Below are 121,896 nucleotides of genomic sequence, written 5' to 3' on the forward strand. Positions count from 1 at the left end.
AATTTGGCACTGCCAAAAATGTTCACAAAGTGACTTTCATAAAAAGATCAGACAATGCAGCCTGAAGAAAAATAGTAATGTCAGGAAAAATGGAGCAAACCCTTCTGTTCAGTATGTGTTGAGCAAGAGTCCATTTCACCTGACCTTGCTCTCCTACAAGCTCATTTTCAATACATTCATTTTCAATTTAAAAAATTGTAAGGAAATAGAAGCTTGCCAGCCTGACAGCTAGACATCTTTTTTTATAGTGAAGATGGATGTGGCAGTAAAAATCTGTTTATTAAAGTCTCTGAATATGTGCAATTATTGGGTATTGTGTAATGAATAAAGGTTAAGTTAGGCATTAAATAAATGGTATTTTAGATGCTTGCAGTAGTTGTTAGACACCTTGAAAGCATCTTAGGTTACATTGGTAATGTATGAACAAAATAGACTTTCCTGGATGACAAAAATTGGCAAAATTACCAATGATCAAATCCAACAAGCAGAATCATCAGTCATTATTCTTAAATTTTTGTGTGTATGACAAAATTTGCATCGTATATTTTTTATTTTTGCACTACTAAGAAGGTCAATAGGGGCAAGATCAAGAATCTACTGATAACTGATGTGTGTTGTAATTATGTTTCAGGTCTGGTTTATGTCTAGTGATAAGATTCCTGTGTTTATATAATTTGACACCTGAAAAGAAAAAAATGGGAGTTTGGAACCTCAAGAACCGCGGGAGTATCTCTTTCTGCAGATTCATGGAAAACAATAGGGCTGAAGGTTGAGAGTTTATCTAGCCCATCCTCCTAAATCAATGTAAGCCCAATGCTTTTGTGCAGCCTCTGAGGAACTAGGAGCAGATGAAGAGCATTTACGTATTGCAAGGCTCCACTTGTGCCCATTCTTCAGTGCTCTTTTTTTAGATTGCTGCAGTAGTCTTTTCTACACCAGTGCTCCTGACCTTTTATTCTTCCTCCATAAGGTTTATTACAGGAAAAATAAAACCTCCAGAAGCACCTACTGTTCTTGAAAAAAAGAACTCAAGATTGATCTTTTCAGTGTAAATGAATGCAGAATCTTGGTTTTATTCACCTTGAATCAACAGGTTTGCCCACACATCAGAACGGTACATTTATGGAATGTCACAACTTGTTGCCCTTGTTAGAGGCCTTTGGGATTAACTGGTTTTCTGCAAGAAATAGGAACTGTTTTATCTTCATTGACACATAAGCAGTAAGTGAAGCTCAGGCTCATACCTCACTAGAAAATTTTAATGGGAGTCTATACTAGATTAATCTATCTCCCAGTTACACCAGTATGGTGCATTTGCTGACGCTGGGAATGTTCTATTTGAAAGAAAATCACTGAGGTATCTATTGTTGCTGCTTAACTTTAGGAAGATGTACAACAATGTGTAGGCCAGGTATTGATAAAATGTGATGGAATATTCTTCTGCATTTCTATCTGGCTAAACACGTTACCTTTTGTTTGTTCTGATAGAAAAACTGAAAATCATGAAACTGAGAAAAATATTATCTAATTTGCCAGATTTCTGTTTCCCTTCTCAATCCGGTACAATTGTATTGACTCAATTGACCTGATGTAATTAAGAAGTTAAAATTACCTCTGAGTTTTGATACTGCTCAGTTCTTTGCTTCATCTTACAAAAACTGTTGGAGTTTAATGCATGTGTTACAGACGTATGGTACCTTCAGTAGGAATTGCTTCAACTAGCACTATGTAGGATTTACTTTGAACAAGAAATTCTAGGAGATTATATAGAATCTAAGACTAGGTGTAGTAAACAATAGTAATATTTCTTTTTATGCTTACAGTCAAGATCTCCCCTTCTCCTTAAAAACTTTGTCCTAGAGCATTTCTTCCAGTAAATTTTGATCATGACTTACTGAAACCAATGAAATGTTTTTTCAGTGACACAGCAAGGATGTGGTACAATTGTCTTTAAACTACTCTTGTTTTATGTCTCCTTATTGTTGTGCTTAGCATTCTCATGTCACCTCCTAAGCTTATATAGAGTTCTCTTTTGGCAATAAAAGTGCTGGCTTCCTCTAGGATTCCCAGGGCTGAATTTGGCCCATAACCTCAGAGTGCTCTTGAAGTGCACATGATTTCCTTCTGAAGCCACTTTGATTGTCCTAAAAGTATTGTTCAAATACATAAAGACCTACTTGTCACACTCTTAAAAGACTAGCAGTGATGTAGATCTCCAGAGTTCATTCACAGAGTTCCTCCCAGAGTTCAACACCCAAACACCCTGATTAGCTGTGCCAGATTGATGTTTGTTTATGGAACTAGTGAACATTTATAGCACCAGCACATACATCTTTTCCTCTTCCTCACAAGTACAGATAGTTTAGAATATCTTGAAAGTCATTAAAGATGCAGAGAACTAACAGACCCAGTTTTAATTTTAAAAATAATGGCAATTTTAAAAATTCCCTTTGCAAATCTATTAGATCAAATCCTCCAGTCTCACACTTCTGCATCCCAACATTTCATCTTTGTGTCATCACTTTCCACATAAATAGCAACAACCAATTGTGTAATCCTTAATAGTTAGGAGGAATTTCTCCTTTTCTGATTTTTTCTGAATTTTACTTGTAAGGAGCTGGAATTAAATTCTCTTCCACCAAGTGCTCTGCCTTTCAAAGTAACTAAGTCTTCATTTACCCACAGATTAACTCCATGAGTTTACCATCCTCAGGACAGATAAGGCTTTGATGTCAAAGAATTAAATCATTAATCTCTCTTGCAAAGTCTGTGCATTTCCAGAACTATTTGGGGTTTTCCTAATTTCAATTGATTTATGTCTGCATTTTGCATTTAGTGTAAAATAAAATGTAAAATCCCCTTTCTTCTCTTCCCAAAAACTTTGTACATCTTTGTCAGCTGACTGTAATTTCTTTCTTATCTTTTCTTCACTTTTTGCTTCTTTGAGGAAATAAATTCTCAATTTTTTAATTAATTATCCTAACACCATTTTCATATTGGGCATGACCTTTGAGATTTTACAGTTTTTATTGATTTAATTGGCCAAGTGGCAGCCTCCTCCTGTTTACTGAATTTGTCTGCTTGCTGTAGAATCCCATTTGTTACATCTGGGTGACAGAGTTCTCTCAGCTGCAATACTTGAAACCATTTCAGAAGAGCTTTTTCTTTCTTATCACTCTCTTCTTTCTTTCAGAATAAATTCTATTAACTGGTTTATAAATCATAAGTTTGAGTATCTCTGTGTAGTCTCATTGCTGTCGCTCAGTCCTTTACACTGAGGCTGTCTTCAGTTAGGTTGTGTCAGCCATTTATATCACTCCAGTGTTCATCTCCTATTATAAATATGTACAAATGGCAAAGTCTGAATTTTCCTCACCAGTTCTCATAATATAACTGACTGAAATGAGACCAAAGAAACTGAGAGAGGCTTGTGAAGACAATTTAAGGTTCTGTTGAAGTCATTTAAGTTACTGAGGGTCTATTAAAGTGATGAAATCAGGATTTGATGCCAGAATTGGAATTTTAGATTTGGAACATTAGATTTGGTATCCTACCTGCCAGGCTGTGATTTTCTTTTTTTATTACACATAATAGATATAAAAACATATCTCTTAACATCTTTGCAACTAGTTTGCAAAAAGATTTTTGCTCTTCTATACAGATATAAATTTTAATATTTGTCTTTGGATTGTTTTTTTCTAGCTACCTAAGCTGGAAAGAAACCCCACCTGTTTCTTCTCTTCCAGCTAAGTATCCGTTAACTTCAGGTGAATTTCATGTGGTCAGTCTTTCTCATGAAACATATGTTTTTAATTGTAAATCTTGTTTTTAAATACACTGCAGGGGAATGGCATGCTACATTTTACGTAATAATCCTCTGGGTAAAAGATAGATGCAACCAATAGATTGAACACAAGCGAAATCAAGCTAAAGATATGTGGGGATATTTTTCTACTGTTATCCTTTCTTTCTCTTTCCTGCTTTCTCTCTGTATTGTAATTTCTTCTCCAAATATATTGTAAGCCAGACTAAAAAATCCCAGTTAATGCCTCAGTAAGTGCCTGTATAAGTTAAAGTTTACATTATGAGTTTACATTTGCTAAGTTAAAATTTATGAAATATCTTTCTTTGTCTATATGTTTTTTTTAAAAGTTTGCTAAGTACATTATTCTACCTTAGTGTTTTAAAATTTGCAAGTAAATGTTTGTCACTGAATCTCCTGAGAATATTGTTGTTTCTCCCACACACCACCCAAAGGGAATCAAACAACCTTCCCCTAAACCCACTAAGCAGACCAGGGCATAACAATGTGTTCAAACCCTGTAATTCATCTATATGATCCACCCGCAGATGTTTTTTTCCTGCTGTTTTGATGGGTTGGAATATATTCTTCAGTCAAATTCTGTTACGGAGGCTGATTTCAGGATTTCTACAGCAATCTAGAAATATCTACTGCACTGAATTTTAGCTAGAAAACTGCTTATTTCTCAACCCTGATATCACTTGGGCACTCTGTAGAGCTGGTTTTCTCATTTGTGTCAAGAGTGGGGTGAAGTATTTATGGAAAAATGGTGCCTCCATTACTAAGACCTAACTGTAAATTCAGACCATTAATTTGGGTGTAGACATCAGAAGGAAACTTCGATATTTACTCAATTTTATCCATTCTTTTCCCTCTTTGGGACCTGTGTGCTTCCTTGATTAGTCTCAGGGTGAGGAAATTAGTTTAACTGAAGTTGTACTAACTGGAAAGTCCCAAACCAGTGGCTGATTTTAGTGCCTAATGTCATTGGGATTACACCAGTGATGAATTTAATGCAAGTTTAACAAACACAGTCCAACTATAAAAATGTCTTGTATAAAGCTGAAAATCCCTTCACCTAGTTCATTAAACAACCTTCATATTGGAGAGTAGTTCAGTGACATTTTTTCCCATTTGTAAACATTTGCTTCTTGCTTTAAAATTCCTAGTTATAATGCTTCCAATTGTAGATCTTATCTACAGTCTGGGGTGAACTGTACAATAAAACTCTTTAAACACTGCAGTGTCTTCCTTCTAAGCACTGCTCTCTGGACTGGTTCCATTGTGAAAGCTTCTGCAAGGGCTAGGACTGTTATCTTCAATACTTTTCACTAAATCACAGAATCTCTCTCCTGCTTTCCTGTCAGGTCCAAACAGGACCCTGTCTTGGCTAGCACTGGAACTGAAGATAACTGATTCCTGCTAATGAGGCATCATAAATTCGTGTAGAATTCTTCAAAGAGCAGACCTGTCTGGGAGTTCAGGCTTGTTCATGGCCCAAAGATATTTGACTTTCTGGAGGCCTATTGTTCTTGAAATTATAGACTTCATACAAACAATATTGTTCTATGAATGGCAGAAAAAAAAAATCCAGTAGTTGCACTGATAACCCTCTTATATTTTGTTTCCCAAGTCAATGTTTCTCAGACAGTATGTTGTGGTCACTGGATATTGAAGAGGAGGAGTCAGAAATCTTCACAATTGAGTCTAATATCCACCTTGGTGTGACTGATGTCCTGTCAGCAGTTAAAAGTAGCTCTTATCCTGGCTTGTGTAAACTGCAAAAGGAGATGCATCTGAAAAAGGTTTAAGGAATACTGCTTTAGAGTTTGTGTAGAAAATGACAGTTTCCTGAAGACTGGTGAAGTGTTCATAGTCTAAACTTAAAGTCTCAGATATGATTCATGGAGATGAAGAATCTGATGTTAATTGTGAATTTATTGAAGGAGAGTAAAAAGTAAATCCTCAGGATCCATCTGAAACATCCTGTTTGAAAATGCCTGTTTTGAAGGAACTGCACATGTATTTTTCCTTTCCTCTGTGAAGACCTGTAATGTTTCGACTCAGTATAGCCAACTAGATTAACACACTCTTGCAAGTGGTCTTGCAAGCTTTTCATGACTTTTCATCCTTTCACTAGCTTAGAAATCAAGCAGGAATCTTTCATCAATAGTTGCCAGTATTTTAATTCAGATTCCCACATCAAAACTAATCAATCCGCTTTATAAGTCTACCCACGCTCTTTGTTACACTGTCAGCAGATAGCACAACAGAGCTGAGGGAAAAAAATTCAAACAGACCTGTGGAAAAGAAGCACAGTGTGAGTGATTATTGTCTTTCTTTGCATTGCTCGTTTCTGTCCTTTGCATGGAAAAACAAATGGATTATGAGACCGGGAGAAACTGAGAAGTAAAGCTGCCCCTTTTTGCTTGGTGAAGGACAAAGTAGCAGGTGTGAAGCAATATGTATTCGGCCTACTGTTAGCAGTTCCCATTTACCAGCACACTTTGTTCTGCACTGGGTTCATTTTGTACTTACAATTGATGCACAGATCCTGCAGAGCACTGCCTTGAGAAAATAAATCCTCTTCTATTCCTCTAATGGCACATTTGATTTCCTTTATTTGGGCTCAGTTTATTTAAAGCATTCTGAGCATTGAACCTCTAGTATGTAAATAACCTCAGGCAGTCTAATATATTGGGAAGAACATCTCCAGTTATTTATTGTTTTTCTGAAATGGCACATATACAAAAGCAGACTGTGAAAAATATCACTGCGTAATAGCATTATATAATTGTGTATATCACAAAGAGTGCTATGTGCTATCTACTCTTAATTGCCACTTCCACTTTAGTATCTTGAGGCACAGGTCTCCTCTTTCAGTAGTATACTTGCTCACAGAAACAGTAACTCCCTGCCAGATAAATGGTTCTGTCATCATTATTACAAACTCATAGTCATATCCTATGTGCAGTATTGGGGCAGGATTTCAAACTACTTTGTTTATCCAGATGTGTTTTCCTTGTTGTGGACAGCTTCATTTGTGGGAATAGATAATACAAAGTGATTGGCAGCATTTGGACAGTTTTTGTGCTAACCTCTTCAGTTTTGTGGAGGTCTGTCTATAGGTAGCTCAATGCAAAGCAAAAGCTGACCATAGCTGTTAAGTATTACTTATTCTGTATTTTCAGTAGTATGTGCACAGTGTGACCATCCGTCTGAAAAAGCCTAAAGAAAAATTAATTCCAAGGAAACAAAGAGCAAACTGTGCCATGTGGAAAGTCATTCTAAATCAATTTTCTCTAAAGACAAATACAGCAAAATTCTTCTTTTTGTACTTGCATGAAACTGAAGATGAGCCTGCATAATGCTGAGCTTTTTCCTTTTCTCCATCCAACCACCTATTCACAAATGTATTTTAAGTGCTTGGTGCAGTGGGCTAAGCCCTGTCAGTACCTCACAATAGAATCATAGAATCGTAAAGGTTGGAAGAGACCTTTATGCTCATCGAGCATTAATCTAGCACTATGTTCACCACTAAACCATATCAAGTACTACATAGAGCCAAGCTGATCCGGCACAAAGACAACAAACCTCAAGCACATCTAGACCTTCAAGAGGTCCCAGGAAGCGCTGATATTGTGTTGCCTTCCCTCTGTAGACATTACCTTTGCTGGGAAGTTTGTTTTTCTTTACCTACTTAGGTGCTTCGAGGCACCTAGTGCGGTGTATTGGGAGGCTGAAACAAGACCCCAAAAACAAATCATTCTGTTAGCTGAACACCCTAGCTCTGTGGAGGAGGAAAAGATGTTTTGAATGAAGATTTCCTACATGAGGCAGGTCAGAAGCAGAGAAGATAGAAGATCAGGTAGAATCTGCAGGATGGGCAGCTATAACCCTGAACACTGAGATTTTAGTTTTGGCTGACTTTTATTCCTTTAAGAGAAGTTCTGAGGCATTTTGGAGTTCATAGCTGGTCTTAGCCATGGGGACAACTGAGAGGGAAGAGGTCATTGCTGTTGTGCAGAAGGACATTGGCAGGGATAAGCTCCTTCTTATTTAGTGAGAACATCTGTGTCTACTTCAACACTCTCAGCCTGTCTTTATAGGAGAGGTGCTTCAGCTCTCTGATCAGCTTTCTGACCTCCTCTGGACTCACTCCAACAGGTCCATGTCCTTCCTGTGCTGGGGACCCTAGAGATGGATGCAGCCCTGCAGGTGGGGTCTCACTGGAGCAGAGCAGAGGGACAGAATCCTCTCCCTCACCCTGCTGCCCACACTGCTTTGGATGCAGCTCAGGACAGGCTTGGCTTTCTGGGCTGTGAGTGCCCATGGCTGCGTCATGTCCAACCTCTCACCCACCAGCACCCCCAGGTCCTACTCAACAGGGCTACTCTCAGTCTGTTCATCCCCCAGCCTGTGTTGGTACTGGGGGTTGCTCCAAACCAGGTGCAGCATCTTGCACTTGGCCTTGTTAAACCTTATGAAGTTCATATGGGTCCAGACCCCTCTGGATGGCATTTCATCCCTCAGGCATGTCAACCATAGCACTAGCCTTGGTGTTGGGAATTTTAATTTAATTCCATTTCTTGAATAGTAATTTATTCAGCTCAGACTAGATCTCCTTAAAATACCTAAAAGATATTGAGTGTACTTTTGTCCATAAAGAACTTTTATATTTATCTTAAAATATGAAACTACAGTGCATTTTTGCACATGGAATTTAAGCTCCTTTCTAAGACGGATTCTTTTCGACAGACATAGACACATTTGGGATTTCTTCAAGTGGAATAGAACTGTTCCTGAAAATATCGTTTCATGCTAGAACACAAGCCAAGTTAGAAAAATAGTATTTTTTACAAATAGTGGGAATTAAACTTTAATTGAATAAAACAAAGAATGAATTGCCAAGTGTAATACACAACATTAAATTAGCAACACGTCTGGCAAGGATACAGTATATTCTGGAATATCTTTGCAATTGTCAACTATTTAAGTAGTTGCTTTGTTAATGGCAAGATAAAGAGGGGTGACATAGGATCAGAAAGGTGGCAGAAAAAAAGAGTAAGGGTGAAAAGAGATAGAACAGTGAGTTATGAAGCAGCAAAAGAAAGGAAAGAGGCCTCCAGCCATTCAGCTGACTACACAGCAACTTGAAAAACTAAATTCAAGCCGTGAAAGGTCACCTTTTAATGGCATCATCAGTGGCCTTTAAAGACATGAGGGAGAAAGCAGAAAAGCTGTCATCATGAAAGCATGCATCACCCTGTGCTGTACCAATTCATATCTGCTGTTGAGGACAGCCCAGCTGGCAGTGACAGCTGCCTTGGTGGCAAAGAGATGCTGTTGTGCCTTGTGCCTCTGCCCCTCAAGGCTGGCAAAAGGAGCTGTGCAACAGCAGCTGTGTGACCCTGGGTGTGCTGGAACAAGGAACTTCCTTTTCACTGAGTGCAAAGTTACTTTCTCCTGTGTTTAACCAGGTTCATGCAAGTGGGAGGGGGGTTTTGAAGCATGTGAAAATAGGTAATTGTAGGAAACAGCTACTATGTCAACTCTGTGATACTATTTTTGGATACCAAAACTCTCAGAGTTACTTTTCAAAAAGTAGGTGAGAGAAGCAGAAGACCCTCCTGCTCATGCATGATATGATCAATTTTGTAATCACACAGGGCTTTTTCCTTATTGTCTTTGATAAATTCATTTAGAAAGCAGTAGTAAAAGTGAATGTTCAAAGTATGGTTTGAACTGCAGTATAATCAAACCACTACTCTTTTTAGCAGACTTGCAGCTACTTTTCAAGTGTTAGCATCAAAGGTTCAAATCAAGTGCCAGAAAGCAGATATTCAAAACACATACTAGGGTCTTTTGTTGGTTCTGCAAAGGCAGATTTAGCAGTATCAGGCAGAGGTGACCAGAGAAGCTCCTGGTACCATGCTCTGGAGCCTTCTTTGAGCAGGTCTGCCAGCAGCTCCTCCCATCCACCCTGTCCTGCCTCCTTTGGGGCAGTGGCTGTCCTTTGTCATGTGCTTCTGGTGTCCTGTGGCATCCCAGAATCCTAGAACATCAGAACATCCTGAGCTGGAAGGGATGCACTAGGATCATTGAGTCCACCTCCTGCCCCTGCTCAGGACATGTCAAGAGCCACACCATATGGCCAAGTGTATTGTCCAAGAGCTTCTTGAACTCTGTCAGTCTTGGTGCTATGACCACTTCCCTGGGAAGGCTGTTCCAGTGCCCAAACACCCTCTGGGTGAAGAACCTTTTCCTGATATCTAATAACCACTTTTCTAATTTCCTGATTTTCAGTTTCAATTTTCTAATATCTAGTGACCTAAACCTCTCCTGACACAACTTCAGGCCATTCCCTCAGGTCCTGTCACTGGTCACCAGAGAAGAGATCAGTCTCTGCCCCCCATCTTCCCCTCATCAGGAAGGTGTCAACTGCAATGAGGTTTCTCCTCAGTCTCCTCTTCTTCAGGCTGAACAAACCAAGTGACCTCAGTCACTCCTCACACAGCTTCCCCTCGAGGCCCTTCACCTTCTTTGGATGCTCTGGAACAGCTTAGTGTCTTTTTTTATACTGTGCCCAAAACTGTCCCCAGCACTCGAGATGAGGCCACCCCAGCTCAGAGCAGAGCAGGACAATCCCCTCCCTTGCCCTGCTGGTGATGCTGTGCCTGATGCCCCCAGGACAGGGTTGGCCCTCCTGGCTGCCAGGGCACTGCTGGCTCATATTCGATTTGGCATCGAGCAGGACCCCCAGGTCTCTTTCCACAGCACTACTTTCCCCAGTCTGTCCATACACCCAGGGTTGCCCCATCCCAGATGCAAAATCCAGCACTTTCCTTTGTTGAACTTTATACCGTGGGACTATAGAGAGATATAACTGTGCTACATCTGGAGTTTTGGAGGAAGTCAGGATAGGTAAGCAAACTTCAACTCCTGCACTTTCATTTAGGGGTATTATCACCTCTTATCTCTAAGCTATATTAAATCTAAGGGCCTCTCTGCTTTATCTGCTGCCAAATAAAAAGGGAATCCAGATATTCTGGCAAAGTTTATAGGAAGGCTGTCAGATAAAATCTGAAGAAATACAGGCATAAAAAGACTACAGACATCATATTACTAGCCCTTCGTTTTATTAAGTTGCTTTACTGGAGAAAATGGTCTATTTTAGGTAATTCCATCTTTTCTGTGTCTCTGTATGTTGTAGGCAGACAGTGGTAGCTGTAATAGTCATCTTCCTTCCAGTGATTTAGCAGAAAGGCAGTCTGCCAGGCAGCTACAATAGAAGAAAATGCAAAGATGGTTTTGAAACCTTGAATGAGCTCACAGAACCTGGAATGGCAATGCTTTTGCAGGTCCTTTTGAACTACCTTCCTGCTTCACTCAAATAAATTCATACATTCATGTTTACTCCTGTATATTGTACCCAGTGACTGTAACAGAAACTCTTTGCTACCTGCCTACATCTGTTTTTAGCAGCTGAGCAGTACCTTTCTATTTTAAGTTGGTTTTTCAAGTGGGAAACTGTCTCATGAGAAACTACAGCAATCTGAAAGAGCAGTAAGTTCGTTAGCAGTCATGAGATGCTGCTGTGAAGAAATTTACTCCACACAACTTAAATACGCAAAACACAGCCCTGCTGTTTTGATCAGAAAATAATCTTTCAATTCTGAGTGTGCCTCCATTCAGACAGTGGCACAACTTTGGTCACCAGGCAGGGCTGCAGTTTTGTGTTAGCAGAAGGCAGAAAGAAACAAAGCTAAATATTTTACCACGGTATTTCCCATTGTTTTTTATAACAGGTCTCCATGGGTTTGATAATAGTATGGTTGCTGGAATCACCCATGCATTTAAGCCAGTCCTATAAACCTGTTTGAGAGTAGACCAGATGTAATTTTTCATACCTCTTGCACTTAATTGCCTAATAGTAAATAGAATATGCCACCTATTTTTATCCTATTATATAAACCAAGATTGGTAGTACTGCTAGGCACTGATTTAAAGCTGAGATAGTCAAGGTCACAAATCCACCATTTACTTGTGAGGTCTGTCAAGTGTTGAGGCATATTTATAGGGAAGTGTGGGAGGAATTTTGTGAATTTCCAGTGACTCGCTCCAACTGCCGGTCAAGGTGCTTTGAACAACAAATTAATTTTACGTTACTTTTAATCCTATTAATTTCTTCCATGGCAGAAGGGTTTGTTTCTCAGATAAGGTTGTGAAACAAGCAGTTATACCAAGGGGAAGACATGCGAGGTGCTTGCATTTTTCTGAGAACCATTGACCTCCCAGACTCCCCGTCAGTCACACTAATGGAAGTGTGCAAGGAATTAACCCTGGCTCAAATTTCCATCATGTTTTGCAGACATTGTTTTTTTAATGAAACCTGGAAGCTGCTTAGCCTCAAATATCTTAATGACCTGAAAAAAGCAAATGCACCTTCTAACTGATTATGAATAAAATGTTATGATAAGCATCTCTGGGCTTTTGGTTTTTTTTTTTTTTGAGCAAGATTGATGGTCAACTTTTAAATGGAAAGAGCTGGCTGAGTCAGACCAGCTTTGATGCAAAGTTCTATAAAGGAAGGAGAAGATACTATCAGTTCCAAACTACTACTACGTTATTCCTAAATTGACAACACCATGCACATGGGTGAAATCCATAAATCCACGCTCCCCATCAGGACTATACAATAAGAGTCAAGATGTGGTTTTGTCAGTACAGTGGAGTAGGAGCAAAAGGGCTCTTTGCACACTTGAATAAATAATAAATATCCAGCTGACCTAAAGCAAAGAAGGTACTCGCTCATACCACAGAGCATGTTCACTCTGAGAGAAGTGCAATTGATTTAATTTCAACTAAAAATATTTAAACAATCAATAGTTAATAGTTAATTACAGCCCACTTAAAACACTGTAGGAGACATTGGCATGAAACTGCAATTAGCTATACCTAATAGACAGTGATCTAGCACAATATCCTTCAGCTGTATAAATCATCCAGCCACAAATTGGGATTTTTTAATTTCAGTATTCAGTTTGGTAGGAGAAAAGTGGTCAAGAATTCTAGCAATGTAATTTCCCTTTCATTACATGGAAAGGAGTCAGGCATAACCAGTACTAGCACTCTCAGGGACAGCTATGGGCACTGTTCTACAAAAGCAGTTAATTCAGTTCCAGCCCCAGTTCTGACTGTTAAATTCAGCTGTCAGCATTAACTGGGAAAAAAGCCATAATTTTTGAGTGGAAGTTGGAGCACAATATCTACCCTGTGATATTCACTTTGATTTTTTTTCTGGGAACTGGAATGGAGCTTGGCCAATAACAGCAAAAAATCAGCGTTTTGTTTAAGAAATTGCTATAAATGGAGGTGTATAGTACTGGGCATATACATTTTTTAATAGATATGGAACTGTGCTTGAAAGAGCATGTAAGAAGGGGCTGGGATCTCCCTTGACATACTGCTCTTGGCAAAGCACAGATGGAGCTCCATGACTCAGCTTCCTTGTTCTGCTGGAAAGATAGTCCTTGGAAGATCCAAAGTGTTATTCTCCTATCCAAAGTGTATTCTTCTATTCCACTTTTATCCAGTTACTCATGAGTCTCTGTACCAGTCCCAGAGATCCTTGGGCTCTGATACCTTCTGGACTGCATCTGGGCCCCCCTCAGAATGCTGGCAGGAGCTGTGGGCAGGACATGGGTGTTCCTCCAGTCCAGGGGTTTTCTAGATGCCTTAAAGTCCCATCTGTGTCACCAGAACTGATGCCTGGAAAAGCTGACTTGGAACAGAGATTAGGCAGAGCAAAAAGAATAAAATAGGTATTTACTGAAAGCATACATCTTGGGCAGTGCAAGAGCCCGGCTGGGGCTACACCCAAGTCAAATCCAAGATGGATCCTGGTCACGAGTTTTTACACTTCTATAAGTTTTGGTTCATCTACATATTGGAGTCAATTTTTGAACCACAGCCCCAGGCTATGAAGTCTCAGCAGCCTGGCTTGCCCCCTTCCCTTCATCATTGCTTTTTGGCTACCTGTTTTCCTTGATTCTCTAGCTAGGAAGGGATTGTTTTCTCTAACTACCCTGTGAACAGAACTTATTAACACCTGATATGAAGTTTCAGAGTTACACACCAAGCAGCAGAGACCCAAGGCCTAGACCCTGTGCCTAGACAGCTCCGAAGACAAATTCAGTTTGGTGGTACATGCAGCCTTCTGCCCAGACCACACTTCTCTCTCCCTACCTGCTTACACAGCAGATGGAATGCTGTCGGTATTACGTTGTAAAACTGCCAACATATTTTTCCCATACTGCTACTGCCAAGGTAAAATTGCTATTAATTCATAGGCTAGAACTGTAATTCATAGATCTTCATGCCCCTCAGACTACTTAAACTGATTGCTGAAAATGAATATATGAATGAAAAATGAAAATATGCAGTCTGTATGGACACAGGCATTTATGACTGACTGGTGATACCAAGTCTTCAGAGAGAAACATTATGCAAGCAGATGGTAGCTGCTTTCAGCTGCCTTTAACCAGAAGATGAAGGGACCAGCTGGAGTCTTACTAGTGCTTGAAAAGCAAAGGCAGCCACTTATTGACATTTCCCTGAGCCACCCAGTTACCAGAAAAATGATTTTTAATATCTGCTCTGCAGTGCAGACTTCCAGCCAGGAGCTACAGCCCAGCAAGTAGAAAAGGAAGAAGAGGTTTTATCGGCTGGGACTGATACTGAGGTGGTTACTGGCTGTGAGAGCAGAAGTTGATTGCCATATAGGCATAGGAGAGGGAGCCATCTAAATCAGGAATTAATTCTTAGATGGCAACCCACTGGCAATGGTAAAGTGCTGATGGGGCTTCTACACTGAAATGTGCAGTAGTTTAAATGTGGACAGCATGTGCACCATGAAATCCAGATTTCCCTAGTGTAGGATGGCTTGCTGGTTTTTCAGACTGAAAACTGGAAATCAGCCTGTTTATTTTATATGTTACTCAGTGTCAAAATTTCTCTGATAGTTTATTGCCCTTTGCAAAGTATGCTGCATTTAAATGGCTGGTTACAATACGAAAAAAATACATGGAAACTGGGGTTGCTTGGAATTAAGCCAGACAGGTTATTTCAATTATATATATATATATATATATATAGAGAGAGAGAGAGAGAGAGAGAGAGGGAGAGAGAGAGGGGGAAAGAGAGAGAGAGAGAGAGGGAAAGAGAGAGAGAGAGAGGTTTTCTGTTTTCAGTTTGGACAGTCCTCTCTTATCCAAGCATGATGAATGAAAGGGTCAACCTGGAAGTAAAATCCCCGGCCCTTTCCTTTCCTTTTTGCTTGTAATCCTTCTAATGACTGCAGGCAGTATTTTGGCTTCCATTGAAGTACAAATTTAAAGTAATAGAATGGATAATTTTGGAAAATGGCTGGGTGAAGTTCATATGTATGTGTGCAAGGGCAGTGAGCAGACATTGCTGGTTCAGAAATATTGCCAGCATCTTCTTCACTGCTGCCTGGGGAGCAGAATTCTGCTCTACTCTCTCAGAAGCTGTGAAGCAGGGGCTGGAGGAGTTCTGCTGTAGTACTGTGCTCGTCTGTAAAGTCTCTCTGTAGTGTATGCACATAATCACTTGCATAACCAACACCCAGTTGACCACCAGATGGCCTTTGCAGAAGAAAGAAGTTAAGGTCAAGATTTTTATTTCTGATTTGTGTGCAGACACTGTTTCCAGTCCTGCATAATCAGATTCTCTGTGCATCAGCTAATTTCCTAAGGCATAATGTATTTAGATTGGTAGAAAATTGCTTACATTGTTCCAAAAGCACTACAAAGGTAAACAATAATCCTCAGTATCCTTTTTGCAGAGAGGTAGGATAGAGACATGAATTGTTAATCACACATGTTCTCCATTCACTGCCAACAGGCATTGCAGGGTTGTGGTGCCAGCAGCTGGCTCAGGAGGGCTTAGTTTGCAACAGAGTGAGTAACATCTGTCTGTTGTACCCACAACATCAGGGACTGCAGAAAATGTTGCAAAATGGGTTGGAGAAGCTGAATGAACAGCATGGTGGGTATTTCAACACTGAATTTCGCACCCACAGCAGTAGGTGAAGAGTTTCTGACTTAGGTACATCTGCTGTACTCTGTCATTGCAGCAGCGGAGTCACTGTCAGGAACCTAAACACCAAGCTGTGCAACTTTCAGCACTGGCAATGGTAATGAACCTGCACCTCAACCTTTACCTCTGGTGTAAATGGAAAATAGGAGTGTATACAGGACTGCACTGGAAGGAGTTATATCTGTTTTCAGGAAATTGGATGCTGAAAAGCATTTCTAGGTGATTTCAGTCCCAGTTAGAAACTGCCCTTCCTGTGCCAAACTAACACAAAGTTTCCACACCTCCTTTTACATGTCTCCTCAGACCTACAGAATCCCAAATCATTCTCTGCTCCCATCTCACTTTTGCTGCTGCTGCAGCTCCAGGCCATCACTCTGCGTGTGCATATGGTATGTGAGTGTGCAGTATTGCCTCCCACAGCAGTCTAGATGAATAGGTGTGCTATTTCATCATTCAGTTTTCTCAAACACTGTTTCCTTCTTTCTCATTCCAGGTGAGGGAAAGGATGCTTATGACTCCGTGGTTGTATTGCACAGAATGCTGCTGAGGGAGGGACATGGCCTTTCAGGTTATGAAAAAATAAGGATGCCTAGAGTTCCTAGAACTATCTCCCCCTTGTCTTCCTTTCCCCTCAGTGCTAATGGTTTAATAGTCACCATAAAGCCTTAAGAGATTCATAGAAAATACATTAAGGAATTAGATTAAATTGGTTTTAAATTAGATGGCTGGAATAGTCTTCATGCCCTCTTCCAGGTTCAGGGAAAAGTCCGACCAAAACACTGATGAATTTTGCTTTTCCCCATCAACAGAGATTTAAGAAATGCTCTTGTATGTCCTGTGACTGTGAGTTTATTGAATTGAATCACCACCTTTTTATTGTCATTGCCAGACATATGCCACAAAGTGTGAATGAGTAAGTAAGACTGCTTGTAAACTTCTACATATAGAATCTTGGAAGCATGAGGGTTAGAAAAGATATCCAAGACCAAGTCTTGGACTGAATGCAACCATGGCAATCAGGCCATAGCACTAAGTGTGATGTCCAGATGTTTCTTGAACGTTTCCAGTGGTGATCAGTCCTGCATTTCCTTGGACAATTTCCATTCCAACACTTAACCACCTTTGCAGGGAAAAAATTCTTACTGATGTGCAGTATGAACACCCCCTGGTGCAGCTTGAGGCCATTTCCTCTCATCCTATCACTGGCTGCCTGGAAGAAGAGACCAACACCCATCTGGCACAATACCCTCTCAGGCAGTTGTAGAGAACCAGTAAGGTCTTCCCTGAGCCTCCTTCTCTCCAGGCTGAACACCCCCAGCTCCCTCAGCTACTCCTATTTGAGTTACTCTCACCCACCCTCCACCAACTGCACTGCCCTTCTCTGGACACGCTCCAGCACCCCAGTGTCTTTCTTGCTGTGAGTGACTCAGAACTAAACACAGCATTTGAGGTGTAGCCTCAGCACAGTACAGGGAGGGTACTGGAGGACAATCACTGCCCTGATTCTGCTGGACACACTATTCCTGACACAAGCCAGGATGCCATTGGCCTTGGCCACGTGGGCACAGCTGGCTCATGTTCACCTGCTATCAGCTGGCACTCCCAGGTCCTTTTGCACCAGGCAGCTTTCCAGACACTCTTTTCCCAGCCTGTAGCTTTGCCTGGGGTTGTTGTGACTCAGATGTGGGACAGGGCACTTCACCTTATTGAACTGCAAACTGTTGGCCTCAGCCCAAGGATGCAGCCTGTCCAGATCCCTCTGCAGAGCCTTACTAATGTCCAGCAGATCAACACTCCCACACAACTTGTTGTCATCTGTAAACTGATTGAGGATGCCCTCAATCCCTTTGTCCAAATCATTGATAAAGATATTATACAGAACTGGCCCCTACCCTGAGACCTGGGGAAGCCCCCTAGTCACCAGCCACCAACTGCATGTAATCCATTCTCCCCAACTCTTTGGTTCCAGCCATTTGGCCAGTTTTTAACTCAGAAAAGAGTGCACTTGTGTAAGCCATGGCCTACCAGCTCCTACAGGAAAATGCCATGTGAGACAGTATCAAAGGCTTTTCTAAGTCCAGCTAGACACATCCACAGCCTTTTCCTCATCCACTAGGCAGGTCACCTGGTCACAAAAGATCAGGCTGGCCAAGCAGGACCTGCTTTTCCTGAATCCATGCTGGCTGGGCCTCATTCCCTCATTGTCCAGTACATGCTGCATGATCACACTCAACACGATCCATTCTGTAAATTTTCCTGGCACTGAGGTCAGGCTGACAGGCCTGTAGTTCTCTCCATCCTCCTCTCTAACCATTCTTATAGTGGGGTGTCACATGGTCAACCTCCAGTCATCTGGGACCCCCAAAATTAGCCAGGACTGAAGACAAATTGTGGACAGTGCTTGGTGAGCTCTTCCACCAGCTCCCTTGGTCCCTCCATGTGAACCCCATCTGGCCTCAGAGAGCTGTGAGTTTCTAAGTGGCACAGCAAGTTGAGCAAGAACATCATGGGTGGTGTTCTCATTGAATATACCCTCCAGAAAAAGTGGGGCAGAAGGCTATGGAGGAGCTGCCAGCAGACTCCCACAGAACCAGGAAGAGTGCAAGAAATTCTTCTCTCAGAAATACCACTATCACAGCAAAGGAGAGGGTTGTGGTGCATCTTACAAAATTTGTTTTGTGTTTTTACAGTATTCCTTACCACACAGGTTAAGATGCCAAACCAAAATCACAACTATTAAATGGATAAAAGTGGGAATCCTGAGCAGAAACTATTATAACAGCTGAATTCACAGATCAAATCTGCTTAATTCTGTCCCATCACTAATTATCGCTCCATTGAGTGCAATCAAGCTTTGGATGAACAAAGCTACAAATAGGGCTCTTACCTGTATAAGCCAATTATGTGCTTTTTGCTGGGTGGCAGACCAAAACCCAATGGGACATGTTTACATTTTTTTCCCGCTCAACTTGGAGTCCTGTTTTGGCACAACATCAGGACATACCTCATTCAGCCAGAAAAATCCACCTTTTTGGCCAGCCAGGAAAATTCACCTTTGGTTTCTGACCCTCCACAGTTCTCCTCATTTTGTTTCCTTCCCAAAGCCAAGTTTCAATTAGTGCATTAAGAGCAAAGACCCAGGCCCCACATGACAGTGCTTACCTCAGTGTCGAAACCACAGGAGATTTCTGAGCAGCCAGGACAGCTAAATAGTTCTTAGAAACTAGTGCAGAAAGAATAATTGAGGAGCAAATGAGGAGTTGGTGTGGAGCCTGTTCACACGGCATACATGAGCCTGCTCTCAGTTGCAGTAGTTGAAATAGTGCCTACTAACAAGTCTCAACTGAAACCATCGGTTTTATAGTTGACAAAGGGTGCTTGTGCAGTGTCAAATAGTTGAAACATAACAGGTTTGGGGATTTTTTTCCCCGCATTTTTATTGTATCATATGTTTTGTGAAAGCAATCACTTAGAAATCTCCATTACTCCATAAATGCTGATTTAAAACATTCTTAAGCTCCATGAAAAAAATGCCTTTCAATTATATGATCAATTTCTTCCTTCAGTGTGCTTTTTCTGCTTGCTACATGCCTTTCTTTCTATGACATTATCTTTGTGGGAGGATAAAGAGTAGCACTATTTACTGTTCTAGGATTACAGTTTCATAAATAAAACATAGAGTGAGAATCACCACGTCTAAATAGGATTAGCATTATTTTTCTACTTATTTTTAGGTGGATTATTTTTATGTAATTTGTTCACACCCATCTTTTGTGTAGCAGCAGAACAGCTTTAAGCTTCTAACTTTCTTCTTCCCTTCCCCTGCCTGCTGAATATTTTCTTAACACAGAAGTTGCTGAATAAAGCTAGAGGCCAGGTCAAGTATGAAAGAGGATCTGAACCTTTTTTTTTCATTAACAGGAGATATAAACTTAGAAGTCTATATCTCTCTTTCATCCTTTGCTTCTCATCAGACAACATGCACTGAAAGGGGCTGTTCAGGAGGGGAAATATGCCTTCCCTGAGGTTAATTTCTAAGAGGTGTTTTACGGGCTCTGCCTTGAGCATGCTGTTGGCGTGACTCCACACACCCTTAGCTGTGGGGACAGCTGGGCCATAAGTAACTCCTGGAAGAGTGTCCTTGCTAGACCTTGGTCCCAGCTGTGTGGACAAATGTTTTAGGGAGAGCAGCTTGAAGCCTCCACCTCATTTTAAATCCAGGCTGGTGGTAATCCGCTAGGAACACTCCAAGTAGGAATGTCCTCTGAGGATACAGGCAACAGCTAGCTCCCTTCTCCTGAAATTAAACTGAAAAGCCCCAAGGAGCAGGTGCCTCTGCCTTTCACCCTGCAGGTCACCTTCTGGAAAGGGCATGTGGGGGCTCAGAGTCCTCACTGAGCTTTGTGCAAGAAGCAGGCTCAAGGGGCTGCTGGGAGATACCTGGTGTGTTTGCTAAGATGACACCTGTGGGAGCTGCTTTTGCAAGTATGATAAACAAGCAAAAGTACCAGTTTGCCTGTTCAGAAGGGATTAGTTTCAGAGACAGAAATAGAGATGCAATTGGGACACTACTGCTTCCAGGGGTAGGTGGCAACTGAGAGAAATCTTTAGGGCACCTACCTGAAACATGGAGCCATCACTGATTGTTTTGCTAGACAGTCTCACTGTGTTCCAAGAGAAGTCTGAGACAAATTGGACAAAGACTTTGTTAAAATATCCATTAAAATGAGAGAATGAGACTATTTTGCTTTCTCAACAGCCAGGAGTTTTAAATGAGCTGGTTGAGGACCTCAGTATTTCTAGAATGAATTTTAAATAACTATTTAGAGACAGAGGCATCTTCAGCTCTATGCCAATGTTTACAATCAGAAGATAGTATGATTCAGATGCTTTCAACTGCTATTTTTCATTCTGAAATTCATTCTGGGTAAAATATTTTAAATGGGATACAATAATAAAATAGAGGAGAGAATTAATGAGTTTATAATTATTACTTCTTGCTATTTGTTAAAGAGCTTAAGTGGGTGCTTTCATATTTTAAATAGATTGCTAGATAAAAGAATAAATTTGGTTAGCATTGGGGGATATAATATGCTCAGATACCCAGTAAGAGTTTGATTAGATCTTACATAATATTTTGATACTACATAAGACTGCCACAAAATTACCATAGCACATTTTAAAAAACAAAATGGATGACAAGTCTTCAGTACATACAAGTAGGTAACCATGAGCAAGCTTATGTGCTTCCAGAGTGGTAGCTTGATCACTAACTGCTAGAAACCAAAGAGGTTTACAATGACAGCAATGTTGAGCTTAATAGCCAGACAGAACAACGTGGTTCTCTGAATAAAATGAGAAGAAGCTAAACAGTGTAAATCTTAAACTGAAGTTTATTGCTCAAATATATGGTCAGGGTGCAATTTTTAATAATAAAAATGAGGGAAGGAAATCTTCCTGTGTCCTAAAAAAAGCAGCATCTGTGTAAAGGATGGGAAGAGTAATTTGAGCAGCTGGGGTAATAAGCTTCTACTTGACAGCATAGGGTCTAATACAGTCCTTGGATGTATAAACAGAGGTAGTTTAAATAGCAATGGAGCAATGATATTTGTGTTTGGCACTGGAGAGAGCACTAATGGAATCTGTGTCTAGCTGTCACTTGAGAAGGATATTGGCAAACTGAAATGGGTTCAGAGAAGAGTTGGAGAACAATTACAAGCTGGAAAATGCTTATTATAGGCAGAACACCCACCCAGGAGCTAGCGTGTATTTTATAAAAAGAAAGTTAAAGGGTGCCTAATTTTCAGTCCATGAGTTTACAAAGGTGGAAAGCTTTGGTCATGGCTACCTGCAGCCTTAAAGCCAGAAAATTGGGACTAGAAGCATCGTACAGGATCTAACAGTAAGGCTCTCATTAAAAGTTATGGTAGCAAGTGTAAAACTTCTTTTTCCTTGTTTTTTTTTTTTTGTTTGTTTGTTTGTTTGTGGGGTTTTTTTGTTTGTTTGTTTTTTGTTTTTTTCTTACAGCTACACTTTAATGAGAGTCAACACAGGGGAATACTGCTCAAGAGTCATTTCTGGTGGCCTTGGGATCCACAAATCTAAGAAAACTACTGAGAATATCTCAAAAAAGTGAGTTAAAATTGCATGATCATCCACGCAGAGCCATAAATACAAGCGTGAGGTCAGGGTCTTACCTGGTATCAAATACTTTAAATATTGAGAAAATTGTTCTAGACTGTTCACATGTACATAGAAAACAGGCACCTTATGGCACACCAACTGCCAAGAGTGAGGTAAGAAAGTTCCAGTGTTTGAGACTGAAATGAAAAAGGAGTCCAATATTGCAAGTGAAGAGGGTTGGCTGGGCAAATAACGTATGTAAGGTGTGGCGCAATGAGAGTAGAAGAGAAGCCAAATAACTCCCTGCCATGAAAGGAGGTCTGAGAAGAGTGGGGTTTTATACAAACACAAGGGCGAAATTAATCCTGAAAGGAAAATGGATGAGGTTGAGATTTGTGTTAGGCTCAGTTTTTATGCAGGTATTCTCATTAATGTGAGAGTAAGGGGAAGTGCAGATGACGTGGAAGTATAAATAGCTGCCCTAGAGGAAATATAAAAGGAGATACAAAAAATAGTGGTGGAGGATAATAACACAGGCACAGAATAACAGTGTAAGATTCAGAGTGAAAATATGTAAATTAACTCATTGAGGCAGAGGAAAAGATGGAATTAATCCAAAGGAATGAAAAATTGAACAGAGCAGCAAGGCTGAAAGATAAGAAATGTGCAAAGATGGAAATACAGAGCCAGTGAAATGAGTCTGCAGTGTGATATGGTAGCTTAAAAGATGGCATTAGTTCTGGATTTCATATGTAAAAACACAAGCTCAGAGTCTATAGGATGGTCTGCTCCCAAGCCCCCAAGCACAGCATGAGGTGAAGATGTCCCCCTAATTTTAGTTTCTTGGGAAGAAAAATACCACACTGTGAGTTGAAATATCAATAATACAAGCCAATTTTGGAGTCACTGAAATTAGTTCAAGCAGAATTCAAACATGGGTCAAAGTATATTTGGATCAGAATTTAGCTGAGGTATTTTGATATTGAACAGGGTCCAGCCAAACTCTTGTTTTCACATTGAAAAGTGACACACATTGGATTGAGGCATGCTGCTCAGGAAACTACAGGCTGAAACTTGGAGAAAATTAGTTCTGAAATTGATCTGGAAATCTGAGTCCTCCTTGGTTGTCTGACAGGGCATTTCCCTAGAAAACTTTTAATAACATTTTCAACATCTGCGATACAGCACTTGTACAACTACTTTGTCAGCTCTTCACTAACTACTGTGTACTTAGCTGTAATCTGTCCAGTCAGACAATGGTTTGGGAACTTAGATTTAGCTATAAATCCCAATCTGTCTCTCTGAAATCTAAAAATAGAATAGTTGAGAATGTATGGGCTAAATTATGGATCAAATGTGTCACTGCAGAAATCAAGGACAAGCGTGTGACATTAAACTGATGCAAAAGAAAAGCTCTTTACTTGACTATTTCCGTACTCATAGAGTACATTTTTCATGCACAGAGCTTTGTGAAGACATCAGCTAACTAATCTTCACAGATGTCAGGGGACCTTTACTCACACTTTCATTTTTTAGGCAGAAGAGAAAGTTTAAAGAATCTTTCCATCTTAAAACAGGAATCAGGAATATGCATATCTTGCCCATTGCCCCATGCTGAAGTCTCCAGCCCATACTGCCACCTAATGCCTGACTAATACATGTGAGAAAATGAAGCTTTGAAGAAACAAATTAAGTTGATATTTTCAAACTATGCACAATGCTTAACAATTAAAAATTATATGATAGATAAATTGACTCGAAGGAGAGAAAAGCAGGAGAATGTGTGATACGAGGTCGATAGTAGCTGCACAGAGAAGCATTGATTCCTCCTGTGAGAAATTGCAGACAGCCTTCCTGTGCTGGTTTGGTACAAATATGATCCTTAGCAGCACAGGCACAGCTTCTGAACATCACTAATGGGTCGCTCTGAGAACTCCTGGTTGGGGCTAGCAATCATTGGAAGGAGTTTCCTCCTTACTTAGGGGGCTTCAGGATTGATATTCCACACCATTGCTGAGGCAAGCATTGGTGTACGAGCTCCACCTTTCTGGTAGAGGGGGAAACTAGGCCAGCCTGTGATTGTAAGTCTTGTCAGAGACCTCAGGAGCCCAGGAAACCCAAGCTGTCATTTGTGATTACAGCAGTTGCTTTGCCCTACATACTGGTGAGGCCAAAACTTGTCACGGGACCACAGCACTGAATTGCTGCTCTCTACATAGCAGTAACTTCTACTGATCATCCGTCACAATTTCATCAGCTTTCAGATCTGCCACAAGCAGTTACAGTAGCTTTTATTCACAGATCAATCCCCAGCACGGTAATATTCATAGCCACACAGGCCTCTCTGTGCTGTCCCTGGATTGTTTGCAGCTGCTGAGGCAGAGCACACACAGAGCACACACGTCCACACCAGCACTGGACCAGGGGCATGCAGTTTACACAGCCATCGACTGCAAGATGCCAGTGTCCTTAAAACAGAAAGAGGTGGCACACTTGTTGCACTGACTTGACATTCCTGATGTACCTACACTTCAGACTTGCTAAAAAATTATGATTGTCACTACCATGCTTATCAATAGATATGCAAGTACCTATTGCCCAGAGGCAGTATAAAGCAATTGTAAGTTTTTTCTCAAATTATTTTTTTCTCAAATTCTCCAACGGTTAGAATATTCCATTAACCATATTTGCATATTTTGCCACTCATTGAACAATTTTCCTTTAACTATTAGGTTTAGTACTGGTTTAATGAACCCTGATATTTTATTCTCCCAGCAGTGTTTACAGCATTGCCACTGGAAGGCAATAACAAGGGAGAATGAACTGATATTGTCATCTTGTTGCCATTGTTATAGAGGTGAAATTCTGTTCTGCTGTGGTTGAATAATCTTTAAATTGGGGGAAAAATTAGGCCTATACAAGCGCTCTTGTGTTTTGATATACAATATGCTGAAAGCAGAGGGTGATTGACAAGCAAGGTAAGTACTCATAGTGAAAGCCAAGCTTTTTTTCTATTGGAGAACATTTCTGTTTTTCTGACCATCATTCAGAAATCCCTTATCAATCTAATGTGTGACTTGTCCAAAGCTCCAAACCTATGCACAGAAACGTAATGCTATGCCTTTGAGGATCTGGAGATTACGGAGTTTGGTTATGTCCTAATTCAAGTGGAAAAAACCAAAATGCTTTGAGCCCTTTATGTCAGCACTTGAAGACATCCTTTCTCTTGACTTATGTTGACTGCATAGCAGACATCACTATAGCCTTCAGTTCTAAAAGTACCCAAAATTTGTGCCTGACAGAGATCTGTGCATCAAACAGACTAGCTTACCTGGCATCTTTTCCTTTCAAAGAGAGCTGCCAACTGACTGGGAAATGGAGCAGGCAAGAAACCTCCCAAAGAGACCTTGTTTGTTTTCTTTCTTTCTAAATTTCACTGGCACAGACACACATTTGCAAAGCATTTCAGGTTCAGTTAATTCAGCAACTAATAGTGAAAAGAGAGGTTTATCTATTCTTGCCTCCCCACAGTGGTTCTAGTCTTACCCAAAGATGGCTAAAATTACTGAGTATTAACTTTCATTGGAAACTGTCAAAAAGAATATTCATAGCCTGATTTTTAAAAGGTAATGACTGCAAACATTCCCACTGGAGTGCACATACTTGAAGAAATTAGGTTATTTTCCCGTTTCAGTATCTTTCTAAAGAGGCCAAATTGAGCCTGGGAGGAAGCAATTGTATTTCTTACAGGAGAACTCAGTTTTCTGGGAAGTCAGTGTTTTTTTCCAGGAAAACTTCTGCTGTTGTTACTATTATTGGTAGTGGTGTTGTTTCTGTTAATTCTGTATGGCAGTACCACTATGCTATGTAATATAAAAGAAAAAAAAACCTCTACCTCAAAGAAGGTCAACCACAGGAAGAAATAAGCAAAGCAAGGAACAGAAAGGAAAGGAGAGAGGGAAATTGCAGTTCTGCAATAGGATCACATGTATAGGCCTTACTGTTTCCTGTCAGTCACCTTCTAACTTTCCCCCACTGCCACTCGAGTTTAAAAAGGAAATGTTTTTGATGGCACCTACCCCCATCTCAAAGCACCACAGTGTCAGTGCTCTGTGCTGGGTTTCCAAATGCCTTCCCAAGCAGACAATTAAAGCAGACAAGATAGGTACTAAAGGAAAAAATAAATATTCGTCTCCTGCAAGTGCCTGTCTCCTGTCAGAATCACTGGAAGGTTTTTGCAAATGCATAAGTGCATAAATTGTGTCTGGGAAATTGCAGCTACCATTGCTCCCAGAGAAGTGTATCTTGATAGCTTCCTTTTTAGATAAAGTAATTAAAGGCATAAGTGAGGATTGAGCAAAATTCAGACACACTGAATCTAGAACAAGGACTTTTGCAATATTAACTGGGCTTCCATTCTCCACATTTCTTGGCAGATATCCTTCTTTGCCAAACATGTCTATTCTGCTGTTTACTAGACATGGGACAGGGCGAATTCAGGAAGAAGCAAAGTCCTGGTTTTGCCTAAGACTGCAGACACAATTTCTTGTCTGCACAGTCAGGTACATGTAGTAGTCATTCAAATGTTGAGACTTAGTATGTAGGAAACACAGAACTGTCCTTCAGAAGAATATTATCTTATTTTTTGAGGCAACAGACATAAATTTAGACCATTTATCATGGATCAGCCATAATTAACATAAGGAACACATGCTAGGCTGGAGCATTTTCTTGCCAAAGTTACATGGATACTGTATCTGTATAACAGGAATGCTATGGTTTTTGTTTTGTTGTTGTTGCTGCTAAAACCAGCACATTACAGTGTTAGTTGTACTGAAATAGAGACTGTGGGAAGTGGACCTCCCCTCTTCCCTTTGAGCAAAGGGTGTGACAGAAGACATTTTGGACTGTGATTTCTACCTTTAATTGCTACTGTTTTGTCCTTAGAGATAGGTTAGATAGAACATGTATTTCTGAGCCTGATAAAAGAAGCTGAGATCAAAGTGTTGATCTTTTTCTTCCTAGTGGCATTGCTGTAACAAAATAAATTACTTAGGAATGGAAAGATAATGAATACAGAAAATGGATTGGAAATGTTACCAGAATACCTTAATGAAATTAAATTTTTCTAAAAAGCATTTCAGCAACACACTGTTTGTCCCTTACAAAGTCACACATAATAGTTAGTGCACAGTACAAAGTACATGAGGAGGAAGGGCCTACCACAGTGACCAGCTTCCATTAAGTAACAACACTGAATGATGAAGGTTTTGTCCTTGACCTCGCCTTTGATGAGCCTTGGTATTCTCCATGAACTTAGTTATGAAACTTTTTATTCTTTGTTTCTCAGGTCATTTTAGGAGACCACAGGAGTGAAAATCTTGCCGTTGTAAATTGTTAGTTTAAATATAATTCCTGTTGCTAGTGGCCAGAATTCATCACTGTGTAGCAGCTTCTTGCTGGCACGCATAGTCAATGCTGGCATCCAGGCTCTGATGAGATAAATGTCCAGGTCCCAGAGATCACCATGACTGGCTTTACTTGCATTTGCAAGGAAGGAATGTAGCTAGAAATACATCTGCATTTCCAGTTCTGGAGGCCAGCATGATCATGCATACTGCTTTTGATATTTCTTTTCCAGAGGCAGATGATTTCCCTTCAGTCCTATCAGAGGCTCTCAAAGACACCTCACTGCCTTGCTGGAGGAAAATGGCTTGTGCAGTAGAAAACCATATTTTCCCACACACACTTTTAACTCTCTGACTCCACATAAACATAACCTTTACTGAGGTTAGACTGAGCATCCTGTAATAATGCAGTAGGAGTAGAGCAGTACTTCCACTCTGTCAGTTCTCAGGTGTGTTCATGTAGCTCATAAAAGCATGACACCTTCAGCAGTAAAACCCTGCTTTGTAAAATCTGAGTTGCTGTTTTTCTGACAGAGCTGAGAAAGTTGTTGGCATCCAAGTTGCACAGAAAATCTTATTGTTCTGCTTGTCAGCTACAAAGCCAGGATCATTGCCTGCACACTTCAGTGCACATCTCACAAATTAGAGCTGTACCTGTATGTGGACTCAATTAGGATCATTTGTGTACAGGGAAGCTGAGATATTTCAGTTCTGGCTCTGGCAGTGCCTATTCCCAACACTCTGACACAAAAGAAAGGAAAGAAAGGAAAGAAAGGAAAGAAAGGAAAGAAAGGAAAGAAAGGAAAGAAAGGAAAGAAAGGAAAGAAAGGAAAGAAAGGAAAGGAAAGGAAAGGAAGGAAGGAAAGGAAGGAAGGAAAGGAAGGAAGGAAGGAAAGGAAGGAAGGAAGGAAGGAAGGAAGGAAGGAAGGAAGGAAGGGAAGGAAGGAAGGAAGGAAGGAAGGAAGGAAAGGAAGGAAGGAAAGAAAGGAAAGGAAGGAAGGAAGGAAAGGAAGGAAGGAAAGGAAGGAAGGAAGGGAAGGAAGGAAGGAAAGAAAGGAAAGGAAGGAAGGAAGGAAAGGAAGGAAGGAAAGGAAGGAAGGAAGGAAGGAAGGAAGGAAAGGAAGGAAGGAAAGAAAGGAAAGGAAGGAAGGAAGGAAAGGAAGGAAGGAAAGGAAGGAAGGAAGGGAAGGAAGGAAAGGAAGGAAGGAAGGAAGGAAGGAAGGAAGGAAGGAAGGAAGGAAGGAAGGAAGGAAGGAAGGAAGGAAGGAAGGAAGGAAAGGAAGGAAGGAAGGAAGGAAAGGAAGGAAGGAAAGGAAGGAAAGGAAGGAAAGGAAAGGAAGGAAAGGAAGGAAAGAAAGGAAGGAAAGAAGGAAAGGAAGGAAGGAAAGGAAGGAAGGAAAGGAAGGAAGGGAAGGAAGGAAGGGAAGGAAGGGAAGGAAGGAAGGAAGGAAGGAAGGAAGGAAGGAAGGAAGGAAGGAAGGAAGGAAGGAAGGAAGGAAGGAAGGAAGGAAGGAAGGAAGGAAGGAAGGAAGGAAGGAAGGAAGGAAGGAAGGAAGGAAGGAAGGAAGGAAGGAAGGAAGGAAGGAAGGAAGGAAGGAAAAGAAAGAAAGAAAGAAAGAAAGAAAGAAAGAAAGAAAGAAAGAAAGAAAGAAAGAAAGAAAGAAAGAAAGAAAGAAAGAAAGAAAGAAAAGAAAAGAAAAGAAAGAGGAGACTACTTTTCACAAGAGAGAGCAGAAAAAACAGAAAGGAGACCTTCAGTAACAGTGGTCATGGTTTCCCATTGTATTATCTACAGAATAGGCTGAAAGATCCAGGGTGGTAGCAAGGACCTGAGATGTGCACAGGCAGCTGGGGAAGCAGGGAAGGAGCACCAGTGATATTGTGGGGAACCCAGGTCAGACCTTTAGGGCCAGAGAGAGGTTGGGAATAGAAACAATAAGCTTGAAACTGATTTAAAATTGTCTGTCTGATTTTTTTCCTTCCTTCTCCCACCCAGTTAAAGAATAGGACAAGAAATCAACATTTCTCTAGTTTTCTGGTAACTGAGGCCTTACTTTTACTCATAAGCTGAAAAAGCAATTAAAAAAACATTCTCAGAATGAAAATTTGAACCCTTAGGTTTCAAAGGCATTGAGATGCAATTTTGGCTTATCCTAAAATATGCTATTGAGACAGATGAAAACATAGGATCCAACCTAATTCATCTGAATTAATGTGGGATCACTTGAGACTGAATTCTCTATTACATTTAGCTTCATTTGCTAATAAAGATTAATCCAGCCTTGTTTTTTTTTTGTTTAATAATTAAAGTTTATGGTACAACTATGCCCATGCTGTAACCTAGATAGTTCCCACATATGAATGTCTGGTTATTTCTAATAAATCAGGATTCCTTTTCATTTTTTCTTACTATTTAAATGAAAAATATTTCTGATATGAAATAGTCCCAGATGCTGATAAAAAGGTGCCATAAAAATTACATGTTGCATGTTTGAGGATTTGATTTCAGTAAATACAATGGGTTTGGACAAATTAAACAAATCTTGCCAGAAGATCCATGAAATCATTTTTATCTAGGTGTTGAGAGATGCTTATAATTTATATAGTAGTATTTGTCCTTAATACGTCTTCTGCAGTTAAGGTTCTTATATCACCTGTATTTATGAATTATTTGAATAAAGGGGATATCAACCAGTTCCTTAACATCTGATTGACATGAACATTTGTCAGCCAGGCTCTGAAAATGTGAAGATAGTGAAGAAACAGATGTTGGAGCAAGGAGGTGATTATTATGGCCAGCAGGAGGACAGGGGCTACAGATGTGTTATTAAAGCCTGAAGCCTGCATTTTCATCATCATGCCTGTACTTTGACTCAGTCTTCCCTGCAGCTTGAGCTACAACACGGCTTTTTGTAGACAGAGTTTGTTCAGTTAGAAAAAGGGCGGTGACCTTCCAGGCTGGAATTACAGATTAATGCCTTTTGAAAAGCAGCAGGAAAACTGTCCTGAGTTTCAGCTGTCAAAAATGAAAGGCATGTCTATGTCAGTCATGATACATGTAGGCACACACAGTTCTGAATGATCCCTGGTCCTACTTCATCATTTTGAGCAGGTTACAATACATAAAATGCTATTTTGTATTATGTTACATTGCATTTTACAAAATATCTAGGAGATATTTTACATTGAAGGTTAATGTTGTTTACCTTTAATAATATGTATGGTAAAGAAAGGTGCATAGTAGCTTAAAACACAGGCAAAAAAAAAAAAGAAATTTATTTTTTCATTATTTCCATACAAAAAGTCAGTGGTGACAAAATTGAATTAATATAATTATCTGACACTCTCCCAAAAATAATTCCCCTTCTACTTCACTTTCCTTTCTCTCCACTTTTCATAGATCCTCAGTAGTTTTTGTCCCTGCTATTTTTCTTCTAGCTCAAAGCATGGCTTCCCTGCAGAGAAAACAAATGAAGGGAGTTTTACCATTGATTTCAAAAGGAACTTGATTTGATACCAGATCATCTTCCCAGCCATCACAACAAAAGAGTAAGGGCTGAAGGACACAGTCTAGAAGCTTTTATGGAAATTCAGGGCTTTATTCTGAATGCACTCAGGTGCAGCATTTCACAGAAAATTTCCGAAGGTTAAGCCAGATGATAGAAATCAAAAGTACAGTCTCACAGCCAGCCTGACCACTTTGCCTGAGACTGAAAATCATGAGGATCTCCTTTGAGCAGCGCTGATCCCAACAAGTGCATCAGGCATTTGAGGTTAAATGTTTTGAAAAAGGCAGTCATTAACATCACTGGAGTTACAGCAAGGATGTATTTATGCTGAGAGAAATCTGTGGTGTAGAAGTACAAAATGCCAAGCTCATTTGAAAGGTTTTGGGGCATGTGTGTGTGTAGATGGGTAGAAATACATTATTTCTTTCTGCTCTGTTTGTTTGTTTGGTTTGGTTTGGTTTTTTAATTAAAATTTTTGAGTAGTAATTTATTCTTTGCAGCGTATAGTGCTATTTATTATTCTTATTCCTTCAACTATTCCAAAATCAAGGCTTACTAGTTTTGGGTGACACATTTCAGGTCCCTAAGTTGGGAAATGAAATTAAACTGGAAAGCCTGTAGAAATAAACCACCACGAAAACCTCCTAAAGGACTGCTATCATCATAGCATTGAAGAACAAATATGAAAAAAATATGCCTGCGTTTCCTATTTATCTGAGTAAAACAGTGACTGTGACCTATATAAGTTGTGAACATGACCAGGTCTGTTTGTCTAGACCCCAACCACAATATGGACACATACAGTACTTTCTTCAGGGCTCCTGAAGGAGCACCTTGGCCTGTACACAGCAAGTCAGTCTAGAAGCTTTAATTTATAGATGCCAGAATGCCTGTAATATGGGAAGGTTTTCCAGTTTTGCTCTGCAATTGAATCAAAATCTCCCCCACCACTATGCATGGACCATAGTAACAGTGTGTGTGCATGAATAGTAGATGTGTTAGAGCACAATATCCCTACTGAGGAGTCTCCCTTCAAAAATGCCTAATTATTCAAAGGTAAATTCAAGGTAAACCCACACTTCTTGAATGTGAGGGTAAAACTATCCCCAAAATGCAGATCAATGAGGGTGTCGATGAAGGCATCTCAGAATAAGTCAGTTACACATTTTATTATTCATTTTGATCTCTCAGGGGTCTTTGCAAAACCATTAAGTTAAAATGTGATTTGGGATGTTTGCACTGGATGTAGAGGTGAAATAGAGTCCTTCTCTACACTGTTGTTGGCAAAGGAAAAACCTATGATGGAATGATGGAATTCATAGTAGACTATGATGGAATGATGGAATTCATAGTAGACTGAAACCAGCTGATGTCAATTGCTCTACTTCCACTGATTTCCACACAACTAAAGTGAAAATCTGCCCCAGTAATTCTGGTCCTTCTCCAAATCTGTCTCTTATCAGCAAATGAGTTTCATGAAGTACCTTCATCCATCTTGTGCCCCTTTTCCTATCTAACATTTTTGAGAGTAAGACATCCTTCAGTAGAATATATTTTACAAGGTTAATTCCCATAAGGTTTATAAATAATAAGTCACATAAGCACAGCATCTTATTTGCTGTATCTGCTTCATTTATTTAAGTACAATTCAGTTGTATTTCCCTGCATGGAAATAGCAGGAAATAGCCTGCTAAGTACCTAACAATACTCAGGACAGTACAAAAGATGGTACTGAGTAATGAACTCAGCACAGCTCAAACATTCAGTGAAGCTGTGACAAAAGCCTCTCACAGACCACAGCTTAGAGAGCCAACATGTAAATTACCTGTTGGTGCAAGAGTCTTGATTCTCCCTGCCAGATAAAGGAGAAAGCAACACTAAAAGCTAGTTGAGCAGCTGGACCCACTTATCAGGGTTTTTCAGTCCAAATGCTGGTGCTTGCCATCCCTCCATTCAGTGGCGAGAAATGGAGTTGACACTGGGGAAGAAAGACTGCTAACAGGCTGGAAAATGCTGTATAGACTGCAGGAATTAAACTTTCAGTGGAGCATAGAGGAACCAATAGTGAGAACTCTTATGCTCTGCACCTAAAATTTACCTGGGAGCAAAACACCAGAGCTCAGGTGCCTGGTTCTAGGGTTTGTTCAGTGTCTATCCCAAACCCAACAGTGACATCATTGCAACTAATATGACCTTCAAACCAGCGGGGGAGAACTGCTACTGGCCCCATCCCTTGAAACAGCAGCCTCGGGCTGCCTCAAGGGCACACGCTGTTGGGAGAGGGGCTGTGGAGGGCTTACTTGGATTTCAGCACTGACTGGCCCTTTTGCCCAAGGCCGGTTTTGAAAAGGTCTGGTTGTTACCCAGCAGCAGTGTCCAAAACGCAGGCTCCAGCAGAGGGCACAGCCACCCAGCAGAAGTGGGGAGTTAGGCCAGCAGCAGAGGCAGCAACAGCAGCAGGATGTTCTTGGGAGCAGAGATCAGGGAATCACAGAATCAGCTGAGTTGGAATATACCCACAAGAATCATTGAGACCAGCTCCCAGCCCTGCACAGGGCCATCCACAAGAATTACACCATGTGCTTAAGAGCATTGTCCAAATGCTTCTTGAACTCTATCAGGCTTGGTGCCGTGACCGCTTTCCTGGGGAGTCCCTTCCAGTGCTCAACCACCCTCTGGGTGAAGGACATTTTCCTAGTATCCAACATAAACCTCTCCTGACACAGCTTCAGGCCATTCCCTCAGGTCCTGTTACTGCTCACCACAGAGAAGAGATCAGTGTCTGCCCCTCCTCTTCCCCTCATAAGAAGCTGTAACTGCAATGAGGTCTCCCCTCAGTCTCCTCTTCTTCAGTCTGAGCAAACCAAGTGACCTCAGTCACTCCTCACACAGCTTCCCCGCAAAGGCCCTTCACCTTCTTTGGATGCTCTGGAACAGCTTAGTGTCTTTTTTTTATACTGTGGCACCCAAAACTGTCCCCAGCACGCAAGGTGAGGCTGCCCGAGCGCAGAGCAGAGCAGGACAATCCCCTCCCTTGCCTGGCTGTGCCTAATGTTCTCCAGGAGAGGGTTGGCCCTCCTGGCTGCCAGGGCTCAGTGACTCATATTTAACTTGCCATGGACCAGCCCCCAGGTTCCTTTCTGCAGTGCTGGTCTCCAGCCTCTTGTTCCTCAGTCTGTGTGTACATCCCAGGTGTTGAACCTGGCACTTTCCCTTGCTGAACTTCATATGGCTGGTGAAGTCTCAACACTCAGCAGAACTGGCTCCTGCTGACCCCAGATGCACTCTAAGAGGATAGGGGTCCTTTTTAAAAAACACCCTGCTCCCTGCCACTTCCAGGAGAGGTACAGCATCTTTTAGCACCAGAGCACACAAGCACCTGGTCTGTGCAGGTGAAAGAAGGGTAGTATAGCCAGAACATTGGTAGGGCTTTTTGTTTGTTTTGTTTTGTTTGTTTGGTTGTTTGGTTTTTAATGTTATGTTTGATCATATTTTGGGTATGTACATCAGGCAGGCTTCCTAAGCTGGCAGCTGAGGTTTATCATTTCTTCCCACAAAACTCAGGTACTAGATTCAGGGGAATTTGTGAGTTACCTGGTTAGTAATGTGCTTGCCTTGCAATAAACAAAAAACTTACCAGCTCCCACCAGCTCTAACCTGTAAATAGCTTTTCTACCTAGTTCAACAGGGAGCCTTGGGCCTGAGGTGAAGTGGGGCATGGAAGCCTCTCTGAGCTGGGACAGCTCTTCTTCCTTTCCCCTCTAGCCTGTGCAGCATTTCAAAGTGCCTTCCTTGTGTGAGGCAGAGCTCAGGGACTCCTGTGATGCCTCCCAGTGTTCATTTTAGCTCTGTGTTCTCCCCAATCAGGGCTCTCCCTCTCTGGCATGATTATAAACACACTTGAGTTTACTGTTTGTCTTAGTAGAGCATCATGGCAAGTGCAATTGTCATATTATACAACATGACAGCAATTAACACCTAGCTACAGCATTATGGCATCTAGGTCTTTCTTCACTGATGACCACAAATCACAGACAAGCATTTACACTATGAACACAATGAATACAGTACATTTTAATTATGTGGACAAGGTATGTAACAGATAAGCAGCATTACAATTATGCTTTGTACGTAAAATAACGCTTTCCTTCTAAGACTCTCCCTATGTTTAAAACTCAGTAATGAATTTAGCCTTTTGTATCAGCTGTGATGGGAGAGTTTTGCTTTTTAGAGAGAAAATGAAGCAGAGAAGTGACTTGTCAGAAGCATCTTGGAAACTCTGCCATTGACCCATTTAGGCTTAATGAATAAAACCCATAAAGTTCAGAGATTTGGGGTGTAACCATAAATTGCACTTGCCTGCTCCTGGGGCCTGACTGAAGCCCAACAAATATTCTGTTGATTCCCATAATAAGGAATCAGCAGTTTGACCTCCAGAGACCATGCCAATACACAAGTTATAAGAAGCAAGTGATGAAATTTCCGGTCTTCTGGGTGTTGATTTGAACAGATGAGGGGCTCAGATAGGAAATACACTGATTTGCTCTCCTTCCTAAGGAAGCTAGTGAAGAGCCCCATATGGAAATGTAAAGAATTTTCCTCTGATCAGTCCCTTGTGCTCATCAGTCCCCCTGTATGACCTATGCATATTCAAACTTTCATCCAATAGTCATATAAGCATGCTGGAAAACTAATTTCTCTCCTTTGGACTGACCTGAACAATGGAGAGAGAAATGATGGGAAAAGGGATGTTAGCACCAAAGACAGTGGTATATTTCTACATCTTCCTGTGGGAAGGCAATTCTTATCCCTGGAAGGATCTTGCCCAATATCTGTACTTATTAAAATGCTGGAGAAAAAACCCCATAGTTCCAGATTTTATCACCCATTTTTTCTTAAACTGATTTAATAATGTCCTACCTTATGTCCATGAGACAACTTATTTATGGCCCTCATACCAGAATTCTGAAACTCCTCCTTTCCAGTTGAGAGCCAAACTTTAAACAGAGCCCTCTCCCACACTGAGCACAAGTTAACTAAGCTGAGCAAACCTGAACTTACCCTTCTGATCAGAATAGTTGGTCCAGGGCTAATCTATTTCAAGCACTCTGCTTCTCTGAGTGAGAAGTTGTCTCTGCTGTAAGCTTGCAGTGCTGCAGGCTTATCCTTGGGCAGCACCTGGCTGTAGCAATACGTGTATCCCAGTTTACAGACTGGTGGATAGATGACCACTGAAGCAGTAAAACAAGATTAAAACAAGCAGATAGCTGGAACTGAGGAACAACTTGTCTGCTCAGTAATATATAAAACCCAAAGAGAATTGTCACTTCACACTTTAGCACCCTTTCCATACTGAGCAGGTGGTCTTTCTTCCCTGCCCATCTCACAGCCCCTGGAGAGGCTTCCAGAGTTGGCCACTACAACTTGCTATCACTTGGCCCCTTTGAGAGAATGCAAGGGAGCATTCCAATTCCAGCTGCACCACCAAGCACACTACTCACCCTTTCCATAGGCCAGACCTGACCTCTCAGGGAGCCAACACAATTAATTGCACAAACTATTTACCTTTCTTATTTTAGATTAATTACCCACCCTCTATAGTGATCTGCATCAGCTGATGGAGGGGCCAAGGGAGTGCCAGGGTTGCAGAGGCAGGGGGAGTGCAAGACCAACAGGAGAGCAAGGAGCAGAAACTCCCCTTCTGTGGCAACCAGGTTGGCTCAACCCTTCCACCCAGGCAGACTGTTCCTGCCAGTGTGGCAATCGGTTGCAGCGCAGAGAGCAAAATGACTTGTTATTTTGGAACACTCCCCAAATAGCATTCATCCTCCAAACAACTGCCATTCCTGTGGCTCTTCTGTTGGAATGCAAACAGCTTGAGGCACACAGGCATGGTTTTGTGCCCAGGTACAGGTGACTGTGTCTATGGGTAGGTAGGTCAGGGTATCCAGCACATTTCTGGGGCTGGTACAGAGAAAGTTAGATTTAGAGGAGCAGCTGCTGGAGGCCAAGAATGTTGGAGAATGTCTCAAATAGCAGTACCAGACACCCATCTCTCTGAAAATTAATTCAGACTGAAGCAACTACAGTTGAGACTGAAGTGACTTATTTTAAGGGTCCTCAACTACGACATAACATAGATCCAGCTACACTGATGAAACTGCTGGGATATAGGATACTCCAAGGCTTGAGTAGCAGGGGTAGACCTGCCCACAGACTTCCCCAAACCTCTGAAATAGTGACAGCAGATTTTACATACATCTTGGTACAAAAACTTACCCTTGACCCTACTGACTTCCTACAAAAGTCCTTTTAGTTTCATAATTTGTTCTTCTTTCTTCATGTATTCAACCTAATGCTATCATAGACCACTTTTGTATGCCAACAAATAGCACTTATAAAGCCAAAAAATACAAATGCAGAAGATGCTCAAAGATGAGTTTAAAAGTTAAAATAAGCCTTTTAAAAACAGCTTATCTGTGCAACTGTTTATGTAAAGCATTTATTTCCTGCACTTTAAAGTGCATGCCTCTCTAAAATGCAAAGTGAAGGTCTTTTCTATACTATTTTTGCACAGATTCCAGATGGCACAGAGCAAGTGACTTTGCTATTGAGAACTAAAGATTTTAAAGGAGGTGACTATAAAGATTTCTTCATCTTTTGCACCCCCTTCCTCATTGACTACACGGTTCAGTCTGACTGATGAAGTGAAAGAACAAGAGAAAAGCTCAGCAATCATTTCCCATTTTCAGTCTTGAAGAATCCACCGAATTATGTGAGGCACCGTTACTTTTTTGATAAATCCATAAAAGTGAATACAATCAAACATTTGTATGGTTAAATGTCTCATTATTACATGGAAGAGCGAGACCTCCTTTTTTTCTCTTTCTAATCAGTAAGCCTTTGTGCATACCTGTATGATCTCATCAGCAGCAGGAAGATTATGCAGCATACCTATGACTTAGTCCTGTCCTTCATTTTGGTAATCACTACGTGGCACTTGTGTAGCACATTCACATTTGATATAATAACAGTAGTAAGTAATCATAACCTTAACAGTTAAACATTAATTAATAGGAATTAATCCTGTTCCCACTGTGAAGGAGCCCAAGAGATAATTTTCATCTTCAAATAGGTAGCAAGTGGGCACCATTTTCAAATCCCATCACTGACTCCATTACCTCAGACAGCAAGTGTGCCACCACATCTAGTCCTTGCTGAGGCCATCAGGTCTTTCCAGAGCCACAGCAAGATACAGCACAAAACTCCGCAGCAGAATTGCAATCTGTTTGTACTGCAAGCTGAAACAGTTGGGGTAGAGCCTGCAGGCCATTTGGCAATGCCACTGTTGCATTATCAGGGTTTTTTCTTTACGGAAGGGAGTGAACTGATTTGTTCAGGAGTGATAGCAATATCAGTTGTGTTGGCTCTGGAAGCAGTTAAACTTGCACAGAGAAAAAGCAGGTGAAAAGTCTAGGCCTGTTTGATGACATTTCCTAATCACAGCTGGCAGGCAATCTCACGGCTAGAGGGTGAAATCATGAAGAAAAAAAAACAGCCACAAGATTTTCAGGGTGCTCAGTATTTTGCTCTGCAGCCACTTTATCAAAGCACCTGTCAGCTTTTTGCTCATTTTCCAAGATCATGAAATATGCAGAAACAGGCTTTCAAGAAACTCAAACTAAAAAAGCATGGAATGCAAAGGTTGAAGTACACACACTTGTTGCTATGTTTACATTTTTCTACTCTTCACCCAAAATACATGTGTACCTACCCAGACACTGGTAATAGCAGCACTAGGCATCTGAAGCCAGGTTTTCTGCTTCTGTCTCTTTTGTACTGTAATGTAAAACTAAAATAGTCTTTATAATGTGATTGCACAAACCCCATTACTTCAACCACATTTTCCATTTCTAACTTAATTCAATTAAAAAGTAATACGTAAGAATGTCAAGGACATACATGGATTAACATCAAATATCGTAAGTCAGTTCCTATTCCAATCTCTGCCACAGACCTTTATCATGACCTCAGCATGCAAACAGGTAGCTTAGAACGGGCATCCAGCTCCAAAATTATGTGCCCATGTTTAAACTTTTTCGCCTTTTGCTTCTGCATCTTGCCTCCTTGCCTTACAAAACAGATTCTTTTTGTTGAGCTCTGAACAATGAAAGTCGATTTATTTTCTCTCCCATTTACTGATATCATCCTATCCAAGGTTGTAGGGAAAGAAGGACACCATTGGAGTTGTGCTGTCCCCAGCTTGTACAGATGAAGCACTCCACAGGTCTGCAGTTGTATTGGCAGATAATGCAGAAGAAGACTTGTGTCTTTTGCCTATGAATGAATACCATCTGGGATATGCTGAGAACTGCTACTAGTGTGTGCAAAGATAACAAATACAAATTTGGTGATTTATATGGGAATGGCTGTAAGGAGGGAGATCTTGCTGTTGGATTGTTCTTTATATACAAGATGTCATGTGATCCAAACCCACAGACACTTTCCACTTCTTGCCACAAACCACAGCCTAGAGCTTCAGCTCAAACTGAAGAATGCTTCTGGTTCTTATGGCTGTGAAAGAAATATTGAGGGGCTGAGGAGGTGATTCACGTGAAGACAAAGATAAAATTACCCCACTAACATCAGTAAGCTTTTATCGAGCTAATCTAAACCATAGCCCTGACAATGAGGAGGGGCAGATTTCCATCTGAGCAGCCAACATAGGTTGCACCCTGTTTGCCCATGCCCAGTGTACACTCTGCAGCTTGCTCCTGCCCATCATCTTTTCTGTGGTAACTGGCATGACCTGCACTAAAAATATTTCAGAAGAGCTCAGATCTAGGTGATTTCAGAGCACACAGGTGACTTCTAAGCATGTGATCAAGCTGAAGTCCCTGGGTACTGTAGCATGACAGAAGGGAGTACATTGAGACAGGCTATTTTACAGACCTCAAAGATGACACAACAATCCTGCTTTAAATTTCCTTCTAATGTATTTCAGATTAGTGTTTACTATTAATTTATTACATGCTAACACTTCCTTTGTATAACAGTTGGTTCATAGGGTTTGCTTAGGCTTAGCAAGCAATCCATTCAAGCAGCTTCCCAGGTGCCTATGGTTGAGACCAGGAGTAATGCAGTGGCACAAACAATTTGCAGGCCCGAGTTGCCAGGTAGACTTGGGCTAGCCATAAACGTCCTTTGACCATTTTTTGTTCATTGCCTGGCACTTGATGAAATCATTCTCTTTATTAGGACTGTTCCTTCTTGATGCTAACTCCTATTACCTTATCCAAGACCATCACTGAGCTGTTTCTAAATTATGGGGTATATGGAAGAACCCAGTTTTCCATGGCTTTCATTATTGCATTTCGCTTTCATTTCAATTATGGCAAAATGACAGACAGATTAAATCCTTTGATGCATTAATTGATACAGCTGGAAATAGGTTCTTGAGCACACAGGCCTACTTTGTGTCTCTGTGTGTTTTTAGTAATCGATGTTACATTTAAATCACAATGTCAATTCTCATTGCCACTTACTATACCTTATGTTGACTTGCCAGCAGTACAGTATCTCATTCCCAGCAGCTGCTAAGAGTTTAGTTGAGACCCAGCTATACATCAGCAAGACAAACTATTCAAAATTACTTCTTACAGCAATAGAAGCCTAATGGCTTTTGCAATAAATTAACTCTATGACACAGAGGGAAAATATTTGCTTAGTAGCAGAAATTATAATGGTAAGGTGCCCAACCTGATTAGAGAGTTATCTGTAAATCCTGAATGAAGCTGCTTGCATTATTCAACCAATGGGTCTTGGGTAAACAGAAATGGCATAAACATATGAAAATATGTTAGAAATGGTAGAATAAAAATGTGGTAGAATAAAATATGGTAGAAAATGTATCATTTACCTGCTACACTTTCTGCACAGCCTTAGGAGACATGCTAAATAGAGGGAATAAAAAGTAATGCTCAATGACTATCTACTTACTGAATGAGATGGGCGCCCCATAAAAAACACAACAATATAGAGGCTCTGACACCAACTTTAGGAAGCTGTGTAGGTGAGTAGGTCTTCAGACCTTTGGGCTAATGTGCTGAAAAACATGACCCTGAAGAGCATGGTAGTCCAAATGCAAGCAGGATCATCAGACTGATTAGCTATTGAGGTCTCAATACTCTCTCTTTTTTTCATTTTCTTAATGTTTGTGTCTAATAATACTAAAGACTTCCATGTTAATGAGAACTGAAGTCCAGGAGAGTCAAGAGCATGCTGACCTTGATGAACCTGCTTGCTTAGTCTGGCTTCCTCGACAGTGTTTTCCTCCTGCCTTAAGACTGCGAGCTCAGTGGGGACTGGGACCCCTCTTTTAGCTCGGCTCGTACTGCAGTGCACATCCAGGATGCTGCTGGAGTCGGAAGAGCTCAGCTGGAAACATCAGCAAATGGCAGATGAGATGGGAAGGAAAATTAAGGCTACATAAACACCGTGTGACCCAGCTGCGAGAGCAGCGTAGCAAGCGATGGTTAGACTTAGGGTCTCCGCCCCATGCCCACTGTAACATCCACAAGCGTGTCTGTGCACAGCAGGGTGCTCGGGGCAGCCTGGCTGCAGGACGGTGTCCCCCGCACGGACACCCAGCTGCAGCCCCTGTCCCCGCAGCAGGCTGGACCCGGCTGGGCAGAGGAGGCAGAGCGCTCACTCCCGCGGGGTCGAGGCACCCGCAGCAGGTGTGCTGGGATCTAAATGCAAAAGAGGAAGATTGGGGGGCGGGGTGAAATGGGGGGTAGGCTTCTCCCGGGGAGTGTATCTGTCTGCCCTTCTGGCTAAATCTCAGCTTGTGCTTCTTTAGTTCCCTGCTGACCGGCGAGGGCACGCAGGGCGCTGCGGCATGGAGTCAGCACAGGGAAGGGGGGCTTCCTATTTTTGTAGCTATTTTTGGCAGCCTAGTATGTGTGTGTGTGCGCCGAGGTCCTCCCTGCCAGGAGAGCAGCCCCGGCGGGCTCTACCACCGAGGAGCATCATCAAGGCTGTGCGAGGGGCGGCGGGGTACGGGTGTCCCGGGCGGCGGCGGCGGCGGCGGGCGGGCACTAAGACCGCACCGCCCCCGGGCGCTGCGCGGCGGCTGCAGAAGAGGAGGAGACCGGCGGGCCCGGGAGGAGAGGCGCGGAGGGGAGCGGAGCTATGTTAAACCCGGGGTACCGCTGAGGCGGGTCAGGCCAGGCCAGGCCAGGCCAGAGGCGAGGGCTCTCCGGCGGCGGGCGCGCAGGGGCCCGGCTCCCGAGGCGGCGGCAGGCAGCATCTCGGCGCGGGGAGCGGCTCCGCAGCCACCGGGCCAATGAACATGTCAGTGTTGACTTTGCAGGAATACGAATTCGAGAAGCAGTTCAACGAGCATGCAGCCATCCAGTGGATGCAGGAAAACTGGTGAGTGCCGCCCCCGGGCCCCGCCACCCGCCCGGATCGGGAAGGCGCTGAGCCCATCCGGGTGCGCGGGTTGCGCCCGGCCGGCGCGGTGCGGCTCGGCTCGGCTCGTCTCTGCGCCGCCGCGTACGGGCACACGGGCGCTGCCGCCGGCGCTACCTGCGCGCCCGGGCGGGTTCTACCCGGCCGGGTTACACAAGGCCGGGGCATCCCGCCGGCGGCGCGGCGCGGGGCCTGAGCCCCACCGCCGTCCCCTCCCGCCGCGCCCCGGCCCTCCGGCTGGCCCGGCGGCGCAGAGCCGCACACGTGCTCCGGCTCTGCCTTCGGCCTCCTTCGCCTCCATCCTTGCCCGACCCTACCGCTCCCTGCGCTGCAGCCTCGTTCAAACGAGTCGCGCGTTCGCCCGCGCTCCCCGCGGAGCCCCTTTGACTTCCCCTCCCCCAGCTTGTGTTAAACTTCATTTGCAGCCATGCGGTTATTAACTTTCCCGGCGTACGCGTGCGGCCGGGGAGCCGGGGAGAGCCGAGCTGCGGCGGGACCGGGGCTTCGCATGGACCCATCGGGGCTGCCCGGGTCGCGGCGAGCCAGAGCCGGACGACCCCGCAAAGGGATATACGCAAGCCCATAGCCTGGCCCGCCGAAGGGGAGTGGCTGTGCCGGGAGGCTGCTCTCTGCCAGGCACTGCCCCGGGGCCATCCCTGGGCCTTGGCCGGTAGCAGGGAGACGAGGATGGAGAGAACGCCCCAGGATGCTTTTTCCCCCTCCGCGGGGCCCTTTGAGCTGTCCTCGGGGCCTCGATCCCTCTCTCGATGATACTTGCCCAGTCCTTGTCCTGGCTTTGTCCACCTGCATGGGCTTTGTGTTCACAGTCTGGCCCTGCTCACCTGTGCCTTGCTGATGCATTGTCCCTGACCACCCTCTCCTAGTGCCCTTTCTGCTATTCCTGTGGTCTCTCTCCCCAGCTAGCCCCCAACTTTCACATTGCTTGCATGCCCTCCCATGGCAGGGCTGTCTGGCCTTTTGAGCTCCTGAGTGAGGACCTTCCCCATGCCATCTTCATGTGACAGTGGTAGGATAGGACTGCCTCTGGGCCCATGCTTTGGTGTCTACATTTGTAGAGCAGGATCCTAGGTGGATCTCAGCCAGGGATCTGCTAGAATCCTTTAGTGACTTCTCTGGGGAATATTAAGGGCAATATAACTAAAATGACCATTTAAGTGCATATATGTCTCCCTCTGTTCTGCTGGTGAACTCGTCACTTCTTGAAGGGTGCCTGGTGTCACTCACGTTTCAGGAGAAAGGAGACCACATAGATATTATTGAGCTTGGGAGTAATGGATGCTTCCCATTCTGTCTATGTTCCAGAAGAAAACTGGCATCAGAATAGGACATGCTGGTGAAAGAGGATGGAGGGGGTGATACCTGAGTATATATAATAGTAAAATAACCCAGGAGAGATACAGTTTATTTTAAAGAACATGCATTTTAAAGAACTAGCACTCCTGCATCTTGTCCTTGACTCTCGTGTGCTTCATGATGTGACCTTGGGAACATTACATAACCTGTCCTAGACCTCAGTTTCCCGAGCAAAGAAAGGCCAGAGGAATGGGGGATAATAATGCCGAAATGACCTTATGAGGTGCTTTAATGACTTGGGTAATGTTTGCCGAGTGCCTTGAAGATGTCAGGTACTACATATATACTAAGCAGTGTTACTAAAATCTCCCTGGCAGTTTCATGTGCTGCAGAGGTAGTCAGCTGGGTTTCTGTAACACTGGGCTCCCACTTTCCAGGTTCAGAGGAGGAGACCGTCAGTGTTAGGCTGCTGCTGTGCAGCTAAAGAGACATGATCATACGTGTCCACATGCTTTTCAGTCTAGTTTCACCTTCTCTGAGAGAACTGATGAATTAATATCTTTGATTCTTGTGAAAATGAAGGAGAATGATCTTCCTGTGTCCTGGGAATGTCTCTGGAAATGAAATAGAGCTGTGGCCTCTGAGGTCTCTATTGTGGCAGGCTTTTCCTGAAAATGCTGCTGAAGACTCTTCCCAGTTTCAAGTTAAATTGTGCATTTTTATCTTGAAGAAATGCTCTTGCTTAATGAAACAGGTCCTATTCAAACACGAGTTTTGCAGGGAGCTGAACTGGTAAAATATAGCAGCTTTTTTTACTTCCTATCAGGATGATTCAATAGGATTGTGTATGCAGACATCAATGGCAGTACATGGCTCCTGCACTTAGTATGTAGCCTTAATGTACACATCCTTAACATAAGAGCCATCCAAGATGAGGTCGTCAGGTAGTACTTAGGGATAAACATATTCCTTTGCTCTTAGAGCAAGAAGACAGATTAGGGGAGCTTGCTTAAGGAAAGACTGTGTCAGGATTTTATACTGCAATTATTATTTAAATTAGGCTGCAATACTATTACCATGTCTAATGTTAAGGTAAACAAATTTTGTTGGTGTGGCATTTGCTATTTTACCTCATCTCAGAACTATGTCTTCTTACCTTACAACATACACACACACACAAAAAAAAAATAGGGCTGTAGGGTATTAGGGGACATGAATGGGCTCTAAGGTGTTGACCCTGACTTTTGGATTTTGAGATGTCTGACTAGGTTGCATATGAAGATGTGGCCTAGTTTGAGGATGGTTGTGAATCCTTTTACATATCCTCTGAGTTCCTGATCTGGTTAAAACACCGTCAAGCCCTTTTAATTAAAACCATGTAAGCCTAAAGCTGGAAAAGCTTGAATGGAAAGCCTAGGGCAGTAGCATATAGCCCTAGGTACTGGTATGGTTGGTCGGGAAGGATCATGGAGCAAGGTCTGGTTCTGTTCTGCCAAGACTTGCCCCTCTTTGTCTTGGTCCTTTGAGCCTGCTCCAAGCTCCATCACTCCCTGGGGCAAGTGAATGCTCTCTCCTCACCAGTAGCTAGCACCCAGTCTTCCCCATCCTAGGGCTTGTTTCCTTACTGCCATTTGCCTCTGAAAATCCCATCTGAGGGCATATTGGTCTAATGGCATTGAATGAGGTCCTTCTTGCTTCATTCCGGATGTTCCTGCTTCACTGTATGGAGGACCCCATCCTGCAACATGCATGGCAATGAGACCTTTTTAAAGCTTGGGACTGGATTAATAGTGCTGTAAAGAAGGTGCTGTTTTGGAGGAGAAATGAATACTCTGTTGCCTGATACTTACAAGATTTGGTTTTCATGCCTCCCTGAATGCCTGGCTTTGTATTTATGCACACCTTTACGGTATAGTCCCCAGACTGCCTGGTTCTCATGCAGGGAGGCAGGAGTGGCAGATCAAGATTGGAGGCTGACAAGATGGACCTGCAGCCTGCTGGTCTCTGATGGTAAGAGCTGCCAATTAGTTGCCTTCACTAAACTAACAATGACAGGATTTCAGGAGGTGAAAGAACAGCAGGTCCATTTACTGTCATGAAACTCCTTACACTTGATGTTGTGGGAAAGCTGTTGTTGATACATGTTTACATATAGTGCCATGGAGTAGGTTTGACTATAAAATACAGTATTACTTCAAGATACTGTCATGTTGTACTCAAACCATGAGGTGTGATTTCAGTATGTTCAGGAGTAAGTCAGATGTTTATTAAAATAATTGCTTTAAATGATTTCTCAAATGAAATTCAGCACTTCTTCCCAAACTTCTTCAAAGAGGGAAGTGGTATGAAGTAAATAGTCTGCAGAGGATTTTTTCTTCTTTAAACTGCTGCATGAGAATTAATGCATTTCTAGTCCTTTATTTCTTATGGGTAAGTATATTAACATTTTTGGAGAAAATTCATGGTTTTGTCAGACATGCAGCAAAAAGTATTGTAGCATTGAGATGCCTATTCGCAGCTGCAGCCAGTGAGGCAGCAAAACCTGGCCGGTGCTCAGGAAAGGCAAATGCCTGAATAGAATGGTGACTGCTGGAGTCCTTCTCCATCATACTGCAGAGCACCAGGTTCAGGCATCGGCACGAAGTGACAGTCGTTCCTGTTATAATTGTCTGGCCAATAATAATTATCTTCAGATGTCTGCTGACGAGGGGCTCGCCAATGGGGAGGCAGGAGGCCTGTGCTGACTGCACCGAGATTATCTGGGAGAGCTGACGTCAGACCAGGGCTTGCCTAAAATCACAGAAACTTTTCCTCTGCTGCTCCGCTGGCTGCTGCAGCACTCTGGACTTCCCTGCCCCAGCCTGATGTCCTCCTGCCAGCTACTCCCCTGGGCAAGCTCTCCTCAGTCCTCTCTCTCTCAATGCCCTCCTGTTTTGCTTCCTAAAAAGCCAAGATTTAACCCTTGGCAGCCAGCAGCATGCTCGCAGGTAGTACTAGGAGGAGAAGGAGCAGCATGAAAGTGAAACTGGCTATTCCCTAATGATGCTGTTGGGCTCTGCTGCAGAAGCTGGCTGGTTTTGTTATCCTCAACTGAAGTTAGAAAAGAAGGACTGCTGGGATTTTTTTGGTTTTAAGGGGATCTGACAATTCAAACTCAATTCTGAAATCAACTTAGTGGACCTTAGATGAGGATAAATGTTTATGTATGTGAAAGAAAACATCTGTGCAGTAAGTTATTTTTAACCTTTTGTTACCAAAACTTTTATGTGGCAGAGGCAGAAAATGGAGCCAGTGCTAGAAGAAATTTATCCTTTGGTGTCTTTTCTTTCAAGTCAAAAGTAGAGATAAATGTGGAAGGGTAGAGGGTCAGCTAATTTGGATTTGTAAATACACTTGCCTTATAATAATTCACACAAGCACCATTGTCCTAGACAGGACTGTTTCCTAAACACAGAACAAGCTCTCCTCATCCACTTAAGTTGCTCTTACCTCATGCAGAAATCAAGAGCAAGACTGTGAGCATATCCCTCCAGGCATATATGTGTAGCAGCCAAAAACTGATGTAAATTACTTTCCCACCCCAGCTCTTGCTGGATGCCAAATGAAGGATGTAGAGAGGGATGCTGCAGTCACCCTGTATTTTCCACTGTGCTGTAGCAAGGACTCAGAGGGAAGATGTCAATTGGTTCTTTTCAACGGAGAGACTGTTTTACTTGAGCTGAATTCAGTTGGCCCAAAAATTTAGCCTACCTCCTCCACATGTCATTTTCCAGAAGGGATTTTTCCTGTTCTCTTGTGCAAACTGGCCATAAAACTGACAGGGCCACCAGTGCATGGCGGAGATTAGAGGATCCCACTTTGCCTTTCTTTCATCCTGCAGGCCTTTCTGACCCGAAGACTGATGTTTTGGAGTATCACAGGGTTTTGGCTGTTTGAAAATAAAATTATGGAGTCTATGAGGAATAACAGCAGATGTCCTTTCAGAGTTCAGGTGTTTTCTCTCTGTGTGGACTTGAGGAAGAAAAAATTAAAAATATGGTGGATGCCAATATGTCATCCTGAAGATGAATAAAGAAGACACTGATATATTTAGCTTAGCACTGAAACATAGGCATTGGCCTTTTGTTTACTCTGTCCCTAGAGTAAGAGCACATCTGTCATCATGTTGCTTCTGGGATTTTTTAACCTCTTGAGAGTGAAGATTTCTCTTCTACTTTGTGAAACACCACATACTTTTGAGAATAATAAATTTGCAGGAGTGGAGCAAGGAGTAATTTAGGAGCTTGCCATCGTTTTCAGAAGTGAATATGGCATTCAGGAACATGGATGTTCCAAAATGCTTTTTGGAAAGCTTTGTTAAGAATTTAGGTGCTTTTTCTTTTAAGGGAAAAGAGCAGAGATTAAAACATTATTTTTAACTGTAAATTAGCATTGTCTGAAATATAACATGAATTTTTCATTGGCTTAGGCTGTATCAACATGTGAGATGTTTGTGTAACCACATTACCTGTGTAGTGCTACCCAGTAAATTTCTTCTTGCCAACAGTTTTGTCAGCCCTCTTGACCCTTACCCTGGGTTGGAGTTAGTAGGGTTTTGTCTTCTGCTGTGCTGCCCCATCACTGACCAAAACGTCCCAGCGTGCTGCTACTACAAGCTGTGCTGTTCCTGTGTGTATCACAGCATCACATCTCCTGGGCCTTCCTGGATTGTTTGGGGAAGGCTGGTGCAGCCCCGTGGAGTGCTCTGCAGGGACACCCAGATTAACGTGTTGCAAGCTGTCAACAGAACAGGAAACAGCAAGGCTGTGGCTGCACCCGGGCTAATAGAAGGGGAAAATTATATCAGCTCCTGTGCAAGGTTTGCAAATAGTGTGATTACATTCAGAGCCAAAGTAGCAAGAGTACCTGATACTGCCCTTCATGGCGTGCCTTGTACTATGTGCTCTGTTGCAAACTGTCAATTGCAAGTCTTGTTGACTTTTGTGAGGACACAAATACTTTCTGCTGTGAATTTTATTTACATTCTAGGAGCAAGGTGGAAGGACTCCAAAAGCAACTTGACCTCAGTTTGCCTAGAGAAGGGACCCAAGTCCCACAGCGTGGACATGGCATGAAATGAAGGGCAGAGCTTACATCTGCTGAGCAGTCCTTGACCTCTTGTGGGAAGAGCTGCTATTCAGAGTGGGGAAGAAGAGGGATAGATACAAGTCAGCGATTTACTTCATGCCAGGGGAGCTGGGACCTTGGAGAGCACAGGCAGTGGTTTATGCAGTGCTTGGCATGCAGGGGAATGATGTCTTTGAGGATATAGGGAGTCTGTCTTCAAGCTGAAGGCAGCCATAGCCACTTTTTAGAAGCTGGGCATCAGTCAGGTGCCTGAGTCCCATCATTTCAATGGAAACCAAGGACCTGTGTCATCTCTGAAAATGTCTTTGTGCCTCAGTTCCTCTGATGTAAAATAGGGAACAATTCCTTTTTGGGGATATTCAAAGTTGGTTTTCTGCCATGTCACAAAGGTGATTCTGAGGTGGTAAGACCTGTGTATAACTACAGTAAAACAGTGCAGAAAGCATACTGGTCTTACACTATTACTATGCAGCTTTACACTTGTACTAGCAGCGAAGAATACTTTATTCATGCTAAGGATGTGAGGCAGTTTTTCTCCTTGACTGGGGTAACCAAGGACTGAGAAGAGCTGTTGAAATATTAGAGGCAAGGCAGTTTAGTGTTGGTATCATGGGATTAAACTGCAAAAGTCCAGACCATCTTGATTGCAAGTTTATGAAAGGAGCTGTTCTTCAAATAGTCCAGTAAAATTTCAGACTATTCAACATCTGATAATAACTTTTAAATAGAATTTTTTGAATTTGTTGGTAATTTCAGTATATGAAGTCTGCAAATGCAGTAAAAAATGAATTGGACATCATCCAGATTGTGAGCTCATCAGATTGACTGTGTTGATTTTGATATCTGATGGTCTCAGTTACCCATGGACATAAAACTTGAGGTCAGTCAAGAGTGTTATTAAGGCCAAATGTCTGCTCTATATGTCTTGAGCCATCAGTAGTATAAATACACCTGGAAAGAGCAATCCCAGGGGGTGCCAATTAATGTTTTAAGGGGAAGAAACAGTGGGCCAAGTTAATTTTTGAAAAAAGTGGAGTCTTATCTTTTGAGTAATAATTTCCTGGGTTTCAGTTTTGTTTGTTTGTTTGTTTTAATTTATTTAGAGCCATTAAGAGCTACTTAAGATAGCAGTAAAATCCCCTAAGTGTAAACAAAAGTCGGATGCCAAAGTTGTTGCACTTTGCCATTCAGATAGTGGGTTTATTAACAAATGTTTACGAAGTCTGTCTTTTTCCTTATGTAGTTTTCCTTTTAGCTTTAATTGGGAATTTACCCTCTAGGTCCCCTGATGTGATTTTTCTGAATGCAGGTCCTTTGTAAACATTAATGGGAATTTTGTTGTTGCCAAAATACATGATCTCCAAGTGGCTGAAAGCTGTGGCTTTTCTTCCTTTTTGTTCTTCCTGGAGAAGCTGGCCGTCCAACTCTTTTTTTCATGTCTTTGCAGGTCACAAGCAAAAGAAACGTTAGTTATTAGCAGGAAATGATGTAGACACCTTACATTTCAATACCTTCTTGTTTTCTCACCTGCCTTGGCCTGACAGCCAAGCAGAAAACTCCAAGCTGTTTTGTCCACCACATGGATGTCTAGATGCTCTTGTCTAACTTGACTTTCACAAAGACACTTGCTCTGCTGGACAGTATCTCTGGAGCTGTGAGCTTTCCTGTTGCACCTCAGCTCCAGTCCCAGCTGTCTACAAGGATCCATCTTGTTCCATGTGTGCATGGCATCTTCCATGCTCATGGGCATTCGGCCCAAACCCAGCCAATCCTGTGGCTACCTTTCCTAGGTAAAAGCAGAAGCTCTGATGATGTGCTAAGTGGAACTGCTGATGAGAGTGTGCAGCATTCCTTTCAGACTCATGAAGAAACTGGTTGTTTAGCAGGTAGAAGTATTTCAGGATGCATAATGTTGTCTTTACATTATTTTGTGAGGGCATTTCCCCATTACAGTTTCTCATAAAATACTGCTGTTGCCACTGTCTGAATTCAACCTTTGATCTGACCTGACTGCTCCTGTGTGCTTAAATATCCTTTTTTAATCACATGCCTGATAAAGAATATACTATTTTTGGTCATACGACAACTGTTTGGAAGTGACATTGCCTCTTGCGGTGGCAGTGTACACAGATTATCAGATTATTTTATTGCGCCATTATTTGCTGGTTTAGAACTCTGTAAATACTGTGGAGTTAAATACATTATTTTAAAATCTTGCTTGGGAGTCTCATGCTAGGCAAGTTTTCTTCTGGGCAAAGCACTGCCCATGGATGCAATGAAAAACTCTTGTCTTCCCCCTAACTTCGGGTTTAGTTTAAGACTAGTACCCCAAGCAGACAAAACTTGCTATTTTAAAAAAGTTTAGTTAAATTATTGCTTGGGCTATGAGAGCCAGATCTCTGTAGCTACCTTGCCACCATCTCTCTGACCCAGTGGGAAATTCTGCTTCTGTTCCGTTGGAGAGAGAATGGCTCCAAACAGCCAAGATCATGAAGAAAAGTAATGTTCTAGCACTGAAAGGAATCCTCAGTGTCTTAGTGAACTAACTTCTAATATCGTGACGGAAATGCATATTGTACATTTTTAAGAAATTCACGTAAGCTTTCCAGCATTTTCCAAAAGCTCCTCTCCTATATCAGTGCTTAGATCATGGACAAATTTCAAAATTTTGTTTGAAAGATAGGAATAGCTGGTGTTGATCCTGTTGTAACACTTGGAGCCTGATTGTGTCAAGGCTGTGATACCCAGGATGCTCATGCTTATTAGGAAATAAAGGAAAACATTTTGCTGAAAGATTCTGAGGAATCTTTCATGAACATCAGTCTCCTGATGTTCATGAGTGGTGGTCCTTGTGTAATGGTGCCCCTGCATAAAAATGGAAGTTACAGTGGATGTTCTTCCCAGATCTTTCCAAGTATGTTGTCTTTTGATCCTGCTGGGGATGTTTGCTCGGGATGTTCTGTTTAATGCTGGAGATTCTGGTATTTGGTGATTACTGACAGTCTATATTACTATTCACTCAGTCAGGTCCTAGAAGGACCTTGCAGGTGCTGGTGATGGCATTTGTCACCACCAATGCCTGCTATGTAAGGTGTATGACTCATCAGGAAGTGCGCAGCTGAGAGAAGTAAGTTTTATTGTTAAACCGCTCCCTCTTTTACGAAAAGTAGAGACGAAGTTCAGGGAGCGAACTAGACCATAGTTATTTCTCCTGTTCCTTCTTCTCCATAGTGCATTTTCTTATTTTTTCAGATACCTATTTGGTTTTTACTTTCTACCACCCTTTTCCTATTCCTCTTTCATTTTATATAAATCTTTTTCCCCTTTAGGAGCAGTCAAGTCAGCAGCAGAGGTGGTTGGGGAAGCCCTGCATGTTTCTGTAGAACACCCTGCACGGTGGGAAACAGCTGGCATGTATTTTGGTGTTGGGCTGGTGAAACTGGGCAGCACAGGCCTGGCCTTGAGCAGTCTCTGGCTGAACAGAAAAAACACTGCATCAGGGTCGTCCCACTGCCATCTTCTGCTAAAATCACTTGGACCTTGGTTTCTGGAATAAGGCAGTAATAATCAAAGAAGAGTGCTTGGTTGTACCTTTCCACAAACCCGTTGTATACCGGTATAAGTGAAACATCTCCTTTAAAAGCTGCTTTCCAGTCACTAAGTGGAAAAAATACTAAAGTCCGTAGAAAAATAGTGGTTGGCTTCAGCATAAAAGATTTAGTTCCGAAACTTATGTGTGTTGGCTAAATGGAATGTGGCTTCTGGTATGTAAAACAATTATGACAATTCACATATTTTGAAATGGTCATCACTGTAAATGGAATAATTGGAAAAGTTGCTAGGAGGAAATGAAGAAAAAAAAAGTTGTGCCTGCATTTAGAGAAAAATACACCAGGCTAATTATATGGGCAACCCAGAGATTAGGGAGAAATTGTAGCTGGAAGAGCTGCCACAGCTTTTTATTGTAGGGTGAACATGCAGAGCTCCTTCCTCTGCTTTCTGCCCTTGATGGAGAAGAAAATTGGACAAGGGATCTGTTAGCATCTCTCACGTATCAGCATTAAAACTGGGAATGCAGATTTTGACCTCACATTTTCCAAATGTTCTTGGCTTAGCAGTCCTTGTGACTTCAGGTGTTGGGGTGCCATGGACATTCTTCCCTAATGAACAATGGTGGCTCTGGGATAGGCATGCTAAGTGTGTAAGATACTGAGGGTGGTCCTTTGCTGTATCTCAATGAACTGCTGCTAGCACTCTGAGCAGTTTTCATCACTTCCAGTAAAATGGCATATACGAGGGAGATTTTTGACAGACCACAGGTATCTTGCCTATGCTTTTATGATTGTGGTCCAGCATTTTGTCTTCAAAGGCTGTGTCCTGATGGGCTTAGTTACAGTCCATATTTATTGCTGACAAAGAGTTAGACTCCTTTCCACTAAACTAGATAGTGTTGGTTTACAGGGCATACAAATTTGGCTTCAGACATATTTAACCCACTTACTTGTTTCAAGACTCAATTCTTGAAAATTTACTCAATGGAGTTTCAGGTAGTTACTGTGTTGTGAAATAGCTGTACATTGTGAAGGAGGGACATCTGTGTTCACTGTATCACCATGAAGAGTTATAGTATTTTAAGAATCCTTTTTCCCTTTGCTGAGATCAAGACAGAATCCCACAATCACATTCTTGGTCAGTTAGATGCTTTAATGACAGAAAGCTCTATAATGTAGCATGTCTAAGAACAGGAAGGATACCTTGAAAGTGGTGGATCCTCACAGCCACAAGGGCTGCTCTGAGAGCTGCCCAAAGCCATTGCAGCTGGAAGTCTTCCCAGATAAAAATGACCATGTCCACTGACTTTCAGCTGAGGTCTCTCTTCTTAGCTCCCAAGTCCTGTCACATTAAAAGAAAGCAAGACTAGAGAGTCTCCCATTGCATGTACAGACGTAAACTCGGTACCATCATGCATTTTTCCTGGCTGCTGAATCAAATGGTCCCTCTTGAATGTCAGCAAGTGTCATAATTATGTTGAGACGGACATGACTGGCATCACCACCAGTCTTTTATCAGAAAACTTTTCATGCCTTCTTTCAGTGCATTTCTTTCAAGCAACTCTGACTCCTTTTCTTATAGGCAGGTCCACACAGCTCTGACTCCTTGTCTCATCTCTGCATGACTGACCAAACCACAACCCGTCCCTTTCCCAGCCACCTAACCCTGACTGTCCCTCACACATCTATACCTTAGCTGTCCCTTACTTCCTCACAACACAGCCAGCAGGCTCCCCTCTCAAGCTCTAACTTGAACTGCACCTGTAACTAATGGCCAGCTAGCCCACTCTTTTATAATACCCAAGCTCATTGGGTGGGCACAGATGTTTCCACTCCTCAGTAATAAGTACAGCTGTAATTCACTGGGAGAGATTGCTGTCTGTACTGTCCTTTCAACCTATCTTCCCACAAGCCAGTCTGAGGCAGTAGGGACAGCTTCCCTGTCAGCCAGGTTGTACAAGGCAATGATGTCAGGGTGGGTTGCATTGGGTTTGCTGGCACTAGAGTGGCTTCCCGGGGCTGAATTTTGACCCCATGCCGCACATGTGGAGGCACTGCCATAGCTGGGTAAACTGAGCTGCCTTTCATGACTCTTCCTGGGACTGTGATCTCCTGTGGCAGGGTGGAAGGGACCAGCAGAGGCAGTAAACTGTCACACTGCTCCAGTTGCCTTGCCTGGAGGCTGCCTGTATAGCTGTCCTGAAAGCAGTCCTGGAGAAAGCATGGCATGGAGGTGATGTGTCCTAGGTAGTACCCATGATGGCATCTATTCTCAAGTGCTTGTGTGCCCAAAATGTTGCACCTATGCAGTCTGAGCTGTTTCTTTATGGGTGCAGGAGTGGGGATAAACACTCCTTAAGTTTTGAATTGGACCAACATTCCTCTCTAACTGGATCCCATGGTCTGCTATGATAATGCCCTGTGGTGTAGTCCCTAGACTATCCTGCTTGACTTGCTTCATTCAAAGAGTAGGTAAGGCACCTGTCTGGAGAACTAGAGACTGTCAAGGACCTTCATTATTAAAATTGTTGCCTTGTGTTCATCCAAGTCAGTGGGAGACGTATCCATGATGGGAATGGGAAGAGTTTGTGGATGAGTAATGAGATGGCTCTACCAATACCTGTAGCTTTGGTGCAGACAGAAATATGAGTGCTGCTGAAGTTGAACTAAGCCACCATCCCACAGGCTTCTGCAGAAGGAAGGATTCCTACTGATGCAGGATCTGGCTGTGGAGTAAATGATTTCATATGGGAGATCACTAGAAAGCATGAAGACTAAACTGAAAAGGGCTTGTTTCCCAGAGATGGGCTTAGATGCAATCCTCTCTTTGCCAAGTGCTCCTCTTCCAGAATAAAAGTACCCAGTGTTGAACAAGTTAATATGCATAATGGCTTGGGCCACCTTCTGCTGTGCTTTAGGGTAGTGGTTGTATGCTGCAGAAAGCCCTGAAGTACAGAAAGAAGAAAGATGTCATTTCAAGTCATGCTGTGTTGACTCATAGGAGACATTCTGAAGGTTATGGATATATGTTAAGCAGGTATTAAATAGCTCTTACTTTATAAATATCATTTACAAAAACAAGTATCCTTCAGATGCCAGAGTGTATAAGCATGTGAGTTAATTAGAGACTGCATTTTCAAAGTGGCAGAACAACAGGATTTAGATCAGAAAAATTGCAAATAAGTTTGCTGGTGATGTGAAATCCAGTGACTTCTGTAAAACTTCCTGGCTTCGTACCTTGCTTTTTCTTCCCCCTCACTGTTTCTGCAGCTGTGTCCCTTGGACTTGGTGCAGTGGGCTGTGGTGTGTGTGGCCCCAGAGAGGAGCAGTGCAGCCCTGTTCCCCATGGCTGTTGCACAGGTTCAGTGCTGATGGGGACATGTCACGGCAGTTCTCTGAGGAACTCAGTCACTTCTTTTGCAGAAAAAGCAGGCTGGCAGGAGGAAGAGCCAAACCACAGGTTTAACAGGCTCGGTGGAGCATTTCATGGCCCGCAAAGTGACAAGGCTAATCTTGGAAACCTGCAGCCTTCATTGTGACACCTGACACAGCAGCACAGCCAGTCTCTGCTTTACCATATTTCCATGCTCACGTCTCTGTCTTTCTAAACACGGCACAGATTTTTTCCTTTCTCAGGCTTAAGGATGGGATGAGGGTGGGGCAGTGGAGAAAAGTCTACATTAAAGCCTTCCCAAAACCAGTATGAAAATTTAGAGGTCCCCCTGAAAAAGGGTGGGGGCCTTCACACCAGGATGATCTTCCAGGTTACCTGGGCTGTGACTTTGTCTGCAGCGTGAGCAGCCTCTTGGTACAATCAGAAATGCTTGCCAGACTAACATATTGCTTACATTTGCTGACTCACTCTTGCACTGCCTTTTCTTTCTTGTTCCCTGGCTGTGTTGATTTTTATCTCTGTTACTAGGGCTGTGTCCCAGACACTGTATAATCAGCTTGTTTGTGTTTGGCTCCTGTGTCAGTGGGATGTACTTACATTTGGATACAAACGTTATTATTATAGTCATTCACCCACAAGTGAATAACAGCAACGACATACAGGGGTCTGAAGACCCCTGGTGTGGGAAGGAGGTGAGGTACACTCTGCTCTTGGGCCGGGCCATCCCCAGCATCACTGCCTGGCATTTCACACCACCATCTGCATTCGGTCTGGCTGTCTCTTCCAGCCCTGCTCCCCCAGACTGCTTTGGACAATGAATTTAAATTCAGAATCACAGAATATTCTGAGCTGGAATGGACCCAACTCAAGTCCAGCTCTTGAGTGAATTGCCTGCAGACAGCTTCGTGTTTTCACCTGCAGAAGACTAACACAGGCAGCCTGTGTCTGAAAGCACTTTCGAAGTGGGAGACATACATGGACATGGCAAAGAACCTCAGCAGAGCTACTGGATCCCCACTGTCCTGCTGTTCTGGGAGAAGTATGGGTGATCAGAGGCTGCTTACCACCCGCCCTGGTTGTAGGTTGCTCCTAGAAGGGCTTCATCTGCTGCTCTTCATCAGCTGTGCTGCAGCAGCCCTGTATCCTCACAGCTCAGCATGCTTTCCCACTTTGATCTCTCACCCAAAGCCATTAAGTGTCCGTGTCTCTTGCCACCTCAAAGAATGCCTATTCTTGATAAGCAATGTTCATATATTTCTGGAGGTACAGCTCATTTCTGACATGTCTCTTCAAATACCAGCAATTCTAAGTGGTGGTCCTAAAATATTTGAGGGTCTGGATTAGTATGCAAGGACATTGTCTTCAAGTTCTTTCCCTTTAAACCCCAGGCTCCTAAATTTTTTTATGAGTAGCACAGATGATTGTGACTATCTTGTCTTCTCAATGGCTTCTAAACAAACCACCATTTATTTTCCTTGTCCAGCTTGTTTAGGTCTAGTTTGAATCCCATCTCATTATATTGCCATCACATGATGCTCCTTTCTCTTGTTTTAATCAGATGATGTCCAGTGTATTCACAGTAGTCCTCATGCAAGGACACTGCATGGCCAATTACCAGGGAACTGATTAGCAGCTTCTTCCTTATGCTTCAAAGAGCATTATGCACTCATTCTCATGAGATCATACCACACAGAATCACCTTGCAGCAGCATTGCTGTAAACAAAACATGCTATTTGCCTCTCTGCCTTCTTCCTCTCACCACTTTTGTGTCAATGTAGGTGCAGACAGACAGTGCTCCCCAACATCACCAAGAGGAATACAGCTTCCATGGTGCCTTCGAAACCCTCCCTATGTTGAAACTACAGCCCCTCTGTGCTGGTTCTACATCAGCATCTGTACAGAGCCGAGCTTCTGAGTGCCTGGACACTTGGAGGAGCTTCAGCCTGTAAAGGGCTGCCTTTTTGGTTTTTTTTAGACATGATTGTTTTTCTCAAGTTAAACAGTATTTATAGGATTTCTTATTGCAGGTTTCAGTATTCCAGATTCAGTGAGATGAGTGATACTTAGCATTTGCAAACAGAAACTTCAGAAAAATCTTGGCATTTTTGATTGTGATTTTTGTACGTGCTGGAGGAAGTTAAGCATGCAGCTTCTCTGGTGTCTTCTGTTAGCTGTTTCTTCATAGTGGAAATGACTGTCAGCTTCTTGAATCAAGCTCTGAAAGCCCTCCAGGCATTTCAGTGGCAGTGCTAGGGACTTGCGCCCAGCTTTACTCACTTTAACATTTACATTTTTGTCATTGATTCTGAATACATAATGGACTAAGTATATATTCAAACAATATTAGGACAATGTGTGCTTGTACACATACCCTTGTACACTTGTTGATGCACTTTTTCTCAATCCCTTTGACAGCAGAATGCAGGTTACAGTCTTGGAGGGGCATGCCGTACTCCTTAAATCCACTGCTTCAGTGGTAGAAATACAGCCCCACCATCTGCCATGATTATACCATCATTACCCAGACTACACTGGAGTGGGATAAAGCTTTGGAACACCTTCAGTACATTGATGATATCATTGTGTTGGGCAATAAAGCAGAAGAAGTTTTTGAAAAAGGGAAGAAAATTGTCCAAATACTTCTAAAGGACACTTGTTTTTTACTGAGTCTCAAAAGCAGTGCCTGGCACCTTGAACCCATACAGTCAGAACTAAGTGATGAGGTCTTTTGTTCTGCATTAAATAAGCCCATCTTCTCCCAGCTTTCTCTGAATTTGTGTTATATTTACTGGCAAAGAACATCTGGCATGACCTATTTGTAAGTAATATATTTAGATTTATTTTGCCCAAGTGAACAGAAGTTCCAGAACAGACAATAATATGAAAGCTTTAATAAAGATGCCTTCATTATATATAAACTATCTTATAAACTGATCTTTATCAGTTATTGGTAGTGTGTATTTTGGTGAGGTCTGCTCTACTGAAATATTTCTTCATTTCTGTTGCCTAAGGTGAGCAGTAAGCTTTTTCTTCAGCATGACACACTATCACAGGACTGGGTGAGCAGTGGTGCTGGAACAGATGAATTCTTCTCCACCTTCAAACTATAGCACTTGTAATGTTTTATGTTTCCTTGTGTCCCTGGACGATGAATTTCTGGGATGGGAAAGCTGCTTCAATGCAGAGATTAAAATGGAAACCAGGACTTTGCCACCCAGCTTTCAATTCCTCTGTTTTAAAGAAATGAGGAGAAGGCTTTGTTGCCTTACCAGAGTACCCAGTATGCTGGAAACCCTAAGCCTGCTTCCACCCTTGTTGGCCTCTAAACTGCTGACCCTTCAGCTTTATGCCATATGCCTTCCCCAGCCCAAAGCTGGCCACTTGGCTTTTTCTGTAAGATTAAGAAAGAGGTCTGTACTTCTGAAAGGTGCTTTCGGCTACAGGCAGAGTCAAGGAAATATACATATATTAATTATATGGATAGTTAGATCAGATTTTCCAGCTGTTTATTTTACAAGCATATTGAGACATTTTAATGCAGTTAGAGGTTATTAAGTCCAAGTTGCTAATTTTCATGATTTTAATAGACCTGTTTAATCCAGTACTACTTACTGTCCTATGCTGATACTTTTTAAGGCTTCAGATTTGGCAGCTCTCTGAAAGAGTACCTGTATTTCCCAGATACTTGGATGAATTTCTTTCTGCTGCTGTTAACCAACATAGACTTCATATCTGCATTTGGACTAAATTTTAAAGCCATCTGCAGAAAGGAGCCTGATGCTGTTATTGTAAGCAGCATCACTGGCTTATTTTGAACATGGTGCCTAAATGTGTCTGCCAGGCAGAGGCATTGGATAGAAGGCTGATTGAGAGAAAGGAAAAGATTTAGTTTGATTCAAATGAGGCATAAAATATTGTACCAGCCAAGGAGGTCTGAGAAGCTGCCCAACAGACCATGCAACCTTATTCACTGAAGTGAAACCTAGCATAAGAGGCTTTCAGCCTCTTCAGATTCCCTGGGAGAAACATCCTGCTGGCTGCAGTAGAACAGAATAAGTATCAGCCACCACTTTTTTCTGTGTTAGTTGAACATATTTTCTTTAGGCTTAAAAGTGCTTCTCCACTAATTCAGTTTTGAGTTTCAAAGTTTCTAGACTACACTAGCATCTAATCTGCCTTCTACAAGCTGGCAATTTCTACCCTGATTTGCAGTGATTAAAAAGTAATCTAGGTAGGATTTAGTGGTACTCCAGGATTCAGGCATTTTGATCTTCTAAATCAGATTTTAAACTACATGCACATTACATGTACACCTTATTTTTTAAAAAAATTGAGTCAGAGTTTCATTTTTAATGTAAGGACTATTGATGGTTTTCTGATTTATTCAGAATTGTATAACTGTAGCCACACGATGAGATGGTACTTTTCATTTGACAGGGGGCATCTTTTGTGGCTGGTGTCAGAAAAGCACAGAAGCAGCTTGTAAGTCTTTACCTGTGGCTGCTACGTTTTTGCTGTTGTGTTTCAGGAAGCATACCCAGGCAAAGCTTCCATTAATGCCATAGGACAAGTGTTTTCTATACCATGAGGAACTATAAAAGAATGCTAACTCAAAAAGATAAGAGCCTCGAGGCCAAATAAATACTTGTTTCTCCTGCAGAGATTATCCCTGTGTGACTTTCCTAAATATTTTGTCAAGTTTTTCTGTCTCTTGTTTTCTGTAGTGTATCTTGGCACTACTTATCTGCTGACTTTCTTTGGATCAGCCTTCATTGTGTAATAACTTGAGGTAATGTGTACAAATCCTGGAATTTATTAGTTTGACTGGTTTATGAATAAATCCATTTCAGTATTTGTTTAAATCTGCTTGAGTCTTAAGCAGTGAGGATGTTGATACCCTACAGATGTATTGCAGGTACTTGCACATAACAAATTTTGTTTAATTATGACAAATTACCAAGTGGGAGTGCTGATTGGGGTATATGATATGGACCTGTTAGAGTGAGTCCAAATGAGGCCACAAAGATGATCAGAGGACTGGAACACTTCTATGAAAACAGCTTGGGAGGGTTTGATTTCTTCATCCTGGAGAAGAGGAAGTTTTGGGGAGCCCTAGAGCAGCTTTCCAGTACCCAAAGGTGGCTGTAAGAGAGCTGGAAAGGGACAGTTTAGAAAGTCATATAGTAATAGGGCAAGGGGTAATGCCTTTAAACTGAGTGTAGATTTAGATGGTATATAAGGAAGAAATTCTTTACTGTGGGGGTGATGAGGCACTGGAACAGGTTGCCCAAAGAAGCTGTGGATGTTCCATCCCTGGAAGTGTTCAAGGCCAGATTGCAGGTGGGTTTGAGTAATCTGGTGTAGTGGAACGTGTCCCTGCCCACAGCAAGGGGCTTGGAAATAGGTGATCTTCAAGGTCTCTTCCAACATAAACCATGCTGTGATTCTATGGTTTTCCATAAATACATCATAATTAGTATTTGCCTAAATTCTTCATGGCTGCTTATTAGTTCATAAAGGGCTACACAGCACTTTCACTGGTTAAATTCAGTGATTAAGCGTGTATGAAGAAACCCATCTAACCAAAGCTGTAGTCTTTGGTTCCTGGTGTCAGTGCTTTGTCCATACAACTTTTATGGCTTGCCTATCACTTTTTCATGTTATAATCTGTTTAGCTTAAGATACCTTTTGATTTTTGACTTGTAAGCAGAAGCAATAAACCCTTCTGTAATGTGTACGTTACAGGGCTTTGTAGAGAGTGGAGTCTCTTGTGCCATTGGGTAACTGTTTAGTGGAATAACTTATCCCAGCAGACACTAAAATGCATTTAAATGTTAATCCTATTTCTAACTCGGGTTAGGCAAATAACTGTATTGGTACTCCTCACCAAAGGTTAGTGTGTTATCCAGTAGGCTGCAATCACACTAATGTCAGACATTGTTTTATTACCCTCAAGTAGAAAATAGTGGCATCCTTGAGTAGCATCGTGCAGTGTCTGCCAATTTTGTGGCACTAGTCAAAAGCAAATGCAATAAGCATGATTTTGTAAAGACTTACTGCACCTGCAGTCACTGACACATGGGGGGATATAACCCCTGTTTCCATTTCACTATGCTTGGTGTGTACTCTTGTGTTTTACATCATTGCATTTTGCTTGATAACAGCCTGGACTGTGGTCCTGCAGGTAGTATCCTTTCTCTCACTCGGGGAGCCACTCCCAGTTCATCTCAGGGTGAAGATGCAGTAAATCTGCATGCAGAAAGTGAAAGATTCAGGCCCAGGTTTCAACGATAGTGAAGTTTTTGAATATTGAAAATATTTGATTTAGATTTTTATTAATTTTTTATAGTGAATGTGAACTAGGTCTAAAATTCCAATATGCTGTACATTTTTCAGTTCATATAAGTTAATTTCACTGATTTCAGAAAAGCTTTAAAACCTTTTAGGGTTATTTTTTCCAAGTGAAATATAGAACAATGCTGTTACTGTTCTTTTGTATATAATTCTGTTCTGTAACTTCTTCAGTTATGTACAGTACCTATTTTGGTATTACTTGGGTAACATTCCTAAGGCTGATAAGAGGTCAATTTAGAAGATCTAATTCTTCTGTCACTTTAGCAATGTGGTCTGGAATATATTAGCAGACTTTTTGGCATTATAAATTTGTCATCTTCTACAAGTAGATTCATAAGTCAGAACCAAGTCTTAAGTCAAGTAAGTAGGAAATAAAGTATCAAATACAGACTTCTAGAATCAAAAAGCACAAAGGTTTAAGCAAAAAAAGCACAGGTTTTAATGAGATGTAGTGTTCTTACCTTGTGGATAAAGCTCTGTAGAGAAAGATCACTGTTGTCATTAGGTTATTCTCTAGAGTCATATTTTTCCCTATTGACAACTAATCTCAAAGACAATTGCTGTTCAGTTGTAAAATAATTTTGCTTGAGACATCAAGGCTCTCTATTTAATATTTCTTCTTTTTGGTCTCCATAGGGAGGACCATTAATAACTGTCCTACTATACAACAGGTGTAACAGACCAAATACAGGCACAGTAGTGTTTTGCCAATTTTCTGACAGATCAAACAAGGCAAAAGCAGGTAGCCAAATTTCTGCTGGCATTGAAATTTCAACATGTGATGTGTGAGAATCTGGATGCTCTGCACAGGATTTCACGTTGGAGTTAACTACGGAGACAGACTCTGTATTTAAATGGTGATCTCTCAGAAGGTGATAAAATAATACCTTAACAGTTACATAAGCTATTCCTCAGTAACAAAAGGTGATGCAAGTACCTGCACAGGTTGATGTGACTAAACTAGAGTGTCCAATACAGAATGACAATAATGCTGTTCCTTACTGCCTGTTACCAGTAGATGGACAGCCCAAACTGCAAACTCATGTAGACACTGCATGCTCTTTCCCCATTCCCATGCTTGCAGAATTGTGCAGAGGTCCATCTGTTCTTCTCTGCACTTCAGTGCTGGTGTGGGGTGAGAAAAATCACAGGTTTGCAATGTTTTTTAGGCTCAGTCACAGGCTTCACAGAAGGCAAATTCTGAAGTCATTTTAGATCATAATGAATGAATCAACTAGCCCTGTACTTTTCAGTTGTTAGAATGATTACATAATTCTTTATTATATTTAGTTCAATTCAGTGTAGTTTGGGCATTATAATAGCAGGGAAATAAGCAGGAAGAGTGGAGAATGAGTCCAAGAGGAAAAAAAAAAAACCACCAAAACCTGGTCAGCGTCTCAGAGGCTTTAAAAATTAGCTTATTTGCAGAGAGCTTCAAGCTGCCATTTCCTGTAAGGCCAAAAGGAATTTTCTGTATTCTGTCTAATCTGTTTGGATCCCTCTTCATGGCTCCAAAGTGTAAAGGTGGCTAAACCTAAATTTGCTCAGTGGTCAGTAGAAGAAGGCTATGTATTTTTTAATCTCTTCCTTTCAGTTCACAATGCAGAGAATTAGAAAGAGAAGAACAGCCTATGAAGCATGGTCTGGACCTTTCTCCGCAGACCTGATTGACCTGGGGAGCTCTTGGCAATTAAGGGGTTTGTCTTTATAGGGTCTCTTCAGTACTGGGCTATGTAAACAGGAAACAATTGGAGAAGAAACACAGTGCTCTATTTCCATTGCATTTCCTGTGCAACACTGTGGGCTGAGCCATTTGGGAATTTCCCCTTAATTGCACCCTTGGTTGTGAGAGATGTGTTGATTGCGTTTCAACAAGACCCAAGTTCTGGGTCCTAGACTTCATCCACAACAACCCCGGGCAATGCTACAGGCTGGGGGGAAGAAAGGTTGGACAGTGGCCCTGTGGAAAATTACCTGGAGATCCTGGTCAACAGCCAGCTGAACATGAGGCAGTGTGTTCCCAGTGGCCAAGAAGGCCAGTGGCATCCTGGCTTGTATCACCAATAGTGTGGCCAGCAGGGTGAGGGCAGTGATGAGGTCCTCAGGTCCTGTGTCCAGTTCTGAACCCCTCACTACAAGAAGGGTATTAAGGTGCTAGAGTGAGTCCAGAGAAAGAAGCTGATTAAGGGTCTGGGGAGTTAAAGCCTATGAGGAATGGCTGAGGGAGCTGAGATTATTTAGCCTGGAGAAAAGGAGGCTCGTGGGGACCTTATCACTCTCTTGTACATTTACCTCATGTACAGCCTTGTGGGGGTTGGCCTGTTCTACTAGGCAGCAAGTGTCAGGACAAGAGGTCCTTCATGCCATGGTCTGGTTGACGTGGTGTTCAAAGGTTGGATTTCATGATCCCAGAGTTTTTTTCCAACCTAACTGATTCTGTGATTCTATGGCTGATTTTACCTCACACACCTGCCTACATACACACCTGCTTGAAATTGATTAGGGCAAATTGCTTTGTGTAATGAATGGTGTTTCAGCTCAGCTTGCTATCTACAACAGCTGAGGGCTGAATTCAGTTCTCAGTTAGGCAAGAGGAGTTGCCGAGAAATTGTGACCTTCTTGCCAGCCATGGGAGGAAGACAGCATGGTATGAGCTTGGCACCATCCTCCCTTCAGGCATTCTCAGAGAGGTATTGTCATGATTATGGCTTCCACTGGTTGCAGGTAGCCACACTGTGTGGTTGAGGAATGCGCCCCTTCCCTTTGGTCACATGTGAAGTTGTGTGTGTTGCACCAATAAACATTACCATATATAATCCTCTGAGCTCTCTGGGATGAGCTGCACTGCTTGCCTTGGGGCTTCCTGTTTGTTGCCATGTTGCTGTAGTAATAATAATGACATAACTTCAAATCAGAAGAGAAAGAGACCATCTCAGGCAGGCAAGCCCTTTGAAAATTTTGTGAGTGTCAGCAAAATGAACCTAGGACATCATAACCCCTGGAAAATTCAAGGAATTTGTTCATAATTAATAGCAGTAACCAAACAGAGCAGTAGTTGAATATTGGTCTTGGCTTTGTTTGGCAACTGCTTGGTATGTCCCTTTTCTTGACTGAGAAGGAGCAAGACCAGAGGCAGGTTTCATTGCTATCAAACTTGACTCGAAGCCCCTGGTAAGCTTTATCACTGTTGAAGATCTCAGAATTGTGTCATTCTTTCATTTGCCTTCAGAGATGCATTCGTTCTGAGTTATCTGAGGGATGAATTTGGCGGAATGTACACTAAAAGCTTCTAGAATTGCCCAAGATGACTAATATCTTTCCAGATTTCTGTTGTGCAGATTCAGAGGAAGGTGCAGGGAGTTGTTATCAAAGTCTTTCTGTAAGTCTGCAATTAAAAAACTATACAGTTATGTGATACTTGCTGGATTATTCATCTGGATTATCCAGAATATGTAGTTGTGCTGTAGGGATGGATGCACGCATACATGTAAACTTTCAAAAGGCAGTTTTAATGGAGAAACTATGAAATGACACAGTATGGGGATTACTGCCAAAAAATGCTTTAAGTCACAGAGAGGTAAATAAAAAATAAATACATGGTCAAACTTAAATTCTTTTATGTTGGTTTGTTTGTTTGGCTGGCTGGTGATACATGCAGTCTTTGGTATGATGATTTTTCTTGGTGTGATTGAGACGTGTATGTAAAGATCACTGCTTGGATTAGAAGTTTCTATGTGAAATGCCATTAGGCTTCTGCCCCCTAAATTTTCATTAAAAAACCATTTTTATGATCATTCAACATGAAATATGAGATTGGATTGATAATATATCCATAGCTATAGAAAAGAATACCTTTTGAATCTATGCACAGCATGCAGAATTACTCTTTTTACATAGTTGTATTTGGAGAGATGTTATTTAAATTACAGCCTAGAATAATTACAGGAAAACAAACAATTACATTCATGCATCTGATGTTTTAGAAGTCCAGTTTCTTAAATCTATTTGCTGAATAAATGTCACCTTGCTGGAACTTGCAGAACTGGGTGATTTGTTCACTTGCACAATCCAAAGCAATTCAAACAAGGCAAGAGGACAAAGATAAAATAGGTTTTGTAATGATAATGCCAAAGGCCTTTATTTTTGTGCAATTAAAATTTCACCTCAGAATTGCATAACGCATTGTTTGCAAAGCATTTCCTTTGATTCTTCAGCCATCTCATCCCAAGAAAGGTACGTAAAACATGTGTTAAACAGGTGCTGAGCTGCACTTCGGAGCTCTTCTGTGTGGTGGTGCTTATTTCTGATGAGGCAGTGGTTAGGTCTCAGATGATGATTTTAGTTCTAGCCATCCTAAGTTTGTCTGCTTTCATATGTCTTCCCAAGGGCTGAGAATGACCTCCAGTGAAACATTTGTGGGTAGCTTAACCATTTTGCAGTTAGTCTTGTGCCTCTCTTGCCTCTGAGTGCTTTGGTATTTGTGTTTTTTATAGCAAGAAGGAGGAAATCCAGGCCTTTCTTGATTGTTTTTAAACTTTGGTGAAGTGCCTTGTAGAGAAATAAGGCACACAAAGCCCATGTTTGATGGTACATCCAGTATGCTTGATTAATCCACTGATTTCAAACAGCTCTTTTGGAAGATGTGCCAGTACATCAGCTGTTTTTGTTATAGGCTGGTCAGGCTTTTCCTTCCACAGAACATGCTCAAGTCAATGTCCAAAGAGAGGAACATGAAATAAAGTAAAATAATTGTTTTTGATATTGAAAATAAAAATACTGTGTATGTATCCAGCCTTGACGGTGTTATTGCAAAGATGGAAAAGTTTTGAAAGAGTTCTCAGATGATTCAAGGGCCACAGAAGATGCCCTCTGAGGAAGAATTTAAGTGTATATCTGATGATTTTATCCACAATTGTCAGGTTATCACCAGAAAAGAAAAAATACTGAGCACAGAAGAGTTCTTCCGTCTTGTAAAGGGAGGATGAACAAAGTTCTGTGCCTGATAGGTGAAGTCCTATGCACAGCATATATGGCTGGTAATAAGCCTGATTATGCATTGAAGCAAATTAGTTACCTACATAAGGAGACTTCTGTAAAATGTTTTGGCACCTAGGAAAGTTTTGTCCTTTCCTTAGGTGTTTCCTGTCAGTTCTTGTGGTAAACACATCTTTAGAAAAAGCATATATTCTTATCAATCCCTAGGAAGAAGCCTTTGATGTAGAATTTCTGGAATTTCAGTAGTGAAACAAGGTTCAGAAATTGTATTACTTTAACTGCCATACATGGTTCTTCATTTATACCATTTAATGTGTTACCAGTGTTGATGGCATTCAGGGACATAAGGCTCATTGTCCCATAAACAGCTGCTGGAGATGTGATGTATCCTTTTCTTTACTCTTGCTCACTGTTGTTCATAGGATCAATTTAAGTGTATGTCCAGTCTGTTAACTGTATAGTTTTATTACATTACTTTTATTTATTTCTGTGGATGTAACAATATTTATAGAGATACCATTGCCTTTCATTTTCCACTGGATTATCACATTTGTTTACTTATACCTTTTACCAAATTATTCAGCCAGAAGGTGAAGCTAAAATAGTGAAAATGAGGAAACTAAAAATAGTGATGCCATTGAGCTATGTTATGGGTAGCAAATAATTTTTTTCTTTTCTGAAAGCAAAAAGTGTTTGCAGTGGGTAAAGCCAGGGGATGACGGAATTTTTGATTGAATACTGCTGCTCAGAGCTTCAACTTGGGTTTCAGAAACAAAATTTTCAGATAAAATAGAACTAAATACTTGGAAAAAAAAATATTAAACCCTTGTGAATTAAGTTTGTACAAGAACCTGTCTTATGCCCAATTGCTTGAACTGAATTGAATGCTGCCTATTTTTTTTTTCCATAAGGCACTAGTTTCTGAGAGTTTCATAATAATTCAAAAGCATTGTTTGCAGATTCTTTTGTGGGCAGACACAAAAGAAGTAGACTGGACACATCACATCTGAGTGCTGTCTGCCATCACAGGTGTGATGGGCTGGGTCTGAGAAAGAAGTTTTGGGGTGTGTTCCAATTAAAATTCCCTCTCCTCCCCAAACATCCCATATCAGTATGCACACAGTGTGTATATAGGGTGTGTGTAGATATTGCTTTTGCACAGTGCAAGAGACATAGGTGTTCCAGATAATAAATTTTGCAAACTTGTCTTTCCTAAATGCTTGTGTTAATAAAAAGCCAATTATTGGCTGCCTCTGGAATGGAGGCAGGACAGTTGGTGGTGGGCAGCAGAGAGGAGTCTGTCTCTTATGTAAAAAAACATTTCCCCAGTCAGTCCAGCTGATCTCTGGTCCCTGCGGGTGCTCTGCTCTAGCGAGTGACCTCAAGCTCTCTGCAGGGACACAGTGACTCAGTAGCTCGTTCAAACACTGTAGCACTGATTGGAGAGTGCTCAAACACAGCAGCCAGCAGGGATCCGAACAGTGTCTGCACTTGAGAAAATGAATCACAGGCAATGAAAAAAAACACCCAAAATGGCTGGAAATTAAATAAAACCCAGCAACCAAAAACAAACCCCACACAACAACCGTAGTGCACTGATCTGGTTATTGAGATAGGTGTGTGTCTCTGTCCTTCTCTCTCTTTCTTTCTAGTAATATTCTCCACTGTTACTTGGTATGTCTGATTTTTGAAAGACTAGGATTATTTTTATTAAGAAACTAACAAAAGCACTATGTCAGTTAGTCAATTGTTGTGGAAGCAGACTGCTTATTTTAGTTTATTGTAGGAGTAAAATATGCAGTTAGGTCAGCAGAGACTAGCTAAGCCTTGTAAAGCTGCTTATGTTGTATTAGAGAACCTGTAAAGTAAGAGAAGGCTCATTATTCTTCTTCAAAGTTATTTCAGGAATGTCACTGTGAAGTGCAGAAGATCCCACTTCAGAAGAATCCCAGATACTTGAAAAAAAAATTATCCTTGCAAACAATAGAAAAAATCTGTCAGTAGTACAATGGTGCCATACGTTGCTGTTTGAGGAAAAACATAAATACAGAATTAAGTGCCCCATTTCTAGAGAATCAAAGCTTTGTGTTCAAGCAGTGCTGTTAAAAGTACACATTCTCCCTGTCAAGTCTCTGAATTCAGCCAGATTTGGTTTTGCTACATTGAGGTAATTCTTCTGTTGCTTTTCCCTTGTAATATCAATATGTTTTGGAAGCTGCCATCCAATCCATTTAGAATAACTGTTTAAGTCAGTGAACAAATAACATGAATGTGGCTGTAGTTAAGATGACAACGCTGACTGATTGTGTGGCTTCCTAGAGTAAAGCACTAGTCACTCATCAAGACACTGTAGTGCATCAAAGGTGTTTTTGATTGGAGCCTTTTTTAGTGTTGATGGTTTTACTCAGGAAGGTTGTCTCTGTGCAAGCAGGTGTTTTTGCAAGGACCACAGGGGTGACTCCATATCCCAGCTAGAGATGAACAAGTGAAAGCATGGAGCAGCATGTGTAATTTAGGCAAAAGCCATGTTTGTTTATGTGGTGTCAGATTTGGACAGTTCTTCGCTAATTGAAGAATTATTTGTTTGAATTTTAACATGTGACATTCATTACTCTGCTGCAATATTTATGTGAAATCTGGAAATGGTGGGAAAAGAGTGCCTGTGAGCAGGCCAGTAGCTATGGAGTTAAGGCTGCACCATGTAATGTGAAAGTTTCCCTTTGAAATGTGCATGAAGTGAGATGTTTAGTCTTGGATATCTACTGTGTCTCAAGGTTTTCAAAGGGACTAATGGTTATAATATCTCCCCAGGAGTTTCCTAGTCAGAAACACATAGTCAGAAACACCAGTCTGCAAAAGGTACTGAGCAGCTCTGCTCTGAAAACCAGACTGGCTGCCAAGATCTTGGCCACAAGCATTTACAGTCACTATCCTCTGCAACATCTGAGACAACACTGCTCAAAATGTTGTTCTTGGCTCTTTTGTGTATTGCCAATTGCTGAGGCTCAGTCATTTATATGTAAATGTAAATATACTACATCTTCCCAGTTAGATGAGTGACTGGCTTTTACCCAAGCTGTAATCCTTTCTCTTTTTTAAAAAAGTGAGCTAGAATTACTATCCTATATGATATGACTAAATGCTAAGTATTGATCATTATTTTTTAAAAATTAATGAATGAAGTTAAAATAACATGAATGTGTTATAAAAAATAAAAATGAAATAACAGCACCCTGCAAGCATTTAATTTATCCTACATCTGCATGCATGGACATTGGAAAGCCATGGCCTGTAACTACATTTGAAAGAGTGCTCTGATCATAGCATCAAATTCAGAGAGGACTGGGTGCCACCCAGCAGTTTAAATTTCATTTTCCATGGCCAAAAACAATGGTTAGGGTTTGTGAGATCTCCCACCAGTAATCTCTTGCAGAAGATAATCCAGTCCAAATAAAACTGTTCTTAGGAGACTAAAGAAGGGGGAAGCTGAGGTAGGCTAGGGAATTGCATTTATTGCATACATTGCCTATTTTGTCAGAATCAGCACTGGAGGAGGGTGCTTGTTCATGATTCATTGTGTGTCCCTTGTGACTCCCCGTAAAAGCAAGAGTGAGATGGCAAGGTGAAGGAGCATGATGCTGGAGGTATCATCCTGTTAGTGAGATATAACCTCAGTTGAGCCCGTGTGCAGTCATAAGAGAAGGGTTGCCAGCTTGAGTGCTTAGAATTTCTGTTCGAATAATTATGTTGTGCATACCTGTCCTGAAGTTCCCCATGAAAATGTAATAAGTCCCAGTTCATTTGAGTCCTTGAGCAAATAATTTTGTTGCATGTCCATGTCACATTTTACTGTCTGTGAAGAGGTAGCAATATCTTTTAAGGCTTGCACTGAGATGCTGTCAGGGTGAATTTATTAATTTTGGTATGTGCGTATGTGTGGGCTGAATTGTATCAGTGCCAAACAGAAGAATATAAATTTTTAAAAGAGTGGACACAGTATGTGTTGGCTGCTTCTGAAAGTTGTGTGTATTTTGGTTTGCTGGACTGACAAGAGGGCACAATATGCCAGGATTAACATCATGTTTAATGTGGTTCACATCCTAAATGCACTTCTGAACCTAACGAGTGACTAGCTAAACCTTAGACATAGTATGATCTTTTATTCGTTTAGTATTTATGTATTTTTCCTGTTCTCTTTACAAGTGTGCTAAAAGCAAACAATCTGTGACAGTGAGTCAGAGGCTAATGATGTCTTGCACAAAAAATCCACAAGCTTTTTCAACTCCAATTATTTCTCTTTCACCTTCATAAAATCCATTGCTGATGAAAGATGCTGGGTGAACAGTCCTAATGTCTGAAATTTTCTGACCACAGCTGTGTAAAAGTAACAGTGACCTTCCTCAGCTTTGCATTTCTGCCGAGATGAAATGATAAGTCTGTTTCTTGCTAAGCATGAGCTTAATGCTACCAACTCCTCTCGTGCAGATTATCAAGTAGTTTCAGGTAGTAATAACCTTTGGTCATGGTAGATATGGGCCAGATCTGAACTAGCAAACTGTAAAAGTATCCATATCCCGTTACCAAGCCACTATCTGGTCTTACTCATTAATGTTTTCGTGGCAAAAGTTCAAATGAGTTATTTCATTAATAGTCATGAAACTAATTACATTGAAGTGCATGGATGTCAGTGATAAAGAGAACTGACTTCCATGCATCTGAATAAATTCAGTCTGTGTTAGGAAATGTTACTCTGCTTCTAAATGAGAGAAATACATTGCAAATCATGAAGATGTATTTAAAAGGAGAATGTAGACAGGTGTCCTACATGTGATGTGCTTGATGTTGCAGTTCCCTAATGCAGCCAATGAAGTGAATAATTAGAAGTGTGCTAGAATAGAGGCAGGGTCTTGGACAATATTTTGGCCTTATTTCCTCCCACAGACACCAAAAAGTCTGCAAGATAGAAAGGTTATGGGGCAGTAGGGTTGTCACTGACTTGAGTAAAACCAAATGCACCTCAGTATCAAGACTAGTTTGGATATATAGAGACCTGAGTATAATGAGAGTGACTCAGGGAGGAGAGAGAAAAGGGAAGAAGTCTTTAATCTGTTCCTGCTAAGTTTTGGACTACATTCTGCCACAGAAGAGATTCAAAAGCACAGGTAAGGCTGTGGCCAAGCCTATTATTGTAACACAGTCTTCTGTCTGTAAAATGGCACCAGCCTGTTCTGGGCTGAAGTAAAAAAGCTCTGGCATTTTGCACAGGTATGAGAAACTAGCAGGAAAAGACAGTTTTCCCTCTTGGCTTTATTATCTCTGATTTTTGTGTTGTAAGCAGGCTCCAGCAAGCAGTTGTGTTCCAGGACACTGCAGGAGGTAGGAGTCTCCGAAGTTTTAAGAAGATGATGCAGACATAGAAAAATATAATTGCATATTTATTTTACCTCTGGATAACTAAACTGGGATACTTCAGGTGACCTACAGTGAAGTTCACGAGTTCACTGTACATATCAAAGTATCATATGTAACATACATATTGCATCCAGTGAGCGTTGTAAACCAAAGATGAAGTTCAGTTACTTTTGCTCCTGGTAAGTTCTAGTTTTATTTCTGTTCCTCACACATACTCTAGAGAAACCTGCACTAGGGCAAGTGTACAATGGATTTTTACAACAGAGATTCACAATGCAGACAACCTGGCACCAGTGCAAATTAGAGTCTTGTAGCACTGCCACAAACACCAATTAAATGAACTGTAATGGACACAGCTGGGTTATACAGGCCAAAAATTAATAGAAGGAGAGAAACCAGGTTTTTTCTTCAGTAGAGTGCAACTTGCTTCTGCTTTGTATGGAATGTTCTTCAACAGCCTGGTGACTTCCAGCTTTTCTTAGGAAGAAGCTAAGCTGTAGTGGGACCAGGGATGATGCCACCTGTATGCAGTTAGTGGGTTTCACAAAGAAGCAGGAAGGCAAGCTCACATTGATGTCTAGCCCCTTCTGACTCCCAGATAATGCCTGTTGCACGAATGCAGAGGCTGTAAATGGCTTGAATTGACTCCTGTGGTTGACCATAGCAAGAATATGGTCAGAGGTGTAGTTCTGCCCTTGAGATACCTTTGTTTAACTTGCTCTTGATAGCTGGGCCACATTAATTTTTTAGATGAGGAATAGCTTTTTGAATTCTTTCTTTTACATTTACTAAGCAATATAGATATAATCAACACACCCATATATAGGGAGTGGTAATCTTGCCAATCCAGTCATGAAAAGGCAGAATAAAACACTTCAGAGGTACTGCAAGGGAAGGGGAATAGATGTTCAATACACTTTTGCCTGTGAATAAGTCACACAGAAAGAGAGATCACTGGAAGCTGATGAATCCCTTAAGAAAGTTTGCTTAATCAAGAAAAAGCATTGGGTAGGGACTTGGGGGACTAAGAAATAAAATAATATTGTTAAAGCTGTTGAGTTTGCTGTCTGACTTACAGACATCAAATGACAAAAACAGGGTCCACCAATTAATATGCAACTTCGTTAAAGTGCTCTGAAATTTTAAGGAATTTTCCTTTAATGCCCCTAAGCTTGGGCCAGACCTAAGTGTTTCTCTTGCAGTAAGAGAGAGGTGAAATCTTTTCTGGCTTCTGTGCAGTTTCACCACATATTTTGGCAGTGTTTAGCATCCACTGTCTGTTATTTCCCACTGGGCCTGTGCAGATAAAAAGGACAGGATACAAATACATTTGTTCTTTGACAGGCAGTAGAGCAGCTTTGCCTGCAGCATTTATGTTTGGCTTGGAGTTGCTGATTGTCTCTCAGCTATAGAAACAGGTTTTTTCTGCCAGCTTATGCCCTAAGCAAGGATTGTTTTCTACCCTCCCTGCCCAGTAGGTTGCACTAACTTATGAGTGTGCCCAAAGAAAGGCAGTGAACCTGGTGATGGGTCTAGAGGGTAAGTCCCATAAGGAGTGGCTGAGGGAGCTGGGGTTGTATAGCCTAGAGAAAAGGAGTCTCAGGAGTGACCTTATCACACTGTAGAACTATGTGAAAGGAAGTTTTAGTGAGTTTTGAGGTGCCTTTTTCACAGAATGATTTGAGTTGGAAGGGACCCCTGGACGTCATCTAGTCCAGTCTCCCTGCTCAAGCAGGGTCCCTTAGAACATGTTACTCAGGACTGCGTCCAGATGGCTTTTGAATATCTCCAAAGAACAGGCTCTACAACCTCTCTGGGCAGCCTGTTCCAGAGCTAAGCCACCCTCATAGTAAAGAAATTCTTTCTCAGATGGAACTTCTGCGTTCCAGTTTCTGCCCGTTGCCTCCCATCCTACTGCTTGACACCACCAAGAGGAGTCTGGCTGCATCCTCTTTTCATCCTTCCCAAGTAAAAGGGACAGGAGGAAAATGGCCTCAAGTTGCACCAGGAGAGGTTAAGATTGGGTATTAGGGAAAATATCTTCACAGGAAGGGTTGACAGGCACTGGAGCAGGCTGCCCAGGGGGTAGTTGAGTCACTGTCCTTGGTGGCTTTAAAAGTCATGCAGATGTCACAATTTAGGGACATGGTTTAGAGGTGAACTTGGCAGTATTGGGTTAATGGTTGGACTCAATGATTTTAAAGGTCCTTTCTTACCTCAGAGGTTCTAGGATTCTATTTTTTTCTTGATAGATGCATGGATAGCTAGAAAATTATGTGGAAAAGTGCATTTAGCTGTGGGAGCAAACAACAGCTTGGCAGCTCTTTGTCCACCTTTACAGGTTGATCAGTGCAGGTCTCTCTACATCACCTCAGCCACAGCCTGGGCTGACCTGAGCTGAAGTGAGAGAGTGACTCAGTTAATTCCCTCTCAGCCCTTTTGGCTTTGGCTGCCACAACGGCTGAGCTGCCAATGCCATGCTGTCCGTAAGGAGGTCTCTTGGGAAGGGAGGTGAAACTACACAAGACTTCCCAGACATACCAAGTGTCCTGGTTTGAAAAGACAGGTGTGCTAGGAAAGAGCAGGGCCTTCCCCCGAAATGAGCTAATAAATCCCTCTCTCTGAATTAGTATAATTTTGAAATTAAGGGATATCTCAGGCAAAGATATGGGGATAGTAATAACAGTTCTTTACTAGTATATCTAGCAAGACAAACAAAACAACACCACCTATGAAATCAACAACAAACAGAACAGTAACCCAGTTTTAGTCCTTTTTGGCCACAGACACCCTTCCCTGTGCTGCAGTTACTGGTGGTGGACAGGGTCAGGTCCCGCGCAGCTGCAGCAGTGCTGGGGGTGATGGAGGTGATGTTCCAGTGGGAAAGGGATGGAGGAGAGACTTTTGCTCACAGTGTCAGTCCTGGTGCTCAGCAGGGTGTGTGGAGATAGCAGGCTGAAATCGAGAAGGCAGCAGTGTGGGGTCCCACAGCAGAAAAAGTCGCTGTCAGTGGGGGTGGGAGGTAGCAGCACTGGCCATCCTCCTCCGACTCCATGGGCAAAATGGGGCAAGCAAGTGCTTCCCCCTCTCCTTTTCTTCTGATCTAATGGTTTTTCCCAATCCCTTTTCCCTCCTTCCCCCTGTCACTAGCCATCAGGCCTCTTAGCATGTCAATGGGGAAAATTCCACAGAGAGGAAAGGGAAAAAAACAACCCCCCAAGATCAAGTATTGAGCTCAGATAAATACTGTTATCACTAAAAGGCAGGCTCCCTTTTTCTCTCCATTCTGCACACACAGTGTAGGGTCAAACCCTGAAATCTTTATCCTCTTTCTATTCTGTAGTGACGCATAACAAATGCTACTGATCCAAGCCAAGCTAGACAAAAACGTGCTCTTACTGCAAGTGGCATATTTGCTAGGAATGGGCTAGCATATAGTTTACTGTTTAGTTCCCAGGAACACACTGTTGTCAGCCCAATCAATGCACTGATGCAGCAAAGCATTTCAGCAAAGCAAATAAAAAGGAGGAATCTGTTCATGAGTACTGCTCAGTGAACTTTTTAAAGTAAAGGGTTTAAACATTTGGCTCTGAGTTGCCTTCTAAACTGGAGCCCTTTAAAGTGTTTGTGTAGCTGCAGGGATGTGAATGTTGAGCAAAGCTGGGCTTGGCTTGGGGAGTTGTGGGGGCCTGTTCACTGGTAAACTGTAGTTCTTCACTGTTCTGCTGTGAGGGAGGCAAGCACATGGGGGAAAGGAAGCACAGACCAGTAAAAGACTACATTTCTACTATGAGTCAGCCCCAAGGGAATCTTAATTTTAATTTATTAGTTTTGTGTTGAGCTACCAGCTATTATTTGTGCAGCCAAAACTCCTGGGTCTGCAGAACGCTGTGCTGGAGGCAGACTTGATACCATGACAGGGACCACGTTGGGATCCTTGTTGATCACTACCACTGCAGTGACTCCAGCGCATCTCAAGGTCCAGAGTCATTAGATTTTCTCAGGCCCCATCCCAGGTCCTGGTTTTTGTGTCTGAGTGGTTTAGACAGCACTTGTCTTCCGGGGCCCTGGAGATAGAGACCATCCTGTGTCATTGGGCTACTAGAAGATGATGTAGGAGATGAGCTGGGCTGACAATCACTATATGGCTGTGCAAGGGCAGATCTTTGTGTCTCTTAATGCTTGCAAACTTACTTTTCATTTCCTTCTTTCCTTCTCTAGATTTCCCTTCCTTGCTGACAGCTCTGTCGCTCACCTAGGTAATGCAGTTTGTAGGAAGTTTCCTGCCCAGAGGACAGCTGTATATATTTTATGCTGTTGTGCTGTGCACGAGTCTCAGTCAGAGTTTCACTGTGTACATCTTGCTCAACAAGTCCCAGTTTTGCAGCCTGGGGGATTTGCATTGGCACTGCAAGTGCTGGAAGGCAAGGGAGAAGCTTTTGCAAATTAAAGGTGCTAGGCTTGCATGCTTCTGTTCACAGAAAGACTATGTTATAAGGTAGAGGTGAGACTTGTCTGCCTCCTTCATCTATCACACCCAGCCATATTCATCACCACCAAGCTTTTCCTCTCCTGGGTCTGTTCCCAGTGATTGCTTTCAGCACAGTCACACAGGAAGTAATGGGGTGCAAGCAGGACTGCCTAAGCCCAATGTAATTTTGTAAGGAACCTGAAGGGTCATGCAGCCCATCACCTAGTGTTTTAATTATTTTTTTTTCCCCAAACTTGCCAAGCCCCATCTTGGAAGCAGGCAAACATTTTTGCACTAGGAAAGCAGAGTCTCCCAGAGTCTGGATGTCCTAATGACTGGGAGTCATCTTCCTGCCTACACTTAGTGGTGGCTGGCGTCTGTGGGCTTGTTCTGCTGCCAAGAAAATTGAAGCGATTATATACCTTCCTCACCTTCCCTCTTGCATAAGTGCAATCTCAACCTGCCAGGGTTTTTTAATAGACATGAAGCAGGGAAGAGCTGTGTGAGCCTATGTAAGGCATCAAAAGATCTTTAAAAAAAAAAAAAAAAAAAGCATGTGTGGTTAGTGCAGGCTGAAGAGGAAGATGCTTTGTGAGATCAGCCTTCAGACCTTGTGAGATCAGCCGCCCTCTGTGTCTGTTGTGATAGATTTTCCCAGCCTGCATGCTAGAAGCTGTTTCTCACTGTTATTTTGTTAGTGTTTATCATTTAATTTGAATGCAGAAATACTCAGTCATTTAAGATGCTCGCTTGTTCGCCTCTCCCTCCCAAATTAAAGAAGGCTGAAAAGTAAGACTGCACCTTTTCCTAGTATTAAAAATGGAAATGAATTACAAAAGGCAGCTGCGTAATTTGTTTGTTTTTTCTTTTAATGCAGAGAAGAAGCATGTTTTCATTTTTTTAATTACAAAAGAAAATTCACCAAGGAGAGTCTTGTCAAACAAGTCTGGCATTGAGCAGGGAAAGAACACAAAGAAAAGGGCCTGCCTTCACTTTGTAACTGCTTGATCCAACTCACAGCCATGACCTGAATTTAGTTTCCTTCAGCTTTTTGTTTCCACATTTTTCCGCCATTTTTTTTGGTCCAGTATTGACAGCTCCAGGAAGGATAACAGAGCCCTATATTTTGCCCCCAGGCACTGCATGAAAATGACGATTTAGAAATTTAATCATCAAGTATGTATTTATTTCATGTGACACACACTTGGAGCCCAGGGAGCCACGAGAGCAGTGATGCATGCCCATGGCTGGCACGGCAGCTGCAGGGGCTTTAATTTCCCAGATTTCTTGCTGCCTGTCTGACTTCCTCAGACCCATCAGAGACAAATATTTCCCCAGCCCGTTTTACCTCTCTGTAAAATGTTTAATTTGGGGGAAGCGGAGATTTTTTTTTTTCAGACAGATTAAGAGGTGGTGGGTGTGGGAGCATTTGGGATGAGCTCTCTTGCAGGATGCTGACCTGAAGTCACAGAAACATCTCATGAAGAGCTTTTAACTAATGTAAGAGCAGCAGCTCTACATCTAAAACTCTGCCCCCAGAGACACCATTCAGAAAGCTCACAAAGTTCGCTGGAAAACAAACTAAATAGTGAAGGAGCCTTCATTTTGTGAAGGAGCCATAGTCCTTGTGGGTTCATGGAGCTTTGGATGCAGGGTGTTTACCAGGACTGCTTACTCTTTCCAAAGTGCATTAGCATACAAGAAGGAACATAGCCATGCAGGAACATGAAGACATTCTTCTGACACTTTATAACTATTTTAGCTGCAGGATGATTTGGTTTGGTACCAGGATTTTCACATTTTCATTTTGGATGCAGGACGTATGCTGGAAAGGTGCTTAATGTGCCACCCCTATAGTTTAAACAGTTGTATGGTATAAAATGCTTCCATGTACAAGAAAGAGAAGCCGCTGCTTGTTTTTGCACTGTTGCACTTTTGGTTCAGTGCAGCCACTAAATTCACATAGACACATTACCAGTTTTATCTTGGTCTTGAGGAGCTCCCAAACCATTGCCTATTACACATCCTATTGTCAGTAGGTTTTAGAAGGTTTAATGGAATCAATTCATAAGCCTTCTCAGAAAGGTATCAACCTAGCACAGCCTGTGACCACCAAAGTTAGCCAAGTCATTTGAGTATAGTTTTACTCAAATATACTCAAATTTATGTCTTTTCTCTGAATGCAAATGTTAATGTTAAAAATGGGGTTAAATTTCAATTACATGGTGCCTCATTCTCAACTAGTTACCTCTTTTGTGAGTAAATCCATTTTCTTTAATTAATTTAGCATGTTACCAGTGGTAGTATTATCAGTAGTATTTCATTTATATCCACAGTGCTGGTGTTACTTAACTGGAGTGAGTGAGGAGTAGAAGTGGGATTTATTCTTCCCACCATCCAAGCAAACAAGCACATGTGAGACATGAATAAAGTGTTATAGTGCTATAGGGAATTTGGTGTATATCAGCACAATGTTTAAATAAAGAGAAGAACAAGGAAGCACAGTCAGATTTTAGTAATAAGAACTTGTACAGTTATGACTGAAGTCTAGTTATGTTCATGATCTGGTTTGTAGCCACACTAATATACTTGTTTTATTTAGAGCAAAAGCTGCAGAGGTGGGGCAGGATGGGTGGAGTGGCAACTGTAACACAGATCCAGCATTTTCCAGAAATGTGGATGAGAAGCTCAAAGCTGTATTTATGAGAATTCAGTCCCAAAAAGAACAAACTTCTGCAAATACAGGCTTGATATATCTTTTGAACAAGTCACCAGGGTCCTATGAGGTTGCTAAATGTCTGAGGTGAGGAGTTGCTGATTGTTTTTGCTGATAAACAGGGAGAGGGACTAAAACATAAACTGTAGGCTGAAGTAAAAAAATTTGCTATGAATCACAAACTGACTGTGTTTTTGCTTGGCCCAACCTGTTCTACCAACAGGACTGAAACTGCTGAACCAAAACTTTGAGCATGAGTGTTGTTCCTTCTTGGCAAAAGACAGAGGACTCGGATATTTATCTTCAGAGGTTTCTCTTTTGTCACTTGTCCCTCTGTACTTGCTGTCACCTTGGTGATTCAGACTAGTAGGAAGGACCAGAATTAAGGGCTGCACTGGACATGTCTGCATGAGCTGGTGCATTTCACCCCTGCACCTTGCTGACCATGTGGACATAGCAGCTTGGCGCCCCAAGGAAGCGAAGCAGAGCATGTGCCCAAGACCATTGCTGCTGGCTCTCAGTGCAGGTACAGGCTGACTGCAGCACAGCAGAACCTTGGCCAGGATGCAGGCAAGTGCAGGGGTCTGTGTTGATGGTCACTTGGTGGTGGTGCAGGTCAAGGTCTCTCAAATGTTTTTGTTTTTAGTGAGCTGGAGTCCCAGTGATCTGGAGAAATTGGATAAAGTAGAAAACCCCTTGCAATGGGGCAGAAGGGGAATCACTGGTATAGCTCCCTAAAATGTGAGTAAACTCTTTCCCCTTCATTTTTTCAATTGCAAGACTATCTGCCTTTTGGAAAACAGGCTGGAGTGAAGTGTCAGTCAAGATGCAGAGTAGTTATGGAAGTCTCTAACATGCATTTATAGCATGCTTACACTCATAAATCTCAAAGGAAGATACAGAACAGAAGAAGCAAAATCAAAAGCAGTAAGCATTAGCAAAGTTCCATTTGTTCTAGGGTATAGTGGAAAAGCTTGGTGAATACACAGCTGTACAACTTTTTCTCTGGGCACTTAGGTTATCTGTGCGGCAAATGTGCAGTTGCGTTGATCATTACCAACCTCAAAGAGAGAGCATTTACCTTCTGGAGGGGAGGCTCATAAAAGCAGGCTACTGTTAATGTGTAGTTAATGCCCAGAAACTGGAGTGCCCCACCCCTGGAGAGTGTGGTAGGTGCTTGGATCCTGCAGGTTTAGCAAGACAATATCAGATATTTCCCAGTTGCATATGTGGGTTTTGTGATGGGGCCACCAGGTGCAGGGACAGTGAGGGTGACCAGTGCCTGGGTATTGCTTCTGTTCAGCTGGTGGGCTCTGGTGCAAGGGTTGAAAAGCACTGGAGCACCTCGGGGCATCCTCTGAACAATATCTTCAGGAACATCACTTTCTTCCCCCTCTCTTGCCTACCAAATCCTGCACACAGGGGCCAAGGGACTCTGGTATTCTGTTTGCAAAGGGAATAGAGCATCCTTGAATGAGATACTATTGAAAATGGGTTCACGTGTCATCTGATCATAACATAAGAGAAAGAGTGGGCAGATAAAGCAGGCAGATTTACTTCTTACTTTACAACCCCCATGAAAGAAAATTGGTAACCATAGGTGATGAGAGTGGAGAGTATTCTCCTGTAGTAGCCGTGTGATACAGAAAATAATGTAGGACTAGCCTGGCTTTTGACTGGAGCAGATTTTTTTTTAACTTCTTTATAGGCCACCCATGAATTAGTAAACCTGCCATGGAGAGAAATTTGAGCAAAATCCACTAATTGCAGTGGTTTACAATCAAATGAAGAGAACAGCAAATTGAATATATTAGGAGACATAAAACAAATTTTGGTTATGTGACTTTTGAGAGCAAACCAGGGTCAGGTAACTTAAGTTCTCTGCCTTCATGGGAGGCTGCTTTCAGTTTGAGAAGAAGCAGGATCACTGATGCTGTCAGGCTCTCCTATTCATTTGCAATGATCTGGTTCTGCTTTTTGTCCCTTAGTGGCCACAGCCATTAAGTTCTGGCTGTTGATGTATGTGATTTGTTTAAAAATTTATTCATATTTATGCTCTTGCTTGCCCTGTTTGTCTTGCCTGTCCAGAAGAGCTGGATGTCTCACTTCTCTCTCTTTATAATGCTCCTTTTCCTTCTCTTGGGTCGTGTATGCAGCCAGTTTCACCACAGTCCAGATTCATCACCTTGTTTGTCTGTGATTTCTTTCCTTTCGTAATCTCCTGTGTTTTAACAGATCCCCTCTGAGCAAGATTTAGCAGAGACTAGGAGATGCAACTGTCTTTGTATGTATAACACTTTAATGTATACTTCCTAATCCTTTAGTAACCTGGTCTTCTTATGCTGCAATGGAAAGTGAAATACAGCTAAGCAGTTTAGTATCCCATCTAATTAGGTGAGGGGGCTGCTAAGGGCAGAATACAGTCAGTCAAACCCTCATGGGTGGAAGCAGAAAGAGACTCAGACTCTTTAGTTTGGGAGACCCAGTGGGTCCTGCCACCTGTTGAGAGAGACAGAGGGGCGTGTGCCAAGCATGATGCTGTAGGCAGAGGTGGAAAGCCAGAACAAGCTGTCACAACCATATTGCTGACAGGATGGAGATAAGCTACATTAATGCCATGTACTTTGTACTGCTTTGTGCCGCTCCTGCTGGTTTATGCCAATTGTTTTGGACTTGTTCAGGAATGCAAGCAGGAAGTCTGCAGGAAATAGCCAAAAAACATCCGGGCTGTGATATTTAGTTGAGGAACAGGTGTTGGTGATTGTACAGCTTTTGCTACATTCCTTTGTCCCAGTTTTTCCATACAGATCTAGGAATGTCATCCTGCTTCTTGAACTTGGCCCACCTCAAATCCTGAAAATTCTGGCAGTAACTAGAAAATTACTTCCACTAGTTTACTGCTTGCAGGATTTCTCATGAACTTTAATATACTCCTCAAAGTCTTTTAGTTGGATTCAGGCCAGTTTGCCTTTACATTTGCATTTGAAAGGGTCTGCTTTAAAGATACTGCCTTGACTGATTTCAAGTAAAACAATTCTCGATTTAATGGAGAAACTGTAAGTCACGGTCAGTCACATGGGAATTGTGATGGGTTGAAAATACCTGGAAATTTATTAGCAGGTTATTCTGGATATTGAAACCTCTGCTGGGAGTGAAAAGCAAGACACTCTTAAGTAAGTAGTAGTGAGGTTTAGTTCACAAAAATGCTGTTTGGTAATGATAACAGTCAGATGATGTTATCTTCCTTGCCAGTGGACACATAGGACAAGTGGCAAAGCATTGTGCTGGAAGGAGGTAGTGGCATGTAAACCTGCCTCCTAGCTACTCCAAACTGCTTCCTGTTGCAAGTTTTGGTCCCTGCTGAAGCACCTTTCTTTTTGTTCTGATCTAATTCCCAGTTGATTAAGAAGGACAGTGGCTGTTGGGCAGAGCTCTTTGTTTTAGAGAGGTAATTGAAAAGGTTATGAAAAGATTGCCCCATTTTTTGTCTGGACTTTGCCAGTTTCCTGTTGGTCAAGAGATAGGTCTAGGTTCACTGCAGCATGTCCATTAGCATCCTTTGTCACTTGCTTTCTCCTCATAGACAAAGGTTACGTGTCCTTGAAGATTCTATTGAATATGTCAAGCAGTCCTTGACATAATGCGTCAAAAACTACTATGGGACCAGTCAGAGCAGTTGTTCTCAAGATGACCTGATTTGTCTTCAGTAGGGGATGCTGGAAGGTGTTCTTTCATTTGCTTCTCCACCAAAATGTCCATTTTTATGAGTTCCATTTGCTCCTTTCTCTTCCACAGGTTGCCTGGACATTCAGAGAGTTTGAAAGCAAGACATTTTATTCCACAATTCCATTACTGCAGTATCACTGGTACCAGTACCCCCTTTTAATCAAGGCTAGGCCACCAAATGGTATTTATTGCTGGCTTGCTCTCATCCATGTATATGGTTTTAGGTTTTTAGGTGGGGAAGAAAAAGGGAGTAAGTGTATATCTGATGTGGTTTTGGAATGGTGTGCTCCAATTTAGAATTCCCATGAAAAACTGTGCTCCTCTCATTCATTCCCTTCCTGGCCACTCCCCTGCTGCAGAGGAGAATTGGAGGCCCCACGGGTTGAGATAAGAACAATTTACTGTAAAGAGCAGTGAGATGAGAAAAAAATGGTAGCAGCAACAGCACTAGTGACAGAGGATACAGGACAGGAAGGATTCACACAGAAAACCCCCAGCAGCAGACAGGACTGGACAGCTCCCCCTGCCATGTTCACTTGACCAAAAGGAACCCCTTCTGCCCCAAAGACACTCTCTTACCTCCCACCTCAGGAGTGACTGTGGTGGTACAGAATAACCTCTAGGTCCAAGCCATGTCCCCTCCTGGCTACTGCAAAATTAACCCTGTCTTGGCCAGACCCAGGACAGTGTTCTAAATTATTATGCTTTTAGGCATCCCCTTCGTTAGATTTCCTCCAGGATAATTTAATATTTTCCAGCACTGAAAAAGTTACATGATGATGCTTCTATAAGGTGATCAACAAGCCCTGGCTGTAAGGTCTTACCTGTGCTTTTTGCTGTCCTTTCTAATATTGCACTCTGCTCTGTAGGAAAATCGTGCATGTCTATTTTGGCTGAGAGCGCTCTCAGGGAAATCAGAACAGTTTTTATTTATTAGTGTTTTTCAATCCACTGACAGTTGTAGCAACATCATTTTCTGAGGTCGTATTGCAGAAGGCTGGAAGGGAGCAGTGTCTGCTGGAATGTCTTTCAGGGCAGATAGATAGAAAAATAACACACTGCTTGCAACTCCTCCATTTGCCATGTTTCATCTTGAATGACTGCTATTATTTTTACTTAAAATACTTTTTGAGATCCAACAGACACTTTCCCTGAATATTTACGAATTGCCTTTGCAATGGTAGAGGGACCTGAGCTTGCCCCTGTGGTGCTGAGGCTTTCCACAGGTGCATGGGCAAAGGCAGCTTCAGTAAAGCATTCTTTTTGATCTGTTACTTGAGTTGTATTTTATCCTGTTTAATAAACAAATATCTATCTGCTAAGCAGTTTAAAAAAGCAGCACTTGTCTATATAAAGAACATTTTGAGTTTTTTCCGGGATCTTTCTGGATCTGAAGGACATACGTTGATGTACTCTTTTAAGTGTAAAATTATGAAATGTCATAACCATTGATTAATTTGATCAGATAAAGCAGATGAAATGAGTAAGACAGTTTGGAGTTCTAGTTATTTTCATGCTATGCCTGTATGACATACCTCTCTTAGCATCTTCATTAACTGCTTTCAGGTGAGTGGTAGGAACAAACAGAATGATTTCAGCTGGGAAGGATGTAGGTTAGTAGTCCCCAAGTTCACTTGCAGTTGTGTTTACTAGCTCCAGGTTTTTACTGTGGAGGCCAGAGGTTTACATTTACATTGATAAAATTAAAAGTGAAAGTACTGTAGCTTTTCATCAAACTGCAGTGTCTATGACCTGCATTATCTTCTCTGCTTTCTACCAGCTCTCCACCAACTTCCTGAAAGTCTCAGCAAAGCCTGGAAAAAGGTGGTGGGTCCAAGGGGAATTGGGACACCCTACTTTGTCACCTTTTATAACCCCAAATCTTTCTCTTAAGAGCTATATATGTGTTATCAGTGGATTTAGCAGAGGCTTCTGGTCAAGGAGTTTCTCTGACTACACTGAGATTCTGTAAAGGCTCTTAACAGGAATAGGAATGGTCGTCATTTTTCCAGTAGGTTTCTGTGGGGCTAGATTAAATTCTTAGCACTGGCACTGTAAATCTTGGAGGGGGTTGTGCAAAAGTACTTGTTGCATGTGATCAGTGTCAGTAACAGTGGGGTCAGATGCCATCCCTGGGATGTGTGGTGGCACTGAGGATGGGGCGATGCAGGCTTTGACTTGGGCTGAACTGGGTCACTTAGGATACCAGCTGGGTAGGAGGATATGGTGTCGCTCATCCCAGTCAGCCAAACCACTGGGCTGCAACTTCCACTGCTGTCTATGCCAGGTGAAAATTTCAGGGGTGGCTGTTGTCATGGCAAGCACACTCAGCTTCCATCTCCACTAAGGGTGGGTCCTCATTCAAAGTATGAATGGAGGAAGTCTGGGGCAGAGCCAGAGATGAAGCTGATTTTCCTTCCATGATAATTTTGGCAACTTGGTTTCAAAACCCAAAGTTTTGGAACTTGTTTGGGATCTTTTTCTGAAGTGCTTTCTGTTTGAGGGGTTCTTTTCTCTTGTGACATGGCTTATATTTGGGATTGTAACTAATGAGTTTTTCACAGGTTTATGGCCTGTTCCATCAAGCCTGTATGAGGCTTATAAAGAATGGGGTCTATGCTTCAAAGCTGAGTTTGCCCCTTCTATCTGAAAAAAAAAAAAAAAAAACAACAAAGTTGTTCCTGAATTTTAGCTATGTTTTCTCACCCTTATGGTTTTCTTGTATTTTCCCACTCACAGAGGAAACAAGAAAAGTTTGCTGGTTTTTTTGTCCCTAACTGCCTACGTTTTAAGTGTGTGGCTAATAGTCTGTAACACGTATGTTTTGCAAACATGCATGTTACAAATTACTGGCAAACACTTCAACAAAACAGATGCAACCATCAGGGAGGCGCAGGACATGAGCCATCTTCCCCCGTGCCCCCTCACTTCTGTGCCCTTGTTTCTCCTCTCTGTAATTTTAGGGTTGTTGGCTGCTCTGCCAACGCGGGAGTGGTTTCCTGCCCCTGGGTCTGACTGAGTGCAGTGTGGGCAGAGGCTCAGGTGGGCACAGACTTTTGCTCCCCTTTGCTCATGCAGATTGGCTGGTGGTGAACTGGGGCTACCTTCACTGGACCAGAGCAGGCTATGAACTGGTGATATACCACAAAAAAAAAAAAAATAGTTGCTCTGCTCTTCAGAGGTTGCTGCCCCTACAGTTCTCACCTCTGGCATTCTGACCTGGGCAGTGGGGGACATGGGCTTCAGGCTGCCCCTCAGCTCAGCCACTAGCATTTATAGAGCAAGAGGGCACACACAAGTTTTCCTCATCTTCCATCCTTTTCAGCAACATTGTGCTTGGGACAGTTCTCACAGCAGTCCTGGCAGCCTCCCGGCCCCATGTTTCTTTCCTTTATGTGAGTTAAGGGGTCGGGACAATGACAGAGGTACTGTCTGGCAGTAATGACATGAACTGGATGATGGGAACAGCACACCAGAGAGAGGGCACATGTAAGGGAATAATAGTCCCTGGCCCATACGTGTTCCCAGGGCTCTGACTCCTCTTCTCTTGCTCTCAGAGAGGAGAGAGGTGCCCGGAGAGTTGCTCCAGCCTTGGGGGAAGTGCAGACTTGTGCATCCAACAGTACCTGTCACAAGGAGGCTGAGTGGCCTTTTGAGATACAGGCTTTAGAAATCAAGGGATCAGATGATTGGTATGAGATATGTCTGTGTTTACTCTCTGATAGCTTTTTACGTCAAAGACCATCATCAGTGAATCACCTATGTGTGTGTGACTGTCATTGCTGTGCTAAATATAAATGTTCAAAGGATATTGAGCTATAGGAATAAATCACACTCTGTTGGCACACCTGTATCAGATAGGTCTTCCTCTTCTGTGTGTCCTTCTCTCTCTGTTTTGAAGGCTGCTACAGTCATTGGGAAGCAGCTGCAGGAGCTCAAATCTAAGCCAGGAGTAGAGGTTATATATTCACACAGATCTGGCATATCCACACATTGAATGTCTTGCCGGTTCTGTCAAAATTATCTGTGAAGAAAGAGAGAAAGGTTGGCTTTGACAGTATTTCTGAGGTAGAAACACTGAGAGACTGAGAAGCGTTTTCGCACCCTTTTTTATACAGAATGTGTGATTTTTAAATAAGTACCAGAGAGAAAGTAACTTTGCCAAGGCTACCAGCCCTGCTGGCTGATCTGTGGACATGGATATGGTGTGATTCACATGGGTTCAGGTTAAAGCACTTGAGCTGGACTCTCAAGTTAGCAGTTTCAATTATAAACAAAGTGATTTTTGTTATTTTCTGTTGAAAGCTGCGAGCAAGCAGTAGGAAAATTCCCTTATATTTCATATAGCCAAGCGTTCTTCTAGGGGTTTTTTTTTTTTTTTTTTTTTTTTTAATTGATTGTGGGGTTTTTTGGGTTTTTTTTTTGTTGTTTTTTTTTTTAATTTTGTTTTGTTTTGTCTCTTTTTTGCTGTCCTTTTGTGGTTGGCATTTTTTTTTTTTTTGCATCAATAAAATGGTGATGAAGAGAAAAATGTCAGGAACCTGAAACTGCCTGTTTACTTTCCAGCAACACTCTGCTCTGGCAATGGCAGTGGGGCTTTTTTTAACTTGTTTGCTCCTTTTACAACAGATTAAGAAGTGGTAGTGAATTGAAAAATGAGCTTTGAATGTGCAAAGTAAATACATCTTGATTTTAAAAAGCTTTAAAAAATAATATAGAATGTGGAAAGAAGTGGCTAACACCACTTTACTACTCCCCGACTGAATGTTGTTATGCAGATAATCCTGTATTGCATGATAAAAGATAGTTAAACAATCTGTGATAAGGTTGTCCTTTAGGCATTTCTAGAAGGACATTCCTTAATGTTAAAGGAAAATCCTGTGGAAACAGTCAATTTTATAATGCATCCATATATATATGTCTGTTTCAGTTTACTCATTAACATCAGAGAACTCTACAATAATGACTCAGTCTGCTATTTTCAGGGGAAAAAATGGTAACAGTCCATGTGGGCTTGAAACCACCTCCTTCAGCAGTACTGCAATATTCAGGGCTATTTCACTTTGCATCAGGGACAGGGGGCTGTCTCATACTGCTGCACATGAGGCTTACCCTCAGGCTTTGGCCCCTAATTTTAGAATACTATGGTAATTCTTATATTTTCAGCATTTTATAAATAAGTCCTTCTGAGAAAGTCAGGATTTCTTACTCCTCAGCTATTTGTTTACAACTGATTTCCTCTTGGGATTATTTACTGTCTCTTCCCAGTATTGTGTTTTCCTGCCTGAGGCTTAGGTGGCTGATCTCTGCTTGTTACTCCATGGTGCCTGAGTGGGGCTTTCCTGCATGGGACTCCCTGGCTGGAAATGAGGAGGAGCTTTGTTGCTGTATTCCTTTATTATTCTCAGTTTCTGCCTCCCTCTTCTTAGCTATGCTTTTCCTTTTTCCTGTCTCTGTTCCTCTGCCGTAGGTGTGCCCATGGATGCAGGAAGCATCTTTCCAGAGGTCCAGCACAGAAAGGACTTCAAGCCTCCTTGCCTTCCATGCTGTCCCAGCTGTGTGTCCATCTCATGACTCAAGCTCCCATCATTTGCTACCACATTTACTATTCATCCTTTCTCTTCTCTTTCTCCTATCATGTCTCCCATCTTCTTCCTCTACCTTTGTCTCATGACACAACCATCTCTCTCTGCTACTGTCCTGGAAGATCTGTCTCACATCTTCAGCCCGTAGCCCCTCTTGCCTCTCTCTTGTAGTAAGCCCAAATACAGCTTTTAATAGGTTCTCCAGAAATCTATAAAGGGGGAAAGAGCTGGCAACTTTTGTCAGAGAAAAATGGAGTTGTATTCAGTACAGATAGTACTTAGTCCTCAAAGTCTGAAAATGTAGGAAGGTAGAAGACAACTGTGAGAAACAGAAATGCCGGAAAAATGTGGAGGATTTGGCAGCCCTGTCTTTGTGTCTACTGTGTTACCCTGCAGAACAGAATTGAAGACAAACATATGAATGTGCTAACATTTAAGTTATTGGATGCAGCTCTGTTACTGACTTACTTTGAGGGATTTTATTTTTTTAGTTTCAAGGTTAATTTTTTTTGTCATTGTTCTGCTCTATTTAGTTTCACTTCAGGTAATAGTATTGAGAAGTTACATTGCTCCAGAACAGCTCCAAACCTCTGTCTTTCAAAATGCTTGTTCAATATTACCCTCCTTTGGCTAAAATTGTGTTAGACCTAATTGAATTCTGTCAGACTGCCATTGCTTTGTGTCACTAGCCCAGGACAAGACTGTAGTATGAACCTTTGGGAAAATTCATCATAAGAACACTGGTAGGAAACTGGTTAATAGCAGTCTAATGGAGTTTATCAGATTATCTTAAGAGTACATACCTCTGCAATCCCTTTGTAATTCTATCACCTGGCCTGCCCAGTTCTTTTAACCATTGTTAGGCTGAAAAAATGAGGAAAATTCAAAGTCCTTTGAGTGCAAAAAGTAGCAGGCAGCAAAGAGTTGATGATTTCAAGTTCAACCTTTTCATTATTCAGTATTGTGCTTTCCTCTGGTGGGAGATAATATTACTGCCCCTCCTTGTCTGAAACTGCTTACAGCTGCTCTCTGCAGTTCACATCGTGTGTGCTGTCAAATCTTGCCATGTCTGCCACTATTGATACAAAGCTGCCACTGCTGCATACTCTGGGAGTACCATTTACCACTTACCATCATTGTAAATAATGCTATATTCATTACAAAGCTCTAAAGTGACCTAAAAATTTATCTGTTCTAATTACTGTCATGTAACTATTGACCTCAATAAATTGATTGAACTCACAAAATATAGTTTCAGTAATAAGAAGCAAAATGTAATTTTACTTGATGCAAATATATAGATTATCTGGCTCAGGAGGAAGTGGAGACAGACAGAGCATAGACCTGAACTGCAAACTCACTCAGACTGCTTTTTTTGTGTTGAACTGGAACTGAAGTTGAACCTTTACTTTGAAGTCTTGGCTGTATTTGATCTAGAACTCAATGTTTCCAGCTTGCCTTCCTGTGAAGTGTGTCTAGCTACTGCTCTTGAATCCTGTCATCCTCCTGTGCCAGCATTGCATGGCCTGTGCTGTGCATGGCAGCTGCATGGCAGCACTGTGTTGTGGTCTTTTCCCCTACACTACTTGAGATGTCATCCTGCACTGCTCTCAATTGCTTTGGAGATAGATGCATGGATCAGACAGACCTCACCTGTGCCCAGAGCAGCAGTGTGCTGTGCTTCACACTGCTGCTGAAAAGGCTGCAGAGGGAAGGAGATGGGAATGCAGTCCAGACTCGCACTAAGAGCCTGCTTCTATCTTTTAACCCATAAATCTTGTGTAAACAGTTAGGTGGTTCAGTACGAGCAAGCTGAGGTGGTTCATCATTACCCAAACTAGTTAACAAATATTTACTGATCTCAAGCCAAGTTAAAGTGCAGTCATGCATTCAAATTGGTGATTCTGACCCTTCCCCGACCACTGAAGTAAAAATAAATGCTTTTCTCAGTATTATATGAATAAGGTCTGAGGCTTTGTGATTTTCAAAACCTGGTCGTTATAGCCATTGCCATGGCAATTGGACCATCTCTATGCACAAGGTGAGAGAGTGCTGCTCTGTGGTCATCCTGGTCTTCCTGGGGCTTTTGCCAGCACGGATGCTATAGCTCACCCAGGGGATTACAGGCACTGGGTCCTCCCTTCTCAGAGCCTCAGGTGTATTTTCATGTAATTACCAATGTTTTACAACACAGAGTTATACATACATCAGTAGAGAGAGAGTTTCTCAGTGGGCAGAAAATGGCATGCTGTAGAATGCATACTCATATGCATCGGTTTCTCTGGAGCTAGTTTTTACTTAGCTTTCCAACTTATATAAAATTCAATTAATTTATCTTGATTGAAGGTTGCGTGTGCTTTCTTTTATATTTCCAATCAGATGTGCTGCAGCTTTTTTTAGATTTTCTGAACCTTCCTTTGGCCATCAAGGGTCTCATGATCCATTACCAGGTGCCTTGAGGAGACGCAGGTACACACTGTGCTCTGCCACACTGCTTGGCCCTCAGAACTGTGCAGTGCTGGACAGATTCCTTAGCATGGGGTAAATCAGCTGGCCAGTCACAGTGGAAGAGCCCAGAGGTGGCATTTACTAGGTACCAATAGTGACACCATGGCACATACTTGTCTTTATCTTGAGGTGAAGCAACATAGTGTCATTTTAACATCCAGTTGGAAATCTTAGGAAAAGTCTGAAGACCTCAGTATGGATGAGCCTCTCTCCCAGGCCATATGCCATGCCCTGATCATAGGCCTGTCTGCCACTGCTGCTCTCAGAATTCCAGTGTCAGAAGGAAATAAAGGTCTTGTACCCTAATGCTGTCTTTTCTGTTATATTAATGAAGTAGTTACCTTTCTCGAGAGTATTTGTCATTCTTTCTTGGTGTACAATAGGAACCAGAACCTCCTGGTTCAAAACCATAGTCCACCCTATATTTGTGAATGTAGTAATAAATTATGTAGAGAAAATTCTCTTCTTAAATAGATGCCCTTCCAGTTAGGCCACCATTACTGGTGTACATCATTAAGCTTTAGTCAGTGTGATATTGTGCTGTGTGGGAAGGAATCCCAGGATGAGTCTGTTTTTGACCTCTTATGGTTGATTTACAATGAGTTATAGTAGCAGAGTTCAAATACTTGGTTATTATTGCTGAGCTGGACTACTATCAGGCAGTTTTAAAAATAAAATTAGCAATTTGAAGAGTATAATTGAAGTTCCTTAGGAGAGCCCTGCTTGACCTTTCAGCAAATGCACTGGATTTCCTGAACCAGCACTTACAATGACACAGGGCAATACCAACCGGAATGGTCCTGCTGCTTAATGGGGCTACTGACCTCTCCTTTCCATTCTCTGCTTCTTGTGAGGCTCATTGTTGTGTGTTGCAGTGCTCATGATCTTTAAGTGTGTCTTTAGGGGAAACAATGGAAAACTGAATTGCCACTTAGGGAGGAACCTGCAGGAAACAAAAACTTGTATGAAAAAGATGTTTTCATATTTAGGAAACATCTGTGATTTGATCAGCTGGTTCAAGTATCAGCCATGTTTTGCTTGCAGAAGTGTGTCTGGGCTCTGCAGTATCTATTCTGTTCCTCACAAAAGTTCTGTTTTCTGAAACTGGTGAAGAATGGGAGATGAATTTGTCTGTCCTTTTCCAGAGCTTCCCCAGGGTCAGTTTTGCCTGCGCCCAGCCCTGAGTGTGTGCTGGCAAGTAGTTTCATACAGAAACAATAAGCTCAGCTGGGATGCAGGAATGTCTCCAAAAGAATTTCTGCTTAAGGAAGAGTACAAGCCCTTAGCAGTGATGTCTATATGTGACTCTGCTGTGCATCTAATACTAATTAAACATTTGACAGGTGGATTTTGGTTTTTTTTTGCAGGAAGAAATCATTCCTGTTTTCAGCTCTGTATGCTGCCTTTATATTTGGTGGTCGGCACCTAATGAACAAACGAGCAAAATTTGAACTGAGGAAGCCACTAGTGCTCTGGTCTTTGAGCCTCGCCGTCTTCAGGTAGGCATTTCTTCATACCACCTGCCTTTGACATCCAGCCCTGAGCACATTTGGGGTTCTTCACATACAGCAGCACTGCTAGTGCAACAACAGGCTCACACAGAAGTGACATTTCTTTGCTTCTGCTATTCAGGATTGTGTACTGTTCCATTTCTTAACACTGAAATGATCCCCTTTGACTTACCAGAGCTACCCTTCATTTCAGGGACTATGGGGACTGTAAGTTAGAGCTCACTGAACAATATACAGACTGTCCATAAACCATCATCAAGCACTGCTACTTGTATGTTTCTAATAGCAATATAATAATTGCTGATTATATTACTTCACAACTACATAAAACACATTTGCTTACTGAGAAAGTGTGAATGGTACATTACTTTTCACAGGATGGGAATATTTTTTGCCGAGAGACTATACAGAGTGAAATAAAGCAGGAATGGGGAAGTTTGGCTTTTTTCATGGCTTTTGCTTTTGTTCTCCAAAATTGTATCACCTCGAAACTTGCCAAAACTCTGGCAGGGGAAAATAAATTGTATTTCTAATATCTAGGACATGCTTACAAAATAACTTTATTTTGGCTTGGTTTTAATAGTTCATCAACACATCAAATAATATCTCAGAGCAGACAAAACTTCTAGCAGTCTGAATAACTTTGAGAGCAAGTTCTAATACGGTGGAAATTTGTAATTTTAATTTGATTGTACTTGGTGCTGTATGTCTTGCTGTGTGTTGAACATCATATTGCTTCAAGGTCCTGGAAGCAATTGTCGTTATTTGTTCCAGAAATGGCTGAGTCTCAGCAGCTGTTGAATTGGTTATTAGATGGCATTTTATTTTTAAATCAGTTTGTAAAGTTGTTTGTAGCCAGCAGGATCCCAATTCTGATAGCACTTTCTTAATGAACGGGGACACTAGGAACTAGCTGGCTTACACAAACAGTTTGCAGTTTAATTCTCAGTCTGAGGTGGAGAAGCATGATTTTGAAACTCTCCTTTGAATAAGATGTCTAGGGCAAATTTATAAATCAAATTATTTTGAGATATGGCTGTCATTCACAGTGTAGGGTTTTAAAGCAATTTCACTAGCTAATTTCCTCCCAAAATCACAAGCAATCAATGCACTGATCATTGAATAGCATGAATTTACACTACACTGCCTAGATGGACTTAGAAACCAACAGATTCATTATTTGCTGATTGGAGTTTCCATCATAATCATATGAAATAACTAACTCATGTCCATCATGAGCTGCTGAGTGATGCTGGGTGATATAAAAATGTGGACTTAATGTTTTGAAGCTGCAAGCTACCAGGATGAATCTTCCACAGAGACCACCTCAGGGCAGGCACTCAAGGAGAGCTCTCTTTGTACAGATGAAAAGCATTGGCCAGAAAGGTACAGTTAAGAGAGGGATTCACAACTCTTCCATTCAGGAGGAGGGACTATTCAGGAACAAGGGTTCCCCAAGCACTGCAGAAATCACCCTTTACTCTTTATGTTTGGAAAAGAGACAGCAAGGTGGAGGGGGTGTATGGGATGTTTGGCTTGAACAGAAGCACTGTTCATTTAACCTCCTGGATCTGTCATGGGCATCAGTTGATTATGAAAATTATATGACTATATTTTGCTCTCCTGAGGTGCTTAGTAGTGTGCTGAAGAGTGGAAGGGGGAAAACCAACCCCAAATGTTTGCAGTAAGACAGAGCATGAAGCCTTTGTAGCTTCCATAGCAACATGCAATCCCATACAAAATCCTTTGACTTCTTGCCTGGAAAACAGAAGTGCAAAGAATTAATTGAGACAAAGACTTAAAGAAGTGTTGATTGGAACGTCCATTACCTGGTGCTTCAGCACTGGTGTCCTTTCTGGGGCTATCAGTCACAGCCTTACTGTCTCAGCAAGAAGCACTTGAAATGCTGTGAACTTTCCAAGTAACTTGGATTTGGTTTTTTTCTGGCTCCTGTCATAACTAGGTGTTGCATTTATATAGGCTTGGTCTGAAAGGCATTCTGGCTTCTTCTGAAGGTCAATTCAGGTACATTTAGAGGACTGTAGGCTTACTGTCGATCCAGGAAAATGCTCCTTAAATTTCAAAAGACTTCCTCTTTGGCTTTCTGAGATGCTAAAATGCTCCGACTTTTACAATATCTTTATACCTATATTTGTCTGCCATGAGTGGCTGTACAGAGGAAGAAGAAGCTGCCTGAAGAGCCCTCAGTATTCTGCCTCAAGGTCAATGTGAGGCTTTTTTCTGGACTCCATGTTTATCTCCCTTTTAGCACTCCTACCATTTTACTTTCTTCAAATATCCTCAGAAATAGTAACACTTAGCAGAGGCTGAAAAGATGTGTTTTGGGCTTTAAAAGAAAAATAAATTGCCTGCCAGGCATCACATGGCCCTTCTTCAGAATGTATCCTGTATGGCCTCGCACTTGCCAAAATCATTTAAATGTGGTAGCTGCTACAGTACTTGCCACACTTTATAAATAAACAAAACAATCACACCACCCTGCTGAGCTTGCTGAGCATTCAGGAGCCTGGTCAAGAGTGAATTTTGTGTCAACACTAGCAGCCAGCAGGATTTCTGAGAAAAAAGCAGCTTTATTACCCTTTGAAAGCGATGACTAGTTTTGGATGTTTTGTCTCTGAAAGCTTAAGTAGGAGCAATGACAATCAATCCTGCTTTTCACTTAGAAACCACTGTGAAAACATAATTTTCTGAAATCTTTTGCTGAGAAATCCATTTGAGATACTGGGGTTGCTGGCTGGTTTGGTTTTTTGGTCCCTGGCGGGTTTGTTGACTTGTTCCAGTCACTGAAGATTTGTTCTGTTTTGGTTTTTGTCCTACACTTTAATTAAGTGTGTTTGCCCAGCCTGGTTATGTACTGAGGTCGTGTTGCTCTGTGTTAACAGGAATCTGCTGTTAGGAAATTACTCAAAAGGTTTTTCTTCAGTCCCATAAGACCCCAAGGAAACCATTTCTGTTTCACCTGCGCAATCAAAGTGACAGACAGTCCTGTATTTCTGAATATTTCTTGGGGTTAAAAATCTGCAAAATACATTAAACCTGAATTGCCAGTTTTATATTCATGACAATTTGAACATAAAGGCAGGGCCATTCATTGAGTGTTTTACTTGGAGTCTATCAAAAGTGCCATGTTGGCATCCGTAGAAATCAGCAAAGCTGAGGCCAGGACTCACAGAAGGATACAAAGTCATTAATTCATGTTTTCATTACATCTCAGATTGATTTTTGTAATTCCTTTTATAGGCCACAGAGTCTCTGTGTATGGGTACTTTTTCTTTCAAGGAGCTTAAACATGTTTGATCTCCTTGTCTTCACAGAGTACAGCAGCATGCACCATTTTCCTGTGCATCATTAAGGGGCTGACAACAGAAGTTTCAGTGTCAAGGCTCTAACTAAAAATAGTAAAAGGTTGTCTTCCCTAGGGCGTACTGTCACATCATTGCAGGAGGCAAAGAAGCTAAAACATCTAACCTGATGCAATCATCTGTAGGCATTTAGAGGAGGAATATCTCTTCTTCTAGCCAAGCCACATCACTATAATGCTCTTATCATCCCCTGAGATCACTTAGATTCTAATCCAAACCCAGCTATGCTTTGTAGCAGTGGTGGAAATGAATAGGTGTCAGTGTTTCCAAATGTCTTCCTTCCTGGTAAGCACTTTCTCTAAGCAGTAGAAATGGTATCAAATGAAGCTAAAAGATTGCTAGCTGCTTGCCACAAAGCTAACAAGGGCCTCAAAGGCAAAGCACTTCCCACAACAGGTCTTGTATTTGAAAGACAAACCCAAAAAGACTCACTAAAGGAAGGTGACTCACTTTGCCTTTATGGAGCTGGTGGTGACTGATTTGCTACTGGAAGCACAGCAGCAGGAGTAGAGGGATTTGCACCCACAGAGGGCACCTGACAAGGTAAGCAGAGACATGCCTTTATGTTAAGAGCTCAAGTCTGAGCTGAATTAAACAGAAAAGACAAAACATATGTTTAAAGAAAATTTCAGTTGCTTGGATGTGTGACTCTGAAATACAATCTAGTTATCATGCGTGTAAGTAGGAAAATAAATGAAAGATGATTGAGATTTATGTCCCATCGTAAGAACTGCTATTCACAGGTACTTACATGGAGATTTAAACACAAATTAATTTCATATGTTGCTGAGCAACCTGTCAAAATCTTAAAATACTCTGAAATTTTATAAGGTCCTGACAGTACATTATAGAGAAAATTAATTATCAAAAAGAGGAATATTTTCCAAATAACATTAAAATGAATAAGCATAATTTAAAGTGATTTAATAATCTTCTCACTTATAAATTTAAAAGAAAATTCATTCAAAGTGAAACATTTCCTATATTTGTAAGGCATTAATGCATATTCTTAGGACACTTCTCGGAACCTATATCTGTAAAAGGCTTAATCTGCACCTATTTAACAATTTATTTCTATAGGACCACATTAATCTTTACTTGCTTACCTGATCTTCTTACATAACAGATAAAGAAACATCTTTATAATTACCATTTTGGAGATGAAGTTGAATGTTGGGTGAACAGTAGAAATTCAGAATGATTGGAGAGAATACAAAAATTCCATTGGAATACAAAAATCCATGAGTTTTAACAGTTTAAGAAGAAAAGTTTCTTTTCTGTAAGTAATTGTAATTCCAGTAGGAAAAGTGTTGTGTAGCGTGAATTCATACAGTGCAAAACAGATGCTAGCTGGCATTTAAAAAATTGTGTAGACGTGATAAAAATATACAGACTAAGAACAATAAAGTGCTGTCAAAAATATGTGTCTCAAATATCTACCTTATTTATTCTAACTGTCCTTGTTCCCAGATTTGTAACTGATGCCATGTGTGACAAAATGCTGTGCTCATCTTTTAAAATGTCACACCTTTGTTCACTCTGGTGTTACTCCTGTGGACTCCTGTGTCCATCAAAGTAATTTTGAATATAGGCTGATTTTACTGTTTTTAACTACTCGGGCCTAATTAAAAGTAAACTAAGGAGTCACTGTGAGACCTGGCTGACTCTGCTTTACAGGAGATATGGGTAGGGCTGTCTAAAAATTATTATTAAAATCTCTTTTGTCAGTGCTTTTTTAAGCACTTTCTTTAAAACATTTTCTTTTTCTCTGACTTAGCTTGCTTGTCTTTATTGCTGGAAAATGAACATCTTAGCAAAGTGAATTCAGTACATCATTTGAAAAGCTGTTGTGCTTATTTTGCCCCTGCTCCTTCCCCTCTCTCACAGGCCTTGAGTGTGTTGACACTCCGTGTGTCACCTTGAGTTGCACCTTTCTCATGAGCTCACCCTGTCCCAGCCCACGGGAGCCCTCACAGGACACCCACCACCCAGCATCAATAATACCCAAAGCAAAGCCCCTGAGAGTGAAACTTTGCCTTCAGTTTTATACAGGGCTCTGAATTTGAGGAATAAAGAACATCTGTCTGGTGGCTTACAGGGAACTATACCAAGAGGAAGCATATAATTAATTTAAAAGGAATCAATCAATCCTCCTTTCTCTGCCCATGTGGTGGCACTTCTGTATTTTACTCAGCCTTAATACCTGGTTCATGAGCATGGTAAAAGGGCTTCCTCCATGTAGAAATCCCTAAGAAACTGGTATCTCCATGTATTTTCTTCTGAGTAAGTCCCCAACAGCTTGTGCTTGTTGGAGGCAGCAGGAATACAGCCCTGATAGGTGTTAACTTGCATGACCTATCCAATCCAACGTTTTGTCTGCAGACAAGCTGTTAATAAACGCTGCCAGACCCAGCAGTGCTCGCAGGAAGGGCTTGGCTGCGTACGGGTGTCAGCCCGTGGTTTAGCAGAGTCACTGTTTTGTCACAAGTTTATCTTCTTCTAAACAAATGTGTCTCTTTGTGCGCGTACCATTCAGCATTCTACCCTTAGGTTGTTGAATTAAAAAAGGAAAATAAATAATTTGCCAACTGTTGGCAAATCCCTGCAGTGCAAACTTCTCTAGGGGCTTGCAGGAATATCACCCCAGAGGACAGAATGAAAAAGATCAGTGGCTCCAGGCCAGGAACCAGCATTAAATTTAAGGGTCTGAGCAGCTCATTAGAGTTGTATTATAACTTCTAACTTCTTTAAGCCTCCTTTATTCTGTCAAATGCTAGTGTTTCCTTGTAACTTTGATTTTTTCTTACTTTGTTATCTGCCAGTTTTACAGCTTTACTGATGGCTGGCTTCATTGGTTGGCTTGTTTCTTTGCTAAATCTTTTACTCTATTAGCGTTTGGCTTTACTTGCATAGGATAATTTCAAACTCCTGAGTATATGCATTTCAGTGCTATTCATGACAGTTACTCTGCCAACTTGATTCTATTGATCCAATAAGTATATTTAATTTATCCAGCAGAACTAGATAATGCCACTTTTTGGCATTATCATTTAAATCACTGCAATTCTATACCTACACTAGGATTGCCTTGAGATGGTGTTGGATGCCGAGAGTAATTTCAGTAACAACACAGGAACAAGTGCAAATGCCCCTGACGCATTCATTAAGGATTGCTTAGAAGGCACACTGTGCTTATGAATCCTCATGGGCTACTTTAGGAACCATCAGATGGATTCCTTAATTCCCATGAGATTTTGCACCAAACACAAGGCTTAAGTTGACTGTTTTTTTTTTTCCTTTATAGCAGTTGAGTCACAGTCCAAATGTGTTGAAATAAATATCCAAGAACTAGGAAATACGTCTTGGAAAAAAAAAATACCTCATTGAGAATACAGCCTTCACAGGGTGCCAGGGAATTTCAGCTGCAACAAAGTCCAGTTATTTTTTAATGATGGTATTGCTCAAGAAGTAACAGCTTTCATCAAATATTGTTCCTGCAAGTTCCTACCCTCCATGTGCCAGATCACCAGGAAGCAATGTCACTAGGTAGCAGCACACTGAAGAGGATAAAACCTGGTGATAGGTAATTGTTATTGATTAGCTTGTAACTGACTCTTTGGAAATCAGAGGACATACAGGGATGTATGGGTAGAGCCAGAAAATTGTTTTTCATTCTCTGTAAGAAAACAGTTACATGATTTTTTGGCAATGTATGGGTATGAGAGTGTCCCTCTGGTGTTCCTTGGGTGATAAGATTGAGTGCAGCTGCCCTTCAGCCTGCATTGCTCCCTGCTTATCTCTACAAAAACCCAGTGGGCCTTGCATAGCTGCCAAGTGCTCTGGGTAAGGCTCTCCATGCAAGCATAACTCTTTTTCACTGTCACCAGTTATCTTCCCCTCTGTTGCACAGACTACTGGTAGGGATCTAGACCCAGAATTTTTTTTTCTACTGTGTTTTTTAAGCAGTGCAAGTTTTTCCAGCAGCTCACAAAGCTTCACATATTGATTATTTGTGTGTGTGTGTGTGTGTGTGTGTGTGTGTGTGTGTGCTCTCAGGATTGTCTGAATATAGCTATTCCCAATAATAAGGAAGGCAGATCTGGAGAATCAAACTACATTTATTTAGGCTTCGTGAGGAGAGACTGGAAGGCAGTACCTGGGGTAGATTGATTTTTATCCACACATACAAATATGCCTTACAAGTAGTAGTTGCAGCAGTTGGCAGAATTGAGAATTGTTGAGTTTGTCACTTTAGCAAGGGAGAGTCAGATGGATTTTCCTCTGCTGTGATGTTAATGTGATTAAAATCTCCAGATGACAGTGTCCATTGATTGGGAGCCCTGCAGAGATGTCACTGTTTGGGTATGCTTAATGAGGTCCCTGGGGGGAGAAGAAATAAGTTAGGTCTGGCTTTTCCTTACAATTTTGTCAATAAAAAGGACAAAGAAGTGGTTTGGGGAGCCAGGTGAGTTGTGACTAAGAAATCTGCCGACAAGAGGGAAGGGCTGAAGGGAGTGGCCCCACACTGAGGGGTTTATTAAAGAAGAAAAAGGCTGATGCAAGGTACACAGTATTTCCCTCACTTGGAAACTACAGAGCAAGCCATCACTTTAACAGACCTCATTACCTCCCCCGAAATTTATCACATGGGATCCTAACACCACCCAGGCATGCATGCATGCATATGCTTATGGGTCTGTAAAGCTGCACAAATGATATATTATTTCTTGGAGCCATGTAAAATATTTGCACAATTTCTAAATCAGTCTGTGCTGGCCTGACTTCTGGTTTTGGTCCCAACCGAAAACTCAAATGATTTGCATTGAAAGGCTTTCTAGAAAGGCATCTGGATCAGTGCAGTAGACAGGTCTGAAAAGCAAGGTTTGTATACTTGGTTCAGTGGTAGGGGTCTTTTTTAGAAATGGAAGAGTAATTTGCTTTGGGATTTTGATAGGACTGAGCCCAAACCTCAAAGTGTGTGTGAGTTTATGCAACAAGAAATTTTCTGCCAAAAAGACTGATGATAACTGCAAAGATCAGCACAAGTTGTGCTCACACACATGGTCCTGAGAGCCAGAGAATCTCATTGTAAAGCACTTCCAGTACTGCTAACCAGCAGGTTTTAGGATAAACAAGCACCATACTGAAAAAGAGTGCTTTTCCTCATTGTCGTCTATTCCAACTTCTTTTCTTTTTTAATATTACTGTGGCTTGGACTTCATCCTGAATGACTCTCCTTCACTTTCAAGTCCAGTAAAGGAGGACTGTGTGGGTGAACTACAAGGTTGATTCGTTCTCCTTCCCAGTTAGGAAATGATCAGAGGGGGAGAGGCTGAGGAGTAGCCAGGAAGCAAAACATCAGAAGGAAGGTTTTACTGTTGGGGCTTGTTAAATTCTTAGTGTTCTCATGCCTTTGCATGTTTTGGAGGGACCCATTTCTGTTATTCAGAGCAGTGGATTACAGAGTTTGCAGTAAGCATAATGGTACCTAATACAACATTGGTACAGTTCCTGCTGCATTCTCAACTGTAACCTGAGTATTTCCAGGCTTTTGGGTCAGTCCTCGGATTTTTCTGTCAACCTGTAAGGGAGTGTATTTGAAACAAGGTCCAGCAGAGATGCCAACCACTGTCTTAAATTTCTTTCTAGTGGCTTCCTAGAACAGAGTAGCTGCTCAGAGCACAGTGTCGCATTTTGAATTCTCTAATGCCAGGGCTGGCTGGAAAAGTTCCTGCCTTTCCCAGTCTTCGTTTTCCCCACTATGAATGAGAGCGATGAAATCATGTCATTAAGAAGTGGAGAAGAGACTATTTTAGCTATGTCATTCACCAGTCCAGGTAAATGGCATGACCGTGGAGCCATCCACAGCAGCACATAAGGGTGGGCAGCAAGGCACTGGAGGCAGCACCTGCTTGCAGGATGGGTGGAGGGGTGGGATAGGTCCAGCAGGAGAGGGCTGGAGCTCAGTGTGAGGTGCATGGTTACAGGAGTTTAGAGCAGAGGGCAGCCACAGAGAGTGCCCATTGCTAGTAATCACATTCACCTCCCCAATGAAAGCGAATATTTACAAACAGCTCTCTCTCCTCTCTCAGCTGGAGAGGTAAAATTGCAAGTGGGAGCAAAGACATTAGTCTTCACAAGCTTTCAGGCAGTTTAGGAAGTTCAAGACATTTTCTAGTTTGAAACATCTGTGAAAATTGTGCTCTTAATTACAGTGGTTAGTAATTTTATAGATACCTTGCAGCCTTTCAGACATATGGGCTGAAGAGGATGAGTTCTGTCTTCTTTTTAAAGAATGAGATTATCATAAGTGGTCTTAAATGACTGTTATGTTAGTTTTTGGAAAAGTGCTTTTAAAGGTGTTCAGTTACCATAAGAAAAATGTGTATCATGGAGCCAAGGTGCTTATTCCATTTTTTTTTTCCAGCCTGCTGTAAGAGAATAAATAATGGTCCCAAATAATTTAATCTATAGGCTAGGCCTTGAAGGACACAGGCATGAGGGAGCTGTTTCTGTGCTTTCAATTATCAGCTGCAACTGAACTGTAGTAACTGGGCACATGGTTGTCTAAACACAGTTAACAAGGGGTAGAATATGGTGGCAAAAACCTCCTTCTTTGTTTTTACAGTTTTACACTGAAACTGCTAGATACAGAATGAACAGTTTTCTCATTGGCACCAGAGAAAACTTGGTAACATTTTTTCACAGCTATGCCCAAAATTACTTTTCTTAAAGGAAAATGTGAGAAAATTATAGCCAGTGTGATTTTTTTTTTCCAAGTGAAATGCAAACAATATAGAGCAGAAAGGAATTTGGCTTAGGTGCTCAGTAATGTTATGATAGTTCTAAATCCCAAACATACAAAAAGAAGCATTTCAGTCCCCTGAAAAATTGACTTTGAAACAATCAGATTTTTTTATTCTACAGTGAGGATTTGGGGTTATGATTTTGTTCATAGTTGACTCACTGGTTTTGTCTTCAGACTTTTCCTTGATATTATTGGCTGGATAGAAGCCTTTTAAAAATGGATTTCCCACATACTCCATTGCTGCTGAATAGGATTACAACTCCATTTTTGCAGTTTTATCAATTGAAGGCATAAGTAAAGGAGAACAGGAGTTTTTATTAACATTTGCATTGAATTTTCCACCTCACTTTTGTATCTGCTCATGTCGCAAGGAATTAAGCACCCCATCATGAATTCTTATCCATACCTGCTTTTATTCCGGAGTTCACTGGTGCAAAACAACTACAATAGTTAAAACAACTGCAAAACTTCCATGAGGGAGAAAATCCAAGTATTTTCTCCTACAGTTAATGTCAGCTGCTGCATTCTGATCCTATACAAATGCAGGAGGTGTGGCAATGGGGAGGCACTTGTAGCATGGATGCTCTTGAAACTAGCTTTGTAGGTTCACATTCTCTGTCACTTCTGTCCAGCTGTGTCAGGCCAAATCTACCCTGGTGTTTGCCTAACATATTTTCTTAAGGGAAAAGAGGGGGAAAGCAAGGGCCTGACTGCATCTGTGGAAGGCACATCTAGTGTTCAGCCTAGGTCAGAACATTTTCAACTGTTGGTGTTTCTAGGACAGCACTGCAAGTCTCTGCACATCACTCTGTATTTTTAGATCTTGAAAGTGTGCTGCCAAAATATCAAATGTACAAGCAATGAAGTGTTGTTAAGAGGTGTACCAATAGCTTTTATGTCTATAAACTGTTTAGCTTGAAAAATATTGGTGTGCCTTAGGTAGTTAAGATGAAGGACTTTGGAATTGAAGGTTTTGACAGCAACTTCAGAAAGTGAAAAGAAAATCTGCAGTAGGTCAAAGGACTCTGAAGAAAATTCCTCCTACTGAAGTGTGTTTACTGTTATTTCAACTACAGTGTTTTCACTGATACAGAGTTAGGTCAGACCTCTTTCTGCTTACATAAAACAGACCTCATGAGTAGGACACTGAACCACAACTCACAAATTCACAGAATAACCTGAGCTGGGAGGGACCCACAAGGATCATCAAGTCTAACTCTTAAATGGACAATACAAGGATTGAACCCACAGCCTTGGACTCATGAAGTTGCACATCATTTTTATCCCAACTTGGACACAGATTTTTGACAGGACAATTAAATTTCAGTTTGCCTCACCTCTTTGTCTTTGAAATGGGTTTTATGCTTAATCACCTTCCAAGGCCATCACATGAGTAAAGGCCATAAAGTTCTGTGAGGAATGTATACATACAGTGTTAAGGGCCTTGGAGATGCCAACACAGACAGAAGTCTGAAGAAAGTTGCCTGAATAGACCCCAGCTTATGAACAGCTTTGTACCTAGCAGTTCTTCAGTCAGGATCATCTGACCTAAAGCTGTTGCTGGCCTGAGTATTAATTAGGGTGGTAACTCTGGAACAGCCCAGGCTGGAGGTGGTAAGTCTTGGCTGTTGAAAACCAGAGAGGACCAGAATTTTGGAATGGCAGAGGAAGGTCTGCTCTGAGGAGAGAATGGAGATGTTCTTTTCATTTAAAGTGGATTCAGTGAGGAGACAGAGCCTTCTGGGGAGGTACCAGGATCAGTTCTAGGAGGTAAAACAGACAAGTGCTTTACAAATGTCTTACAACAACAGTCTTTCTGCAGGAACAGGTCTCCCTCTTCATCACTAACCTTAGCATTGCTTGAAAGCACTTTGGAAATGTTGAAAGATGATGAAACAGTAGACTAATTACATTAATTTTCTTTGCCATTTCTTGCAAAATAACAGTTGGGCTGAGTTCATCATCTGTGATTTGAACAAGTGTCTCTCTAGGATTTCAAGGTAACTCACCGTTAAGAAGTCCTGCCTTTTAAATGCTTATAAAACACCTCAAAAATATTACATTTGGAGTTAAGAGTGACCAAATCCATACTTAGTACCATTCTTCTTCAAACTTTTTTGTGAATACCATATCATTGTGTATCCTTCACTGACCAAGAAATTGATTAATTTAATTTGGAAAGTTAAATACTCTCCCACAAACCCAGCAAAATATATTCTAATAACTAGGCACAGACTTACAAAGCTGGTTCTTCTGGGCAGTTATTAATACAAATGAATATTTCATACAGGTTGCCCTTGTGTCACACTGACTTTTTTAGGATGTTGGGTACCAGGTCCTTTTCCAGGCTGCTTTTGTGTGAGTTTCGAGGACTCGTTATTTTGCGGTGACTTAACGACAGAGGAAATCAAACTAAGAGCCATTAATTCCATGTAGTTCACTACATGGAGCAACAGTCAAATGTTAGCTTTCACTCTGTGGTCACATTTCATTTGTGCTTAATGATCAGCTTTTCACTGTACTATGCAAATATAATTTTGCAATCAAATATAAGTCTAAAGAAACTATATAGTTTCTACAGCAATTTAAATACAGGAAGATCTAGGACTTTTGGTAATTCATAGAATTTACATAATTTAAGTTTTATTGAATATCATCAAGACAAACTTATACAGGAGTCACATCTGAAATAACGTTTAGGTGGTCTGAAACCTTTTCACAACCCTTTCATATACTAAGATTTTCGTAGGAATAATTGATTCCTCCTCTCTTTTAGAAGATTTGTTCCATCTGGAAAATCCAACTTTTTAAATTTTTTTTATTATTACTGCACCATCACATATTGCACATTGCCTAGTGAAGTTGGTGCTGCTGCTCCCTTCCCCCTGCAGAGCTGGCCAGATATGGATGAATATGTCCATCAGTGAAAAAGTGAAAAAAACCCCACAACAAGACTTAAGAGGTGATTTATTAAAAAAAAAAAAAAGGAAAAAAAAAATAAGTGGAAGAACAGATGCAATGAAATCTAACAAATCCATGAACACCCAAGAGCAGCCTGGGTATCAGAAATCAAATCAAAACAATTGCAAGTTCTGCTGGATTGTGCTGCTCCTTTGCCATGTTCCTGCACACATCAGCCCCCCAGAAAGTGGGGCCCACAGGATCCCCATTCTCCCTCAGTGATACCCTGTAAACATATGCCCATGGGCACAAAAGTTTAAGGAAACTTAATTAGCCAGGAAACGTATTTCTCACTTATCCTTTCGCTTCAGAACACTGGAAGGTTGGTGTGTGACCAGGTCTGCAGAACTGCAAAACAAACCTACCACTCATGTTAAAAAATTGTTTTGTTGCAAACTCTTTTTAGGAATGAGTTGAAAAGCACAGCAAAGGAACAACTGAATGATATGAGGTGTTTTTTGACATGGAGATGCACCCACCTTGATACATGCTGCTTTGTAATACCAAGGATTCCTGGGTTTCTTTACTCTTTTGACAACTGCCTTGTTGGGGAGTTCAGCAGTGTTTGATGAAGCTGCATTTCTTTTCAAGAAAATGAGTTCTGAGAGTTGTTTCTTATACATGCTTGTTCCCTGCATTTTCCCAGTATCAGTTTATAGTTTGCGTGTGTTCCGTTGCTTGGCCAAGCAGAGAAGTACTCTGCTGCCCTTTTTTATGGATACTCCTGTCTCTAGGTGTGCTCTTAGGACTGCCTTGCTGCTTGGACCTGACAGACTGAGGGGTCGCTGTACTTCTCCATGCTCCTGTGCTGATTCAGCATTAGCAGTGCAACTCCTTCCTCTTTCCTGAGGACTGGGATTTAAATAAGAAGGTCACAGAAAGGCCATTTTATTATGTTACAAGATAACTATTTGGCAGCAGAAGGGAAGCTTGGAATGACTGCCAAAGCACTGCTGCTGGCCATAACAGGAAGGTGAAGATGGTTTGATTTGTCATGAAGAAAGGTGTAGGAAGCTCCACATTCTTCACCTGCTGTCCTTTAGACACTTCAGAGTACTCCCTCTGTAAATATTTCACATGCTAAAATAAAAAATAAAATAGTCAACAAACAACTGAAAAACCTGCTTCCCCTCTTTTCTTGCTGTTATAGTACAAGCAGGCTGCAGCCAGTGTGGTAATCTCAGCTCCTTTCCCAGGACCACTGTTAGCTCGATGTGGCTTTCAAAAAAGGAGGACATTGTGCTTTTTGCCATAGCCTTGTTCTTTCAGGGCACAGACTTACCTGCCAAAACTCCTGTGAGTCACCATGTAAGCAGGTCAGGGCAGAATTAATATGTTTTCTCTTTTCCAGCTGGGCCTCAGGCTGGGAGCTGGAGCTGGACCTGTGGGAGCTGTGGGTGGCCAGCTGGCTTGCTGCTGGACTATCCCAGCACACCCACAGCATACTATAGTCCAACATCTCAAAGACTGGTTGAACCAGCTGGGCACTGCATATACACATTTCATGGTTTGTTTGGTTGAGTTTTTTAAACCAGAGCAGAGACTTTCTGCTCTGTGATTATCCTTTAGGGCACATTGCTGTATTCCATACTGCACATCTAAATTTGGTCTTATTTGGAAGTCACATTCCCTGCTCGGTTCTGCTGTGTTGATCCTGGACTGGGGTGTCCAGAGGTGTCAGGAGCCAAGTGTAGGGATGGGTCTCCATAGAAAGCAGCACTACCAAAAATGGACAGTGACCTCCACTGTGAGGAGGAGCTAAGCCTGCTAGAAGCCAGCTGTGGTTGGACTGAAGGCTTGAGGTACCTGCTACTCACTTGGGCTTTTGACAAACAAACATTTCACTCCCTACTAGCAGGTAGGATGGAGACAGCAGAAAGTAGCAATAGGCTTCAGACAATAACACCTGCATTGTCTTCCCATCAGCCAGCTCTCTAGCCCTTAATTCTGTGCCTAACCCATGCTTGGGATGTGTTTTGAGGCCCTCAGAGTACTGGATTTCTGTGGCCAGATTTTGGTAGTAGAAGGACCATTCCTCATCCCCCTCCTCCCCTTGCCACTGGTGAAGAGGAGGTAGAGAATTCAGGTGTAAAGTTAAACCCAGGAAGAAGAGAAGATGGGGGGTGTTTTTAAGATTTAGCTTTTATTTCTCATTATGCAACCCTAATTTTATTGGTAATAAAGTAATTTTGCCAAGTTGACTCTCTTTTGCCCTTTATGGTAACTGATGAGTGATCTCTGTGCCTTTATCCCAGCCCAGCCCAAGGAGCCTTTTGGTATATTTTCTCTCCCTTATCTAGTTGTGGAGAGGACTGATAGAGCAGCTTTAGTAGGTATGCAGCCAGGGTCAGCCCACCAACCCCTGTTTGCAAACAAGTTTGAGAGAGAAAAATATTACTTTGTATTTTACTCATGGATATATTTTAATCATACTATGGACAGTAAAATACCAGTTGAGCATTTTTTAACTTACCAGAGAAGCTACTGCCTGAAGGGCGGAGAATATAGGACATTTTGAGTCTGAATAGATAAGAAGGCTGCATTAGATGGTGCAGTTTGTTTCTGATCAGTCTCTCCAGTTGTAAAAGACTGTAACTGTACAGTCATTTGCTGCTACCTTATTTGGAAAATCCCTGCAGATGATTCCCACCAGATAGACTGCTTTGGTAAGCAGTTCATTTCAATATCTCACAAAAGCTACAGCAGAGAGCGGGGCGAGGACAGAATGGAGCTGAAGTGATTTACTGAGTAAGCAGTATCATCACTCTGCTGCACATCATGTCTTTGCAAGAGAGAAATCTGTTGGTTGATTTTACCTTACAGAACAAACAAGATTAAGTGGCAGAGGCACAAAAAGCAGTCTTAGTTCTCTTGCTCCAAGACACATTTGCAGGCATACAGTAGATCTTTTTCAGTCTCGGGTGGTGCATACTTGTTGGCAAGATAGTGTTTTGGCATGCAGCACTTCCCAAAAGCAGCTACCTGCTCGTGGTGTCTGTTTAGGTAATTAAATAGGTTACTTGGAGTTCGCTATCCTTCTTTTGCATAAAGCCTTCCACGGTGAATTATGTGAAAATGTAACTTGGTTTCTGCTGATAAAAAAAATACAGATTAGTCTGACTCACACAGTGTAGAGTTGTAACTGGATTCTAGATTCATGGAACTAGAGGAAGCCACTATCCTGTGGAATTGTGGAAAAGTGTGTGAGTGTGAATCAGTGTGTGTGTGTGTGCGCGCTCCAAGGAGAGCTCTACAGTAGTTGCTAAATGGAAAGACAGGCAGAATTACATCAATGTAATCTCATAGACAGCAAAGGAAAACTGTAATCCCCACCAGACACAGACTCTGTGGCTCTGTTATCAGTCTAGGTTAGGTCCCTGGGTGTCCATACCCAATCACAGTTATATCATTGTTTGCCTGTTGCTCAAAAAAGTGTTCTTCTCATTTGTGTTTGTGTTCATGGCACAGAATTCTCTTTGGTTTTAAAACCTTAGTAGCAAACTTTTTTTTTTAGAAAATCAATACATCTTCTTTTAAAGACATATTGCTTGCAGTTATTTGATTTCATTATTTAAAATTGCCTTTTCTCCCCCCATTTTAATGTCAGCACTGAGATACTTGCTAATGGGAGAACCAGTGTATCATTAGGTATTCTGCCTGATCTTCCTCCACCCAGTTTTGCAACCACCCAAAACACAGGAGCAGGCAGCAGCATGCCCTGGCTAGCCTGAGGAGTTCACTGCCTCAGGAAGTGATCAGATCGCATCTCTGTGAGGATCTCCTGTCTTCTTGGGAATGAGAAATGCAGCTCCTGAGGAAAAAAAAAACAAAACAAAACAAAACAAAAAACCACATTAAGAAAAAAAAAATATTAAAAAACCAAACGAGGGTGGGCATCTTTTAAACACCGAAGAGAAGACACAGAATGCATTGTACCTCATTTCAAAACTCCTCCTGCAGGTTTTGGCACTCTCTGCTGAGTTGAAATGACCGATGAAAGATATGAGAAAAGTGTGCTAAGCATTTCTGGGATGAAACAACCCTTTGTGGAGAGGATGCATTATGAGCTGTGTAGATGCTGAGAGCACTGCCCTGTCTCTTCTGCATGCAGGGGTGGGTGAATGTCAAAGGCTGCAGTGGCTCTCTTGCCTAAGCCTGGGAATATGTGCGTTGCTTTGGGCAATACTAATGGGAAACACAGACTCAGCTAAACTTCTTCAGCACACCTGAAAACCACAGCAGGGTGGTTTTTTACTTGCACATAGCACAAGAGGACTCATCTGGCAGTAGAGCCAATGAGCAAATACCACTTTGCAAATAGCAGATAATACTAGTAGCTTTGTAAGTCATCTGTAAAATGAAACTTCAGGCATCAGAAGTAATGGTGCAGGAGTCAGGATGCAGCACTTCTCCATGGGTATGACCTGGCTGTAGAGCCCCATCTGTGATGCCACTGACAGCCCAAAGAACAGCAGTCACTATGGCACTCCAGTGGGCTGCAGATTCCATCCAGTGGACAGGGGAGAGCAAGCTGCATTGTTCCTTAGCAGCAGACAGATTTGACTGGGTGTATCAACACTGCAGATTTGGAAATCTGAATACTCTGTGCATATTATGTATATGTTAGGTAGCAGTTTTTATGTGCAGTAGGCTTACTAACACCATCTAGTCTGACCATTATCATAAAAACTGCCATTAAACTCAGCTTTTCAGGCTGCCTTGATGATTTTAAAACATTTTTTGCAGAATACTGACTTTACAAGACAAGGACAAGTAACAGAGACTGTAATTTCAGAGGAACTGTTCCTTCTTTTACACACTTAGCATAAACGGTAGCTTGTATTACCCACATGTTTATTACACCAGTTTTAGGTGTCTTGTTTTGCCTGCTGCCCTGTATTAGTCATGCAAGACAATGAGGCAGAGTGGGAACCAGGTTAGGTCATGGTCAGAAAGTTAGAGGGGAGATAAGATGGAGCTGGGTAGAGGAATGAGGACGTAGGATGTAGGCATAAAGTAAGATATACTCAACCTCAAAATAGATTGTGTCTGTCTTTGCTTGATTTCTTTTTGAAAGCTCCTTCCTTTACCCAGTATTCATCACAACTTATGTGAGGCCACCAAGCTACAGTGGTAGACAGTGGGCAGGTATGTTCTTGCCATAAAACAATGAAGCAAAACTCCTGCAGAGCTCCTTGCTGGTGAGACAAAAGCCTTTGTTTCTGATATGGGCTGGATGTCAGCCTATCCCCTCTGTAATTGCATTAATTAATACTGTTAGACATCTCTTTTTTCTCATTTACAAAGTTTCTCATTTACAGAACACTGTTACTTTGCATCTCACTTTGATGAGGTGAAGGTGAATCTGCTGTTTACAGCTTGATTTAACTACTTGTTTCCTCTGTTAGCAATTACCTGATAAGGGATGAAGTCAAGCATGTACACCAAAACACTGGCTCTGACAGATTCTTCATCAAAATCTGTGTGCTCTACCTGGGTATGGCTGTGCTCAGAGCTCCTGTGGATGTAACAAATACAGAGAGACATGAGAGAAAATGGAGGAAACCAAAAAAGTGAATTGGTCCTGATTATGTTGCTAGCACAGCATTTTATCAACTCATTTCTTAGAGTTTGCCAGCCAGCAGCATTAAAACTCTTCATGTAGTTTTGAGCTGAAATATAGGTTTCCCTGCTCCTGAAAACTGAAGGATCATTCCTGTGGTAATGAAATAAAAAGCCACTGATGTTATCATTCTAGACTTTCACCGTGGAATGTGGCTGCAGTCCACTTTACAGGTCTGAGTTCAGAGTAACTTCCTAGAAGCCAGCAGAGTTGCTCCAGCTTTCAGGCTGTCTCAAACTTACTATTTCAGCACAGTTATGGCCTTTTCCTCATAATGATTTGAAGTGATGGCATGTAGATCTCAAACATCCACTGACCTTTCCTAATTTTCTTCTTTTGTTTTAAAGTATATTTGGTGCTGTTCGAACTGGTGCTTATATGCTGTACATTTTGATGACCAAAGGCCTGAAACAGTCAGTGTGTGACCAGAGTTTTTACATTGGACCTGTCAGCAAATTCTGGGCATACGCATTTGTGCTAAGCAAAGCACCTGAACTAGGTGAGTACCCTCTCTCTCTTTCTCTCATATACATTTGTGTATTTTTAAAGAAATGTCCATGCAGGAAGCACAGGAAGGGTCTCATTGCTGTCAAAATCCCATTCAAGTCTCAGAAAAACTGAGTGAGCATAACCAACCCCAAACTACATGTTTTAGTCTCTAGAGGTCAATTCCAGCTTGGCTGAAGTTAGATCAATGTGAAGCTGAATAAGACCTTTCCCAGCCCAGGAATAAAAGGCAGTGATTATACACAGCAGGGCAGTCAAGAAGTAAAAGCAATCTGGTCCATACCTCTTCCTGAACTACTTGTAGGCAAGTTGGAGTGGCATAATTGGCAGTCACACAACCCATGGGTACAGAAGTGGATGGTGGTCTGTAGCAGCTGTGTCAGCAAGAAGCTTTGAGTCAGGCTCTGCCTCCATTCTGCAGCTTTCATTCTTTAATACACATCTAAGTGTACAATTATGAGCAGTAAGGTGCTTCCTCCCTAGACTATGAAAGCTGTGGCTGTCTGTTTCCTCCAAGTAGAAACCAATTTCCCATAATATCCCTAGCTTTTCCAGTCCTGGTTTTTATAAATTTGTATCTCTCCAGCGAGTTCTTGGTAAGGATACTTGGGATATACATGTGAAAACCAACTTGAAAGTCAGTCTCCATATGTTCTCATCCATGGCTTATTAGTGTAAGAAAGGTTTGTTTTAATGGAAAGGAGCAGCCCTCCAGTGTTCATTTCAGAGGATGCCCTTATTAAACTGCAAAGGACTGCAGCTGTCAATGTGTTCAGGTGTGCAGCAAAAATAAGACTACACCTTTTAGTAGGTAATTTGATTCAGCAAATTAGATTACAGCAATTAATCAGCATTAAAACTAGAATGAGACGGACACCACTTGTGTTGCTGTGTCAGAATCCCTTGGTTTCATGCTGCTTAAATTGCTGCAAACCTACAGAAATTTGGTTGTTAAAAATGAGGAACATCAGCTAGAACTGCACAGCAACAATAAATTGAACATAAGATTACTTATTAATATATGAGTCAACATCTTGCAGTTAATGAAGTCAACAGCAGTGTTATTGTCTAATTTAGACCTTGTGAAGACAGTGCAGTTTTGCTTGCATCCATGACTAATATTCATGACTTAGATTTCCTAGGATACTTATACATCAAACTAACTCCCCAGGTTCAAGTCTCAGGGATCCTTTTGGAAACACCATGTGTATAACAGTGGAAAACAAGTAGTATATATATTTATGTCCATATATTTAATTGAGATGCTCATTGCAATCATGAGAAGCAGACAGAAGAAAAAAGCAAGAAAGAGGAATAAAGGAATAATATTTACTTTTCTACAATAGTAAAATGGATTTGCAGAAAAGGGATGTGTATTTCAACATAACCCAAATTTCTTTCGGGAAGCATCTCTTTCAGTATGGTAGGTTGTACATTCAACAGCTTTTTTTGTGTATTACCTCGAAAGGCTCTACCAATTTTAACTAGGTTCAGTTTGCATGTAGACATTTGAATCAGAGGACACTGTGCTGTTTCCTCTAGGTATTCTGTTCTCTGTCAGGTTGCATTTCTCTTGCAGTCACAGTGTATAATAGGCAGCCTCACAGTTAGAGACAATACACATACATCCACCTACCTCACCCCAGACTTCCGTGGATAATATTTGCACCAAAGGACTACCAGGTAAACCTATGGAGTTTTCAGATGGGGTTATCCATGCAGGAGAATATAGATGCATTGTTTTGCTAAAGATTGCATAGAGATTAGGAGCCAAACTGGCTCTCAGATCTAGAGCTGAGATGGATTTCATGCTCTAAAGTAGTGTATACTCCAGCAAGAGCAAAGGGAAGAGAGCACTGCGTTAATTGCGGAATTGTTTGATATGTTTCTCATTTCCTTCCCTCTTCTTTTTTTTTTTTGCGTTTTGTTTTTATTACAGGTGATACAATATTCATTATTCTTAGGAAGCAGAAGCTCATCTTCTTACACTGGTACCATCACATTACCGTGTTACTTTACTCTTGGTACTCCTACAAGGACATGGTGGCTGGCGGTGGCTGGTTCATGACCATGAACTACGGAGTACACGCCGTCATGTACTCCTACTACGCCTTGCGGGCTGCTGGCTTCAGGGTCTCACGCAAGTTTGCCATGTTCATCACCCTCTCGCAGATCACTCAGATGTTGATCGGTTGCGTGATCAATTACCTGGTCTTCTCCTGGATGCAGCAGGGCCAGTGCCATTCCCACGTGCAGAACATCATCTGGTCCTCTCTCATGTACCTCAGCTACTTTGTGCTCTTCTGCCATTTTTTCTTTGAGGCCTATATCGGCAAAACCAGAAAAGAAAGAAAGGTTGACTAGGGATAGAAACGAGAAGCCATAGCTCAGGGTCATCAAGAAAAACAAAATTATAAGAAAATTAAAGGCACAAGGAAACACATATATGTATGGTGCAGCTAAAACTTGGCAGCTTAGGGAAAGTTAGCATGGTTTAACCCAGTAAGTTTATGATCCTATCATGGTGAGGACTCACTGAATTCTACTCTATCTCAAAGGACTGCTGATGAAAGACAACTTCCTTCTTGTACCTCTCTGCTCTAGAAAAGAAGGAGAAAGGAAGAGAAAAATCAAGAAAAAAGGAAAGAAAAGAGAGAAGAAAAGGGAAATTAAATAATGTTAAGGGAGGAGAAAAAAGTGCATTAAATAAGCAGTGTGTTTTCCCAAGGTGGTGGAGAGACTTTATTTAAAAAAAAGAAAAAAGGTTTCTAAATCCTTTCTAATAATTTCTGTGCATGAAAGGAAAATAAAAGCAGAAGTGACAAAAAAAATCTGTCTATAATAACAACAAGATAGCAGAATTAAAATCTTTTCCATAGAAGGTTAATACCTTTAGCCAAAATGAAGCCCAGAAAGATGTTTCCTGCATGGAAACTGGCTGAGCTCCACACTGTGGTTAGGTATGGATGGAAAAGAGACAAGATTGATTTCTCTGTTATGTACTCTTGCCAGGAGAGCAGATCTAGGACATAGAGTGACCTCCCTCAGAAGGCAGAAAGGAGCAGTACTTTTACAAGAGTTTAATGTGAAAAGATGCACTGTTGCAATACATATCTCAGAGAGTGCATTTTCCAAGTGCATTTTTCAGTTAAAGGCAAGGAATTTCTGAAGCAAGATAAGTCATAGATATTTAAATCAATAGTTTTTGCTAAATTACCAGGGGCTAATAGTGGAGGGATGTTCAGGAAGGAGAGGGAGACACCTCCCCTCATGAGATTTTTAGGAATTATCCATTACTCTTAATTTAGCCTGCAGCAGCGCTGAATTAAATGGGGGAAATTGGGAGAAATCGCAGTTAGCGAGAAGAGAGTGATTTATCTGCCCACTGTTTCTAGAACAGAGCCCTGTGGTACAATCTGGATTCTGTGTTTTTGCAGATACAAGGATACCTGCTTGAATTGGGAGAGGTGGCAGGACTGTGCGACATTGGGTATCACTGTGCTATTGCATCTGCCTCCTGGGCAGTGCAGAGATGTTCAAAGTGCCCTCCTCTGGTCATGTGGAGATACTACTACAAAACATACTTGGAATAGGTTTTTCTTGAGATTTGTGTAGAAAGAAAAATAAGTCTAAATGAAGTAATTTTGCTGCAACAGCTTAACTCTAAAGTCCAGAGAGAGTTATCTTTCATTAAATAAATACATTTCTGCAGAGTGTGCTCTGTAACATCAGACTGACTGCTTAAGAAGACACTCTTTCTTCTCTGAAGTCAGCTACAGATACAAGGAGAAATGTATTTCACTCTGAACCTTAGAGAGTGAGTTGAGAACAGCCATATTCTTTCAAAGACGAGTAGATTGCATTATCTGTGATATTCCAGTCCTTACAAAGCCAAATAAAATGTGTAAAAGTTCCTAGTATTTCAAAGACGCAAGTATGTAAACTTGATGTTAAATGTGTTAATGTAGTATTCTAAATTGTAACAGCTAGGTAGTTTAACTAAACAACTAGAAGAACTAGAGCAACAAAATAGGGACTGCTGTTCTGCATAGAATATACACACACCTATAACTACACCACATACACATTCTGTGAATTGTCAACAAGAAAAAACAGCCCAGTGGCAGAGAATCACGTTTCCTGGCTAATGCAGAAGATTGTCATTATCTTTCTTGCTTTAATTTGAGATTGTACAGTACAAAGGGGTTTTTTTAACTATGATTTTTAGCTTTATTTGTGCTGTCATTCATGAAACAGAGCTGCTTTAGTATCCTGTTTAAAGATGACAAGGGCTTTCGGTGTCTCATTATATACAAAAGAAAAACAAATAAAGTTACATTCCATGTTATGTGAATGGTGTTACAAATCAAAGGCCTTTTCAGGCTCAAATCGTAGTTATAATAAGCAGAAAATGAGTTTACATTTGTGTTACTTAAGTTATTGATGTGCTGACATTTTATAGTACAAAACAGCAAAATGTGATATGCAGTAATGAAGCTATGATATTCATTAATAGGACTTCTGTATACATGGAAATATTAGACAAAACCAATTAAATATGTAAACCATTTTGTTATACAGCTTGAGAGTAGATAATTATAATGCTGAATAAGCCTTTTTCCTCATGCTTAATTTTGCCCTGGCTAAAAAACAGGTTAGGAAGACTGGTAAAGAGTGGAAAAGGCAAAATTACAGTTAACTGCAATTAGCTGATAAAGTGTTAGTAGAAGCCCACCATTGTGCCATTTAGAGCCTCAGTCCTGTGTGTCTTAAGTCTCTCACACAGAGCAAAAGGGGTTGGAAACAGTCCAGTGTCTGGAGCTGAAGCTGGAGCAGAAATCTTGGACTCTCTGCAGTCAGTGGAGGCTTTGCTGTGCTTTGAACAGAGCCAGTGTGCCTGACTGCCTTTACCTGAGCAGAGGGGAAGGAGCCCTGCACATCTGCAAATTTGAGGGTTATGGCTCATTACTCAAAACCTGTATTGATGGCAAGTGACATCACAGCAGGGCAAGGACTTGTGGCCCAGCTTTAACACGGGCATGAAACAGGGTGGGTTGCAAACAACAATCTACCCTGTTTCATACTCAGTTTCCCTGAATTGCATAGGATTAAATCCCCTGATTTCTAGGTCCTGGATTGCAATGCTGGCTGGCAACGCCAACCCTGATTTCAGCAGAGTAAGAAATTCACCTGTTCTTTCCCCATTTCCCAAAGCCCTCCTGGGTACCTCTGCACCATTCCCAGCACCTGCTCCTCACCATGCCCACTGCCCTCCCAGACAAGGTTGGGTGTGGGAAAGGCAGCTTCCCTGTTGCCTGGGAGGCAGCTCCAGTGCAGTCACCAGCCCGAGTGACCTCTCAGCAGGCAGTGCAATGCACCCCTGGTGTGCAGAGGAAGCTGAGCACCAAATGCAGGGGGCATCCTGACAGGTGACTGGGCTGCAGACAAGTGCATTTGTAGAGATGTGGCAACAGGTTCAGACATGTAAGGTACAGTGATAAATTAGGGAACATTTATTGTCACGCTGGGAACTGGGTGTGACACTGCCATTTGCTTCAGGAAATTGTAATATCATGCATTTACACAGGTCCTGTAGCCCTACTGTGCCATTGGGTTTTTCCTCTGAGGTTCTCCACTGGACCCAAATGGGGTAACTGGAATTAAAGAATTTGACTAAAAGACAAAAAACAGCTGACACTGTTTTCTTACTTTTCTTCCTCTGAAATATACATGCATAATATTTTGACATCACATTTAATCCACTTGCATATACTTAAACACTGAAGTAGTCAATCCTAGTGTCATGACACCTCAGCAGTACTCCTGCTGTTCTAACCTTTGAGCCACAAGATACAAACAGAGCTAATTGGGTTCTACTTATTTCCCCTGGCTTGAATCTTAGAGTTGTATTTTCAGATTTTTCTGTCCAGTACCAGAACTCTTTTTTCCCCCTAATTATTTTAAAGAAATCTGTTAATCTATTGCATTCACACATGCCATGGGGAACTCAAACTTTATATATATTTACCAAGGATCATAGGACCTGTGACAGCCGTGAGAGATGCTAGAAATGCTGTTAGGGGATCCACTGTTAAAGTCAGGAAAGTTCCACTGATGATGAGGTGACTCTACCAGGGTCAAAGTCTGCATTTTTTGTTCTGAAATAAAACCAGAAAGGTCGGTATGGATTTATGCTTACACAGCTGCCAGCAGAGTTTGGCTCTTCCTTAACATTACTTCTGTGTAGTGAATACTTTAAGGAAAATATTTTAAACTAGTTAGTGAACGAGAAAAAGCTTGGATAATTCTGCAGCCTCTTTAAATTGTGCCTGTCATGAGAAGGAAACCCCTAGGTCTTACAGACCTTCTCAGAGTCACAAATTATTTATGTCTGGGCTCACCAGTAACTCCCAACTAGGAGCAGCTGGTTCCAAAAGAGACCTCTCACCAGCATCTCCCACTAAAATGATACAAGTTTTACTTGCAAGATAAGGGTGCAAGTGTGGAAAAGGAATCGCTCAAAAGAGTCAGGCAAGGTAGCAGGAATAAAATACTGGGCACAAATTGCAGGAGAGACACAGAGGGAGATCTATTCCCTATCCCAGGACAAAGCTTCCAGACTGCTCACTCCTTTCCAAGATGAGGAAAGGCAACGTGGAGGGAGGGTGGGCTGCTGGTGCCAGGAAGGGGTGGCTGGTGGAATAAAGCTTCCATGTGGGGGCTCCTCCTGCAGAAGCTAATTAGGCAGTTCCTCCCTGAGTGCAAAAGTAGGTTTGTGGATTTGTTTGGAGGAACATCCAAGGTCTGATGACTTGTTCAAGCCTTGGGTGTATTTTTTTTTTGCTTCTGAAAGCAAAAGTTTTGGAAATTTTAGTTGAAATCAATGGTACCTCAGGGTTCAGCCAACATTTCAGGTGGTTTCAGGCAAGAAAGAGTGTGAGAGACAAATTACTGTGACCATGAAGCAGCAGCCTTTGTAAGCAGATAAGTGCCAGATAAAATGCAGTAGTACTGTAATATCTGTAGTAGTTGAAACCTATCCCATACTTCAGAATCAGAAGCAGCAGAATAATATCTTTGTATAGAAACCATAAACACAGTAATGAAGATGGCTTTGATCAAGGAGGAAATCAAAACCAATTTCAGACCATAGTGCATAAGTTCAGGACTTGTTCCAATGCCTACTGAAAGTGAGATTGTTGGTGAGATGTCCAATGACTCAAGTAGCTTTACTTCAGCCCACTGGAGCCCAGATGCAGAGGGTGATGTAAGACCTAAATTCCCTTTCTCTTAGTGGTGACATGAACCATCTGGGGCATTACTCAGCTCTGACATGGGTCTTCAGTCATATTTTCCATCCTAGCATCAATGAGCCCTCTACAAGGGAAGAATTGTAACTCAGAATTGTTGGTGGTTTTCCACTATTTTTTTTCCAATGCATTTCCATTCCATTTATTTTATTAAAAACAAGCTAAAGGGCAAGTCCTTGATCCTGCTATCATGAATGCTCCATTGCAGCCCATGCACCATACACAGGCTTTTGCTTACAGGGATAAAGGCAGGACCAGGGTCTTGTTACTGACTTATTTTCTAGCAGAGCAAACACCACAGGGTAGGATTTGATTTCTTAAATTAAATCAACTGTACCAACACAAATGAGATTGGATCTGCACATTCACTTGACAGCTAAGGGGAACCAGGGCCCCTCCCAGGATATCATAATGTAAAATGCTGCATGAAGAGGGGTTAGAGTGTATTTCCCAAGGGGTATAAAATAATATTTCCCTGAAACAGTGACCTTCCTGAGAAATCTCCATTCTGTCCAGTCCTGGACAGCTTCAAACAGGCCTGTCTGCTGAAAAAATGCAGCTCTGATTGACTTATCTGCTTTCTCCAAAGGGCCACTACATGCTTTAGGCTTTTTGGAGCCTTAAAGCTCAAGCTAGATTTATATTCAGAAAAAGAAAAACAACCTTAATATGTGTACAATAACTAGAAGAGAATAGTATGATAAATATCTTTATTTTACCATTTTCAAATTGCTATTTCATTACATAAAAGGAAGTTTTTATTTTTTGGGGTATATTGATATTCCAAATAAATTTTAACTTTTGGTTCAAAATAAAATCTGTCTCTGTGTCTTATTAATCTGTAACATCCTTTTTTTTTCTCTCTCTCTCTCTACTGCCACCAAGTCCATCTATTGAAAAAGAGAAGTGGTTCTCCAGATGTGAGACTACATACAGCATGACTACTTTGTCACTTCCCAGCAGATCTCTACCAAGTTGATATTTTTCTGCACCACACAGAAGTAGCATGTGGGTTGTGTATGTCACGTGTATCTGTGTGATTAGAGTGCATACAGGTACTTAAATGTCCTGATTCTGCATGCTTACATTTTGGAAATCCTAATCTTTGCATCTCTGGTAAGAAACAGAATCTCTGTCCATCATGGTACCATCTGTGCAGGGAGACCACGAGAACAGAGCAGCACTTGCCAGAGAGCCCTGCCAGCACTGTGCTGTCACTGCCACACTAATGGCACTGACTGCTCTGCAGGGTCTGCACCAGCCATTTTCTGGATTATCCTGTGTCCATTGTTCCCTGAACATCCCAGTTACCCATCCCTCTGCTGGCAGCACAACTTGTACGGACAAGCACCCCTGCTGAATGAGGGACACAGCCATCCCCGCTCTGCATAGCAAGAGCAGTTCATGGCTTCTTTTGCTCTTTTGGAGTTAAGCTAAATCAAGCCATAAAGGAAAAGCTTTGTTGCCCTATATACACAAATCAGTGAAGTGACTTGCCTCTTATTGCAGGACTAACCAAAATCTGAGGTAAGATCCAAAGTGAAAAATGTTTGGGCTGCATCATCACTCTGCTGAACCCTCACCACTCTCCCACTGGCTTCCAGCCCCACAACAGCTTTCTGAGCAAAGAGCAGAAGCTGGAGGCAGAGGGAGGAGGGTAAAGCAGAGGGGGAAGCCCACATCAGGAACACATGGGGATGTAAGAAACCCTGATGACCTTCCTGAGGACTGGCTTGGGAATCAGCCCAAGGAGCAGTCTGAAAATTAAACAGTCAGAAGAGGGAATTGCATGCACGGAATGGGAAGTGCTACTTGCCATCTTCAGTATTATCAGAGGGAGAGTGAAAGAGCAAATAATGTAGCAAAGCAGATGGATATTTCCAATGAGCTCCTTTCTAGTTTCTTCTGTCAAGCTGCTGTGGCTCACGGTGAGCTTGTGCTTAGATGTCCCCAGCAGAATCAGTCATCCTGGCATCCCACTAAACATGGGCTGCTGCTTACCGAGAAAGTTGATATTGGGATTAAAGAAAATGTGTCGTGCTTGTCCCTCAGCACCAAGTGGACAGGCAGATGTCCATCACCACGTGGCTCTAGCAGTGCCCTGTTCATTGCCATCCCAGCAAGAAGAAACAATTTCCTAAGCTGAGCGCAGGCAAGAGCCCAGCCACAGTGGAGAGGAGCTGTGGGGCCATAACTGATGTT

General features: G+C 41.7%; 1 protein-coding gene across 1 annotated transcript; it reads left to right on the forward strand.

Moving 5' to 3' along the window:
- The first annotated feature begins 42,309 nt into the window (after nucleotides 1-42,309).
- On the forward strand, nucleotides 42,310-115,423 carry ELOVL6 (ELOVL fatty acid elongase 6). Its single transcript, XM_062493761.1, has 4 exons — nucleotides 42,310-42,398; nucleotides 92,959-93,090; nucleotides 112,225-112,376; nucleotides 114,324-115,423. The coding sequence occupies exons 1-4, from the start codon at nucleotides 42,310-42,312 to the stop codon at nucleotides 114,746-114,748; spliced, it is 798 nt and encodes a 265-aa protein (XP_062349745.1). The 3' UTR covers nucleotides 114,749-115,423.
- The last annotated feature ends 6,473 nt before the right edge of the window (nucleotides 115,424-121,896 follow it).

The sequence above is a fragment of the Cinclus cinclus genome, chromosome 5 (genome assembly GCF_963662255.1).
Source record: "Cinclus cinclus chromosome 5, bCinCin1.1, whole genome shotgun sequence".
NCBI classification, from domain to species: domain Eukaryota; kingdom Metazoa; phylum Chordata; class Aves; order Passeriformes; family Cinclidae; genus Cinclus; species Cinclus cinclus.

Excerpts from the sequence above, each read along its gene's own strand:
- ELOVL6 (XM_062493761.1), top strand. The coding sequence starts at position 42,310 with ATGAACATGTCAGTGTTGACTTTGCAGGAATACGAATTCGAGAAGCAG. Across the intron at positions 93,091-112,224 it reads TTGAGCCTCGCCGTCTTCAG|TATATTTGGTGCTGTTCGAA; the intron begins GTAGGCATTTCT and ends TTTGTTTTAAAG. Across the intron at positions 112,377-114,323 it reads AAGCAAAGCACCTGAACTAG|GTGATACAATATTCATTATT; the intron begins GTGAGTACCCTC and ends TTTTTATTACAG.